Source organism: Psittacula echo (assembly GCF_963264785.1).
Source record: "Psittacula echo genome assembly, chromosome: 2".
Classification (NCBI taxonomy): Eukaryota; Metazoa; Chordata; class Aves; order Psittaciformes; family Psittacidae; genus Psittacula; species Psittacula echo.
In genome coordinates this window covers 111161817-111298079 of record NC_137737.1, presented here as the reverse complement: position 1 = coordinate 111298079, position 136263 = coordinate 111161817, and the positions used below count along the sequence as shown (strand labels likewise).

General features: G+C 39.5%; 3 protein-coding genes across 11 annotated transcripts in view; 2 read left to right on the top strand and 1 right to left on the bottom strand.

Moving 5' to 3' along the window:
* Positions 1-20790, top strand: part of ABHD3 (abhydrolase domain containing 3, phospholipase) — a gene marked incomplete at both ends in the record, with an annotated part of 24150 nt that extends 3360 nt beyond the window's left edge. The window contains 7 exons of the mRNA XM_080611212.1: positions 363-545; positions 2096-2141; positions 5186-5298; positions 11020-11193; positions 11834-11882; positions 11967-12132; positions 20612-20790. Coding sequence (XP_080467338.1) covers positions 363-545; positions 2096-2141; positions 5186-5298; positions 11020-11193; positions 11834-11882; positions 11967-12132; positions 20612-20790 — 910 coding nt within the window. The remainder of the gene's footprint in view (positions 1-362; positions 546-2095; positions 2142-5185; positions 5299-11019; positions 11194-11833; positions 11883-11966; positions 12133-20611) is intronic.
* Positions 20791-28916: 8126 nt separating this feature from the next.
* Positions 28917-61741, top strand: ESCO1 (establishment of sister chromatid cohesion N-acetyltransferase 1). Of its 6 annotated transcripts, XM_080609976.1 has the most exons (13): positions 28917-29172; positions 31779-31882; positions 32082-32277; positions 32862-33630; positions 34096-34233; positions 34876-34987; positions 36344-36407; positions 38585-38699; positions 47974-48105; positions 54575-54664; positions 56827-56970; positions 57873-58060; positions 60754-61741. In XM_080609976.1, the coding sequence occupies exons 3-13, from the start codon at positions 32084-32086 to the stop codon at positions 60899-60901; spliced, it is 2094 nt and encodes a 697-aa protein (XP_080466102.1). In that variant the 5' UTR covers positions 28917-29172; positions 31779-31882; positions 32082-32083; the 3' UTR covers positions 60902-61741. The 6 variants fall into 6 exon arrangements, with proteins under 6 accessions (XP_080466102.1, XP_080466098.1, XP_080466101.1 ...); XM_080609972.1 differs by having other exon boundaries at positions 32862-34233; XM_080609973.1 differs by lacking the exon at positions 28917-29172 and adding an exon at positions 29707-29796 and having other exon boundaries at positions 32862-34233.
* A 3088-nt stretch (positions 61742-64829) lies between these two features.
* GREB1L (GREB1 like retinoic acid receptor coactivator) lies at positions 64830-122637 on the bottom strand (the record flags this gene model as incomplete). 4 transcript variants are annotated; one of them, XM_080611099.1, is made up of 32 exons in its annotated part: positions 64830-64993; positions 65394-65532; positions 66676-66876; positions 67174-67315; positions 68333-68560; positions 69511-69676; positions 70639-70843; positions 71189-71350; positions 73713-73852; positions 74063-74218; positions 77819-77921; positions 78434-78987; positions 79906-80150; positions 80529-80644; positions 84739-85078; positions 86793-86926; positions 87955-88147; positions 89437-89617; positions 91517-91714; positions 94549-94683; positions 95260-95388; positions 96298-96624; positions 99850-100035; positions 101796-101933; positions 103375-103494; positions 103819-103956; positions 105642-105776; positions 109049-109186; positions 111078-111254; positions 113990-114166; positions 122028-122225; positions 122469-122637. In XM_080611099.1, the coding sequence occupies 32 exons, from the start codon at positions 122635-122637 to the stop codon at positions 64830-64832; spliced, it is 5934 nt and encodes a 1977-aa protein (XP_080467225.1). The 4 variants fall into 4 exon arrangements, with proteins under 4 accessions (XP_080467225.1, XP_080467226.1, XP_080467227.1 ...); XM_080611100.1 differs by having other exon boundaries at positions 109049-109171; XM_080611101.1 differs by having other exon boundaries at positions 109049-109171; positions 122481-122637.
* Between the last annotated feature and the right edge of the window lie 13626 nt (positions 122638-136263).

Here is a 136263-nt window from a genome sequence, read left to right as displayed (position 1 = left end):
TTAACACATTGTCCTGTGTGCTATGAAAGGAAATCTGCAGTATGCAAACTTACATAGAATAGAAGGCAGTGCCAAAAATCACATTAGTTACAAGCTTCCAGTGCATCAGCAGCAATTCATGAGAGGCCAGGTCTTCATTACTGTAAATGGGAATTGTGCCACGAATTGATAGTACTAACTCATGTCAGCTGTAGCTGTGGCTCTTTCTGAATGGTAAACATGTAAACAAACATAGTTAGGTGGCCCTTTGAGTATTAAACCATAACTAAAATGCAGAATTCATGCCTGGTAATTTGTGCACTGTAAGCAGTATGCATGTATTTTTCAGTCTAATCAGTGTTGTCTTGAAATGTGCCTTTCAGTGAGCTCATTAAAACAGCAGATGGAGGACAGATTTCATTGGATTGGTTTGATAATAATGACAGCTTATATTATCCGGATGCCAGCACAAGACCCACTGTCCTGTTATTGCCTGGCCTGACAGGAACGAGCAAGGAATCCTACATTCTTCACATGATCCATCAAAGCAAAATGCTGGGATATAGGTACTGTTGTATTTCATTGACAGTGTTTTGCTTCTTCTAATAAGATGAAATATAAGTATGTATATGTGTAAGATGCTTTTCGTAAGGCAAAAGAGGTCTAAAGGCATTAGTTTATGTAAGAAAGTATTATTAGTAATAATAATAATACTATTAGCATTATGTAACAGCAGTACATTTGGAAGGGCTGTTACAGTATCTACAGATGTGCCTCAGAGACTGCAGGGAGAGCAGGTTAAGTCTACACAGGCCTTTGCTGCTGCTTTTTGAATTATAATATCAGTATTTATGTTACCTGTACACTTGCTAGAGAAGGGGTTTGTATTCATCTCCAAGAAGACTTGTGTAGATGAGTTGCTGGCAGCAGGCCTTGGAGGAGGTTGGCTCCTGAATGCCAAAATTGCTTAAATCGCAGCCTGAAATTCATGACTGCAAAAGGGAGAGCTAGCCTACACTTACTGATGGTGGTGAAGGGAGAGGTTCCTTACCTCTTAGTTATCACTGCTTAATTTAGTTTTGTTATTAAGGCTTCTGGTCAGAGCTGGGTAAAATAGGTGGATTAGTTGATGAGTAGATTCCTTTATGTAATCATATTGCTGCTGCTGTGCTTTAAAGTAAGTTGTCATTGTTCCAGGATATGTATTTGGAATATTACATTTTGTCTTTGCAGGCTGGCTTCTGGTACTGACTATAATAAGTTCTTCAAATATGTATATATGAGCTTTTATCTGCATGTCTGGCTACCTCTTTTCTGTTTGGAGGTTGGGATAGCTGCTTTACTAAATTATGAAAGTAAAGTAGCAGTTCAAAGTACTTTTAAAACCACTTTAAAACTTACCAGTAAAAAATATCAGAGGAGAAAAGCCCTCAAATCAACAACGTCTTCCTATTAATTTTTTAAGTATTCCTGAAAGAAATATCTGCATTTGATCACCTAAGAAAAGAAGAGCGTTAGGTCAGATTTCAACAGAATGCTATAATCTTGTTTTTAAACAGCAACATTTGAGAAAAATACCAAAATAAGTAATTTTTCCTGCCTTTAACCCATCTAAAAGTATATATATGTGTTATTCAATAAAATTTTTACAGTTGGCAGTGGTGGAAGAGTAATAGAAATGTAAGATCTATTAAGAGAACATAGATCCTTAAATCACAGTAATGCTGCTAGAAAATTCGGAGACTCCCACTAGCATAAAGAGAACAGAAACTTCTGCTGTACCAGCTGAAAAAAAATTCCCATCCCCAATACACTTCAGATGAAACTGTCATTATAATTTTGTTTGGACACATTTTGTACTATTTAATGCAGTTATATAACTTTGGAGGACGTCTACACATGGATCTCTGACATTCTCTTTCAGAGCACTGCTTCAGGGTCAGCCCTGCACTGGCAGAGCTTATGGCTCATATTTGGCCAGCTCAGAGTGCAGGCAGAACAAGATGCAGCTATCACCTTCAGGTGTTTTAATGTGTTTTCAGGGGTTTTGGTGTGTTTATCTTTTTTAAGTGGGATGAACAATGTGTATAATTGAATTTACTGTCTCAATTTTTAGATGCGTGGTTTTTAACAATCGGGGAATTGCTGGTGAGGAGCTATTGGTAAGGATGACTCTAAGATAAACATCTCTCACAAGCATTATATATGGAATCATTGGTGTCTATTTGTACAATTGGTTTTAAATGAAACTCATGTTGAAAATGCAGAGAAGAGAATCTAGTCTGATACATCAATCATGTGCCAATATTAATCTTTTACTCTAAAACTCAAAGAGGTCAACTGGTCAACACACAATTTTTGTGAATGTGTCATTTTAAGAAATAATTTAAATTATTAATATATGTGACATTAACATGAACAATCCTCACATTTTTCTTTCGAAAAATACTACAGTATCTAAAATGGACACATCCAAGAAATTCTATTCAATCAATGTAATTTTCTCCCATTATTTTAACATACGGATCCAAACATGAGAAATTGTAATTACTTTCCCAATTGCCAATATGGGTTTAAAATAGATTTTGATATGGTTAAAAAGTTGTGCCATTAAAATTGATCCATATTATGTGTTACTGAATTAATGAACCAGATTTATAATAGATAGCCATATCCTGAAAGTTAAATATGTTCCTGTATTTTTTCCTCAGCAGTTTTGCCAAATTTGGCTACATTTTTTGTCTTCAGGATAGGCATAACATGTTTGCTTGGAAATTTAACTAGCAAAATGACAAAGTCTCAAAGCTAAGTATTTTCTGCAGCTAGGGACAAGGCGTGATGAATTATTGCGGAATAAGCTTTGTTGCTTCAGATGCATTTTGCTGACAGCTCTGCAGCTGGAGTAAATGTGCATAATACTCGGTATTGTTTTGTATTTTTTTAATACCCTGGTCTCAACTTTAAAAAAGCTCAGAATATTTTCCCATAATCAGATAAAGCATTTCAATGCATATATTGCCATGTTAAGAGGAGTTTTCGGCATACTTTTGGAGATGGATCTACAATGCAGTTTTGTGACACACAGAGTCCTTATTGATGAATTTCTGAACTGCTGAGAGAAAAGATCTCTTGTTTGGGTTCATTGTGTGTATTTTACTGTAATCGGATTTACATCTTTAAGCTTTATAAGATCTTACTGCGAAGCAAACCAGCTGAAACTACCATATTTTCTGCAAAGGCGGGGGGGGGTGGAATTCTACAATTCAACATAAGATCCCTAGTTAAAGATTTTGAATCATAATTGAGCACCGCAGTAGGAGTTACTCATGCCAGTAGTTCTCTTTCTAGGCTCTTTAAAAATAGGTTCAAATTTGTACCAAATTATAGCGATTTAAAGAATCAGTTTTGAAATGCTGTTCTCATTGGTTATTGAAAGTGACTGAAATATTCTTATGGAATACTCAAATATCAGATTGACTACAGCCAATGTGAGCTAAGATGGTGGTGTAAAATATCCTCATACAGAGAGTAGACAGATAGATATTAAAGTGCCAGGAATTAACTGAAGTTAAAATGCAGGATATCTCTCTAGTTTTAGAAACTTAATAAAATACACTTTCATTTGGAATACATTAGACCCTAGTTGTCAAAAATAATTTCTTTTTCCTTGTAAACTTGACAATTTAATTAAAATAAACCACATTCACACTGGTTTTAATTAAGTGGGTGTAAAACAGTGAAGTGTAATTCATGTGGATGAGACCTGGAAATGCAACATAAATAGAAATTAAACCCATCTTCAGTTTTAATTATCCAGATTTAGCATTTCTTTCTTTTTTTTTTTTTTAATCTTTGACTTCAACATTTCAACATTCTTAAGTATATTTTAAGTAATTAGTTTCATCTAATAAGATTTGTTAAAATTGCCCCAAAATACCCAGGCTTTTTAGCTGAAAGCAGTTTAAAAAAAACCCCTCCTTATAAGACATTGTTGCTTCTGGCAACAAATAAATTCAATTAACTCATAATTAAATATTTTTCTGCTTAGTTTAATGTTCATACTGAATTTCAGCAGGCCAGCTGCTTCCTATAGTTAAGTGAAAGTCACTAACATAGAATCATAGAATCATAGAATAGTTAGGGTTGGAAAGGACCTTAAGATCATCTAGTTCCAACCTCCCTGCCATGGGCAGGGACACCTCACACTAAACCATGCCACCCAAGGCTTTGTCCAACCTGGCCTTAAGCACCGCCAGGGATGGAGCATTCACAACTTCCTTGGGCAACCCATTCCAGTGCCTCACCACCCTCACAGTAAAGAATTTCTTTTAGTAAAAACTCTGTAGTTAAAAGCTCTCTTTTGCTGTAGATGAAATCTAGAAAATTAGGAAAAAACCCCTCACTTTACTGTGATTCTTATGGTTCCTAAAAGAATTTATCTCCCTTATACTGCTCCAGATAGTCCCACAGATTGTGGCCTGTAGCGGGTGTCTATGGAGGTGGGGCTCAAAAGCTGTGCTTATCCTGAAAAAGCAGGGAAGGGGTTACCCAAAACTCAGTGATGCAGTGGAAATCGTTCCAAATCTCGATTCAGGATTTGAAGAGACTGACAGTAGATAGAGATGGGATAAGATACGTGTTTCATTGCTTTAGTTAATAGAATGTTTTAGTAAATCAGGTAAACAGCACTGGTGAATTTATTTATCTATTTGCTTGTATTGTGTGTAGAATCTAAATTTTGGTTGCTTTTCAAATGCTGGCAGTGCTTGAAATCTAGCATTTTCTCTTGCATTTAAATGTGGGTGAAGATGGGAAATTGTTGTTATAACTTCCTCTTCTGTATATTGCAGCCTTTATGATATGTTTCCATTTCCCCAGGGCATCTTAAAAATACTGGTGCCTATCTAGCTCTGCCATAGTTCTGCCTAGTTTAGCTCATTGCTCTGTGTGCAGATTTTGTCTAATGACCTGGAGGCTGCAGATACTGAAGATATTTGTCGCTTGTTTTATTTTGTAATGACGGCAAGTACAACTCCCCTCCACTTCCTTGTGAAGTGCTTTGGGTTTATATTTGCCATTTAGCAGAGCTTCACTATAAATGCTGAATTTATCCTGTTTTAAAAATGATCCACTGCTCAGATTGCTTTGTCCTTAAAGGATAATACAAAAGCTTATGATGGCATTTTTTCTCTCTTACTTCTTACAGACACCAAGGACCTACTGTGCCTCTAACACAGAGGATTTGGAGGCTGTTATTCATCATGTACACAGCTTGCACCCCTCAGCTCCATTCATAGCAGCAGGTGTTTCAATGGGAGGGTAAGGTATTATGTCACAGTAGTCTCAGCTTACCTATGATTGCAAAATAAGTCTGTTGTAGCCTAATTGTAAATTACTACTCTGCAATACTTGCATCACTCACTGAACTGCAACTAGCTCAGGTCTCTCTCCAGCAGTTCATGTTCAGAAGACCTGTAGAAACTTCATATCTTTAAGGCTTTCAGCTCACTGTCAGCGAAGGTTGAATTTGACCAAAAGTTGAAGGGGGGTGGCAGGAAACTCTGACAGACAGATTGACTTCCAAACAGGTGGGCAATACAATCTTTGGGAACTATGGAGGCTGTCTCTCAAACAGAGGGATTAAAAAAAAAAGGAACTAGAGCTATCATACCATGTTTCTTAGCAACCTCTAGGAGTGACAAGATTTATCCTCGCTCTGTTTGGGTTCTGCAGTGTGTGGGTAAGTTAGGCTGGGAGAGGTATGGGTATCTGCTCAGTCTGGCTCTGAAGCAAGAAGTGGTATTGTTGTTGAAACCAGTATGGGTTGATAACAGCATGTGGTATTAAGACTTACTGTGTCTTGGCTTCTCTCCAGAAAGCACTCCTAGAACAGACAATGATAGCACAGTTTCTTAGAGAAATCACTGCTAGAAGCTAGGAGAAATGTTAAGACAGCCTCTTTGATGAAAATCATAGGAGAGGAGAGCTTCCCTTAGAAATACTGCAGGCACAGTGGTAATTTCCTGAGACTTCCCCCTTCTTTCTGATAAATTTGATGGAGGGTGGGCAGGTACAACCTTATATATTGGCATTAATCTGCTAACAACTTGTAGGAGCGTTGGGGTAAATACAGATTTGTTCAAACAATACAGTTAGTGATTATCAAATAAATAACTTGGAAGCTTTTTAAATCAAGCCAATGTTTTTCCATTTGTGGTGTTGGGATTTTGCCAGTGTCTTCAGGATGAAGACATATGAATCTCTCCACTATGTCAGCATCTGGGAAGCCCAAAACTGGGCACAGTACGCGAGATACAGTCTCCTAAGTGCCAAATACAAGCAATAATAATTCTTTTAGACCTGCTTGTTTTGCTTTCACTAACAAAGCACAGCATGTCACCAGTTGTCCTCATTGCTGTAAGGGTGTTTTGCTGAGTCACATTCCATTTGCCCACGCCTTTCTTAGCTGCTTTCTACCCAGTCATCAGTCTGTCCTAGATGCAGGACTTTTGCCTTTGTTGAACTTCATGAGGTTTCTGCCAGGCCATTTCTCCAGCCTGCTGAAGTCCCTCAGCATGGCAGCCCTGTCTTCCCATTCACCAGTCACTCCCCACAATGTGACATGTAAGCTTGTTAAGGGTGCATTCCATCTCATCATGTAGTTAATGAAGGTGTTACACAGTACTGGCCTCTTTATTGAGTCCTGAGGAACACTGCTAGTATCTGGTCCAGCCACTCCAGTTAGACTTCAAGTTCTTGACCACAGCTCTTTGAGCCTAGTAGTCTGGTCAGTTTTCTGTGCTCGCTGCAGGTCACCTATTCAAACCGTGTCCCTCCAGTCTGGCTACATGGAGGCCATGGCAGACTGTCAAAAGCTGAACTAAAGTGAAAGCAACATCCACTCCTTTCCCCTAATCAATGAAGGCAGTCAGCTCATTATAGAAGGCAATCAGGTTGATCAGACATGCTTTGTCCTCAATAACTCCATGCTGGCTGTGACCAGCCACCTTCTTCACCTTTACATACTTGGAAATGGCTTCCAGAGGATATTCCCAAAGGACTAATACAGGCTCACCAGCCTGTATTTCTTCCTCCTTGCTTTCTTGTAGATGGCATCAGAAATAGGCTGTAGTTGCTTTCTAAAGTCATAGAAACATAGAAACAACCTTTCTAAAGTCATAGCAGTCTTACAATGACATTGGCTGCCACCTCTGGAGCTTTGGTGCACCTCACCGTGTCCCATTGACATGTCTATGCCCAGTTTGCATAACTGGGTCCTAACCTGATCTTCCTCTGCCATGAGTAATATTTCATTCTCCCACACTGCCACTAGGCACAGGGACCATTAGGCCTGAGAACAGATCTCTTCAGTGAACACAGGTAGCCTCTACTTTTTGCAAATCTTTTGTCACTGGGTTCCCTGCTCTGTTGAATAGTGGTCCCAGGAGGGCATAAAGTCTGGTCAGCCTAACTTCAGTTGTTTGAGAAGGTCCTCTGGAAGCCATTTGCAAGCATATGAAGCGTAAGAAGGTGACTGGATTCATCAAGGACAAAGCATGCCCAAGTGATCCAATTGCCTTCTATGACGAGATGACAGGCTTCACTGATGAGGGGAAAGGAGTGGATGTTGTTTGCTCTGAGCCTTTTTTTTTTTCCTTTTGTACCAAGGTATTTACAGAAGCCTTTCTCGTTGCAGGAGCCTTTTTCTTGTTGTCCTGCATATCCCTTGCTAGTTTCAAGTCCAGCTGGACTATAGTTTTCCTAACTGCATCCCTGCATTACTGGACAGTGACTGTTTCTCCCAGGCAGCCCACCCTCCTTCCACCTTCCTTACTTGAAGTCAGTTAAGAGATTTTTATTCCTCCATGTGTTCTTTTGCCACTCTTGCTCAACATCCTGTACGTCAGGATGTGCCACACTTGTGCTTTATGTTCAGTTATCCTTAAGGTCAAACAGTTCTTGCAGACCCCTTTGCCCATCAGGCCATCTCACATGGGATCCTGCCAACCAGATCACTGACCAAATTAAAGCCAGCTCTCTCCAGTGTTGTAATTCTGCTGCTTACCTTCCTCACTTACTCTTGATCTTTAAAATCCACCATTGAATAATCTTAGCAGCCAAGACTGTTCTGCACCTTCCCATACCTGACAAGTTCTTCCTTACGTGTGAGTAGCAGATCCATAGAACATTTTCCCCATTTGGGTCACTGATTGTGTATCAAAACACTGTCCTCAATACTCTCCAGAAATCTGGTCTGCTTGTGCCCTGCTTTGGCAATTGATGTCAGGATGGTTACAGTGTCCTGTGCCCAGTGATTATGAGGTCTCTCTTAGATGTCCAAAGACGTGGATTCTCTAATTCCTCCTCTTGATCAGGAGATCTATAGCAAATGCCCACCATAATATCCCCTTTCTTAGCCTCTTGTCTGATTTTGATCAATTAGCTCTGAATTGGCTTATAGCCTGCACCAGGGAAAAGTTCTGTGCATTTAAATGGCTTCTTTGCAAAGGTGCAAGCCCTCCTTGTCTTCAAGGCCTTCATGAAGAGTCTGCATGCATCATAGCACACTCTTGTCTGCTTGTGAGTCCTCCATGTCTCCATGGATCTAATAAACTTGTTATGTCACTATGCACAGACTTCTGATTCCTCATAGTTTTCCCATTCCGGGTGTTCATGCATGTGCTGTGAGTTGAGATCATCTGCAGTCATGCTGCTCTCTCAGGGAAGTGTGACAGCCTCCTCTGTCATGTTGTCCCTTCATCAAGTCCTGCCAGGCCTTCACTTTTCTGCAGGCTTTGTTCTCCATCCCTTGACAAACCTAGTTTTAAACCCTTCTTCACAAGGTTAGCAAGCCTGTTGACTCTTATCTCACTTGACTGCTATCTCTCCCCAGCTTAGACTGTTTTGCATGCAAAACATGAAATAACATGATTCACTGGAAAAAACTTGTTTCACTGGAAATTGTGAAAGCCAAAGAAGCATCTGCAGTAGAGACTTGTTTCAATTATGAGATACAGATTTAAAGCACAGTAGGTGCTTCATGGGTAGCTTCATGTATGGTGCAGTGTTATTCTGGAACTAAGAGGGCTGGGGTGCAATAGGTGAAGAACTAGGTTTTCAGGGCTGAAGATGCATTAGAAGCTAGCTGTTCTGTGACTGGTACAAAAGACCAGTTCAGCCCTTAGTGTCGTTTCTGTCCTTGACTTAACCTACTTATCCTATCCTAAATAGGGGTGAAGTCTGTTAGTGTGGCACAGGGGATTTGTGTTGTGTTCCTGGCTTTTAACTCGCCACCACCACTGAGTGGTTTTAGGCAAAATGTTCCACCTTCCTCCTCCAGTCTGTTTTTAAAGTCCTGAATCGCAAACGGAAAGTGTATGCTTAATTGTACAGAAAACTGGAAGAGCCTAATCATCCACATAGGGATTGTTTCCACACTTCAAAATTAATTGGAGCACTTGTATGTTTAAAATTAAGCAGGAGCAGAGATCTCACCAGAAATCTCACAGCATATTGTGACCGTCATCCACTTGTAATGAACTCTCCCTTTTCAGATCTTAATAGCCAGTTAATCCATATAGGACACAGTTGCCCAGCTAAGAAGAAGAATAAACATTCACTTCACAAATGTGTAAATGTAAATGAAAGCCTACTTGTTCTATTGATCTTCAGTATGTATTTTTTTTGGAAAGAGACTTGATTTTCTAACAAAGATTCCTAAATCTTCTTTCTACTGCATACATTCTGTGAGTCCTGTTAGAGAACTTGCTGCTTTACTACTGCAGCTATTTTTTATTGGTTTATGGTTCTTACAGTATATAGGCTGCTGACTCACAGGGCCCTCCTCTTCTGTGGGTGAGAGGGAACATAGCTACTAAATTCCGGTATGTGCCACAAGTGACTTTTCTCATTGGGTTTAACTGTGTGAGCTGATGGCGGAGCCCACTCCCAAGTGCTGGTTGCCGTTCTTTTCTTGCTGGCTCCTGCCAAATGGCAAGTCTTTTCTAATACCAAAAACTGGTTTCCCTTTTGCACTGTTGTCCTATGATCTGGTAGGTGGTACACAGGGCAAAAGTCTCTGTGATAGTAACCTGGTTCATGGTGCTTTGCTGAAGGTTGCTAAAGATCTCCTGAAGCATGGTAAATGATGCCAAGGTACACAGTGCTGGTGACTCAGGAAGCTGTGTTAAGTTGTGAAACTCGTAATGTTTTGAGTTAAAGGCTTGGTATTAAGATGCTGATTGTAAACTTTGGGGCCTCAGGCAGTAAAGCAAGACTTACAGCTTTTCTGTTAGTATTTTTCTTTTACTCTCTTCTTGCTATTTTAATTTTTCAGCAATTGAAGGGCTAGGTATTGGTGAACTCTCCTCTTTTTTCCACTCAACTATGCGTCAGCAGTAGAAACTGTAATTTGCAATTGGTCAGAAAGGCAAGATGTAAGCCATCTATTTGGCTTATGATTTTGTTTGGCTACTTTTATTCATTATCCCACGCTTCATTCTTTACATACTTTGTGCTCAAGAACAGCTGTGTTCTCTCATGTGTGTGAGGTGGGTTAAAGGCTTTACCTTCAACTCGAAAGACAGCTTCATAGTGAGGCAGGCATGCCAGGGGCAGCTTGCATTTGTCAGGCACACTAATCAGATTTATTAGATCAGGAAGACTGAGAGCTTGTAAAATGGCAAAGCTTACTAATAACTCAGGAGTACCTGTTGCATGAGTAAGATACATTTATTTGACCTCTTCCTCCCTTTTAGTGATATAAATAAGGCTAGTACATCTCTATTTCTAAAGGCACTCCTACTCACGTCCTACGCAGTGCATTCTGCTCCTCTCTGACAGTAGAGGGAGAAAGCAAACTTCATGAGTCATATGTTGATGACACTGACTACCTTTTTCAAGTATTAGGCACAACTGTAGGGCTGATAACATGAAACTGTTGAAAGACAGACAAAAAGATGGCTAATTGTTTTATCTGCTTTAAATTGAAGCCAACAATTTGATAGTATATATGTTTCTGTTTTTCATTTCTGTTTGTAGCATGCTTCTTTTAAATTACCTGGGCAAAACTGGCAGAGACACTCCTTTAATGGCAGCTGCAATTTTCTCTGCGGGTTGGAATGTATTTGAATCTGTAGAATCTCTGGAGAAGCCACTAAACTGGCTTCTTTTCAACTATTACTTGACTACTTGTCTACAATCCTCTATCAGCAGGTGAGTTGCATTGTGAACTGTTTAGCAAGATGGAAGGATGTTAGCGTGAGATCTACAGCAGGTATAATAATAGTGGCAAAATGAATGCTGTAACAGCACTTTCCGTAGCTGTGCTATGTGCATTCTTCTGTAAGTTTGGAAATCTAAAGGATCTTTGCAGGAAAGACTAAATTTCTCTGTTCCTCAAGGAACTTGGCACGAGACCAGCGGACTCCTGTATTTATGGATGAAGTGAATGGATTTTTAGACTATTTTAGACATGCACATACTGACTTTGAGTACATATGTATCTACACTAATTCTTTTAAGTCAGCATTGATTGCAAAAGCATGGAAAGGATTAGTTCATCCTTTGCTTTATAAAATTAGGATGTATTTTGTATTTCTAAATATTTAGTTCTCTTATCTTTGGCATCTTTCTCATGGCTTATGGAGATTTTTTACTATGTTGCTGGATGTGCCTGCATATGAATGAACAATTCTTCTGCTCTTGGATTCCAGAAAGATTTTAATATGATAAAAAATTAAAACCCAAGCGTGTTATCATTAGGGAATTGTTTTTATGAATATATCTGTAAAGCAGAGGAGTTTTACGTCTGTTTCTATAACAAAAAACAAGCTCTTCGAATTTTTTTTTTTAGGCATCGACAAATGTTGGAGAAATTATTTGATATGGATCTCGTGATGAAGGTATGTGAAAATGTTACTTCTGCTTTGGCTGGATGCTGTTTTCCAAATGCTGACATAGTTCCCTATTTGAATTCTGTACTTCAGGCTAGAACTGTTAGAGAATTTGATAAGCAGTTCACTTCAGTCATGTTTGGCTACCGTACAATTGACGATTACTATGAAGATGCTAGCCCTTGTCGCAAGCTGAAGTCAGTAGGAATTCCAGTGTTATGTCTAAACTCTGTGGATGATGTTTTCTCACCAGGTCATGGTAAGTTTAGGCTTTTTAAAATATGTATTTCTGTGTATGCGATCATTAAGACAAACTACATAGGTCTGAGAATGAGCCTGTGTGTAGAGGTGCGTTTAAATGTTATTTGTACATGGAACTGAAAACCTCCAGAGATGGATCAGTCTTGCAATTTAATTACAGCGTAAGATACATGTAAAAGACACAGACATGTATAAACCAGCTGATAATGGAGAGACCTGATTACTACAGAATGCAGAAACACATGGGATGGCAATTATTAGCCATTAGTAGGCTCTTTACAGTCAAAAGAAATAAATATGCATTTAGGGTGTGAGTTATCTCAATGTACGAATGATACCAGACATACTGCCCCCTCTCAGAAGCACCCACTTCTATTCACCAAGTACAGAGAGACCCTATGATGAGGAACTGTGCTTCAGATGTCTTGACTGCAGACATTCAGAGCTCAATTAAAGTGAAAAGTATTTTTTTAGTTGCCATTCTTCAGTCCAGTCCCTAAAAGGAATGTCTAGGAGTTGCTGATGTTTCATGTGACTTGAAATCCTCAGCTGCTGATCTCAGTGCCACTTCCAGTGCCTGAAAATTAAATGTAAGAAAATATGTAAGTTAGCATGTAGAAAAAAATCTAGGGTAAGGGAAGCAATATAGACAAGGTGAGCTCCTAGAAGGATGCACACTGAAATTAGTAAGAATCTAACTAGAAGATGAAACAGGAGTATTAACTAGCGAAAGCTCTGTTTTCTCCCTGTTTTCTGCCAAACACATCATTATGAACATCTTGCTTTTCCTCTGAAGATCAAAACTCTGTTCCTTAAAAAGATACGCTTTTTCCTACGGTCTGTGTATTAGTTATGGTATTTGAGTAGAGAGGAAGAATAAAAGCTAATGTAGAGGAAAACCACTGTAGTGAACAGCTGGTTGAGGGGACAGCCTTCAGCAGTGTACACCTGACACATTTAAAGATGAAGTTTATACACTTGATTTATTTCAGGGGAGTTTTCTTCTGCCATCACAAGTCAAGTGAGATTCTTGCAGGAGTGGTGAAACCAGAATGAGCAGGCAAACAGATTAGAACAACAAACAGAAAAATGAAGGGATTGGAAGAGACTCTGTATGTGTGTGTACTGTTTATCTGGGCAGAGATGTACAACACATACAGAAACATGCACAGACATTATGGTTTGAAGACCTGTTAGAGACAAATGTGACATGGAAAAGAAAGGGCCTGCTGCAGTTTAGTGCAGTAGGAGTCTGATTTCTTCTCCTCTTGAATAAAAACTATCCATGTTATGCATAAACAATATGAAGAGGCAACAGCTACCTAATATGAGGGGGAAAATGGTGACTCTGGATTAGCCAAAATACCTATCCTTTACATTGGCTAAAATAAAGGCTTAAAATAAAATAAGATCTGGGCAAACATAGCAACATTCTTCCAGAATACTGCACCTACCCTTAACAATTTGCTGTTCAGGGACTTTCTGAGAGAGAATTAGTCTCTTTGTATTTACTAGGCTCTGTGGCTGTTTGGTTATTTCCTTGTAACTGGCCAGTTGCTGTTTCTGTTATGAGCATGTAATGTGCTGGAAATGAGAATGGATGGAGTTGTGATCCTAAAATCTGTGTCCAAATATAAAATCTGGCTATGCATCATGATAAAGAGATTATTTCTACCCAGTAAGAAAGTATTCTCCCACACTAGAGATTCTCAAGATGAACTTTTATGGGTGCTATGACCCTGGGGATAGCTTTGCCTGTAGTACTGCAAAGTGCGCCATCTGCTGTGTCATGCTTCTGCCATTAAGTATCTTAGAGAGAGAACAATGGCTTCACCTCTGTGTTTAGCTCTAGCTCACTTAGTAGTTTCTGTTCTAAGGTGCACTCGTAACTGTGGCAGGAGTAAGCTAGCTAGTTAACAAAAGCAACAACAGCAGTGAACCAGACAGTGTGCCTCTGACCCTGGAGGATTTGTTAACCTTTTCCAGCATATGATCACAGGGACTGGGACCTGTATCAGCTCAACTAAAGCTAATGCAGATACTCAATCCCCTTATCTCTTCATTTTAGAATGAAACCTACAGCTCTCAAGAGCCAGTCATTGATTCAGACCCCATTAAATCCAATCTGAACACAAGAGAACACTAATTTTTTTAACTGTGAGAGTTAAAACATGGGCAAAGAGAGGTTGTGAGGTCTCTGTCTCCATAGATGGATCAAAACCTGATTGGGTGGAGTCCTGGGCAACCTGCTATAGGTAACCCTCCTGCAGGAGGGGGATTGGACTAGATGATCTCAAGAGGTCTCTTACAGCCTCAACAATTCTATGATTGTGTAAATCAGCTAGCCACAAGTACTCCCCTAGAGACAGCTGTAGCAGATCTCCCTTGAAGCTAGTTTCTAAAAGAAACACAGCTCTTGGTCAGAGGTGGATTATACGGATGATCTCTTGTATAAGATCAAGTATCAAACCTGTCAGAATGTGTTAGAAGTTTTGCAGTATAGGGGGATTTGAGGTAGAGCCCCAGCACTTCTGAAACAAGAAGTGTTGGAGTCTGTTGTAATAACTGTCCATGCTCCGTTAAACTCTGACTCTAACCAGCCCTTCTCCAGGAAAGTGTTTGGATGAATAGACATTCATTTATTCCTTGTTCACAGAGTGAATGCTGTTGGCTCTAAACCGTTGTCCTTGTGGTGACAAGTTTACCTTAGAAAGGGCAACCAGGACAATATTGATTTACGGTTAATAGCATGACTCTTACATGTATCTATCCTTGGCTCCTCTTTTGTTTGTGCTGTGCACCCTCAATGTAAAGCGTTGCACTGGCAGGAGTCACAGGACACCCTGGTTGGCAGCTTAGAAAGGATGGCTGGTGCCATCAGTTACTGGAGTTTATTCATCTTGACACTTTTTCAGGCTGTTTTATGTTAGCACATATAAGGGGCTGGTGTTAGTCTGGGAAGTGACTTCGTTCTGGTAACTGGCTTGTTTTTTCTGACTTGAAAGTGTGTGGACACATGTAAGCTTGTGGCAACCAGGGGCAGTTTTCACTCACAACTGTGTAATGGATTCAAAGCCACATTATTTCTTCTCCAGGCTGCAGCCTTTATTGACTTTGGGGACTGGTTAATTCGTGTCTCATCTGTCCCAGTAATACCTACCAGCTTTTAAGCTACCTTCCACCTCTGCTGTAGATAGCTGTGAAACAGGCCTAGAAAACTCATTAGGGAGAAAACTCCTAGGATTCCTTTGTGTTTAAACATACTTTATCAAGCCAGCCATATCTGTCTTCCTGTAACAGAGTTTGGGGCATACAACCCCAAGTCTGTTTTGACACTATACAATATGGACCTATAGAGAGACCTCCCTTAAAAAGAGCAGGTGCTGTCTCTGTTGCCTTTTGCTACCTGATCATTTCTCCTCATGTGACTTTCTGGTACACTTTGTACTTCCCAGCAATTACTGTTTAATATATTGTGAAAATGTGCCCTTTGATCTCAATCCAGTATTAGGAAGAAACAATTCAGCTGCAGTCCTTCCTTAACTTTGCTGTTTAAAGTTCATAGAGCTTGGCAGCAGATGCATCTGTAGTAGGTTAATTCTGGGATGCAGTCCCCGTACTACATAATACTAACTAATGAAAACAAATGCTTTATTCATCGCATGGCACTTCTCTTGCTTAACTAATTTAAATGAGCCATTGCTTCAGGAAAGATGTAATATAACCTTTTACTTTGTGTGGAAAAAAAAATCAAGAAGATGAAATTAAATGACAGCATTCATTATCAGCCTCACATTTAACTTTTCATCTGAAGTGGCATTTTTCTCCTCAAAGACTTTAAGACTTTAGGCATCCAACTTAAATTGTGCTATACTAATGCTTAGCTAATTGCCGCTGGTGAGCGTTGTGCCTAGGCTAAAATCCTGCCCTAGAAGCCAGGTAACATGTTGGCTCCCTCCTGATCCACTGTGCCAAGTAAGTGCATGTCTGAAGCTCAGCTTTATAGTTTTTATTGAACTCTTTAAACCTTTTCTGTCCCTCTGAATCCAAACTTAGAGTAATTGCTCTTAGGTGTTATTTTGCATCCTATTTGTAAACAGCACAGTTAAGTTGGCTGGGGAAGCCAAATGGCCAAGGAATGGCCAGGCTGAAAACAATTAGGATGAGTTTAAGGAACAGGGAGAAATCAATCAAACAATGGAACAGGTCTGAAACCAGTAACTTATTTAAGCTGATGCTGCCTTACATGTATGTTTTTCTGTTCCTTTTTTAAAAAATGCTTTTTGCAAAGAATGTACAACAAATTGGTTTTTGAACAAGGTGGCTGCCCCATCCCTGGCAGTGTTCAAGGCCAGGTTGGATGGGGCTTTGAGCAACCTGCTGTAGCGGAAGGTGTCCCTGCCCATGGCAGCAGGGATGGAACTAGGTGGTCTTTAAACCATTCTATGATTCTATAATTCCATGACATAATTTTGCACATACTTATTTACATTGTGGTTCTGTGATCACAAATAACAAGGCGGTGCCTGCTGGATCAAACTGCAGTACACATTTTGGTCAGTAGACACATGTACATGATTACACGTGATAAAAATGAGCAGTAGTATCTTTTGGCATGCTATCCTATATCCTAGGGTGCATTACATCCAGCGCTCCATTCATCTACCCTTTACACTGCAGAATTTGCTCTCTTGCATTGTAGGTTTATTTGTGGATGGTTAGCAGCCCGTAGAACAGCCTTGGGAAAAGTACTACTAGTACTTGCACGACTACCAAGAAGCATTTGCATTTTAGCACTGGAGAGCAGCACAACACACTCAGTTCTCTCCTGAGAAGCTGCAGAGCAAGAAACACTGCTGGGGATGAATCATACAACTGTATCAAGGCAGATTGTACAAGGGCAGGCTCTCCTGTTCACCACAGGGGAGGTGAGAGCAGAGAGGTGACAGCAGGTCAAACTTGGCACCTATGAAAAATCCTCACTGCGGATGGAAGCAGATGACTGTATATTCAGCACAGTGCTGCAGCTTGTGTGATGAGAGCAATGATCTAAGGCAGAATTCTGCTGTAAACACGTGTTAATTACAACAGGGGGAACTTCAGGACGGGGAAGATGATGTTCATACAGACTTGTGTGTGGCTTACACCTTACCTGGCACAGAAATAACCAGCATCCCAGTGCCGGTAGGCTTCTAGGAGAGAGCTGCTGTAGCTGTTTAGAGGCAGGCAGCACATTGTGCCCACTGCAGTATTGCCCATCAGTTTGGGAATGAATAATTTACCACCAGCAAACTGATTTGGGAGGTATCCTTATGCTGGGAACCTCTGAAAGCAGAGGTCACAGTGATTGCCTCTAAGGGCTTCCCTAGCTGGGTTTCAACAGCAGAGGAGACATTTATGGTCATCTCCCTTCCATACCCCCAGCAAAGCACTTTCTTACCAGTAAAGAATACTTCTCTCTATGCTTTGACACTAGTCTGACAAAAGTGAATGACCATCACGTTTTTACAAAATGTCAGCTAGAGAAAAGGTGTGTTTGGGCCAGTATGCAGCTGATCCAGAATCCATTAGGATTGATGGAGTTGTCATGTTATCTCTGAGTCTTGGAGAACAAGTCTGTCTCTCCTCCCCATTCCCTTGCATGTAGGCCTATTCATCAGTTCCCTCAGTGACCAGTGAGACTGATGTGATTCATTGCCTGAAGTAGGAATGGGGGACTCAGGCTTGAGTCTGATCCCCACTTCCCTATCAGGGTTCTGTTTAACATGGCTCACATGCTACTAGAGGGAAGAGGAGCAGATGGCTTGGTAGAGATAAGTAGGCAAATTCCCATGCAGCCTGCAGAAGCTGACATGAATTGTAGTCACTGTCTTTGTACATGGCAGTGTACATCTACAGCATCCAAGGGAGCCAGAGCAGAGATTGCTGGGCAGATTAACTCAGGCAAAACTCCAGACAAGCGTTTGCTGAGTTTGGAGTCTGAAAATGTGCATCTGTTGGATTGCAAGAAGTAACACATTGGTTTTTGCATCTCTCGTTTTCACCCTGTTCTGTTCCCCAGTCCAGGCTGACAGGCTGTAAGCGTTTATTTAATTGACTTTTCTTTTTAGTGTAGCCTCAGTATTGCTTTAAAAGGCCTGGATAATGCATATAGCATTTTCAGTTTTCCAGCTAACAAAGGAAAAGTCAAGGGCTTCTTGTAGAGACAGTAAGAAGCACAGTTTCTTCAACCTAGTAAAGAATCAGGATCACTTACTAAATGCTGAAACCTATAAACTACTTACACGCATGCAACTGTGAAAGGAGAGAAATTGTGGAAATTAGTATCACCAAGTAGCAAAGAAGTACACACCCTCTGCCTGACAATCCTCCTTGCTTTCAGGAGCTCAGTCTGTGCTCTGTTCAGGGCACAGCCAAGTACTTTATGTTATTGGGCAGGAAACCTTGTAACACATTATCAAAAGACACTTAACCTGCTGCGGATGCATTGGGTTAGCATCCGTGCTGAGGCCCTGGAGCAGAAAGGAACGCATTGTTCCAGGCATTGTAATGACTTCTGAGGTGCAGACTGCTCCCCTGACCCTGATCTATTTTAAGTTGCACATCTGTTCACCACAGTCATTGCATTCAAGATCTCCTGTGACTTAACTCTGGCTGGGGGTCCTTTTTCAGTAAGGAATGGGTGCTGTGCTCTCTAGTGGCTCAAAACGAAGGCAAATATGCATCTGAAGCACACAGCAACAGCTCTGCCAGTCCAAATCAAAGTAAGGAACTCGCCTATAAGGAAAGTAGTGATGTACAGGGATGATGGATATTTGAAATAGCAAATGTATAAAGGGGTAAAGAAGAGTAGAATCCTAGAAATAGGAGTGGGGGGGGATGTGCCTGAGGGAAGTTCAGTCAGAAAGGGATGTGGACAACTGACACCTCCTACCTCCCCCAAAAAAAGAATCTGATTAAAAATTGCTCTTCAAAATAAACTTTAAAATAACTGAGGCAGCAGTAGCAATCCTGGGAATAACTCACTGCTTCGTGTTGTAGTGCCAAGGCATTTTTACTTCAGCAGGGTATTACCTAAAATCAGATTTATTTTCTTGGGGAATCATAATCTTTTTTGCACAACCCAGTGAAATTCCCGCTACTCCCTTCTGTCTGCACAAAGCATCTTCTGCTGTTGGTTTTTCTCTCAATCCTGAATAATCAAAAAATCTGTATGACTTTTAATTTTTCCCTTCCATGTAGTTACTATTTGAAAACTAGAACTTTGAAAGGGACTCTTTACTGAAACATACAGAGATTTCTGCTTGTTCAGGTGTATATTTTGAATACTTAGAACTCCAGAGGAATTTGCTTAAATAATTTTTACATCAAGAGTGCAAACGCCACAGCCTGATAAAGCTGCACTGTTGTGCCAGCCAGTTAATGGGATAATAGGGTCATCCCATCACACTGAAATGCCATTTGTATTTCAAACATGATAAAGAAATAAAATAAGAAAATACATGACATAATATTTTATTATGTATGTCATATTAAATATTATACATAATTATGAATTCTTGTAATTAAATATTATGGCATTCTAATAGTATATTCACCTTTTATTATTCTGACATATAAAAGTCGTATCCTTTCCCTGTCATCAGTCTCCCCTTGCTGACCTTTATTTTCTGTCACAAAGGGAATTGCCCAGGAGATGGCATTGAATCAGCTGAAAACTAACCCAGCAAGAGAAAAATCCTTGTAGGTTCTGGTCTAATAATCCAAACCCTAATTTAAATAATTTTCTAGCTGTCACTATTCAGTAGAGAACCAGTAACCTTTCTGTGCAGCATTCTGTGCAGTCGTTTGCCCTTTCTCTGTTTCTGCTTACCTTGCATATTAGACTATGAACTACTGAGGGCAAGAACTACCTTCCCACTGTGTTTGCATAGTGTGGCCTAAACGTGCAGGTATAAAAGTCTGGTGAATCAGATAGAATGATGATAACCCAGGATATCCTTAATATCAGCTGATAGGATATCTTACAGACAAAAATCTTAATGATATTAAAGGGTTTGTGTTTGCAGTCTCCTACAAAAAGAATGGGATTCACAATTAGGTTTCCAGTTTCTCAGTTTTTCCAAAGCTGAATGTTGAAAACCAGGTTGAAGGCTACAGTCTTCATTGTCCTTTCACTTACACTATTTATACCAAATCACGAATGTGCATTAACATGAGTGCTGTCCTATCAGTGAGACTGAAAGAAAGTTGAAGCTGGAACTGCTACAGCAGCCAGAAAAATCATACAGAGAAGGTGAGTTAATGGCAAAGGCTTTTAATGCAGACATGGTTCTATGTCCTGAGGTACATTTAAGCATATGTTAATGTGCATATTTAGTCATATATATTACAAGAAACATTTAATAGAAATTATTCAGTGGCTGGCACTTCTTAGAAGGATAAGGACTTAAAACTTTCTTTCTCCCCTCTTTCAGCTATACCAGTAGAAACTGCCAAACAAAATACAAACGTTGCTTTGGTTCTGACTTCATGTGGAGGCCATATCGGTTTTCTGGAAGGAATATGGCCAAGGAAGTGCACTTACATGGACAGAGTCTTCAAGCAGTTTGTGCAAGCTATGTTTGAGCATGGAAATAAAATCTTTAGCATGTAGATTTGGACCACTATTCTAGCTCAGTGGCACATTCTGACAAGGGCAGTTAAGCTTAATGCACAAATTTTAACTCCTGTAAGCCAGCAAATGGATAAAGTCCATTACTACATGCAAAACTATTTTTGCCTAAGATTTTGTAGCAAGAGACTAAATATTATGTTGTCACTTTTATATTTATTTTTAATATGCCTTACTAAGAATGATCTTAAATGAAACAGCATTCCACATGCATCAAGTTGCACTTAACCAAAACTATCAAGTAGGCAGATTATAATTCCTATGGATTTTAATTTAAACCAGTACATATTTAGGAGACTTAATTTAGATGGCTTTTAGTATTGGAATGGCAACACTCAAAATAGCATATATTATCCTGTCACGCATAGTACAAGTTGGCCTGTTCCTTAGGGCACTAATGGTGAAAATCTTAAAATAGGAAAACAAAAGGAGGGAAAACAAAGCAGCACTGATTCTTCAAATAAGTCAAAATTTCAGCATGTTATTCCATAGGATTAGACTGATAACCTGCTTTTGCTCTTCTGCCACGAAAGTATTCAGATTTAGGGCTAGCTGTTGTTTTTTAAACTGTGTCAATGTCATACTTGTCTTACATGATTATTTTTAAACAGCTAATTTATAGTGTTTACATATAACCAAAAGATTCCTTTCAAACAGTACTGTAATAACTTCTGTAATTAAAATACATCTTCTTGCATTTCTAAGTTCAGGTAAAGCTTGTGTTGTCATACATATAATACATACCTCATAACTGGTAAGCTGTGATTCCATCTGTTATGTTTATATTACCTTGCAATGACATTTTTCAGTTTTAAAGAAGAAACATTAGAAAAATCAAGAAATTCTGAGATAATCCATTTAAAAAAAAAAAAGAAAGAAAAAAGAGAGCAATCCAAATCCTTTGTCTCTGCTGTTGTTTCATGAAACCTCTAAAAAGAATGTAACAGACTGCTCAAAGAAAGCTGGAGGTGGGATGGGGGTCAGAGCCCTGTCTCTCTGGTTTGTTCATTTGATAATTTGTCAGCACTTCACCAATAGGCTGTCAAATCATTGAAGCCTCTGCAAAGTGATTTCTGCCCTAGGGGTTTATGAGTTTGAGGCTGATCGGGGTGTCACTGAGCTCCTCAGCCTTGAAACAGAGTGAGAGCCAGCGTGGACCTTGGAGCAGAAGGGACAGTTGGACAGAATGTATTCTGAAGTGGATGGGAAGTCCAAATTTAGGGCATACTGAAATCACAAAAAAGGCTTTTAAGCAGCTTCTGTGGAGCTCCCACTTCATGCCGATCACTGATCTGGGCCCAGCCACACAAGATAAGTCAGTAAAGATGCCTTTGCATTTTTATTTTTATCTTTTGAATGGGGTCAGTATGAGAAGAAAACGCGGATATAAAAAGCCAGTCGGGTCTTTTGTCTCAAGCAGTACGTGAACAGCCCTTTTTTGCCAGGCATGTCTCCTAGTAACAGCCAGGGAAGAACAAAAATACTTTTTGTCTTTAGAAAAAGAAATTGGGACATGCTACATGAAAGCTGGATTTGTAAGGTGGGAGGTTACTTTAAAAAATTAGAAAGTGCTTTCAAGTTTTGACTTTTCAGACAGGCACCGGCCCTTGCCCAAGTAACAAAGTCTAACTTCTTTTTTTCTCTAATAAGGAAAACGAGACAAGAGACTTGTAAAAGCAAAATGGTGTTTTGTGCATGTTATTGCAGTACATGAAATCAGCGTATTAGTAGGGTGCCTTATTTATTCCTACATCCATTTCCAGGTTTTATGTTCGTACAGAAACAATGAGCAATAAACAATGTGTTGAGCATTATATTTGTCAAATGTTTGAGTACAGTACTATTCAAAATTCAGCATCATGTATTAATAAAAATAAAACCACTTATGCACATCTTGCTGTTCAAATAAAATTAACATCATTAATGGCAGAAGTTCTCTTTGCACTCTCTTATTTCATTTAGGTCTAACCCCACCCACAAATCCCCGTAAGACATTTCTCTTTAAAGCAACATCTAGCAAACGTCTGTGAAGTTGGGGTGTTTTTTTGCACAAATGTAGAGTGTTTTTTATTACACTCCATTAGGGAAAACACATTGTTCAAAACACAGTGTGCAAAGTGACAGCAAGCAGATTTTACTATGGATATGCTCAAGCTTTTCCTGTCAGATTTTCTGGAACATATAATTCAGACACTTACCTCAGTTCTTGGGGGGGGGGACACATAAGCTAGCAAGAAGTGCCACAAACATTCTTGCTGTGTGGTATCTTTGTATCTTCTACACAGAGTTGCACCAGTGAGCCACAATCCAGAATGTGCCCTCTGTTTGAAAAACAGTGTGAATTCACAGGGTCTTGATTTGGCTTTTCATGGGATCCGGGTACCCAGGCAGCAACAGGGATATGAAATGTTGCACGTGGGAGAAAATTGTTAGTTAGCAATATACTCATTATTGGAAAGATGGAGTGTAATGAAAATGAAAATCCAACTCACACAGGTTGCAGACACCTCCTAAAGAAAACCCTCTTCCCAGTGCAGAAGTAGTAGTTAAATTTGGAGGGGACCTCTAGAGAATCCTCCTGCTCTACGGAGGACATACGACATATATGCTGCAGAACATCCACCTCTTCTCAATTTGCTGTTGGAGTCAATGCAAGATACTGTTCTTTTTATCTGTGAAGCCTTCAGTCACCCAGGAGCCACCTGTGACCTTAGCTGTCTTAGTACTGGATCATAAAGACCTTAAACAGTAATTTATAATGTCCACTCTGGGCAAACAGACTTTAGAAAAACTGAAAATTTCAAATAGAAAAATCTGGTTCTATGAATGCAGAGAAACTAACCCATGGTATATATTTCACATTGAAAGAAGAAGGATTAATGCTCTTTTTAGAAACCAAGACATACAACAGTGCAGTTTACCAGACTTAGCAGAATGGGCTGTGGAGGACAGTCTACAATTCTGCAGGAGCTGGTGTCAAAACAATGTCAATAAAGTGATGATGACTCCAGGCAGGTCAACATGGTCTTGTCAATATGGCACAGAGTATCATGCTTCAGACATCAATGTGCTCATTGTTGCAGAGTGCCATCACTTCGAGGCCTAGACTGACCATTACAGAGATCAGAAAAGGGCCCTATTTTCAAGAATTACTCCCCAGTAATTTAGGTTTAGGAAGCTGCTCCTTACCTCCTCCCTGCTGCAAGCTGCCATTTCCAACTGAGATCTAGTAGTCAACTGCTTCAGCTCTTCAAGTCCACAGAATGGAGCAGCTTGCTTATTTCAGCAGTTCCCAAATGCTTCAGACAACAGCCCCCTTCCATTTTACTGTAATTGCTTGGACCCCTATGCACCACTCACAAATATACATATCCACTGTTTGGCCTGGCCCCAAATCTCTGCAAAAAAACTGCCAGCCTTCCCTCTAGCTGTAGTGATCTGCAGTGCTTTCTATCCCTACTCGTCTCACACCCCCCAAAAAAATTTCACATTCAAACACACAAGGAAACTGGACAAGTCCCAGCCCAGGTTTTTCCTGCCTCCCTGGAAAAACACCAAATCAAACCAAAAACCAGCCCCCTTCCCTTCCCTGCTTTCTTAGCTAGATGCCTTATAAAGCTCTTTTGCTCCGGTCACAGCACCCTCAAATCCCCGCTGTCCCATGTGCCAGCTATGCAGGAATTTCTGCCTCTTTCAGCCTCTTTCACTTGCAGCTCCTATAGCTGCCTGGCTCTCACCAGTGACTCAGGCCTGCAGGAAGAGAGAGGACTTTAGCCCTGATGTGGTGTCATCAGCAAGCACACTATGCTCTCCTCACGCTGTTTCAGCTCAATACACTATCATCCTGCAAAAAAAATAAGAGGAAATATTTGGTCACCGAGTCACTGAGCTGCTGTCCATGCACAGCTACCCTTGAGCCTGAGCCATGTGCTGTGGTTCTCATCCCAAAATGCCAGCTGGTGAAAAAAAGCCTTGGAATGCCCAAGGTAATGAAGGAGGGTATAAAAAAGCCTAAAATAATCTCTGTAGGGACTTGCCACACACCTTCAGCACACGTGCTGGATCCCTTCCCTGCAATAGGCTAGGTGTGCTTCTTAGCAGCCAGCAAAATAACTCCTGCAGCCAATCTGCTGTAGAATATCCCAGCATGTGGGGTTTTACATTTTTGTTCCAACACTAGAAAAGGTACTATCTGCCAAACGCACCAGCAACCACAACAGCCAGTGGTTCTTCATTGGCAAACATTTCTTCCTCTGAAGGATCCAACATTCTTGTCTCTTTCTGAAAGTGTACTGGAGGCACAAAATTCAGCCTCTTCCTTCTTCCTGGATGAGGGTAGAGGGACCTTCTGAACCTGCTAAATGTATGGAAATCAAGGCCCTGTGCTGTCTCAGCTGTTTCTTCAGTTCTTTAAAGGATCTATGTATTTAGTGATTATAAACCCACTAGTTTAAATCAGCTCCATATGTGGCCTTAGCTAACCCGTCTGAGACAGTGCCCTAGGAGTGCCTGTAGGGCTAATGACAGCTGAGAAGTTTAAGCAGCTACTGCCTCTTGGTTGTCAGCCACCACTTCCTAGCTCAGACGAGATGCCAGATATGCAGTAGAGCAGGTTGGGAGTGTATTAGCACATCAAATGGGGTTGTGCTTCCAGGACTATTGTGATTGAGCTTGGGATCAAGAGCTCAAGCCTCTAACTATGTAGCCTGCCCTAAGGCTGCAGTTTCACAAGCAGCCGTCAATGTTAACAGCTCCCTCATGCCAGAAGGGGAAGGCTTGCTCTTCCACCTCCCCTGCCTTTTCTTACCCTCTCTGATTCCAGTCCTCAGCCTTGCCCTGGCAGACTATGATCCACTCTTTCCACTGGGTTAACTTTTTGCTAGCTCAGTAAATTGAATTTGCTTGCCTATGGGAGTCCCCCAGGTGCTAGATGGAGGGTGGCATGAGGTAAGCACACTGCTGAGAGTGGGGAATGAGGAGACAATAGTGAGAAAGGCTTCCCCTTTTTGGTGACAGTCAGCTGTTACACAGTTCACTGCATCTCCCTGGGCCTTAGGCTAATAGGGCACTATCTGCAATTACTGGGATGATCCTTATGTCAGCTGAGTTATTGCTCCTGTGAAAAAAAGGCATAGCCTAGAAGCAAGTCGCTTTTCATTTCGCTCCAGACAAGAGGCAATCGAGCAGTATTACAGCAGAAGTAAGCAAGGCTAAATTAAATCCTTTTGGGGTTAAATCTGTCCTATCCAAATTCTCCACCTATGTGAATGGCGTTCCTCCTCCCACCCTCCCCAGCTCCCCTGGTTCTACAGCATATCCCTGCCCGATCCTGTTCATATTCACCACAGCTTCTCAGAAAGAGTAAATTTCGGTTAAGTTTGCTTTCTACCAGTGACATTTGCTAGCAAGTTCACATTGACATCAGTGCTTCAAAATGCTGCCACCTTCTGTGGAAAACTGGAAACCTACTCACGTTCTTCTACCTCATGATTTTTTCCCAAGTTTTGGATTGTACTGCTTTGTAAGAATGCTTGCTTCTTTACTACTTCCCTCCTGTACAGCAAATTAATATTCCATGGAAGGATGGGAGAAAAATCTAGTTTTACCCCCTTCATGTTCTTAAGAAAGTGGGATGGGAAAACATCATGTCATATTTACAAAGTTAGTGATAACACAAAGAAATACTTTTATCATTCTCCAAGAAATTTAGAAGCAACCCAGTGATTAAAATATCCTTCCTCTGGAAAGTATCTTACAGATTACAGTAGGAGAGCAGGAGACCACATGTTGCATTTATTGTAAAGTCACAGCAGACTATCCGGTATTGAAGAGAAGCTGCTATAGGGAGTTATAAATAACATCAGCTCCTATCAGCTTTTTAAAAACCTGCAGCTGCTGAAAATCTCCATTTGCCGAGGACAAACTGTGCTTCAGTGAAGCCTGGCCAGAAAAAAGGCTTCTAAAGGAAGGCAGTTCCTTGTGTCAGTTAATAGAGACAAAGAAACTTTGCAGGAAGAACAAAGTATCTCCAAGGAATTTGATTTATATCTGAAATATTTTACACTGCTCAGCAACTTGACTGCAATTTCCCGCAATTAATCCTACAAATGCAATAGCTATAGAAATTACTCAAATGCATGGAAAATCACAAAAAAGACCTAAAATGTTCATTATAAAAACCAAGATAACCACTTTTAAAATACTTCAAACATTAACAAAAGAGTTTGCAGAAGATCTATGCTATGTAACTTCCAATGGCCAAAATACTTGCACGGTCTTTGTCTGTTAGATCAGCAAACTGTAACCAGAAATCTGTACAGGAAATCAGAAATCTCTGGGAGAAACCCTGTCACATGCTACCATTCAAACTCTCTTCTTCTAACATTTCTCGGTTGGCTAATGCCAAGATTCACCATGCTGTTCTCCAGTCATTCTGATACAGCGATGTACATAGGTCACTACGTAAATTTAGACTCAAAGTGAGACTGTGTCTGTGCTAGCAAGTAGAACATACCAATAGGAGTAGATGTGCACAGCAAAGCTACTTAATGTTGAGATTCTGACACACATACTCAATGCATTTCAGGTAGGACATACTTCAGGTTAGCCCTTGCTCAGTGATCTGGATGGAATGTTCTGGGCACGCAGCAGGTATCTCTACATTAGTATTCTAGTTAGGATGAGCAGCACCCTTTTGAAACCTCCTGACTGCTCCCGCCTGACAGGCAGGGTCCTGGAGTGTGCATAATGGATTCCTTTTGAGGGGCTCTGAGCAACCTGGTCTAGTGGAAGGTGTCCCTGTCTGTGGCAGAGCAGTTGGAACTAGATGAGCTTTAAGGTCCCCTCCAATCCTAACCATTTGTAATACTATGAAACCAAATTCGCAGATACATGTGTAGAACACACCCAACACATTCCAACCCTTATGGTCACTGCATCCACATGGCTGTGGTCTAAAGCTGGTCTAGCACAGCACTTCAGTGGTATGGATGTCAGATCCTCAGCTCCACTTCTTTCACTCAGAACTTCTGCTAACAAACACAGACAAGGCCTCAGATGTGGAAACATTCTGAGGCAATGAAGCCACAACATAAGGCTGGATGAGGTAAAATCCATTACCTGGTGTCACAAGCATCAAAATACCTCAGCCAATGGAAAAACAAACAAACAAACAAACCACAAATACGTGTTTATGCTATAGAATGAATTGTGAAACACAGTGCAGAACACAACTTGTAAAACAGCTGGCTTGCACCTGCAGGGTCCCTACTGAACTGAGGAAACCAGACCTCTCTGCACACATAAAGGCAGCTCACTGGGCGAACTCACTGGTGTGGAGAGGCAGGCACTGTGCAGCATCAGGACACATCCAACAAGCCTCTTTAGTCTTACAGATACAGACAAGTGCCTGTCATGCTTCAGAGTGACGTACCCTGGCACAGCGCTGCACCTGCGCTGAGGAGACTCACTGCTGCCTGTGCACCTAAAGCAAAGCTCATAGCAGGAAATTCACAGCAACCCCAAAACGTACCCCCACACCCTCAGAAAAGTTTCCACATGTGGTGTTAGAGTGGAGACCGCTCCTACTGCAGCACCAAACCTACCCGCAGCGGGATTTCCAAACACGCTTCCGAGCAGAGGCCCACGCACGCTTAACAAACGCTGATACTGCAGTACCACCACCACCACCAGGCAGCGCATGACTCGGAGGAGCTTTCACACTTTGCGTGTAGCAACGACTGCTAGCTATGAGGCATCGCTGTGACACCGCGTACGCCACTCCTCCACCCTGCCAGCGCGCCGCGCTGCTGTGCCCCTCGCTCTTAGCAGGCGAAAAGCCTAATGGCAGGGGACGACGCTTAACAACCAACGAGGGCCCGAGCCGCTCCGGGGTGAGGCCGCCAGGCCAGGAGCAGCACCAAGCACCCGCGTCAGCCGTGAGGACTAAACCGCTCGCCCCAGAAACACCCCAACTGCGCACTCCCCTCATAGGGCCCACAATAACCCCCTAACGCCACCCGCCGGAAGAGCCCGAGCTCCGGGGGGAGGAGAGGTCGGGCCGGGCCGGGCCGGGGCGGGGCGGGGCGGGGCTGCAGCGGTGCCCGGATGTGAGCGGGTTCGGGGCTCTGGAGCGCCGCCGTGCGCGCGCGCGGGCACAGGTAGGGGGCGCGAGCCGCGCTGACCCGGCCGCTGCAGCCTGCGCGCGCCTGCGCCCGCCCGCGCCCCGGCCTCGCGTGCCTCCGCCCCGCCCCCGCCCTCCCCCTGCTCCCCTTCCTTCACACACCCACCCCCCCACCCCCCCCCCCCCACAGCAGCTGTCGAGCCGGGCTCGCGCTGCCGGCGAGCCGCTGCCGCTCGCGCGAGGTAAGCGGCCGCCTCGCGCCGGAGGAAGGGGGGTGGGAGGGTGCGGGCGGGGGGGTGAGGAAGTTGTTCCGCGTACCCCCCCCCCCCCCGCGGTGTGCCGGCGGTGCATGACAGCCGCCGGGCCCCGCTCCGCCCCGGCTCCGTGACCGGCAGCCCGTCCTTGCGCGGAGAGTTGCCGTCTGCCCCCCCGCCTCAGGGCCGAAAGGCCGGCGTCTCCTCCTCCTCGGGCCTGCCTCGCCGGCCGCGGCCCGCGCACGGGCCTGTCCCCGCGATGGCTGTGGGAGAGAGCGGGCGATAGGGACCCTTTCGCCGGCTGCCCGTGCTGCGGTGCACGACTGCTTCTCCGCAGACCCCGCCTTGCTTCTCGGCGGCGCCTGCCTTGGCCGGGGGAGTTCTGGCCGGGGTTAGGGGCTCCCTGCCAGGTCCCGCTCTAGAAGGGTTGTCACGGCGGGGCGCTGAGGCAGATGACACTGGGCCACGCTTGGAGGCCTTCCCTTTTCTGCCTCCCTCCCGAGTTCCGTCGTGGGGGCTCAGCCGGGAATGAAAGCGTGGGGGGGCTGCGGGGTTTTGTCACGGCAGTCGGTGGGGAGGCTCATCGTGAGACCCCAGAGCCCTGTCCAGCAGGTGGGCCTCCAGCCTCAGCAGAGACAGAGGGGCTCGACCGTACTTTAAGGACTTGAGGGTGTGGGAGTTGTGTTTTCCTGTTTTTCCTCTGCTTCTTGCACTGAGCCTTTGATTGGTGTGTAGTTTGTTCTGTGTCTTCCCTTCTTTCCATAATCTTGCTTTTACCGGGGGGGGACTTCTTCAGGGCAGAAGCTGCCAGTACTTGAATGTCTGGAAAAGTCTTTGCTTTGCTGTGCAAAGTATTAGTAGGAAAGACATGACTAATAACCAGCTAGCTTTCTTTGTAGGACAAGAGTGTATTTGTCAGCGTCCTAAGAAGCAATACCTGAAAGGGAAGGATTGCATGTTCTGTTTTGTACTTGAAAGTCTTTCCTGAGAATGCCGGGTCATGTGGCTGACAGTGATGTCTGTTTATGCCTAAAAAAATCCAAGCAGTTCTATGTGTATGCAGTATGTGTTATGGTGTTCTCAAATTCTGAGGGTCAGCGTTGTGCTCTAAACTGCGTGAATATGAGACCAATGACTTACTCAGCAACTAGAGCTGTTATTTTCGGGGTGAATGGCTGTATCACGGCTCTGACAGATAAACTGACTAGTAGAAACCCTTAGGCTTGATAAATGTCATGGAGCTCATGAGCTGTTACAAGTGAGGCTTAGGAATTCTGTTACCTGCTCTGTAAGGAGAGGCATATAAATAAGACCATGAGAAGTGCTATTAGAGATTTCTTCCCTAGATAAAATTAAGACACATATCTCAAATATGAGTCGCTGGTCATGCAGCTTCTTTAAAGGAGAAAGTCAGGAGACAGCACTGGTGTCTGGAATTTGGGCGTTTATCCATCTTGCATGTTTAGCAGTGTCTTCATAAAAGAGCAGATAAATGGAAGTGAGGTTAAGGGCAATTTAAAGTCTGAAAAAAAGAAAAAGTGCAGCTCTCTTTCCTTTTGGATAATGAATAACTATTAGATGGAGCTTAATGTAAGTATCTTTCGGGTAGTTGGAGAAAGACATGCATCTGTCAATACTGAAAGGCTTACTGTAGTTGAAATGAAAGTATCTGCTCTGTGTTACACAGCTGGTAACATAAAGTTCCTGTTTAACCGTTAAATCTGTCAAATCTAACAGTGGATTAGTTAAGATTTGAAAAGTAATATAATTTTGTTACAGACATATTTCTTTGTCAGTCTGTCAGTGGCGAGAATTAATAGACAATTCTTGACCTAAAAAGGTGATAAGGAAGTTGTGAGCACTGAGTCTTGAAAAGATATTAGTGAAACTTTAATTACTTTTTTTTTTAAACAATTTATTACTTTTATTTGAAACAATTGTTACTTATGCCAAAATGCAAAACCAATGTCTCTGAATAAGAGAACTTAAAAGTTTCAGAAGGCACAAATAGTTGTGAAACCAAACCTATGAAGACTTTTTATTGAGGACCTATGCTAGCTTTCAGACTCTTGTACAGGGGAACTTTGGCACCATTGACATCATTTCAGTTCTCATACAGATATCATCTTTAGCTCCCCAAGGCCGATGTCTCAAATAATGCTGTTTTCTAGGCTTCTTGTCGTTGATTTGTAGCTTAAGTCATATTGGAAGGAACAGTTATAGGTGGTTGCTGATGTCTATGAAGTTCTGTAGTAGCAACCACAAAACTTAGTAGAGTCTAATGAATTTATTCACTGTTGCTGTGAGGCACAGGATTGACAGCAGGCTCACTTTCCTTGTGGGCTGTGAAGGAGAGCAGCATATTTGCTGGAAAAAATGCAAAAGGCTGAGAAATTTCCTTTCAGATAGTACCATTATCTGCAGGTGTTTGGGTTTTTTTTTGGTTGTTTGAGTTTTTTTTTAATTGATTATTAAAGAAATTTTAAGGCTAAGCATTGTTTGAAGGGATGGAAGAGGATGAGAATGCCAAATTCAGAGTCTGAAAAGGAAGTTTGAAAAGTGCTTACTGCATGAATGTGTTATATTCTTCATAGGTGGCATGAAACATCCTGTTCATAAACATATACATGAGGAATGCGCTTGGCACACCTTGATAAGTTACTTTGGCCTAAACTTCGATTACCTCTTGTAAAAACCTGTAAGTAAAATAAATGTGATTTTATTTGAGATTGCTTTGATGATTTGCTTTCTAATCACAGTTAGTATGATCTGCCTTTAAAAGGAAGAGTAAATGTCGGTTACCTTGTTTTGTAAACTGAGCAGATCTTCTGTTAGCTGACACTGTAACAACAGTTGACAAAGACTCTAAAAGCTGAATCAATTATTGTGTTTTACAGAAATGGCAGCTCAAAAAAGGAAGTCTATGTTAGTAGAGCCTTCTGCTAAACGTCCAAAGCTGGACAAGACCAGCAAACCATCATCAAAGAAGGAAAAAGAGGCGTCAGATACGAAACATGTCTCAAATAAGTCAAAGCCTAATCGGTGTGCGGTGCAGGAAGAAACTGTACTCAAAACCTCTGTCAAATCAAACAGGTTAGTGACAAAAAAATAGGTAAATAGGTAATTGTGCTAGGTTATCTTCATAGACCAAATAAGTGCAGAAGCAATTTAAGCAGAATGAATTTGAGTGAAAGATACAGCTAAATAGTTAAATAGTACTATTGGGAAGGTCAGCCTTAAGTCATTAAGTATGTTACATGCTACGTGATCTTTCTCTGGAAAAGAGTGTGTCTTGAAATCCAGAAGGATTTCCTCCAAAAAAGTTTCTGAAGCAAAAATAAATCTAATACTATTTAGGTTAATACTTCGTCTGAAAGCCGCAAGTGTCAACAATTACAAACTACTGGGGTTGTTAAAAAGTGTTCATCTGAGGTTCATAGTTCAGGCTTGCTGTACAAAAAAACCATTAAGTACTCCACTTAAGAGTGATAAGGTGGAAATGAAGTTTTTTTAGAATGATTCTAGAGATAATTCTTCTAAAAGTATTGAGGATGTGTAATGTCCAGTATTTTGAAAACAAAAAGAAAAAAAAGAGGCAGAGGTTAGTAGGAATGAGAGGAGTCTTATGACAAATTCTACTTTCTGGATGCTATAAAATAATTATTTGAATCTTTCAGTGACAACACCAATGAACTTGAACTAGGAACGCGCATGACTACAAGATCTTCAGCGCTGAACTCAAACAATAAAACTACACCTGACAAAAAGGTCCAACAGCAGCCTAAATCTACAAAAAATAAGGAGGTATGCCAGAAAAAATCCATGCAAGAAATTCCTACGTCAAAATGCCTAATTGTGCCAAATGAGCCAGTAATGAGGAGATCACAGAGACTGCAGCAGTTGACACATGTACATGTACCAGCAAGATCCCTGCGCAGCAGAGAAGTTAAAGAAGAAAAAGCTTTGGAAGTTAAACAGAGTAGCCAGGCAAAAAGACACACCCGGAGTGTTGCAGCAAAAGCCCTTAAATCTGCTGGAGAGAAAACAAAGCAGAAAAACAAGAAACCGAAGCCAAACAATACAAAAGAGGGTAAAGAAATACATGTAGAAGTGACCAGCTCCCTGAAAGAGAAAAAAAGTAAAGCAGACAATAAAAATGGTAATTCCAACAGCTTTCAGCAAAATCCTCAAGGGTCATCATTATGTCCTGATGAAAGGCTGAAGGAAGTTAAGAAGGACCAAACAGGCCCTGTATCTCCTGTTCCTAGCAATGCAAAGAAAGTGGAAGCAGACTCTCTTAAGCCAAATTCCAAGACAGTAACTAAGGAAAAACAACAAATGCATCAGAACATAAAAAGCAGCACAAAACCAAAAACGATTTCGCAGTCCTCTGTAAGTGAAACAAATGTGGCTGATCCACCAGAGAACGATGCAAAATCCAAAAGGGTAAGCATCCTTGAACTCTGTGAAGAAATTGCAGGTGAGATCGAGTCAGATACAGTGGAGGTGAAAAAAGATTCCCCTAATGCCAAGCATAGCAGAACAGAAGAAAAGCATGCCGACATACAGCTTCAACAAAGTGAAATGCTTACTCAGACGGAACCTAGTCAAAGTACTCAATGCAAACGGTTTTTCCCTAGCAAAAAAGGAATGCCTGTCAAATGCACTCTGAATGGTAGAAATAACGCCTCAAACAAAAACTCTAAATGGACCAAAATTAAATTACTGAAAGCTAGTAACATGAAGCAAAGTACCTTAAATTCTGCAAATGCCCCCAAGCTTTCTTTGTTAAAGGATTACCCTGAAGTATCAGAGGCAAGTCAAATAGCTACAGAAGTAGAGCTTTCAAAAGCACAAGGCAAGCTGTCAATAACAGGACTCTCTGAGAATGAAAGTATAACTTGTGTGCAGGAGAAATCAGATCTGTCATCTGAAAGAGCTGAAGCTAAAGAAGTGACGTTAGAAATAAAACAGCCCACAAAGAAAGGTGCAGAAAATGGTTTGTTGCATAATTTGACAAAACATTTATGTGAACCAAGGCCAGATGAGGTAAGTCATTTTAATTATGGTGTATGGTGGGAGGGTGTTCTAAATCTGTTCTGTTTTCTGAGAATGCCATGCTCAGAAAGTTTGTTTTAATAATAACTTTCTTTCACAGTAGCTTAAAATTTTTCAAATTTATTAAAGATCCTTTACTGGTGTGTTGTCATAGATGGGATAATTGTAAGCTGGAAAATGAATCTGTTCCACCCTCCTAAGTTCTGTATTTCACTAAGTGTCCATCAGTAAAATTTCCTGCTGGAGCCAGAGTTTGTACAGATTCATATGGACACTTTCTGATGACTTAAGCTCACGTAGCTGTTCTGAAAAGGTGTAATGAATGGGCAAATAAAGTGTTCTCTATCTGAATGAACATCTATTAAAATTTAAGATTTCAAGGGCAAAGGTGTTCTATACAAAGTATTTTACAAGCTTATACATAAAATGAAAAAAGTATTTCGAAAAATGAATACCACAGACTTCAATATGGACTAGCTAATCAGTTGCGTTTTCTTTGCTTCAAATAATGTAGGAATTGGAGAACTGGTACTGTTTTTAAGGTGTTAATACTTAGTAAACTCCATGAATTTGTTCATAGGTTAGAGGCATTAATTAGTTTGGATTTTTTTTAATGTGTTCTGTTTTGTTTAGATCTTCCAATTACATTTGGAATCAAGTCCAGAAAGTTCTCTAGTAAAGTATGTTACAGCTCCTAAACCACCAAAACAATTAAAAAAAGAACCTGGAGAAAGTGAATCTCAAGGTAATGTTCTACTACTAATTTTTTCTATTCTTCTGAGGAGTTATATGGGAAGCATAGGTCTTCCTTTCAGAGGAGTATTCTCCATCCCTGTTCACCAGGGCTTCTGTATTTCTTTGTATCGCACCCATGGCCACTTTAGTAGCAGCAAAATGTCCTTTTATCTCTGGGTTGTGTAGTAGGAGAGAGAGGTGTCCATTTTTCTATCCAGCTCCTCTTCTAGTGTGTCTTTGTGCTTTATGCAATAATATTTTAAGTCTTAAATATGCTCCATTTGAGGAAAGGTGAAGTGACAACTTTTAAAACAAACAAGAAACCCCCAAACCAAATCTTTCCCTCTTCCATGGAATAAGGTATTGAAACTTCCATATTTCAATTGAGTTCTTCTGTCATACTAGTTTCTGTTAAGGATTCTCTGTTGGTTACAGCTTCCTTTGAACAATTGTCTGCACTTCTTTCTCCTGAATTGTTCTACTTGATCTTGGCCAAATTGTTCACTGAGTAATCACTCTTCTGTTTTTATTACATAGTCTTCATTTATTAGCCTGTGAATGCAGTTTGTCAAACCTTATGTTGAGAGTTATGTGAATATTTTCACTGAAGTACGTTTGACGAAGAAATATTATTGTTTGACGAAGAAATATTATTGATTGATCCCTAATGTAGCTCTTCATTCACTTCCCTCTTAATATTTTGATATTAAATCCTTTTGCTTTGGTGTTATGTTTTGTTGAGGTTTTTGGTTGGTTTGGGTTTTGGGGTTTTTTTTTGTGTTGGTTTTTGTTGGTTGGTTAGTTGCTTTTGTTTTTTTTTAATCTGAACCCGATTTTTACTGCACTGTTTAACTATTTAGCTTTTCTAAATAGTTGTGGGATTTTTCCCTGCCATTATAAGGTGTTTTTGAAGGGCAAAATACTCTAATTATTATTATTAGAGAATGTAAATTTTTATTTCTTTCACTATTCTTGATTGTTTCTTCTCTTTGAGTGTTACAGAACATGCCTCAGATGGGGGCATACTATACATTTAGGATTCTTATACTATACGTAGAACTATTTATATGGTGTTGGTATAACCAGATTTAAACTCCTGTGTAGTTTCACTGCTGGCCTTGTTTAGCTGCTGGCAAACTGCTCTGCAGAATTCCAGTGGAAATGTTGTGGAAAACTGCCTATTTTTTTGAAGTACATGTGGAGAAACACCTGAATACTGCCCGAAAGTTCCATCCTTTTTTATTGGCCATGAAAAATTGCAGCAGTGTCTTCTCTGTGTTTTTGCAGATAACTATTTGTGTAGCTTGAATTTCCTTTGCAAATAAAAAACTTCATTAATAAAGTTATAATCTTTGGTTAATTGTAGGTTTGTCTCCCAAGCAGTTGACACAAGCTTCATTGACAAATCAAACTTCTGAAACTGAGAACAGGTATAGCATTTCATACGTTGTGAAATTGCAATAATGTTCCATAGAGTTATGAGAGGGTTTATTCTAAGACTTAACTGTTCTATTGTTCCCCACCCTCAGCTTTCAGCTTCAAATAAGTGACTTGTCCTTTATAAAAATAGACTTTCAGTTTATTCAGTTATCAAGGATGTTTCTATTTTGTTAAAAAAATTATTAAGCAAGATATTTGTAACTGCACAGTTATTTTAAAAAGTAGAATTTAACAGTGTTGGAAGAACATTCCTAATCTTCCTCAAATTGTATGATAAACAGATTATGGGAAGGAATTACCACGATTTTCACTTACTGAATTATTTAACTTCTGGAAGAGTTTTCTAATGCTTAAGTTATGGGATTCTTTGTATATATGAAACCTTCTTAGGTGAGGAAGAGCGGATTTGATTTAGGATTGGTTTGTGATTGCTGTGAAATGAAGGTGTCAACAGCCATTAAAAAACCTGCTTTTTGTTCTTACTACTAACTAAATTGTTCTTACTGCTACTATTAGTTCAGATTTGTGTTTTATCCTTGATCACATTGACTGTTGTAGTTTTTTAATAATTCTGGCATAGTCTCTGGTTTTAACCAATTACAAGCTAAAGACAATTTCTTTATATCTGATACGTTGAACAGCAACATAGTTGGCACAGTGGTTGGTATATTGATACTGTTTTCTGTATTCATAAGATAAGAAGAAATGATGCATTTAATTTTCAGTACATCTGTCTGAGGCCAAATTAATAATTCTGACTAACCAGCGCTTTTGTACATGTTGAAAAACTCTACTACTATGGAATTTCACAGAAGATGGGTGGTAAGGCAGATTGAAAACTAGTTAAATGAATCTTTTCAGATTTTTCAATAAGTATTGCAAAAACTTCAGTAACTTTGCCAGAAGTTTTTATTCTCAACTGTCAAATAGCTTTATAGTATCTGCTCAAATTTGTTAGCTGAACAACCACATACTGCTTTGCTGTTATTTTGATAAGTATTTTTCTTGAGAGCTTTCTTACTCTGCTTTCTGTATTTTAGGCAGGATTTAAGGCGTCATTCTTTCTATAGTACTCCTGCCATAACACACAGTAATGTGCATATCTAAAGTGTAGCTCTCTTTAGGGCTTTGTAAGAAGAGGTTGCAAGTGGGAACAGGCAAACCATGAAGTAGCGACTTACTGCAAATTTTGGGGCCCATGACAGGAATAAAAAAATAGCTCTAATTTAGTACAAAAAATGCTGTTTTAACGATATCTGTCAAGAGGTTTTGTTTTTGAAAAGTCTCTCTGAATTAACCTGCTATGTGTACTGCAGTGGCTGCTACAATTAAGTGTTTGGTCCTATGTCCTAGCTCAGAAAAAGAAAATATGTAAAACTTAGTTGAAGTACATATATTCTTGTGTGTATTTTTCTTCAGTGATCTTCACAAATTTTATCTAAACCTGGAATTAAGGTTTCTGTTTGGGTGTTTTTTTGGTTTTTTGGTTTTTTTTGTTGTTTTTTTTTTTTATTCCCCTGAATATAGTAGCAAGTTCATAGAATAATTTTATTGTTGAGGTATTGAAGTACTTTCCAGTGTTTCTTTCAGCTGTGAAAAGGGGAAACTTAAACTGAGTGAGAGAGATCCTAGGGATATCCAGCTATTTGCTCCTTGGATCCTCTTCTGTCTTTCTCTTCACTGCCAGCCATTAAAAGAGAATAAGTTTCAATTGAATTCGAGAAATTTATAACATCTGTTTTATATTGATGACTTATATTTGTGGGAATATTTACATGGTCTGCTTTAGCAGTAGCCTGATGTATGATACCTAAAATTAGAAAGCTAAACCTTACATAGGGAATGTATAGCATTAGGCAGCATCAGTTATGCTCTGAAAATGCCTCAGTTAAATGCTTGGGTTAATGCTTGTGACTAAACTACCCCACTTGATTGTAATTTTATTTTCATTAAAAAACCTCACTTCTATTTATGCTAGTCACAAATTGTATTTTTTTATTAATCCTTTTATTTCGTTATTTTTCCATTTGAATTACAACTTAGAGTATATAGGACTCTGTTAACTTGGATTTGCATCTTGTTAAAGTTTAGTTGTACTAATTACAGTATCTAAGATTACATGTATAAGCAGTCCCTTTTTTAACATGAAATATATTTGTATTCCAAGGGTTCCATTGTCAAATCCTTCATTAGCATCAAAATGCAGTAACTTCATACCATCTGAAGAACATATTCAGAAGCTAAAAGAAGCAGGAAAAGATGTTGACAAGCAGCTGATCATAGTAAGTAATACCCTTTCAGTAAGGCTTATAGCTGCTCAAATAAATTACTTTTGAATTTGCAGTGCTGTGTTTTTATTAACTTGCCTAAAAATTGTTACTTATACAGCTATTACCACTATACATGACTTGTGAAAGCAGAACCTATACTAGGTTCGTGCAGTGTTAATGGAAAAATGGTGGCAGGCAGACTTAATGTTTAAAGCTGATTCTTGTTAAACCAAATTCCTTGGGTTTTTAATAAAATAGCTATTCAGTAAACATGCAGTTGTTTGGGGGAGAATGAACTTGCCTTTTACATACATGCAAAATCTCAGTTTCTTGAAGTTTCAGAATTATGAGGGGAGATCACCTGACAGATTGTGTACAAAATTAGTATCAACAGATTTATTCCTGCATCAATCAAATGTCTATTGTTCTGAGACAACCTTAAAGATTTTCCTGTGGATCTGCTCGTTTTCACCATAATATTGAAGCAGCAATACTAGTTTGATTATTTGTTCTTACCTTTTTTGTTACTAGTTACCAAATGTGCAGGTATCTCTTTTAAAAAACAAGAAAATGCAAAATGAGAAGAAAGAGTGGCACACAATCGTTTTTCTATCTTGTAGAATCGCACAACTTGATAGTGAAACAGTTGGAGTTTTTGGTTGTGTTCATCCTCTTAATAATCCACACATCAGGTAATCCTTGAGAAATGAAAGGCTGGAGATTGGGAGCTACAAAGTGGGAGGAATTCAGGCCGTTAGGGAAAGATGACTCTAGTAAGCTTCTTATGAAATTACCCTTCTCACATATATAACTGGTGGTGTTGCTATATTGCATTTTTTTTTTTATGTCATACATGGATTATACGCATGAAAATATTACCTAAAATAGAACCAGGTGAATTCTGAACACTAATATCCATACTGAAGTATTTTAAAATCAGAGCTTCTGAAAATTGAATAGATAAACATATCCTTGATTTGCCTAAAATTATACAAATCTAGGCACTTAAATGCCCAGTCATGGGATGATGCATGAACTGTATCCAACATTAAGATATTTCAGCTATTGCCTCCTTGAAATTCATTTTACCAGCTGAGTTAAAATGCATGATTAAATACGTTCACTATAGTAAAAGGGCTATAAGAATATTCCTTTTCATTTCAGTAAAGCTGACATTTTTTGCTAATATAGTAGTAGAACTTAACTGAAGAGTTGCTAGGATCATTGACAAGAAGAAATATGTAACTTTCTGTTTAGCTACTCAAGAAGGATTGTGTAGTTTTCCCCTACTGCATTGATACAAAATGACTTTTTGCCATTTATTGACTATGCTGGTAATGTTCTTGTGTTCAGCCCAAATTACAAGCGCAAGGTTTCCCCTCCAGCCCCAAATATTCACCAGTAAAAGTTTTTAAGTTATTTATCTAGCAAAATTTTAGAATATAAACAGTGGGTCGTCAATGAAGAACACTAGGGAAAAGGGGGGAGACCTAGCTTCTTGTTTTCAGAGTGTGTTTCTAGAAGATGCAAGTAAGCACTGTATTTAATTTTTAAATGTGACAGTTAACAGCTTCATAGTATCTAATATATTTCAGCACTTCATACAAGTGTAGTTCAGTTGGATTGCATTGAGTTCAGAGTTTTGTTGAAATAAAAGGGTGTTTTGGTAATGCCTGTAGTTCACTTTAGCAAGAAAGCATTAGGTACAGTATTGCTCTGTTATTCTTTTAGCTAGGGGAAAACTGCTTTTAGGATAGTCAAAATATATAGAGGAACCCAAATATTTGTTAACCCACTTTGTAAAATACTGCTTTTAACATTAATTGCTGTGGAGACAAGACATAGTTATGTCTAGAATAATTTGTGGTAGCATCTGCAGGGGAAAAATCACTAAATAGACTTTTAAAGTACCAGACTTCACTGATACAAATACTCAAAAGATTTGGGATTAAATGCATATAATAAAATAAGGTACATTGGTACATTTTGTAATTAATAGTAACGATCCTCTGAAAACAGAGACAAGATTAGTTTGGCTTAAAAGCTGTTCAGATTGAAACTCCTGTACAGAGAGCAGTCGTACTACACACAGTGATATCACTTAAATGAACATTTATAGCATCGGTAAAAGTTTTTATAGTTAATAGCTAGAAATAGTTTTTATTTCAATTTCTGGCATGTTGTGTTAAGAACTGCAGTTTGTTATCTTCTTTGCCTTGAGCGAAGTTGGGAAATCATGCTTTTATTCTTAGCAAGGAACATTTAACTTCCTCTTTGCTACACTTCTTACACCTGAAAGGTGAAATTTTATGCAGTCTACTGTGAGATCTGATTCTTATGGAGTTCTGTCAAGCCAGTCTGTCTTAATATACATACACAATCGTTTCTTCTTTTTCATAACCGAAGCAGAAAAACTAGTAGGGCTTAGTTTGACTCTCCACATGATACACTATCTTTGTTTTGCTGGTTTTTTTGCTACTGGTTTTTTGTAATCTTTTGTCTTTTAAGTTTGACATCTGTGCTTTTTGTCTTTACGGTGTCTGAAGCTCAGAGGCTGGGGTGTTACAATATCGTCGGTGTATTCTAACCTTCCTGCTTCCTGAGCTATATTTAGAGGGGTGTTATGGTAAAATTAGTCTTTGTTTTCCACAAGGTGCTTCATTTTTTAATATGTAATCCTTAAAGATGTATCATACCTTCCTTCTCGTATATAGCAATCTACAATTGCTATGGTGAATAGATTCATTTTCTATTTATCTGAAGTAATATAATCTTTAGCAAGCTTTAAAGCTTTATGACTATAACAGAAAAAGTAATACATCTTCTGTTTGTAGAAGAAATACTTAGTAGCTGTACTTGCACCGTTCTCTTTTCATGGTACTTATCATCTAGTTATCTGAGCAGGTTTCAGACCTTCATTCTGTAGAGGTATAACTAGGACAAATGATGAGTTGTTTCTGTTTTGTTCAGATACAAGGAAGAAATTCTTTACTGAGAGGGTGGTGAGGCACTGGAATGGGTTGCCCAGGGAGGTTGTGAATGCTCCATCCTTGGCGGTGTTCAAGGCGAGGTTGGATGAGGCCTTGGGTGGCATGGTTTAGTGTGGGGTGTCCCTGCCCATGGCAGGGGGGTTGGCACTAGATGATCTTAAGGTCCTTTCCAACCCTAACTATTCTATGATTCTATGATTTGCTTACTGTCACACATCTTAAAAAGTAAATCTCTTCAGAGCATAGAACTTCAGCTGAAAACAGAAATTGCTGAAAACAGTAATGCTGCAACAAACTTCATAAAAAAAGCAGTGACAGGAAACAATGGTGTTCTAAGTAATGCGCAAGGGTTTAGATTCAGACCAAGGAAAAGTATGATCTGTTTTTCTGGAGTAAAGAAATTAAGAATGAGGCTTAAAAATAAGTTCGAAATCCATGACTTGGTGTTTAGAGAAGTAGTCTGTTCTGAATATTTGTGAACTGTACCCTCTTATGCATCATTTAAATACACAGTTGGTAGCTTGACAAGTTATGTGAAGCTTCATATTGGAAGCTTCAGAGTGATGCATTGAAATTGTTCTTTACTTTCCAAGTACTTGAATCTGATGTGCTAATATGAAAACTTGAATATGAAATCATATTTTCCTTTAACTTCTGACATAGAAAGACCTACAAATATGCAAAGCATATGTTTTCAATTTTCATAAGACAAGGTATGCCTTACATCCAAGACAAGGAAAGTCAGTTGTTTGCTTCTTGTAAAAATTCTGCTTGCCTGCTAGATCTAGGACAAACTCTTGACCAGAAAAGTGGGAGTTGGTAAAAGTATTAATGCCACAAAGGAATGTTCTAAATAATGATTTCTGAGCTACAGGGTTACTTCTTCCATTTTATGTTACTAAGGACATGTGTTCCTTCGAAAATAAAGCTAGTCTTGAAAATGATACTCATCAGTTTTAAGAAAGAACATCTGAAAAGAATAAACAGTGAAAACAAATCACTAAAGTGATAAAAATACAGTATAGATTTACAGAGACTTTTCTACTCTTTTAGACATCTGAATTAATGTCTGGATGCAAACAAGATTAAATGTAGATAATCTTTACAAGTATCAGCAAATGCATGGATCAGGATTGCTTGATGAAATATGCCTTTGATTCTGAGGCTTGAGTTGGTCTTATATGTGAAAGTGATGTGCACAGTAATTCAGTTTACACATTTGGATATCATACTTGTATTTTTCCTTACTTATATGTATCTTATATATAGGTAATATATATGAAAGAAGAATTTTGATTTAAGCTTTAAACACAATCCTCAGTGGAAATAGTAAGTGTAAAAGTGACTTCTTATGAGCCTGAAGGGAGCTATAGCTATCATTTAAACTTGCTGTTTTCTTCCTTAAACTGGTATAGTCCAGTTAGCAATTTCTCTGAAGAACTGAAGAATGGCTTTTGGGCAGTCTTCTGTTATTCACGTTAGTTAAGTACTGTCTCTTTTCTTTCTCATAATCCCAGTAAAAACCGAGGCAGTGGTTACTGTATAAGTGATTGTGAAGGGAGTTTGGTAGTTGAGGCTGTCACTCTTCCTTTCCTCCCACACAAATCTTATCCCTGGGGATAGCTCTGCTCTTAGAGGGACAGTAATGGCCATCCTTTCTTACTGCTCTTTCCGATTTCTACTTAGCTTTTTCTAGCAAATTCAGATGGGTTGTGTTCTGTGTCCTTTGTCCTGAAGGTGGAAATGTTTTGTAAGGTTAGCTAGAGACATGACACAGGAATTTGGGCACAAGGCTACTAACATTGTCTTGTGTGTTAACCCTGGTAGGCAGCTAACCACCGTGCAGCTGCTTGCTCACTCCCCACAAATAGGATGGGGAGAAAACTCGTAAAGCAAAGCAAAATAAGGAGTTCATTCACTACTCCCCATCAGCTTGCAGGTATTAAGCCATCTCCAGAAAAGCAGAATTACGTTGTGTGTAACAATTGGGAAGACAAATGCAGTAACTCCAAATGTCTTCCCCTTCCTCTTTCCCTTAGCTTTTATTGCTCGGAATGATATCATATGGCATGGGATACTGCTCTGGTCAGTTGTTCCAGCTGTGTTCCCTCTCAGCTTCTTGTGCACCCCTAGCCTGCTCACTGGCACAGCAGCATGAGAAACACAAAAGCTAAAACATCCCTGTGCTATCAGTGCTGTTTTGGTCACAAATTTAAAACATAGCTGCATAGCAGCTGCTGTGAAGGAAATTAGCCTTATCCCAGCTAAAACCAGTGCACGTTGAAACACTGTCTGTAATACTCTTGAATAATGTGTTTATATAGTTGGGAACGGACTAATTTTCCATTGTAAATATTGTGCAGATTTGTTTCTTAACTTTGTATTTTTTTTCATATTGCTTTAGCTAATGAGCAGTGAGGATATCATTTAATGAAGGATAATGACCCTCCATTTTAATTTTTCAAATATGTTAAATAAAATTAGATACATCACAGTACTGAAAGCTTCAAGTTGCCTTACATCTTTTGGCTAACATAGCATTCCAGAAAGTTGGGTGCTGGTGATGGAGGATGTTTTGGGTTGGGTTATTTTTGGATTTTTTGTTTGGGGTGGTTTTGGTTGTTGTTTATTTGTTTGTTTTGTTAAATTCCACTGTCTTCAATTTGAAGTGAAACTTGTTTCTGAGTTGGGTCACGTCTTCTGATTCTCCTGGTCAGCAAGCGGATCTACCCATCAGCTTCAGTCTTGAATGCATCTTTTGCTGAAATAGCATTCTTTGACCTTTTCATTTTCTGTGGAGAGCCCAAAATCTTTGTGGTGTTCGTTCCTGCTCAGCTTGTATTTCCTTTCCAGCCTGCCTGTTTCTATGGCTGGGTTTTATTCTTTGTTCTGTGAAAAGACTAGAGGAAAAAATAATCTTCCTCTAACTAACACTAGGTAATGAAGAACAAAGTGACCTAATCTGTGCTTGAAGAGAGAGAAAAGAGAATAAATAAAAAATAAAAAGGGCCCCTTTCATCTCCTACAGAGGCACCAAATGCCTTTTTTGCTTGCAGGGCTCCTTAATGCACATATGGAGGATCAGCAGACAGCCACCTTCTCAAAGAAGATATTGGTAAGACTTTTCTTTCTGTCTAACACAGAATTAAGAAACCCTCTGGACATTAAGGCAACATTGTCACAATGTTCAATTACAGTTAGTCTTGAAACAGTTGGATCTCATATATCCTGTGCCTATATTATCGAGGATTATCTGAGATGTCAGGATGCTTAATTGCCATCTACACATGCTGAACTTGCTTAGGAAATAGAAAGTATCCTTCCTCTTTATTGTTACGGTTTAGAAAATTGTATTTTAAATACAGTAACACATTTTTCTGCCTGTAACCCCACATTTTCTTAAATGCTGCTCTGAAAAACATTTCTCTAAACCTCTTACATCCTTTTTTAGTTGTGACACGGCAATGGTTTATTCTCTAGTATGCAGTATATGATATTTGCTGAGAAGTTCCTTCTCCCATTCCAGTTTAAAGTTTTTATTTACTTTCATATGTAGTGCATAAGGTGTTCTTAGGTTGTAGGGGAGCATTTTTTTGGCTCTTCATGTATCATCCCATTTCCACTTTTGGTTATGCAGTGACATCAGGTTAAAAATAGTCAGATTCTATAGATGTTTTGTTAAAAAAACCAAAAGCATTCTTTGTAATTCCTGACCTTAGTTTGCATGTCCTGTTTTTTTTTGTTGTTGTTGTCTGCATTGATTTACAAAGCTGCCTTTTTTTTCTTATTTCTTTTTTAATTCTGAAGCAGTAAGTTCTGTTGTGTGGCTTTGAAATATTACTTCAATTACACAAGGTCTATTTTCCTTACTGTCCTCAGGATACTGTGAAGTATTTGCTAAAATAATAGTTTACATTTGCTAGGGCTGCAGAGTTCAAAAGATTGCTTTAGGTACTACAATGTGATTTTTCTGATAATTCACAAAATAGGTTTTTAATATTAACCTCTGTGTGTAGCCCATTGATACAACTGAATGCCCATAAAAATAGTAATATCAGTGAAATCCTTAAACAAACAAACAAAAAATCCGAACAAAAAATGCCCCCCAAAACCCAAACCCACTGATACCAGCAACATCCAAGAAAGCCAGTGTGGAATACAATATGGCCGTACTATTCCAGGGAAATAATCCGGTCCTGGAGACTTGCAAAATAGCATTTGTTTTTATAAGGCAAGATGGGAAGAGCTAAGGATAGCCTTGTCCCGAATTTTTGGATGCCTACTTTGGTAGTAAACTAAACTGCTTTAGCTTAAATACCTTCAGCTTCTTGATCATTTGAACAGAAATTGTTTCATGAGACTTAACTGCAGTACTTGTGTGTTAAGTATTTTAAGAGTTGCTTCGTGTAGCTGATTTTCTAGTTTACATGTCTTATTTTTTGAAGTATATTCCAAGCATCAAAGTAGAATTCCTCTTCACTTATCTTACCCTAGATACAGGGGATATGTTCTCCATTTTGAAGATAAGAATTACTAAATTCAGTTCATCTTAGTAAGAAAATTGCCATACATCATCCTTCCTGCTGAACTGTCTTTTTTCATCTTCCATGTATAAGTCCTTAAAATGCAATATATTTTGGTGGCCAGCTGGGTACTTTGTTTTGAACCATATTACTACTTTAAAGGAGGTCTGCAGGTAAAACAAAATGTGTTGGATTCCATTTTTACACCTTTAGAAACTTCATCTTCTTCTGACATTGCAAATGTAACCTCTGGATTTTTCTTTCCTTTTTCCTTCAGAAAAATAATGTGCTCTTGTTTCTCCTTCTTATACAGTAGGAATGTATAAATTGACGTACCATTAAAGCAATGACTTCTCAGCTTCAGCTTCTTTCTTTGTCTGAGTTCCATAGGTGTACTCTTAAAAAGAAGTTCAACTCTGAGTTTGCCTGGCCAGTTTAACCTTTAGTTTCATCTTGGAAAGAAACAGATACCTACATTTTAGATTTCACTAATGACTGCTTGAAATAAGTTTCTGTTGTGTGTAGAACTCAGCTGTCATCAATTTGTGCACACAGATAAATTTCCTGTTAAAAAACACCGTCAAGTAGTCTTTTGCTTATATAGCATCCTATTTTAGAGTATAAAGTGACTTTTTGTTTCTCTGTGAATTGTGGTATATATTAAAATAGATTAGAAGTGACATTTATTGCTGCTTACAGACGTGCCATTTCCAAATGTAGTTGAAAGAAGTATTTATGCATTAAGTGATAACTTTAAAACATGCCTTTTTCGCTGGAGACTTCACTCTAACTGGGATTCTTTCTTGCTCTTTGCAGAAGCACCCTTTGCACCTGACACTTCACTCTTTAGTTGGCACTGACTCCTTAATCTGAGCATATTTCCAAATTCATAACACTTTTAATGTATAAATAGCTAAGCAATAAGTACAGAGTAGTGCGCTTAATTTGGTAATAGTTATAGAGTAGGAGGGTAACCTAAAGGGTCATGAGTAAAATCGCATGATTTTCTGTTTGTATTGTAGCTGCTATACAGTGTCTGTAAAATAAAACTAATGAACCCTGTGCAATTAAGATAGCATGTCAGAGATGGTAGTTAGCTGTTACCAATTAAGCGTTAAGACTTAAGTCCTGAGAGTATATTTAATGACAAGAGGGATAAAAGCCCCATAATGCTATTTGATTGCCTTTAAATATTTGGTTTTCCTAAGTACCTAAAAGCACAATCAGTGATTGTAGTTATATTGCTGATCTTAACAATTATATCAGTGTAACTTCTGGGGGATTTTAATAATATCCTTCCAAATATTGAGGAAAATGGCTTACCTTTGGCCCACCTTGAAGCAACTCACAACCAAAAGACCAGCAGCAGCAGAACTGTAGGGAAAGCTAAATAGTGTGAGGTTGGATGTGGGAATTTTCTTTGTGGAAGATGATTATATTTACTGCAAATAAAGTAATGAAGGAAGATTTCTCTGTTCTTTGTTTTGAAAAAAATAAAAGAGAAGTCATTTGTTCAAAACTAATGAGGGTGGAGCTAATTTTATCATTAGGTAGAGTTTGCTCTGTGATTGAGGCTGTGTGGGTTTCTGAAAGCTGGAATTCTAAATTCTGTGCTTGTTCTTTCTCCTGTTAAACTCCATTTTATCCTCTGTGTTGAGTTTCCAGAAGATAAGTTAGACAAGATGTGTCTGATTAGATGAAACTTCTGTTGAACTGATTTACTGTGCTTGCAGTTGACAAATACTTTATTATTATTATTATTATTTTAAATAGGATGCAGGACAGAAGAGGTTTGGTGCTATTTCCTGTAATATTTGTGGAATGCTTTACACTGCGTCAAATCCAGAGGATGAAACCCAACATCTGCTATTTCATAACCAGTTCATAAGTGCTGTAAAATATGTGGTAAGAAAACTTTGTCTTTTTAAAGGCATAAGCATTATCTTTTATTTGCTATGTACTAGTTACAATTTGTATTACATTAAATTGTATTTTAATAAATGAGTATCACAGTAGGCCATAAAAACCCACTTTGGGAAATAAATGTTTTTAAAAGCCATGTTAGACAGGTTATATATAATGTATAAAAATAGTAGAATACTGATGTTTCATTGCCACTGTATTCTTTCTGTTACAATTCTCTAATCTTAGGGCTGGGGTGAGGGTGGTGATAGGAAAACAAAGGAATGCCACTGTTCTGAAAGTGCTAAATACAGGTTTCAGTACAACTGGTGTTTGCAATGGTTGGCTTAGTAGTTAAAGAGCTGATTGTACTGGTTTTGTAATTGCATAATTTTAGATGTCTTGTAAATTACTTTTTGTTAATTGTATGTAATTTGAAGAGAGACTGCCTAGGAATCCAGCTAAGCAACTTCACAGTATATTGAAACTTTACTGAATTTATAGAGTGATTGCAAACTTTAAATACAAAGTCCCAAGTATTATTCCATAACTTCTTATATGTGCTGTATTTGAGTATAACTCTCATGTTAAAGCTCAGATTTGAAAAACACTGTATAATTTAAAGTATATTGTAAAATCAGCTACTTCACACTAGCTGATATTGCAAGCCTTCTAGGAAATAGCTGTTCACACGTCTGAAATCCAGAATAGAATCCACAAAGTCTATTTTCTTTATCACACATGTTACCTTCAGTACTCTACACTCGAGTAGATAAGACCTCCAGGATAACTGAACTGAGGCCACCAATTCATTTCATGTAGGTACCAAATGACTGTTGGGGCTACTCCTAAATCCCAAGCTCAATTTTTTCCCAGTGCTTACAAATAAACCGATACATCTTCATAGCTGAAGTGTTTTGAAACCATCTGGTAGATAGTTCTGGTATTTCTTCTCTTCTTGATTAGTTTTTGCGGAATGATCCAGACATCTTGAAAAGTCTCTTCTGATACACATTAGCTACATTGTAGGGTGAGACTGAGCAGAAAGTGTGATGAAATGCAGTACGTTATAATGGCAGCATGTAATGTTTCCTTATTTTATTCTTGTTTGTGTCCGTATGTCCTCCCCCCCTGCCCAGTACTTTCAGTTCTTGAATATTACCAAAGATATAACAGAAGATGGTGTTAGTTCTTTTGCACAGAAGCTGGCAGATGAGTTCAGTAGTTACTTAAAGCTGCCATGTTCACATAGTTAGGAAGCTACACTGAAGTTTGACTAGTTTGGAAATTGAAAGAGCTGAAATTTCTCATTTCTATGTATGTCCAGAATAACAAGTGGAAGAGCAGACTGCCTTAAAACAGATGCAAATAACAATGTATAAAGTTAGGTATTTTTTTAATTTGAGAAAAACTTTATTGTTTTCTCAGTTGCTATGTATTTTTTTAAAAACTTCACATAATGTGCACTCAAGCAAATTAGTTGTATTGTCAGTTCACTGAGTAAACAGTAATATCTCTGTAACCTTTGACCCTGGTTATGTTTTGTGACATTGTAGACATATACAGAGTGGTGATTTAGATGGTTATTCTGGAATAGAAACTGCAGCGTAAGAGGCAAAGGAAGGACTCTTACGAGTCTTCACATTCCTCTGTGGTGTATGTTTTTTTCCTCATAACAATTTGACACTGTTTTCGGCATGGGTAAAAAACTTTTGCCATGCTAAATAGTTAAGTCTTTAACATTAGTCATTTGACTCATAGTCAGTCGTTCTTGGTTAATTATATTGTGGTAATGTCCATGACAGAAACATCCTCACCTCCTCTTAAAGAAGAATTTGAATTTTAGATAAGCCTTCCTGACTGTACATTAGTACACCAAGTCTCTATTTGTTAATTCTTAGTCATCCAGAAATACCAGAAGAATAATTGCTAGTTATCCTAGTTTTGCTAGAAGGCTTCTAGTAGAGATTGTTGGGAGGATGGCTCAGAGTTGTGATACATTTGGTTTCTAGATATTTGTTTGTAGTTACTCTGTTGACACTGTAAGTACCTTCCTTTCCCTGACAGAAAGTCTTAACTGGACAGGTAGCATCATGGGATTAAGAACTATGTGCTGAAGTCTTGGTAACTTCTTGTTTAGGTTTTGTGGTCCAGGGGCATCTGGTCTCGGTGACCTTGATATGTTACTTTATTAGCTCTCCAGATACTATATGTTTTTTAATGTAGCTAATATATTTGACATTATTGATGATTTGGAGGCAATTCTAATGTATCTTTTAGAAGATTTTTTTCTTTCTCTTGTCATTCACATTCTTCATGCGATATGATGCAGTCCCAGTCTTACTTGAGAAGACTCTACTTGGTTTTTCCTTCCTTTTCAATGTGTCTTGATAAATGCCTAGTAGTTCTATTGCTGATTCATTTCACAGAATCACAGAAAGAAGGTCTCTATACATTGTCATGGTAGAGCTTCTTGCTGTGAACTGTGAAAGTGGACTTAATTGTTAGTGTCTTGCCAACCAGCATGCAGCTGCATTGTGGGTTTTGAAAAGTGCTGAAGCCAGAAGATAGTTTGCATGTAAATAATAAATTAATTACTGTTTTCAACTAAATATAATTTTGATTGGGTTTTTGTTTTCTTTTAAAGGCCTATCTTGTTTTGTTGGTAAAAATTTCTTTTTAGGTCTCTCTAGAAAGATGGATGTCTGTCCATGATCCCCCAGAAGTAGAACAGTCTGACAAGGAGATGGTGTTGGGATAGTTTTGTTGTGGCTGCCTAGTAGAGACAATGAGGAAATTATAGGCCTTGTGTGGAGACAGTTTGCCGAGTTCAGTGCCATTTTGTAGGTTTGAGGAATAGAAGATTGGCAAGGACTAATAAGGGTTTTCTGAAGGGTGCCATTTGCTTTTAATTAAAGCTTGCAGATTGAATAAGCAAGAAGGCAGGGTGGTCAAGGATAGTGCTGGGATAGGAATAGATTAGTGTGAGAGATGTCCCCTACTGCAGACAGGCATAAGAATCTGTCTCTTTGTCCGTCTGGTTTCAGACATCTGAAAGTCTCCAGAAAAAAATATGCCATTCTAGCATGTGTGTATATTGAGTGATGACATACACATCATGTCAACTCCAGTGGGATGGATGACTTTGTAGAATGGATATATGGTTTAGTTTTATAAAATCCTCTACCTGTGACACCACAGAATATCAACTTAGTCTTTCTGCGAATTTTTTTTGTAAGAGCAAGACATTATTTTAATGATGGTTTTAAGCTGTAAAGCCAAAACCTTCAATTAAGAAATGCCTGTGGATTCATGTACCTGATGTGAATGCAGTTAATGTTTGTATTTCAAGCTCTTCCTCTTAGTTAAGAATATCTTGACCTGAAGGAAGCAAAAGAAGCTGTTATTTGAGTTATGTCTAATCTGATAAATTTTAAATAGCTGTTCTGCTGTAACTGCATCCAAGCCCCATCTGTGAGGTTCTTATGGTTTTCAGATTAAAAAAAAAAAAAAGAAAGCAACATTTGCCTTCTTGGGACCTAAGGTTAATAGGATATCGGGATTGAAGATGCTAATGAGCTTCATGTCATTTTAGAAAGATTTCATGCCTGCCTTGATCCGCATTAATTCCAAAAGTGATGCATCTGTACAATATAAAACTTAATAGTATTTCATATAAAAGTTCATACCATTAGCTATCTTCTGTGAGAACCTCAGTTTTAACAGTATTTAGCCTTTTTTAACAGTAGTATTTAGTAGTTATATCCAAGGAAGGATCTTCATGTGTTCTACTGTCAAAACCTCATTCTCTGCATTATGTTCATAGGACAGAGGGGTAGAATATCTGTAATTTGATGAAGGAGTCAGGAAGAAAAATGCAGTAGACCCATTTCTCTGCTACAAATTATCAAGGGTAAAAGAGTACAAAATTTCATACTGAACCTGATTATGAGTGGAAAATTTCATAAATCCTTTTCTTAGTGAAGACCGAGAAATATACAGCATTAATCACATTTTCCTTACTACCTCAGTATTTCTGAGGAAAAAATAGTGTAAGAAAAAAGCATCATTGATTTTCATGTATTTGTATTCATTTGTGAAATAGGGAGTACAGACAAGCCAGAACTGACATCTATGGAAAGATACCAGTTTTGCTGTCCTGTTTCTTACTCTTAGATAAAAACTTCTAAAACTTGAGGAAATGCGTGGGAAGCAGTCTATTATGTCTTCTAACTTACACTTTTAGAAACAAGTCTACATCGCAAATTATTTTAAACTATAAGCAGAAGATAGTTCATGTGAAAGTGAGCGCTGAACATTTCATGAACACGCTGTTAATGTTGGAGCCATTGTTACAACTGCATTCTACATCATTCATTATATACGTATATAATGTCCAGTGAAAGCAATGCACTACACAGTGTGGTGGTAATTACTGTCCATACTATTTCATGATGTTTTCATGATTTCTTTCTTTTGTGATTCTATTGCCATTACACCTTAATAAGCAAGCAGAAGCTATCTTTAATCTTGTTTGCATTGGGAGAAAAAGTTAGAGGTAGATGAAAAATTAATTCATGATGCATTGCAAAGCTGCCTTATGTTCTCAGATTATTGCAAATACTCGTAGGATAAATAGGTGTAGCATGGAGGGGAGAAGAGTATGGCAACAGTTATTGCACACTGGTGGAACACAGTACAGCACTAGTTTGCTCAACTGTGGTGATCAGGCTGTGTGTGCCTTGCTACTACTGGCTATAAGTAATCTGTTGTTGGGCACAGACTTCCATTATTAGGAAGGAGTGGTATAATTCTGGTATAATCATGTTCCTTTACTCCAGGCCTTACAGAACATGTACCCTGGTGGGAACAACAGCTTTCCTTTTAAGTTCTTTAGTCATCACAAGCAATGTCTGTCAGTGCTTGGTCATCTGATTCAGTTAATAAGTCTTAATGCCCTAAAGTAATGTCAATTAAAAGGAGAGGAAAAGCAATTTTTCTAACATTGCAGTAGAGTATTTTAAAGTATATTGCAGACATAATGGTTTTGTTTCTTGCTATAAGGTGTTCTTGCCTTCGACCTGAGTGAAGGAGACCTACATTAGTTCTCAGTGACTGAAATACATAATATTGTGCCACTGCTGTTTACTGCCCTTTGTGTTCATACCATAATGTATTTATATCCAAATAGGATATAATATATTTGTATCCAAATAGGATCTTTGCTTGTGTTGGTATTTAGTACAACTTCTAACGGCAGGATAAAAATGGCATCTGTGTTGCAACCATTGCCATGCTGAGTGTTAACCTCATAAATAGTTTAGGGCTACCAGAAAGTAGATAAATGTCTAAAGTTATTCTCTCCATGGCTTGGTTGGGGTAAAGGAGTAAAATCGGCATGACTAAAATGAGATACAGATCAACTGTTACAACACTTAAGTTTGTCAATTTTTGTGGTAGTGTATATGGCATTTATTCAGTGCCAAATTCCATTGTTTGGTCTTTAGTTGAACGTTATTTTATGGAAAGGTACAGATTTCAATGAGAATTATTCCATCAAAGTTGTTTCTTCAAAGGCTTTTTTATTGAAAGTTGCTTTGAGTAAGACTTGTAGATCAGCCTTTTTAATGGCTGAAGTTACTTCTGCATTCAGTATTTTTAGGTCCCATCAAAGCAACTTGAGTTCTAATATCTACCAGTCCCATCTTACTAGATTTAAGTGGCTTTTTTGTTTTGTTTTTTTCCATGCAGGTACTGCTCATTATTCACCACGAGTGTGGATCTGAAGAAGAGTTAATTACCTCTATTTTTTTGAGTATGTTTATACTTCAGATACACACAACGTAGCCTCCTTCCCCATTAGATTCTTAGAAGGTAGTTATAATTTTTTTTCTAGTATCCTTCTTGTGGCTTTAACAGTTATGATCAGTAACAAAATAAACTATTCCGTACATTTTGGGCAACTGCATGCCAATCAGTTCACTTAGAACCTCCTGGAGGTCTTTCGCATGCCAAACTTTAAAACTGAGTGTGTATTTGTGGAGGTAACTATGTTAAAAAGAAATCTTTTATTAAAACTTAGGGGTTTTCTCATTCACTGGACTTCGGAGATTAAATATTCCATAGGTTTGGAAATCAGTTATGTGAGCCAAGTTTGCTTCTTCTATTTTAAAATTCAGTTTGCACTGCAGTCCTGGGGGAAAAAAAAAAACTAGTTGGGAAATTATAAGACACTTTAACAAATAATTTCTAGATATAGTTAGGCTATTGTATAAATTATTGTACAAATAAGACTGTATTATATCTGTTGTGCTCATTTCTGGAAGCTAGCCGAAGTTTCCTTCTCTAGCAAAGCAACTGCTAAGTAGTGTGAAGTCTCTGCATAAATTCACTGTCTAGAACAATAATATGCAATTTCTGTTTGTAAAAGTACGTCTTGTATATGGTTTAGACAAGTGTTTGTTTTATTTAGGGTTGGAAAAAGGAGAGGATTTTGGCTGAATATCCTGATGGAAAGATAATAATGGTTCTTCCTGATGACCCAAAATATGCACTTAAAAAGGTATGGTGGAAAGGACTGGACTTGTATATCTCAGTTTGATGTTTTCATGTAAGTAGTGAGAATGTTCATGGTAAAGTTTATATGATTTACGTATGAACAGTTGAAGTTGGATTCAGAACTGCAGAGAGTCTGTAGCTTATTCCACAAACAGGTCAGACATCTCACTCATATGCACTGCTGCTCTCTTCATAGACGGTATCGGTCTGAGCAGGAGTGGAAGGCGGGGGTGGAAATAGCAGCAACCAACTGATGGGTTTTTTTGGTTTTTTGTTTGTTTTGTTTTTTGTTTGTTTTTTTTTTTTTTACTATGCTTGCTGAAGATCTGCTAGATAGTTTATGTGATATAAACTTCCTACTATATTTGAACAGACTGAAAAGTATTGACTTTATTGCACAGCACAAATATGGCATCATTCTCCAAAAGATTTTTGGGTAAAAACAGATTTAGGTAGAAAGTGGCCTCAAAGTCATCTGGTCCATTTTCATGTCCAGAGCAGAATCAGCTCTGGTTGTGATGCATCTGACAACTTTCTGAAACTTCTACCACTGGAAGTTTTTCTGACCTCTTCAGACTGTGTTACAGTGCTTCACTATCCATAACATTAGGAAGCTTTCTCTCAATGTACAGTAGAATCTGTGTACTGCAATTTAAGCTCATTATTGATCATACTGCCATAGTGGTAGAAAACATCTGTCTTTTCCTCTTTGCAACAACTTTTATTTGTGCCTGAACAAACTCTTAATGTTTCACCTTAAGGAGATGGATAGGATGTGCTTTTTTCTTTTTTTTTTTTTTTTTTTTAATTTATTTTTAGTTTATACTCCTAAATAATGTTTTATGGAACTCTGACCATTGTCACACTGTCCTCTAGATTATTTCCGTTTATGTCATATCTCCTGTTTCTCTCTTGAAACTCTTTATCTAAACCTGGGTACAGTACACTAGTGGAGACTCAGAGCAGCACGCTACTTCAGTGTCCTGCTGGCTAGCTTGTGTTCATACATCTTAATATGTCATTACATTTGTTTTTTCGGTAGCAATGGCATTGATTCTGTTTAGCTGGGGATTTGCTGTGTCTAACAGGTGCTTTTTTACAGCACCACTATCACAGGATCATAGAATGATTGAGGTTGGAAGGGACCTCTGTAAACTGAATTGATGCTCAAGACAGCTCTTTCTGATGCAGTGACTATAGTGGGTTTTCTTTAGGCTAACATAGAATTTTAAGTTACTGAGTTGTAAAGGAAATTCTGTAGTTTCTTTTCAATATTTAATGCACATAATTTTATTAGGCTTCAATTCTCTGGTGGTATTATCTTCACTTTAGTACATTTTAATTGCATATTCACTTTCTACTAAAATGGCTGAAGAAAAAATTACTTGAAAATACCTGAGTGGGGCAGAGGAAAGAAAGATGGTAGCAAAAGGAGTAATTTAGGGTAGAGTTCTCTGCAGTTCTGTGCGCTTAAAGTTCAGAGAATTTACAGCTGTCACCACTGTGAATGACTGACTTCAAGACTGGTTACTTAGTGTTTCAAATTGGCTAATTGGACTCATCCTTAAAAGAATAGTACCTGGAGGTTACATGAGAAAGTGGAGAGTAACTAATACCATGTCTTTTAAAGGTTATTTTAAAAGCAATTTTTAATACAATTTTCATTTGATCAGTACTAACTTCATCTATTCATAGCATTCCTAGTAATCCTAGGTTTGCTCTACTAATGTACCACATAGGAAAGGCCACCTTATTTCTGTCCCTCATGAGATGATAGGGGGGTGATAGAGGCTGTTTCATTGCCCAGTTGTAGACACAAGAATCCCTCAGTAAAATTTTGGCTCAGACATAAGCTTTTATGTTCATGCTGGAGTTGATTATTTCTTCTGAACTTAATAACATTAAACATTATTTTGATTGAAGTTTGGACTTAATGGAAGCTGACTTAGAGGTCTCTACTCTTCCTATTTCCAGCTAGGTATTATTTAAGGAACATTTATGTGGAGTGATGTGTTGCAGGTTATGTAAGGTAATCCTTAACTTCTGGAATAGCTTTCAGTGTTCTAGATAACTGCATTTTTTTGAAAATGTGCAATGTTTATGTAAATTTATACAGATGTACATTTTCATGTGTTTCTTATACAGCATTTAAACTTATTTTGACAGGTTGAAGAAATTAGAGAAATGGTAGACAATGACTTGGGATTCCAGCAAGCTCCTCTCATGTGTTACTCTAGAACTAAAACTCTCCTTTTTATTTCTAATGACAAAAAAGTTATCGGCTGTTTAATTGCAGAACATATCCAGTGGGTAAGTGATTGAATTGGAAAAAGGCAGTTTGGGTCAGTGCTTTATGACTCTGTTATTCAGACATGCTGAAGCTATAGAATTACCTCAGAGTTTAAGTCTGGCCATTTAGCAAATAAGTATTCTGTGTATGCCTTTTCCACAGAGGAGTTTTTTGGTGGTAGACCATTCTGAAATGTAGTTACTCATTTTTGTATAGTTGACACTGAGCTGAGACGTGTATGGTGTCATACTTGGCTCAGACCTGCTCGTCAAAGAGCTTGCTACAGCTGAAGGGTGGAATTTTTCTTCCTCTGCTATTCGTATGCTAGCTATGGCTCTCCTCTTGCTTGTTGACAAGCAGATTGATCTCCCAGCCCAGTGGAAATCGCACGTGGATGAAAAAGTGGGTATTCTCTAGGATTGATTTGAACTACCGTGGGGTCAAACAGCTCCACAATGAACAGAAGGAGATGGCAGAACTGTACAGTGGAGAGCAAGACAAGTAATCATAGTTTTTAGTTGCCATACTAAAAACTGATGTCAGAACTTTGTTGAATATTCTGTCTGTTCCCTTGTAAACTGTGGTGTTTTCCACCCTGCCTTGGGAGTAGCAGACAAGAAGCAAAATAGTCAAAGTCAGAAGTTGACTCAAGCACTTGAATACAAGTGGTTTTAAGAATTGGATTATTTGTTTCTCTTTCTTCAAATCGGATAAGCTTTAGGGGATTTTTTGGTTTAATCTTTTATCATCTGTTCAAATTGTGAAACTGTGAAGAGAACTTGAGACAGAAATATATAGTCTTTTTGATACGGCATTTTAGCAAGTAAGTATTATTAGTTGAAATAAATTGCACACAAATTATCTTGTTCGGTCATTAGTGATGCTTTTATAAAGTGACAAATATTTTTTTCATCACCTGCAGGGCTATCGAGTTATAGAGGAGAAGGTTCCAGAAGTCAGTTCAGAAAATGAGAAAGTCATATTTGAAAGACAGAAAGCATGGTGCTGTTCCACTTCTCCAGAGCCTGCTATTTGTGGGATTAGTCGAATATGGGTATTCAGCATGATGCGTCGAAAGAAGATTGCTTCTCGGATGATAGAGTGTCTTAGGTAATGCCAAAGAAGTTCCTTGGTTACCTGTGTTTTAGACAGAACTCAGACCAAGACATTTATTGCTTTGTGTGTCTCAAGCCTTTATTTTTAAGCTGTGGGTGTTCTGGAGATGCAGAGTTGAGTGCTGTTGACAGTTGCAATATTGCATGGAGTTCCATGGCTAATGTCAGTATTCTGTGATAGCTTCTCTTTAACAGAAATCTTTCTGCTAAGCGCAGTTGTAATGAGTCACCCCTACAGAACGTTGATGAACTTGGGTAAATTCCTGTGAGGTAATTATGAGTGAAGTTGATGACTCTCTTTGGTCAAAGTATGAGATTACCCAGGTGTTAAGGACTGGGACCTAACCATTGGCTGAAGTGTCTGTTCCTTAGGGGTAGAGAGCACAGAGACAAGTGCACCAAACTATTTGATGTAGTCTGGTGGCTTCCAACTGTGTTTTGGGGTGGTTTTTTCTGCTTTAGTCAGCTGCACTGAGCTTATGAGATATTTTCAATTTCCATGGAGCTTTAGTAGCTAGTGATGAAAGTATTCAGCTGAGTGCTAAGTGCTACATCCATAAAAAGATTCAAAAGAGTGACACTACTGTTTAGATAGACATTAAAATATTGACTCTCGAAACTTTAGGTTTCTTCCACTGACATTTCCTAGAAGCTTAAATGCCTTTTCTGAGTAATGCCAAGAACTACGCAAATCTTCTTGTTGCTGGGCTGTAAGGTTTGTGCCACATGCTTGGCTAGCCCTGTCTTGTTGGTGTTTGTGGCATGGGTACTGCTTTATCTGCCAGTCTTCCCTCCTCCTGGGTATTTGGAAAGCTTAGCAAAGCTGTTCTGCTCTGCAGAATGCATCTTTGACTGGGGAAACAACTAGAAAGTTCTTCCTGGATCATGTTCTGTCTGAACTATCAACTGTAAACGTGTATTCAGCTAAGCACATTAACTTGATGATTTGGTTGTATTTTTGGCTGATAGAATCACAGAATCATAGAATATTGGGTTGGAAGGGACCATCAAAGGTGATCTAGTTCCAGCCCCCGTGCAATGAGCAGGGACATCTTCAACCAGATCAGGTTGCCCAGAACAACCTTGAATGCCTTGAACGTCTCCAGGGATGGCTCATCCGCCATGTCTCTGGTCAACCTGTGCCAGCGTTTTACCAGCCTCATCATAAAGAATTTTTTCCTCACATCCAGCCTGAAAAAGAAAAAAATATTTTTAATTGTGTATTCAGTAGTTCCCTAGAAACCGTTTCTAAAGGGAAGATTTCTCCCCCGAGTGATGCTGGAGTTGCTGCCTCAGATCCAGTGCTAAGGGATCTTTAGAATCAATTTTAATGGTTTGTTGAAGCTACTGAGGTGGTTTCCCTCTTAGCTGTGTGCTGCATCTTACCTTTTGCTGTGCTCTGATGCTTGTTGGCTTTCCATTAGCTCATAGCTACGTTAGTCGAAAACAGGTTCACCAAGAAGAGCTTTGTGTTAATTCTAGTGGTTTGTAGGAAGGACTGATGAGCTCTAGAGTTGGTGTAAGTAAGGGAGCCCAGAAGGCTGCAGAAGGCAAAGGAGAGGAGACTTGCTTTTTGATGGCTGTAAGTGGTTAGATCTGCTCAGTTCAGAGAAACTTCAGTGTAAATGTCTTTCATAGCAAGGAGTAGTTTGGGCAGGATGATTCTGGCAGCTCAGTCCTGACTTCAGAATGTTGAAGGTGTCCTAGCAGACTTTTAAGTCCATTTTGAGAGCGTCTGCCCTGCTTCACTCAAGCTTTCACAGCTGACCTGGAGTCATAAAACTTAAGAACCTTGCAAAATCATCTTCCTAAAAACACTAAAGAGGAGGGAATAAAGCTGGATTTTGGACCTTCCCTCAAGATTTAATGGAAATACCCATATGATCAAAGTTCCCACTTGCTGTGCAAGTGCATGTAAGTTTATTTTACAGGAATTAAACAAATTAATGTGAGTTTCTTCTGTTTCCAAGAATGAATGTCACCTCCTCATTCCCCTGATCAAAGTCTCAAAGCTTGAGATCAGTTTTCTAACTTTGCTCGCGCAGCCACCCAGAAAAGCTCAATGGCACCCTTGGTTCTTTTTCTTCAAAGAGAATAAAACATACATAAAATATTTTCAGGAAGAAGTTAAGCAAACTGAGTCTTCATTTTCATGTAGTTACTACTGAAAGTGTAAATTATGCCTTGAGGTTGTGTTCTGAGATGTTCTAAATTAACCCAAGATGTGCTCACATCCAAATGTTAAGTGTTTCTTTCAGACAGGGGACTTGCAATTTCATCAGGTCCTTTGAGCCCCCTCTATAAGCAGCCCAACTTGTGTTTCTGTTCCTAGTGACTGTAGTCATAGTCCCAGAAGTCTCTCTTCTATGAAGAAGTAGTTGGGCTGAATTCAAACTTTGGTTTTTTTCAACTCTGAAATTGAACTCTTGATGCAACTCACAAGTAATTGCTCTGTACAAATGTTTCTGCTAAAGTGCCAAACCTTATAAAAACCCTTCCAGGACAAGTGATCCTCCTTGCCTTTGGAAGGAGGAGATTGGTATAAATGGAGCGATCTCCTCCTCCTAATAGAGCTTCTTTCTTTTGAATGTCCATGACAATTAACAGCTTGTGGTCTAATAGTATAAATATTCCTGTGTTATTCCCTGAGGGTAATGTCTTTTTCTTTTTTCTTCTCCTTTTAAACAGGAGCAACTTCATCTATGGCTCATACTTAAGTAAAGAAGAAATCGCTTTCTCTGACCCCACTCCTGATGGAAAACTCTTTGCAACACAGTACTGTGGCACCGGCCAGTTCCTGGTATACAACTTCCTCAATGGACAGCACCAGACTTAACCGCTCCCGAAGGAATTCTGTTTTTATTGGGAGACTTCTGCCAAATGCACTGGGTGGGTGCAGAACTTCAGCAGAAGCCAGGGCCATTTTTACTACAGTGAACTCAGGACTGGTAACAACCGAAAGGTTGTACTATTTTATTAAAATTGTAAACAATGCAGTAATAGGCTAACTTTGTTTTTCTAAAAGAAAGATATTTTATTAACTTTTGCAAAAGTTTGATTGTATTTTATCTAGTTAGTCATGTTTACATGCAGCAGAAAACTGTTCATAGTGGACTGTAAACTAATGCAAAGACTCTAGCCTCCTTGATGAGTGCAAGCTGAAGTTCTTAATGTGGTGATATACCGGTATGTGTTGGTGCTGTAGCACTGGTCTGTTGCCACCCTTCCAGCAGGCGTTGCTGGCTGGACAGAGTTGGAGTATACACTCAATTGCCTTGAGGCAAGAAGCCTTCCAGTGCAGACCCTGTGGGTGACAACTCTCAGAGACTGCACAATGGTTCCTGGGGTGTGTGCTGGGCACAACTGAGTGTGAGGGGAGCCTGTGAGGTGACAGCAGCATTGGAAACTTGTTCTACCCCACCTTGCCCTTTCTCCCCCAGATGAGCTGTAGGGTAAAAGGCAGAATGAAAGTCCCACGGACTGATGTAATCGTCCTTTTCCTTCAAGTTCTGTGCTGGGTATATCCCTTTGTTAGTGGACTTCACTTTGATACTTGTCACTTGTTCAAAAATCTCCTCTTTTAAAGGGTTTGTATGTTGAAAAACTGCTGTGGCCTTTCTTGATCTGTACATAATGTAGATAGGTTAAAAATAAAATCCTTGATAGCTTTTTTCAAGTTGCTTTGGATGGTACTAAGTGTGAATGAATCTTCAGTGTATTTCTTACTGTTGCCTGTGAAATATTCCCTTGGCAGCTAATGGCAGCATGCGTTTTGAAGCAGTCTCTGGAGAACACAGAATTCCCTTTGTGACAGTGCATTTGCAGATCAGTGCCCCATGAGCCCAATGTCAGCACTTACAGTAAGGTGAGAGGTGATGCCTTCAGCCTTGAATAACAGCTGAAAACCCTGATGAGAAAGGTTCAACTAAATTTAAACTTATGGTTTAATTTTGAAACCCATGTGCAGTTCAGGTATGCTTGTTCATGCTGTGCTGTCCTTAATCTTGGCCTAGAGGTAAAACAGAGAGCTCACATCACCTCCATATCGCTACTCAGAGTACTTACACCTGCAGTGGCAGAACAGTGGTAAATTGTCATTCTCAAGGGGGTTGTGAGGAGACCCTGAAGGGCTTTGTTAAAAAAATTACGCAGGTTCACCAGCAATCCAATGGTGATCCTGCCTGGAAGGCTCGGAAAGCAGATGCATGAGTTAAGAGAGAGGCAGTCTTAACTGGTAACTTAATATATTCAAATTTAATGAAAGCACATTATAAACATACCATAGCCACAACTTCAGACAGTTTCAGTTCATAAACAATAACATGAGGTAGACTGACTAGTGAAGCTAAATTCACCAAGTTTTTGGTTAAGAAAACTTTACACTAGGAAAGCAACATTTTTAACCCTCTTCCAAAAGTCACAAAAAGCAATTACATAACTTAAGCAAAAAAGCATCTGCATATGATTCTTTAAATCTTAGTTTACATTCAGATTTAACCTGTGAATAAACAAGAACATCTACAGGTAAAGTATAACGCTGGCCAGTTGAATACATTCATAGGGATGGCCATGAGGGTGAGGCATAAAACCAAACTGGAATAGCAATGAGCTAGGTGTCAAATAATGCTGGAGCATGTGGGGGGACAAGCCTCCCCCTCCAGTGCTGGCTCAGGGCGCCCTGGCCAGAGTGTTACCGAAACTCCTCACTTCCACACAGGGGAGAGTTAAGGAGATGGGTTTACTATTAGTTGGTAAAGGCAGGCAAATACACTGCCTGACTGGCAGCGTTCTCAACCTCAGGGACAATTTTGCACTGCTTCACCAGAGGGCTAACTCCTCGGAGTAGTTTCAGCACCTGGAATTTTAAGAACTTAGTGCAAACATCAAATAGACAAACAAAAAGGAAACCATTTGTGAACACGTAATACCTGACGCTTCTGCACCACGCTAAGATTTGGGGTTGGCCCTAAGCCCTTCTGGCAAAACCAGAACTACTGGAATACATTCAGGTGTGTATCAAAAGCTTCAAAAAGCATCTTTTATATTCCTCCTTATTCCGAGTGTTAAAACAGGTAAGGCAGGCTGTGTCTGAAGGAAAATTAAAAATACATTTACAGAAATGGGTTGTCCATCAGAAATTTGCTAAATTTACAGCATCAGAGTGAAGCTACTTTAACACAGACATACGCAAACCATTTTCCTTTGGCCTCCGGCAAATATATTATGCTTTTTCATCTGTAAACATCTCTTTCCACAAGATAAAAAAAGTTGCTTAGTTAACACTATGCTTAAAAAAACACCAAGTATGACAACGTGCTAATTTCATTGCTTTCGGGGGAGTCAGCTGATATTCCTGAAATGCTGTTCAGAACAGGCTGAGGTTTTATTTTTAATAAAGGGGTCATGATGTGCAGGAGTATTTTTGTGCAGGATGATCATTTTTTCTGTATGGAAACCTCAGTGGGGTAGCTCATGCTAACAGCATGAACAGAAGAGTACCGTTGCAATTGAACCCTGTAATCAAATGCTGCTGCACTACATTCATTCCAGAACAACTTCACAAGGATCAGCAATACGCCTGTAAATAGAACAATGGGAGACTATACCTACAACCACTATTTACAGAGGGTAACCAAAACAAAAAGGAAAGGCTGACACTGTCAGGTGATGCATTCCAAGACCTTTGCTTCTGGACAGAATCTCTCCTGAGCAGTTCCAGCCCTCCCCTGGCACTGTTGTGGGATACCTTCTGGTTTGCTCAGATCCAGCTCAGGCACGTTGCCCTCCTTGCACATCTTCTGGTATGCTGCTTCACAAATAGGTACAACTCAACAGACCCAGTCTTGCCGCTGCAGCCAGCTGGAGTTGAGCAAAAAGTACATGGTGAGTGAGCTGCATATGGCCCACCACTGAGGCACCAATGTACAGGAGGACTCATTTCCACATGCAAAGGAGGACAGCCCACAGGTTTTCAGAATGCTTGAGGAAAGTGAGGAACAGTAGGTGAGTTGCTGGCAAGTTACTCTAACTGGGTGGGAGCAGCTATGAGGAGTCTTTTGCTTTGTCCCCAGAACTGAGGAGGGGGTGCCTAAATGGGGTGACTAAGGTTGCTAAGGAGAACTGGGGTGCCCAGTGCCTGCCATGCATTTGCTGATTTGTTCAGGTTTAAGTAGTAAACTTTGAACACCTGTGGAAATTTTGCCAAGGACAGTTTCAATACATACACAATTACAAATTTTCAGCTAACACTGCACAGAAAACAAGACTATTCCTTTTAATACATATATCTATGTTATAGTGTAGTTTCAAACCCCTGAGTATTCCTGTACCGCAGCACGAAGCTGAAGAGACATGGTGGGCTCTCCCCCATACAGCTTCAATAAATGCCACGTGCTAGGTTGCGTTTCATGTAACATTCAAGCTAGCAGCTGCCAAGAGCAGCTTCTTCTTCCCCTACCTCAGCTGAATACAAAAAGGATTCTTCTTCAACCGAATTATGTCCTCTTTTCAGATCCTACATCTTGGCTGGCTGCGTGATCAGGGTCAGCAGTTGTGGCTGACGTGAAAATAACTGGAATGCAGGATCCTTGAAATCATAACTGACGTGATAATTTTAGCCTTAGGACTAAAGCCTACTTCAGAATTGTGGGGAATCCTTTCGAGCAGTCTAGATAAATATTGGTTGCACTTTGCTCCACAGTGATTGTACTTGTTTTTAAAAACAAAAAGTTCTTTTTTCTTTCTTAGCGGTGTCTTAGCAAAGCTTATATATGGCGTCCAGTAAGAAAATAGAGAGGTTCATCATCACTACTGTTAGCAGTTTGAAACTCATCTCGAAGTCGGAACTGCCACTCATCCTCCAGCTCCAGCCGGACTATCGTCTGCCGTAGTGAGCTTCTGTCTTGACATATGACACACAAGGTGGCACCTTCAAGTGAAAAGCATGTGAGATTCTCAGGGTACAATAACAACTCTCTGATCTTTTTTTCAGTAATTTTCCTAAGCTATTTTAAAGAAATCTGGTCTGGTGGAAGTTGTCCCTGCTCATGGCAGGGGAGGTTAAGTAAGACTAGGTGATTGTTAAGGTCCTTTCCAACCCAAACCATTCCGTGATTCAATTACCTGCACTTACTACTGACAGGAACAGAAATTTTATACAGTCCCAAAAGAAACACTGCACATATTTCTTTTGAAAACAAGGGCAGCACTAGCTGTGAAAGTTCCAGACCTGTTTAATGAAGCTGGTTATGCCTCTACCTTCCCTTTTTTCTCCATGTTATTATTTGTCAGGAAGGCACCCAGACAGCTCAGCAAAGCCAGAAGATTACCTTTCAGAAACCTGAACCGCTTGAGGAGGTCTGCGCCAACAAAGGAGTCGCAGAGATAAAGCAGCAGGCCACTGAAGAACACCCCTTCGCAGTTGACATTGACTGAGTGTGGCCTGGAACTAATATAGCATATGGCCACCTGAAACAGAAGGAGAAAAGAAAAGGAAGTACTTCTGGGTGAGAAAGGATGACTAAGTGGAATGGAATATAACTTAGTGATAACAGGCAAGTCAGCTAGGGCTGGTCAAAACATAATCCAATGAGAATGCATTATCAAGCAAACTTCACCTGGGAAATAACACATGGGACAAACTTCTAGATTCAACTTGGCACTGAAACATGTTGTTTCAGGGTCCTCTGTAACTCAGTTTGCTTTTCTGCTTCTATATGAATTATAACAACTGTTAAGATTATTGAGGTTGTTCTAATAAGGAGACATTTGCCACAGTAAGCAATTTCATTAGTACTGCAACTGCTGAGGCTTGAGCTCCTCCACGCTGGCACACGTCTTGCTGACCGCAAGCATCACCTAAGTGGTTCCCAGCATTGGCGTGCTCCTGTGTTTCAGTGCTGTGATGGTTGTTCTGTATCAAAGGGTTTTTTCCTGTATCTTGTCACTGACCTCCATAAAATTTCCCAGAACAAAGCCCTTGTTAGGCTTTCATCCCACTTCAGAGTCAGTTCAAACTGGTCGCCTTACCTACAGACATCTAAGACATACTTGCATACTTTTCACTAGAAACCCAGGTTCATAAAAAGAAAGGCATCTGAAACAAGAGCTGCATTGTAAAGGGTGAGCTTCACAATAGTGAATCACGGATTGCATCAGAAACTCTCTCAGCCAAGGCAAGTTTGGCTGAGACAAATCAAACACAGCTAATAAAAAGCTGTATGCTAGGACAGTGGCCTAAAAAATTGTGGGGATAGTTTTTGTACAGACTATGCAGCACACCGCATTCTATCAAGAACAGCATCACTGTGGGGTTTTTGCATCATATGAAATATTATTTCAGACAGATGTGTCCAATTCCTTTGCAAATCACATCGATCCATTGCAGACCACTGGTCTCTACCCACACCAGCCAGCTAGGAGGCTTTACCACCAGCTCTTCCAGTGGAGTTAGTCCTTTAGCTCAACAGCAGTCTCACTGTTTGAGACCAGTCTTCAAACACTACCTTGGCTACTGAGGGTTCATAAAAGATGGGGTTTTCAACAACAGAAGGGTGCTGAAGTAAAGGTTTGCATTGACTTGTCCCCATCATCCCTTCAAGTATTTTGTACCTCAAGCCCGATGTTCAGGTAGCAGTCGATGGCCAATACTGGGTTCTTGAAGTTATGAACGGCCTTCGGAAAGAGTTTGTAGGTTGCATGTTGAAGGAATTTCTCCAGGAGGAACTGAGATGGGGCCGCCAACAAGGTATGTTCACTGTCAGGGGCGCAGATGTACTGAAGAGGCATTATTGGTGCCAGGCTGTCTGAAACCTGCAAAGAAAGGAGAGCCCCTTTTACTCCACCTACTTTCTGCAGGACATCCTCTAGCTGCGGAAGGGATCGCCATGACAAGTCAAGTGCAAGGACTGAAAGTCACAAACCAGAAAACATTGGAAACTTGTAGCTGTGCTTAAATTTATAAAACCAGATCCAACACAACTTGCCTGTGGTATGTCAGCTGTCAAATAAACACCCAATAAATCTAAAAAGCTAGAGAATTTGTTATTCTAGGAGAAACAGGTCCTGATTTTACCCTTTCCGTATGACAGAGCAGAGACTCACACTCACCATGATTTTAGGCTTAACAACAAAGTCCTTTTGTCCTCCAACCTGAATATGTTTCTTCATGACACTGAAGTTGTTGAAGCGACAGATGAGGAGGCCGCTGCTGTTCGTCCTCAGATTGAAATCTACATCTTCACAGAAATACCTAGACATTAAGCACAATATCCTCACTAAACCAGCAGTGTGGCTGCTGCGTGTGAACATTCACCCTACTGCTTCTGAAATGCACTGGAATGGGCTCAGTAGAGGCTTTTGGAGACTGTCTGATATGGTGCCTATACAAATTCTCTACACGGCTCTGAAGACTCATTCCTCCAGTGTAGGAAAGCAGCAGTGGTCATCTTAAAACCAAACAAATTTTCACATTTCAGTGTGTCTGTATGCTTCTTCCCCATACACCAAGCCTGGCTAGCCCTCTCATCCTCATCATGTGCTGACATCAATCATTTCCTCCCCTCTTTCCTTTTTTCTCCCTTTCTTTTTAGCACTTCTTTTAATAGATATTTTAGAACTGAGAGCAGCTCTGCAGTGACCAAACTCCATTTTTGAACAAGGTAGTTTTACATAACATAAGTTTTGATGAACTGGAATCAGGATAAATGTGGCTTTGACAAATATTTGGCTATGGGAGACAAAGCAGCTGAGAAGTAACATTTATCCTGCGCTATTTATGATGTAATTGCTCACTTCTGTGGGCTGATTCCCATCTCATGATTCAACTGGCCAGAGAATGTGAAATCAAGAGCTCTAGAAGCCACACCAGACCCCAGCTTATCACAGAATGGTTTGGGTTGGAAAGAATATTAAAGCTCTTCCAGTTTCAGCCCCTTACCACTGGCAGGGACACCTTGCACTAGACAAGGTTGCTCCGAGCCCCATTTAACTTGGCCTTGAACACTGCCAAGCATGGGGCAGCCACAACTTCCCTGGGCAACTTCTTCAATTATCACACTGCCCTTGCAGTAAGGAATTTCTCCCTAATATCTAGTCTAAATCTCCCCTCTTTCAGTTTAAAGCCATTTCTCCTTGTCCTGTCACTATATGCCCTTGTCCTAAATTTTCTATAGGCCCTCTTTAGGTACTGGAAATCTTGCACTGACAGGCTACACTTCCTCAGTCAAATATATATATATATATATATATATATATATATATTGCTTACCTGTTCAGATCATATTGCACATTCTGGGTCAGGTCTATGTTGAGCAGTATAAAATCATGCACGTGGCACCTGGAGAATGGAGCCTTTGCTTTCCTGGCATTCAGCTTGCTGTTCCATTTTTGAACACCCAGTATTGCATAATGAACAATTTTGGGGGTGGCTTCAATGTGTTGGAGGACACTCTTCAACGACACATTCTTGCTAGAACCCCCAGGCTCAAGTGACTGGCTGCAAAACATGATCATACACCACATACAAACCATGCTTATGATTTTTATATAACATACACTGAGTATATATAAACACATTTAAGTGTATACAAAGAACAAAGAAATTCCATTAACAGTTGAGAGTGTTTAGATACTGTAAAAATATATATATTAATGGAGATCTGTTAAAAAATAGCCAACTAATCTTGCCCATCAACTTAGTCATTATGAGAAAATGGGCCTTTCAGCAGAATAAAGTCTTACAGAGCAATGTAGAAAGGGAAAAGGAATTGCTTTACGCACCATTTCTGGAAGGCTATTTTTTCCATAATGGACAGCACACACACTGAGAAGCTCAGGAGTTTAATGCCTTCTAAAAAGCTAAAGCTCCCAAAATAAACTATTTTCATTGAGAAACATAAATTGAATCAAACCAAATCATGGAAGTAACACATTGAGAAATCACTCAAATAGCCACTAAAAGCAAGAGTGGCTTTAAACAAAGAGCAAGCACAAGCAGAGGTTTGTTGATGGTTCGGCTTGTGGGACATGGATGTAAGGCTAGAGCCAGGTGGAAGTGTTCAACAGCAGGAGGTTGGATGTTGGCGGTCAACAAGACAAATCTAGAGCCTTCCTACGGCTCTGAGTGAAAGAGCTGATTTTGTGCATTTTAGACAATACAGCTAATGTGTAGGTGTACAGTTCCTGAGCTATCTGAGTCACAATTGAATGAATAATGTCTTCTGTGAGGCCCTCTGGACAGGCAGCCTGGTGTTACTACATCAAAGCCACTACTGAAAGCTGCTTTTGCTTAGCAATATTTCAAGTACATTATCAGCAGCTCCAGCAGCCCAATTTTTCCAGTCATCTGGTCTTTAATATCCTGTCAGATGCTAGACACTAGCCTAAGTCTCAGGTGTGCTGCTGTCTGAATCAGAGCAGGGACCCCAGTGCTGGGTGGTTACTTACCCCGACTGTTCATGGGCGCTGTGCATGTTCCACAAGACGCAGGAGTCATCCATGACCACGATGAATGGCCACACGCACTGGCGCTTGACTCCCAGTTCCTCCAAGCGGTTCCGTTCTAGTTCTAGATTGTGGTAGGAAAGCTCTTTAATAAGAAACCTTGCAGCACCTGACAAAATACCAACAGGAGACCTTTGTTAGACTTTATCACTCTCTCCTCCCAGAGAAAGGTTACATCAACATCTGCAGTCATTACACTTCATGAATCATAGAATGGTTTGGGTTGGAAGGAACTTTAAAGATCACCCAGTTCCAACCCCTTGCCATGGGCAGGGACATCTTCCACTAGAACAGGTTGCTCAAAGCCTTGAACACTGCCAGGGATGGGGCAGTCACAGCTTCTCTGCGCAACCTGTGCCAGTGCCTCAGCACCCTCAACAGTAAAGAATTTCTTCCTCATACCTAATCTAATTCTTCCTTCTGTCAGCTTAAAGCCATTCCCCCTTGTCCTGTCCCTAAATGCCCTTGTAAGAAGTCCCTCTCCAGGTTTCTTCTATTTTAAAAAGAAATCAATATGTCTCTTTTTCAACATGAGTAAATCTAGCAGGCAGATACCGAGAAGACTGGACATTTTCAAGAGACTGCGCAGAACATGATTTTGTGGGCATTAATAAAGTAACTTGAACCAAGAAGAGCTTGAGATTCTAAAACCAAAGCTACTTAAAAGTTCTTGCAGGAAAAACTCAGCATCCATGAAAAGTTCGAAGTTCAAGCCCCCAGTGTTCAGCTGTAGTTAATATGTAGCTTCAGCTAACTAAAGGAGTTACAATCTGAAAAAACCACATGTAAAATGTCTAGAATGAGCGTTCACACAGCAGGGCTGTGTAAAATGAGTGAATGTGGCCTATAAACCATCAGATTTTAAACTGAGAAGGCAGTGATCAATGCAATCATATATTCCACATCCCTAACAACAGTTCTTACACATCATTGAATTTTGCACTGATATTGCTGCTGTTTCCACAGCACAAATGTGAGGACCTGCTGCAATGTTTCCTTCAGCCACATGATCCACATTGTCCAACACGGATTTTGATATCTTCACAGCAATGCATTGATGGTGTCTCTTACCAACGCCAGCATTGTTGAACATGCCTGGCAGGACAAGCATGATGTGGTTTGGCCAGTATTTACGGTACAGTGGCATTTCATACTCCTTCACTACAAGGAGGTGAAGGTGACTGATGCCTTCCATGGCATGGTAGAGGTTCAAGAGGCCATGCTCATGACGTCCACTTGATGGAGTGAAGATAGGACTCTTGACTGCATTCAAATTCTGCTGGAACAGAAGGTATTTTGGCCACATTAGGTAAAAAGCAGGTTATTCCTGATATGGATCTTTATTTATTTATTGTTTATACTGGATTTTAAGATTATTGATCATTGCAACACAAATGAGCTGGACACGAGGAATGCAAAAAGGGATGATTGTTCTCAAAAACTCCAGCTCTAAGGACAGTTAGGCAAGAATTATGCAAAGGACATTAAAACAAAAGGAACACATAAAAAAGAAAACATACACCCTCCACCCCCAGCCACCCACCACTGACTTGCAAATCTCTGTCAAGCTGATTGCATTCAGCACATGCAGACAGCAGATGGGTAAGAGCAGCAAACGCACCTTGTCAGAAACAAGTGGGAGACGCATGCTTTCTAGGTGTTTTCCCTGCTTGCTGAAGACAAAATGGTTCTCTTTGGACTTGGGGATTATAAAATGCAGTTGAACCTCTTCTCCTAACATTGAGGATGAAAATGTGAATGCATGCAGAGTGGAGTCAGAGATCTGTATACAAAGAAAAAAAAAAATAAGGTTTGCAAGCAGGTAACACATAAGGCACTCATGGCACCTGCCCTTACAGCCCCAATACTGGAAGCCATCAGAGAAGATCACCCAAAACATTCTCTTTCAGTAACTGAAGTTAACTTTGTTATATTCTCATTTTCCTCTACCATAGTCCGCATTACTTAGGTATGTAACTGGCACTGCAATTAAAAGAGTCAGCTTTCTGTATCCAACCAGTCTGGCCAAAGTGGACTCTTCTCAAATCCATTTGAGCTGGAAATGATTTAATAATATTTACAAGGAGAAGCTGGAAAGGGATGTTTTACAGTGGCACCCATATGAAGAAAGGCTGAGAAAGCTGGGGCTGTTCAGCCTGGAGAAGAGAAGGCTGCGTGGAGACCTCATAGCAGCCTTCCAGTATCTGAAGGGGGCCTACAAGGATGCTGGGGATGGACTCTTCATTAGGGACTGCAGTGACAGGACAAGGGGTAACGGGTTAAAACTTAAACAGGGGAAGTTTAGATTGGATATAAGGAAAAAATTCTTTACTGTTAGGGTGGTGAAGCACTGGAATGGGTTGCCCAAGGAAGTTGTGAATGCTCCATCCCTGGCGGTGTTCAAGGCCAGGCTGGATGAGGCCTTGGGTGACATGGTTTAGTGTGAGGTGTCCCTGCCCATGGCAGGGGGGTTGGAACTAGATGATCTTAAGGTCCTTTCCAACCCTAACTATTCTATGATTCTATGTAGTGACAGGACAATGGAAAATGGCTTTACACTGGCAGAGGGGAGACTTAGATTAGATATTATGAAGAAGTTCTTTACAATGAGGGTGGTGAGACACTGGCACAGGTTGCCCAGAGAAGCTGTGGATGCCCCATCCCTGGCAGTGTTCAAGGCCATGTTGGATGGGGCTTGGAGCAACCTGGTTTCTAGTTGAAGGTGTCCCTGCCCATGGCAGGGGTGTTGGAACTGGGTGAGCTTCAGGGTCCCTTCCAACCCAAACCATTCTGTGATTTATATGATTCTATGAAACAAACTGTCGAAATAAACTTTCCCAAAAGTTTCAAAAAGCAGTGTACCATGTGGGTGCTGCTCCACAGCAGAATGCACTGCCATCCAGGTACTCCAGCAGCAGCATGGCTGCATTAGTATGCTCTTTTTCCTGTGGCAATACTCTTCTAAGGAGCTAAGTGATCAAAGCAGACCACACCATGAGCAAGGCTATGAAGAATTTGGGTGAGTTTAAGCTTGCACAGTGCTTCACTGAACTGTGTAAGTGTATACAAAGTGCCTACGTATATGATAAGATTTCATCCTATAGAAGCCTCTACCTTACTACAAGGTTAAATCATTCACTCTTAGCAATCAGCTTTCTATAATCTTTACTAAAGAATTGAAGTAATTAGCCTAAGTAAAGGTGAAAAATGAAAGGAGCTTTATTTAGGTTCTCTTAAAGCATTTAAGAACCTCCCTTCATAATGCTTGCTATCCAATGACTCCCCTTCGGATTTGTAATTTCCCTGAGTTCAATTGTAATTCTATATACAAAACTTACACACATGCAAGTAGATGTTTATATTTATTACTGCTCATTATGTTTGATCACATGCATAAAGATGAGTGAACAACAGATGTCTTTTGGGAGGATTTGCTTGTATCAATGTACTTAATGAAGCATGAGTTTTAAATCAGACCTGCTGCTGCTGCTCAGAGGTAACTGACATTGTACATTGCCAGGTCAGTGTGTCTACACTGTGATAGCTTAATAGCAAGCTGCTGGAAAAAGATCAGGAAGCAAGGAAAGAATTACTTGAGATAAGTAATGGTGGTTAAGAAATTATGTCTGAGCTATTAACCAGGATAAATTTTACCTGTTAGTCTCCTATGAGCATAACTGTTTGCTTTAGAGATCAAAAGTTTTTCAACTCAACATTTAAAAATGATCAGTTTTGTCCAGTGACTCACAAGCTACTGCTGAGAAGCATGCACAGTTACATGCACAGGGAGGAAAAAGCAGGCCTTCCGGTCTCCCATTACAGGTGACACCTGAGCAAGATGAGTCCTCTCCCATGAGATTCTGCGAACCCTCTGGGCAGGCTGAATAATGCTTAGGCTTGAGACAACTAGTCACAACATTCACCCTTTGTCAGAGGCAGCAAAAGAGAAGAACTGCTCATGTGGAACGCAGCAGACACGGTTGATGCTCCAGGGTCTGTAGCTCAATATCTCCCCGGAGAATGGAAGAATTAAACAATTCCATCTCAGGGAAGGTGAAAGCATGAGTCCTGACACCAGAGCCGTACACTTGGAGAGACCACAGAAAACTTCATGATGCAGTTTACCCTTGGACCTTGACACCAACCTGTACAGCAGGATTAATGTCCATATACTGATGGCACTGCTCACAGTGGTGGAACGTATTGTAAGCTGCATATTTAGTCAACATCATGGACACAGTCTCCCTTTTGTTAGGTTCCTCTGATTTGGCTTCTTTGCTTGTTTCTGTGCACAAAGAAAAGAAGTAACAGAAATTTTATGAGTGATATAAAGCAGAAATGTGATCCCAGTAACAACTGTAAAGAACACACAAGTTGTTTTGTTCCATATCATTTTGGACATTAAAGGCTCTTGTGAACTTGCAGGTTCAACTGAACCAATAAGAACTGATTCTTTGCAGGAAAGTATTCCTAAAAAACTCAACATTTTACCCACCTTGTTTCACTCTTGAGAGTTGTTCTGTGTATACGGGACTCACAGTTCTGTACTTGGGGTCATGTACACTCAGGTCAAAAGACATTTTGCTGAAGATCTCAATGTCCGGCCAGTGGTCATTGCTCGACTGGGTAATTTCACTGTTTTCTGTGTGATCTGCAACAACACACTTGAAGTAAGCAGTACCAGACACCCACTGAATGGCATTTACATGATGTTTGCTGATTTACAATTGCACAGGAACTCACACAAGTGCACACAGAGACATCATCTTTGAACACCATATACATTACCAAAATTGAAACTATAATCCACACAAAGCCATTTCAAAGAAATGGCAATTCCTTAGAAACTGCATGCAGGTGAAGAATGTTCATAGGTATCTTCTCCCTGCTCTGCTCCTTATCGAGCTGCTGAGGTATAAGTCACTCTGGTTTAATCATAAAATGCTCAAATCAATGGCCCTATCTATGCAGAAAATACAGGCATAATCTCAGTCTTCTCTGTTGTGGAATGAGGAGCACTGGGTAAATGAGAAGCAAAGTATCCAAAGGCAGAAAGAAGGAAGCAAAGAGAAAGAAGCTGTACACATTTATGAACTAGTACCTGGTGTTATATGATAAAGACAGCAAGAGACACTCTTCTGTTACAGAATGAGATGTGGCCAGCAAGGACCAAATGGAACTTCTTTGATCCAACAGAGAGAACTCTGAAGTAGAAAATCAAGTTTAACTAATGAGAACATTAGAAAGCACTGGCCAAGGTAAACAGCTTTGGACTGCAGTTGAACATGAGTCATTTCAGTTTAAAATAAGACGCAAGAACACACAAAAGTCGGTGTGTAACTGAGGTCACTGATTTTAGAAAAGCAAATTCAGATGAAGCGAAAGTTGGGTCTACAGACAAGCATGTGCACACCCTGCCCTGACTGACATGATAGGAGATGAGCCAGCAGCGGTTCAGAGGCCATTAACCTCACTGGCACCGTGCTTCACTCAAATTACCACCCAGTGCGGGTCAGGTGAAATGTTTTAGTTTGTCAAAATCCTGAGAAAGCTCACTCTAAGTCAGCTGGCCTGAGAACACCAGGGACTTGCCCATGAATGAGACTTGGACTTCTTGGAATTGCAGTTGCCAAACAACCAGTAACCAGCATATTAAGCAAAATAAAAACACAAGGAGGAAGAGGCTTCAGAGGGACTACACCAGAAAGACACTAAGAACCAACAAAGCCCATGAGGAATGGAAAAAGCTCACCAGTGAATGAAGTTTTGTCTTAAACATCAGCAAGCATGCGACAAAAAAAGCTCTATCAAACGTCAAGCTGAGGCAGACCTCAGAAAAGTGCGTGAAAACAAATAATCATTTTATTTGTTGTATCACCTCAACTATACAAATTAAAATAATTTTTTTAATTTTCTTTTTACTTCGATGATTCTATTTTCAAGGGAATAAAAGGTTTACTATAGGCCAAGATAGAAACAAAACTAAAATCCTGATACACACTCGAAACAGAGAGAAAGAATAATCTCCATGCCAGTTTTCTGAAAGAACAGGTTTGTGACATCTGGCAGGAGACTGACTGCAATGCAAGCATTAAGTATATATTATCACCATTTAAGAGGAGACACAAGAATCTACAGAGCTCTGGGTCCATTACTTTGACCTTGATAATATTCAAAACTTGGGGAGGGTGAAGGAAATAATGAAAGATATTGAAGTAAATGAAAAATGTAAAAACATGGCTTAACCAAAGAAACCCTGTGTAACTTTCATTATACAGCTATGATGTATCTATTTCTCTGAACAAAGGAAAAATAACATATCTGTCTAGACGTAAGTATTTAGTACGATACTACATGACAAATTACTAATACAGCTGGAGACAGTGAATGGTCCATAAATTGGAAAAGTTGATTAAACAGAAGATGGCAGCACGTAACACTGTAAGCATTAAGGCATATGGAGATTACCAATGAAGGTAAAGGATCAGTGGAGGGACACCCTGTTTAATATTTCCTCTAAAGTAACCAACTCAAAAAAAACCGATTTGCTGAAGTTTGCTGGTGGTACATTCTGAGAGTTGTTGTCAATAAGGAAAAGGAAGCAAAGATCATCTGCAAAGAATTCAATACCCTCAAAAACTGTAACAACAGAAACTGGGTGATATTTAACATTAAAAATATGAGTAATATGTACGATCAAGGACTAATAACAAGCATTTCTGCAGCAGGATGTGAGCACCTTGGTTGGAAACAACTGAGTTGCAGAAGAACCCACATACAAGCTACATATCAGTGCCAGGGAAATGGGAGAATGGAAGAGACAACAGCAATCATTGGTTTCATCAGTCATGGAACTTTCAGTGGAGGCAAGGGAATACACGAGCCAACTCATGAGTACACTGGATTGGCTAAGCATCCCACAAAATGCTGCACTCAGTTCTGGTCACCCATGTACCAGAAGGATAAACTGAAAATAGACATGTAGGCAAGGAGCCACTAAGGAGAATGGAGAGCCTGTCATTTGTGAGTATCCTGTAAGAAGATCCAGGCTACCTAGATGAATGCTGACAGATGGTAAAACTGCTATCTGACTACACCATAGAAGTAAACATCAAAGAAGATAAAAAGTATTTTAGTTTACATTATTGTTTTCTTTGGTCCCAAAAAGAACGTTTATAAATGGGACAGGAACATCTTTGGAGAATAAAATAGTATTTTCAATCACCAGAATGCTAGGGCTCTGAAAAAGCATTCCAATAGAAGTAGTGGGAGTTAAAAAAGGCCACAACCAAAAACCCAAACAAACCCAAACTACTCTTCTGATGGAGTTCCATGCATTCCTGGCTGGGGTGTGACACATAGCTGTGACTGCAACAAGCCAGACAGCACGATGCACAACTTCTCTTGCATTTTCATATTTCATCCTAAGTTTCTGGGGTACTTTAGTTCAAATAATGAGGGAATAATAGTCCCCAAAGCTCCAAATCAAAGAAAAATATATTTGTTCTTAATTTAATAGGATTTTCTGAGCAGAAATACAAATTAGTCTTGTCAAAGGTTTGACAAGAATGGGATTTTCAGGATGCTAGTCTAATGGTCATAAGATTCATGCACCACGGAGCTCTCTTCACCACAAAAGCACAGAGTTGTGTGAATAGCACCCTGAAGAGGACTAACTTTTAAAAGGATTTGTGCTTCTAAAGGCAAAGTCCTGCCACAGCAGTTAATGGATCCATAAGAGTTAACAAATGAGCACAAATCCAAAGAGGTTCCCCCTCCCCTTTTTCCTCAGCATAAGATCTGTAAACTGCAGAGAACAGTCTTACTGAAAACTTGCATTTAATTTGTAAATAAACATAAGTAGTAGTAATGTCTCAGCCAGAAGTAGCCAGGTCTTAAATATCGTCTCTGCTTAAAAGCAACTGGTGCTTAAAAACTAGCAAGGAGAGACAATGTGAGCAGTCATTGCCCATTTACAGTTCTGTGTTCACTTTCATTTTAGTGCTACCCAAGTATATCAATCAAAAATTCATATAACAGTTCTTGGCTAAGCCAAATATAAAATTTACATTTTTATTAATATATATTGAAATATACGCAGACACCTACAGTAAGTCTGGCTACACACTAATGGACAGGACAAGTGGTAGGTGTAATTTATAGTCTGTGAGCCTCAAAATTTGTCACTGCTGAATAATATGTAAGAGAGGTTCTTTATAATGCATATTAAGAACAATTACTAAATACTTACTGGCATTAATTTCTTCTTCATCATACACATCTACTTCCAGCAACCGGATGAGCATGCGGAAGAGAATCCTTAGGAACTGCAAGTATGAGCCAGTCTTTCCTACCTGAGCCAGAGATGGAAAGAAGTCTAAATCTCAACTCAGACTAACATGAAGGAAGGATACCTTTCAGATAAATGCCTTTGGGCTCACTCCATTCTACCTCTGCCTGAAAACGTAATAAGACATAATATCCCCCATTATGCTGGAGACTATTACAAAGTTGATCTGGGAGCACAACCTGACCCACAGCCAGTATCACTTTTGTATGCAGGGAGATGGGCAGTGACAACTGCTGCCCTATTGATTGCCCATGGCAATTTTATGCCCAGTACAATCCATATGTATTTCCTTTAGGCTAAAGTACGACATACATCATCACTCTTCCTCATATGACATACAGCATCACTCTTCCTCTCCCTATCACTTCCAGCATGGACTTAACCTTAAAATTTGACTCATTTTTGACCTCAAAACACATTACTGCATGCAGGGTGCCTTTACAGTATGATCTGCAGTCCTCATGGTCAGTCCTTCAATCCTGCTAATAAGGCAAGAGGAAGGAACTGTTCTCTTACTTGTGGTGGTCCTGTCAAAAGCAGCCGCCTGGGATGAAAACTCCTTGAGCCAGACGCCTCACCCTGATTGCTGAAGTCCGCATGGTGCTGCCGGGCTGTCGTCCACTGCCTGTTGTAGAGGGACTGTTCCTCACTGCTCATGTCCTTGTGAAGCAGAGGCCTCAGAGAGCCTACCCAAGACACGTCAGCATGAGGCAGGAGGGATGAGGAAGAAGGTAAATTCCCACTTTTCTGTGAGCTCAGGAGACAGTAGGCAGCTTTTGACAGGATGACGATGCGCGGCAGTGCAGCACGGAGGGCCTTGCTGTCTTTGGCCAAGTGGGCAGGCCACCGGAACGTCTGGGAGACCGAAGACAGTGATGACAGTTTCGAAGTGGTGCTGCTCGCCATCTGGTGACCCAGGGAGTCACATTCTTGTTTCAGGGTCTCTCCAGCTGTGAAAGTTCCCTCATCTACGGAGCTGTGCACCACAGTCTGAAAGTTAAGTGATGGTGCTTGCTTCTGAGACTTGTCTGCAGCACTTGAGGAGCTCACACCATTGTCAGCCAGGGAACCTGGGGAAACAAAGAACAGGCAATAAACAGATACTGGCTAGCATAAGAAAGTCATGAACTCATCTGATCTATGGGACAATCCCAACATACAAATACTTCTGTTCAATGAGCACTGCTGTGGCTTAGGGCGGTGAAAAGAAATCATTGACATCCATCTGTTGCTCTTGCTGGAGAGGCAACAGCCTTTGGATTTGGAATTTCATGGCTCAACTTTCTAAACTTCAAGTGTAACATACCACTGTATACATAGATCAACTTGACCTTCCTTCCTATGGAAAACAGAGTATTCGTTTCACTGCAACTTTAATGTGAACTTGGCTCCTCCATACCAGTCAGGTTTATTTAGCTCATGGGAAGATCTGGTGCACGGCAAAGATAGACTTCTGCTACCTCAACAGCTCAAACTCATAGGGAAACAAGTGGAAGGACCCAGAGGTGCCTGAAGAATGCAAAGAAGGGAAGTCTTGTTGGGAGATGAGGCTCCACAGATGCCTGAAGAGATAGGGCAAGACCCAGCCACTGTGCTGGTCTTGACAAGGCAGCAAATATTGATCCTCACCCATAGTCACCCCTGTAGTTCCAGAGCATTTTTCTCTTAAAATTTTACAGCCTCAATTTCTACTCTGATTTTTAAGATCTTTTCAGGATCCACTGGACAGAACTAGCAACAAATGTGAAAAACAAAAAATCACAAGTGACCCTTAGCTATGGCGTACCATCCTCCCACTGTAGTGGATGTATCCTCTTTTAGCTGTAGACAGGAAAACTGCTAACTGTGGAAAGAATCTGCTGCTAACATTTCATTGTGAAGCCTGCAGCAGGATGCAGCTAAGCAACCTACATCTCAATGTTTGCATTCAACTTCCAGTGACGCAGGAATGAAGACTCGTTTTTCAGACCAACAGCAGAATAACTGACCTGACGTTCCAGTGACGGCACTGCTATTACTCTGGGGTCGGTCCAAGTCTATCAACAGCTCATCAGACTCATTCTCACTACCATTAGCCTTCTCATGCTCCTTCTCACTAAGGTCAAGAGCTACAATAGGCCCTCGAATTGCCTCCTTCGAGACGTAGCAGCATGCCAAGCCTACTTCTTGCTCTAACGCGGTCCGGGTTAAGTAGCTTGAGTCAATTAGTCGAAGGTCACAGTATTTCAACGACCTAGAAAACCCAACCCAAGAAAAAAGAAAGTTTTGTTTTCTCTGACTTTGAAGAATACTCCCTATCTTCAGTTGCTTATTAAATATTCATGAACAATTTTATTAGCCAATAAATATGAAATTCTTTTGAAATATTCAGCACAGAAGTTATGCTCCCTGGTACTTTGCACAGACATTCAACTGACCCAACAGTACTGTAGTTTTCACAAAGCAGCTGCACTTTGCACAAATTGCACTTCCCAAAATTTTAAACTGTTCCCAAATAAAGTCTTCTAAAATATACTTTTTTTTAAGTGAAAAAATAGCCAGATGTTATCAAGCCACTTCTCCACCCCACGGCTCATCCAAACATGTTAGAGAACAAGAGTAACAACAGCACCTGGGGAAAGTTTCTCCCAGAGGGTCTTTGCCAGTTAGAATAACAATGCAAGGTAGACCTTCCAAATCCTGATAGGTGCGAGGAATCCAGTCTTCCTGCTCATTGCCCCTCCAAGCCTGTGAACAGAGAAAATTCCAATCACATCTAAATGACCTTCACATGTTGTTCTGTGGTGGTTTTTTAGTTCGTACATTTTCTTTGTATACAGGGTTTGCTTACTCAACAGCCAACAGGAAGGAGACCTTAGGTACAGGCATGCACTTTTGCTGGTACCCAACCATTAGCCAAGCATTAAATGCAAAGCAAAAGGATGTATAGGATATGTTATTCAGTACTGGAAACGTATATCTGGTGTGGTATTAGTGCAGTCTGTCAGAGGAGAGTGCAGTTGATGCCTTCAGTTTCAAGCTGGCACAGATGAAAGTTCTTTGAAATTAATACAAAGGTACAGTAAGACTTTCAAGTGAAACATGAAAATGATTCAATGAACCTTGCTAAATTATTCTATGTAATGGAAGATTATATGAAAAAAAAAAACATTTTCCCTTTCACTGGAGGTAATCCCACAAGAAAGGACTCCTTACCTAGAGTCTACCAAGGCCCAAGACCACAAAACTGCACCATTTCCCCTTAGCATTGGAAACGCTGGTAGCATCAGTCCCATGTCCAACCTTCAGACCCCTCGGTTCAGTTCTTTCTGACCCTGGATGAGCCCATGTGTGTACTCTGTGTTGGATGCAGCCTCCTAAAAATGTTGCTCTCCTTTGAGCAATAACATCTTTCTTGCTGTGTTGCACAGTGCCCAGACTTTCAGATGATAAAGGCAGTTTTTGATTAAGACAGCACCCTACAGCAACTGTTAGAAGAAAGTAAAACTGAAAGATTCAGAGACTCTCCCTTAGAAAGGAAATAAGCCATTCTACCTCTGCCAATACCAACATCATAAATAAAGCTGAAATACAAAAATGCAGGCTTCTATCCAGCCATCCCTGTGAATACATTATGGATACTGCCAGGAAAAACACAGCTTCTTAGATCACTGACCAGTCAAGACAGAAGATCAGCAGAGAAGCTTTTTCCATATAACCCAGAGACTATGTTTCCATGCTGATCAGATATCAAGATCTCTCTAGACAAAGAAATTAAGCCCTAATCATTACAGAATCACCAAATATTTGAGCTACAGCATATCACCCTGCTGGAAAAAAGTTTATCCTTTTTTCTTATTAAAATGGACAAAATCAGTTACAGAGAAGACTCTTGTGTAGCTCAGGCACAGAATCTACTTTGCCGAGTCATGACAGCAACCCCACTCAAACTGCCCATTAAAAATAATATATATAAAACACTCTTAGCACAGGCATGCAAGACAACAAGACACAGCTGTCTTGACAGCCCAATAAGACATGCAGGATTGGTGCAAAACACACCTTCCATGAAGAACTCTATTTTGAATTCCCTCTTGGCTCTTCTAGCCTTAACATTTCCCTTGACCTTTTCTATCCTTACCCTTCATTTTCTCCAGAAAGGCCATGTTTTATGAGTAATCTCAGCCAGATGAAGGGGATTGAAAAGGAGGATTCACTTGGAGATCAACGGCGCAGTGTGTCATCTGGCCTGAAAATTTCCACTGAAAATAACTCATGATTTTTATTAAGAACATGGTTAGAGTAATACTCTCCTTTTGCTATGGTTCTGTTCTCTTTCCCCAGTCCTGATTTCTTTCCTCTGCTGATCTGAGATCAGCATCCTCTGTATAACATGTTCGCAAAAAGAAATTATTATTCCAACTCTCTAACAGCATCTACTGGCTCAATAAAGCAGCCTCGGCAGCAGAGAGAGATTTTCTGGCTTGGCAAGGTTAGTCTAGCTGTGTGTTACGCTGCCTCTCCAACAATGGAAGTTTCTGCAAAAGTGCATGGATAGACAATTAAATAAGGGAAGACAGATCCAAAGCTGATTTTCTTTCCGCTAGCCTAAGGACCTAAAAAGAAGCCTGAGTGCCTGAGGCTTTGAGCTGTAAACTTGCATACAGAGGATGCATTTCTTGATCATCTTACTCGTGAGGGACAGAGAGCTGCAGTCCTCTGGGCTCCTCTCTTCTGAACGCCTCCCAGATGGTTTGATTCTTGTTATACTTAAAGGGTATGACATGACAGCATGCCTGGTCAACAAAACAGTTATTTAAATTGTTTTCCATCTCTTCTTTCATTCTGTACCTCTGGGTATATCACCTCCCTTGAAGACTGGCTCCCAGATGGAGAGGAATGACCTGTCTGGCTAGCTAGGGCTTGCCTAACAGAGAAGGGAGCAGTCCAGCTCCCAGCACTGTAGAGACAGCTGCCCAACTTCCCTGCCCTTCTGTAGCACCACACATACTGCTAAAGCCCTCTTAGGGAGAAGCTAAGTTAAGTCAAACTTTTCAACTGGGGTCACTAACAGCTGTAACTTTTCCCTCCCTGCCCCTGAAAAAGGTCATGATGAAGTCTCATCTGCACTGCAACCTGTTATTGATGGAACCAGCATTTCAAGCCTCAGCCTCACCAGAAATCACTTACTAGCCCGATATTGTACTCCTTGGCCAAAAATATGGCCTGGGTGCTCACAGTAGAAGGAGGCAGCAATCAGTTCCCCACTTGCTCTAGTTCCCCAGCTTCAGACCTCCATCGGGAGAAAAGTCAAGCAGCACAGAAAGACTAAATCAAAACTGTATGCAATAAACTAAACTCAATGGGAGCATGTCTGATGAATTTTATAATGGGAATCAGTTGCGCAAACACATGCTCACACCATTTCAGATACCCCGTGTTATCCCAGGCACCAGACTAGCAGATATGGTAGCGCAGCATAAGACTCACAGGTGATCTTCATCATTCTGAAATGCCACTGGGTAACTCACCTAAAAAGACACTACAGGCTTATCTTTGGGCAACTGAATTCCAATCCTCACTCCCTTTATATGCATGTTTCAGAATTGAGTGGTTTTTTTCCTAGTCACCTGCAAGTAAAGAAACAAGTCCAGAATCCTACAGCTTTGTTTATGCCAAAGAAGCATCTTGTGTTCTGGGATAGAGGAATAAGAAGATTTAGAAGTTTTTTCATTCTCCGCCTGACCAAATTCCTCTATTCCAGATCAACAGCTACATAGATATTCCCCTAGAACAGCTTCACACTCTATCCTGATCTGCTCCAATGACCTCACAGGCTACTCCAGCAATGTGTAAGGGCTGCAACGCTTTATGCAAAGGGCCACAGAGATGCCCTCACAGGACTCACAGTCTAGAATGATCGAAGGTTGGAATTAATACCTAGCAAACAAACAAAATCCCAGCAGCACAGAGCTGCTACTCACATGTCGTTTTCTCCTTCACAACTACTACTTTCCTCTCTTCCCTCTCCCGCTGCAGACAGGGTTTGAGAAGCAGAGGTGGTAGCTTCCTTAAAGGACATTTTATCTGCTTTTGATTGTAGGCAAGTGGTTGAAGAAAGGCTCACAAAATAAATTCCTTTTCTGCATGGATTTGAATACACTACATAACTCATAGCAGAAACAGAAAATTAATCTCTGTGTAAGACTTAAAGCAAGGATCAAGACAGATAAACAGCATTACTTTCAGGCTGGTACCTAAGGCAGGCAATCCATTTCCTTTGCTTTAATGCAGTGAGGTTAATTCAGGAAGTGGGTTTGGCTAGTCGAACCATGCTCTTATAAACCCATGCAAAAGTTTAGCCTGGTGCATATCTGCTGGGCAGAAGAGGCTTTTCAGCATGCAGTGGTTTGAGAAAAGAAGTCTATGTCAAACAGCATGCTTTACCAGCTATCAGAAGGGCAGAAGATGGATGGACAGAGCAGACAACAGATACGCTAGACAGATAGATAAGTGGGTGAAAAGAATTAGTTTGCCTAAGGAAATCTGAACTCTGCTTTCAGAGATGAACCCTATCTTACTCATGCTGATAATTTAACTTCAAGAAGTGAGATAACATCCAGTGTTTGACTTCATACACCAGTAACAACTCAGGGTTTTTCCAAGTTTCTAAATTATTTATGCCCATCAAAAGTACAGTATACTTCTGTGGAGACAGATACAGAACATGAACCCTTTTCCTAGAGAATAGTTAACCTAAACACATGGGAGTAAACACAAAACATGTACAACAGTCAGGTGACTACAACAGATACACAAACAACTATTTAGTTTCTGCTAACCTTCAACCGTGTCACAAAGTGTTTTGCGACAGTCAGCTCTGAGGCAGGATTCCCAAGGAGGATCTCAAAACGATACTGCAGACCTAATTTGTCTCTTACTTCTTGTAACCTCTCCTTGGCCAGCATGGCGAGCTGCACAGATGGCACCCTAATGACAAGCATGTGGCCACAACCATTCTTATCCTTTCCTGGAGAAGTGATAAGGTCATCCATTATGCTGAGTGTCTCGGGTGTGCTGTGATCTCTTAGTGAAGCCATGGTTGTGAGAGCCATCAGAGCTTGGGAATACTGCTGAATGAGAAGGTAGCAACGGATGACCATGCTGTGCAGCCGGGGATACCTTTGAGGAGATAACAGTTCTGTGTTAGCACATGCAAAATCACAGTAATGTCTGAAAATTGGCCGAAAACCAGGACTGTGTGGTAAAGAAGTGCCTATTTTTTTCAGTACTGCTCAAAGAATGAAGCCTTCAATTTTCATGGACAATAATTTTGCACAAAATCTGTGTTTTAAGTAAATTAATATAACATGGTCCACATACAGAAGGTAACAAGCCAAGGCCTGTGCTCAAGTGACAGGAATAATACACTTCTTTTACCCTCATCTGGGCCACCTCCCACTAGACTAGGTTGCTCAAGGCCCTGTCTAACCTGGCCAACATTGCCAGGGACAGAGCATCTCACTTCCACTTCACTCCAACAGCACAGGCTAATAATTGCTTTGCTGACCACAGGTTTTTCTTAGAAGAATTTCGAGGATCATTGCTGCTTCAAGTAGTTTGCGGAAGTAATACTTCATAATTTCACACCTCTCAGCTTCTCACCAGAAAGTTAGACTTACCAATAGGGATTGCTGGCTCTGCGCTAAATCTGAACATTCATTTTGCCTTTTAACTTACACATAGCAAATATTTCCTTTCTCTCTCATTACAGCTAGATGCAGAGATATGAACTTAAAACTAAATCGCTAAGAAAAAAAAAATTAAAAGCTATTCAAGCACAAAAGCACTCTAATTCTAGACACCCAATGAGCTCACTCACCACCATAATACAGAAACAGCCCTATGCTATTACGCATTTATTGCTAGTCTTGCGCCACAGAAGCGCAAACGACTAAAACAACTGAAGTTCCAAATTTCTCTGATCTCTTTCTTGAGCAATTTTAATAGACAATATGGGATCCAACTGAATAAAGTTTTGTGTCTGTCTTTAAGCAGTAGGTGCTGTAGCTCGCTCTGTATACCATAAGCCAGTCATTAAATCAGTAAATTTTTAAAACGCTTTCTATTCCTCCTCCCATAAAAGTATCCCCTTGCACTTTTGTTGCTGAAACAAATGGAACCTTTCTTCCTAACACCAAATTACTATATTGACCTAAATAAAATAGGAGAAATAGTACTGAAGACAGAACAATCCCTGTTCTAGTAAATATGAAATACAATGGGAACTACAGCTTGAACTGCTACAAGGGATCTTGTCCTGCTGATATGCAGGAAAGACTTAACGCCACATTGATGGAAACGACAGTATTGTCTTCATTCCTGTAATGTGCACATTTAATTACATCTTGGATAGGTGCTGTGACAGTAGCTTGTTCAGGCAGCTACAGGATAATAAAAGGCTCTGTGCTGCAGGAACCAAAACCATAGCCAACTAATGAAATAACAAAAATGATGTGTTTGAACTAATGTCACTTACTTGGGCCACCACTGACAGGTCTGTTGGCAATCTCAACAAGAAAGGCAACAGGAGGGGTGAGGTATGAAACCTTTGGTACCTTCTCAGCTTAGTGACGGGTGAGCCAAAAGAAGAGAGCAGCACATCTGAGCCTGGACTGCTACTGAATGGGCCTATTCTCTTCTTTATATAAATGATGGATATCCTTCTTCAACAGCACTAAGTTCGTCACAACAATAAAACTGTACAGATTCACAGATTTCAAAATCAGCATCAAAGGTCATCATGTATTCATCCCTCCCTGTAACGGGGCTAATAAATATATCTGTATCCTTAAGATCCTCTTAAGAATTCCAAGCTCCCATGTTAATTATTTACCTTTCTAAAAGTGTGTTGACCATTTTTTCAAAGGTTTCATCACATCTCAAAAGGGGACTTGTGACTCCCCATTGGAGGGATTTGCTGTATTCATTCAAACCAAAGTACAACTTGTCTTCATTTGCTGCATCATCCTGTTCCATACAGAGATAGCAAAAACATAAGAAAAACTGGAACCACTTTTAATTTCTTTTGTAATGTAAAATAGTTACTGGAAAGTATTTTCCGAACCACAGTATCCTTTCTTTTCATCCATTCTCCCTCAGTGATGCTATTTGCTTGTTTCAAAGAATACAATAAAATGTAAATTGGTTTTTAATTGGTTTTTACTGGACTTATTGCTTGTCTACAGTCAAGACAGACAGGTGGAGGTCCTTGCAAATTCTTAAGTATATCTCCTACCTGTAATTGCACTGGGTTTCTAGGATCCTGCTTATTATTTTATGACTCCCTCTCTCTGGCTTTGTATCTACTGACAACTGTTATTTCTATTTAAAGCAGAACCTGAAGACAGAAGGATTATTAATTTCCAAACTTTTTCTTGATTGCCAGATTCTATCCATCTCTAATGGCAATCAGTAACTAGTCATTTGTTTGCTACATTGTAAATCTGCAGACAGCAATCAGAAAGGCAGAACATTTGCTGCCTCGAATTTCATGAGGCCTTTGCTGGAAGCACAGCATGGTCTCTGGTGCATTTACATCACCAGTAATCACTAGGAATGCAATAAATTACATACAGTCTCTCCTTTTTTGTGGGCTATTTTTTTAATCAGAAGACGGAAAGTCATTGATTTTTTACTTTTGGGAAACAAAAAAATGTCTAGATCATTTTGCAGATGATCACCACAACGGCTTATATTAACAATCAACCAAAAAGCAAGCTTTGAACACACATTCAGTCCATCATTTCTACCATTCTGTTTGCTTTGTCTGACCAGAGGATAGAAAGTAGTTTCTCAAATTACATGGCTGGATAAAGAAAAATGTGTAGTTCTTGGGCCTAAATGTCAATCAGTATCCCAGGGCTGCATATCTGGAGCCTGTGAGAACAAACTTCAGCAGAGAAAGAGCTCCATCTGAACATATGCATATGCTAGATTCTATTATGTGTGAAGTCCACATTAAAATTCAGAGTTAAAATCAGCAATTAAACACTTACCCCAGTGTCAAATTGTATCCAATGTACCTCATTGCTACAGTTGATCCTGGACTGCTGCGTTTGCAAGGCATAAGGAAAAGAGCTGACCTGAAGAACAAGGAGGTTGAATGCTTCAAGGACCTCCCTGCAATTAATAACTCTATCAGCCAGACCATGACTAGGCTCACCATGTGACAGGGAACTTGAAATGGCACTGCAGAAATAAGAATGCAAAGAATTGCCTTACTTACATCCTGAGATTCAATGGATTGCTTTCTTCCTGCAGAAAAATCTCCAAATAACCATGACACTGAGGATCACAGCTCAAAAATCTCTTTGGAAGGGTGAAGGATTTCAAAACCATTTGGATGTTCTCTTGGGGTAGACTTGGGCAGCAGGGAAAATATAAATAAAGGACAAAATCTGCTGACAGTGAGAAGATGAATTAGTGTGCCAACTTAAATGAGAATCAGATGGAGGGACCCAAAAATGAGCCAAAGCTGATGAAACGCGTCTCACTGAGAAGCACTGTTCCATGAGCTGTGGGGATAGGATATAGTAACATTTTTACAAAATCCAGTGGATTTTCCAGCCTGAAACAACAAATTTTGAAAAGACTGGGGAACCTGAAAGTCTCCTAATGTCCTGATTTCCAGCTCCCAGAATTACTTTCACCTCCAGGATATATTCAGGAATTCCAGAGTACAGCAAAGGCAGTAACAAAAATGTGATGAGTAGGATAATGTAGAAAGAATGTTGCTTTTATCTATTTTCTGCTGTCCTTCAAGGGAAGTATTTCATTTTATTTCTGATGTTCAAATGAATCCCACAACCCTACATACCATGTTTATATCACATTGAGATTATTCTCCTCATTTTACTTATAGAACAAGAGCAGAATAATTAGCTTTACTTATTTCTTTTTCTTCCATAGTAGAGTTGTAATTTGGTGTTTCTGCACATACGTGTTGTTGTGTTTACACCGGCCAAATTCAATACAACTGGCCTTTAAATCCTTTTCTTGCAGTAGATAGGGCATTTTTCAGATGATGCAAAGAGTTAAATGTCTGTAAGCCTTCTCATATTACAAACACCACTATCATCAAGGATAAAAACATGAATTAAAACATGACTGGCTTGTGAACATGGGAGAGATTTGGGTTTGAGTAGAGAAAAAGGAGGGAAATAGGAAAAAAAGACAAGAAGAACAAAGACAGTTGCAAAATTTCTGGACTTTTTCCTGGACTTCAGTATCATAGCACATACCCCTACAAACAGACTTCTTAGGGATCCAGTAATCTGAAACTAGTCTTACCTATCTTCAACTGAATCAGAATTAGTTAACAAATACCATGGGCAAGCAAAAAGCATATCTGATTCTGAGGCACAAAATTCTTAGGCTTAGAAAAAGCACTGGGTGTCTAAGGCAGTAAAGTCTTTTGAAAAACCTAACAGAAAGATACTGGGAGAGGATAGTTTTCTTTTGGTAGATTGATCAACTACCTTGTTAAATCCACATGAGCATTGTCATGGACCAGCACAAACAGTGTGTAGGGATTCTGCTTCACTCGTTTCATGAAAACTTCAAATTTTGTTTGAATCTCACTGTCAAGCCGAACCACGTATTTCTCGGCTCTCTGATATGCCGTTCCATTGTCTTCTAGGCCCAAGTCCACAAGGACACCTGTCAGGAAGAAGAATACCACAAAAATCTTTTCCTTTGAATGCATTCAAAGATGAGGTGTCAATGGCAAGTTGGCACTTGTTGGCCAATAATCAGGACTTAATAATCACTGTATCAGTGATTTGGCTATCTGAATGGATTTTCTCTCACAGTGGAGGACAGAAATGTGCTTCTTCACTTCTGGATTTCCTCCAGAAAGTGCCTGAAGACCTTTCAAAGACTTCTCACATTACCAAAAAGTAAGAAAGAAAAATCAGACCTCCACAAAATATGCCCAGAGTAGCACTCAGTTGGCTATGTTCCATGATCCTAGGCCAAACTTGCTCATATTTAGCTAATATATCAATCCTGCTTGAGTCAGAAAACGTTATCCTGACCCTTCCTTTGCAATAGGCATAAACATACACAAAGTTGACTCTTGCTAATATCATATCATTTTTTCATGCCCTACCTCAATATTTGTGTCAATACAACTACTCTAGTGGTCTTCGTAATGATAGATTGCCATCATATTCATAAAGTAGGTGTGATGTAATGTGTATGGCTCTGAATGCCATTTAAAGAAGCAGCAACAAGCTATTTCTGTGGGTCAACAATGTATTTGTCAGGGTCTTGATGATTTTAAAAAATATGTTTTAAAAAATAAAGTAAAAAACAGTCATTAAAAAAATAAAATAAGGTAAAATAAATGTGAAACTCTGTTAACAGATACCAGAAAACTTCTGGTTTAATGTGGAGCAGCAAATTAAGTAAATTTAATGTCTGAAGAAACATGGAATGGAACAAAAACCACCCATAAAGTTAAGTTAGAAAGAAAAAGCAACCTGTACTTCAGGTATTCTATTTTATTCTTTTCATTCAACTATTAAAATAGCACAAAGCAGAAGAAAAAATAGAGATGGATTACAGTATTTAGCAATATCATGATATATCTGCACAATCAAAAAGCGTGGCACTGTTTAGCTCAGAGAAGAAAATAAGAGAGGGGAAAAAAACCCAACAGCTACCCAAACCCACTCATAGACACATTACATCATAAGCTCATACTAATGTTTTTCAAATGCAAATGAACTTATTATTAGATAAAGCTGAAAGCAGACAAAAAAAAGAAGTTCTGCTAATAAAAAAAAAAGACAAATAATCCTAAATACACAATTATCCTGAGGACTTCATTACTCCCAGATAGCAGGAGCTAAAAACAGACCAAACATTTACACAGACAGGCCTTCGTTCTATTGGACAGTCACCTTCTCCATGAAGAAATTCTTATGCTTTTCTGGGCACATATCAGTCACTAACAGAGTGGACAACAGAGGTCACTCTCAAGGGGGACATATTCCATAACCTGTACACTAAGGCTTTCTTGTTCCTTCTGAAGCATTTAGTACCAGCCATGGTCAGACACAGAACCCCAGACAAGAAAGCTCACCATGAGAACTAGTATGGCAACTATTGTGTGCCAATGTACATATATTACTCAGGCATTTATCTACCCAATAAGAGAGCTTCCTGCACATACATCTGTGCCAATTCATACAAGAGCACATGCACAAACATATGGACTTAAGACAAATGTCACTAACAGCTCCAGAGGATAAAAGATCTCAGCAGTCACATTCGCTCATCCCTTCCCTGTTTTGACAGGTGCATACTTCTCCAGGACACACCTTCCTCAGACCTGCATGACTATGACAATTTCTTTTGACACATGGTACAGGTTGGGCCCAGTTTATGAAAGGAAGGTATTTAGAATTTATCAGTAATGCCAACTAATGAAGCTTATACTGGACATGCAAAATACACATTGGAGGAACTGACTTCTCCATTCATACCAGATATGACTTAATAACATCACGTACTTTGGTTTAACAGTCTCTTTTGCCCTCCCCTCCCTTTTACCTGATTGTCGAATCCGCTGAAGGGTCTGCTGCACCAGGACCTCTGAACGGGGAACTATAACAATGAAGTCTACTTTGCTGAAGTGGCCCAGATCCAGGCTCTGATTGCCACTGTCTGCTATAGCACAAACCTGGGACAAGAGCTTTCTGGCAACTGTAAGCTGTGGCTGGTAAATTTGGAAGGTATCAACATCCAAATCTAGAGTGCGTTTGTTTGAAAAAAGAAAACAAAACACAAGAAACATGTTTATTTTCCCACCCCCCCAACAAACATGATCCTCCAAACAGCCTACCGTCTACTATCAGAATAAAAAAACCACTCATCGGAATAAATCTCTACACTCTGTACAGCTGCGTCCAGATCACAAATGTCAACTTTCTTTTTTTGATCAAAATGTGGTAAGTACAGGACAGCCCATTTTTAAATGCCCTAAGTGTTCTGAGGATTTTTAACAGTGCAACCCAGGGAAACCTCAATGCCAACAAAGTGAAATGCATTCTGTCAAATGAACCAACACATACGTAATATGCATGTATCTATAGAATCATAGGATGGTTTGGGTTGGAAGGGACCTTAAGGATCATCCAGTTCCAACCCCCCTGCCATGGGCAGGGATACCTTCCACTAGACCAGGTTGCTCAAAGCCCTGTCCAACCTGGCCTTGAACACTGATGGGTATGGGGAAGCCACAATTTCTCTGGGCAGCCTGTTCCAGTGCCTCACCACCCTCACAGTAAAGAACTTCATCCTTATATCTAATATATGCACACACACATACACATAAAAAAGATGTGCATGTGTACATATATAAAAAGTATATGCACACACACACAGAGCTCTAATGTTCTCCTGAAACTTGCAGTTCTCCTTTAGGAGCTTCCCTCTATCACACTGCTGGGAGAACTAGCCATGGGAGCTGAGGCTGCTGTGCTCAGTGCACAACAGGATGAGCACCAGCACACCTATTAATCTGATGAAACTGAGCCTGCGTTATATAATCCTGCCGAAAAGACTAAATAGGATAGCAGGAAGTTAGGAGTTCACTGTACATCACCTCTGCTCTGAAGTACTGAGCCATGCTCTAAGTTGTGATTGAGATAGCCAGATGTCTATATACTGCCTGATAGTTATATATGCTGTGAAGGGAAGATAAGCAATACATCTATGCAGTAAATCTCAATTATTTGGGGGGGGGGGGGGAGGCATTTATTTCTTTGGAGGTTTCTTGATGTTTAACAAAATGTTAGTCTCAGATTTCTTTGTACTTAATAAACGTCAATATAACACTAGCTGCAGAGAACTGGGGGACAGGAGCTTTGCTGTCTATAGACATGTACCAAAGCATTCATGCTTCCTTGAAGAAAATGCATGTTCTTATACATCAGTATTTCTAGTAGGTAAATTCAATGCCCAACAATCTGTTTCACTAGCCCCTGAATATTTTCAACATGCAGATTAGGAAAATAAATCCAGTAATGTTATCACAGATGGGGGTGGTGGTGGTGGTGGTGTAGGTTTGTTTGCTTGGGTTTGGGTTTTTTTTTCCGGTCAGTTTTTCTGCTACAAAGTAAATTCTCATTAATGGACTGCTTATCATAAAAAATTACCTAGGGCAAATTTCTTTTAAAAGAACAAAGAAAAAAAATCCAAAACTCTGCAAATTTAATACACAAGAACTACTGTTGCTTTTTTAAGTAATAAACCGCTTTATAAAATCCTGCAATTTACATGAAAATTGGAAGGTGTTTCGGCGAAAACCTATATTTTATATAGACACGTGTATCTGTGTGCATGCTCTTATCTCCTGCCTGGTGTTCATTTCAGTAGGCTACTATGGGAGAGAGGTCCCTCTCAAACAGGAGACTTACCTCTCCTTTTTTTTTTTTATTCAGACAGATTCTCAGTAGCTTCAACCACTGCACAGCCATATTTTAGCGACAAAATTAGCTCAGAACAGTAGTTTGAGAAAGGATGAAGATTTAAAAAAGCACTGCTGCACACCATTAGACAGTAACAACAACAACAACAGCATCCAACAGAATGTAAAGATTATTCTCCCTTCAAATTAATCCTGTGAGGAAGCTCGAGAGTTGTCTTCCTGGGGGTGCCAGAACAAAGTTCCTGGCAGACCTCCTATCTGGATTTCCGAATCCAGGTGGAGACTCTCAACCACTTTCTTTTATTCAGATCTACCACTGAGCTGATTCATTTTAACTAACTAATGTGAATCAAGTGCATATCTACCTTTCATAGCGAAAAGTCTTTACTGGAGTTTGCATTTGCTTTGATACTAGACCTAGAAGAACCTCAGGGTTTGCAACAGCTCAGTGTGCCTTTTACCATTACATTACCAAAGGGAAAGTATGGCTAGAACTTCGAGTAATTAAAGAATTCCAAAATGGGAAAATTATGATTAGCATTTTTAGACAGGCAATCCTAACTCATCTTTTGTACCTAAGTATCTCATCACATTTTCTGAATAAGACACATCTCAAATAAGCAAATTATAGATCACACTTGCCTAGCACTTTCAGTCCATGGTCTTAAAACACTTTCCCTAAAAGTTTAAGCCTCAGAGCCCAAGTCTATAGTACATATTACTACCATTTTACAGGTGGAAAGTGAGGAATATCAAAAGGTAAGAAACAGGAGGACACCTGGGGAGATCAGAACAAGAACACAGCTCCCCTCTGCCGTAATCACAAAGTTACATTTCTTTTCTAGATGCATAAGGGCAAGATGAATCCACACTGCCGACATTACAAAGGAGCATTTCTACTCGGCTTAGTGCGTAATAGAAGAGTACATATTTTAGCTTAGAAACTACAAAACATAGCAGGGAAAAGTTGCTGAAGGTTACAACAGAGATTTTCTGTCCAAGAGACTGCTATATTGCCACATTCAGCTGGCAGTATTAATATTTGAGGGTTGGCACACTGTCTGCAGCTGTGCCCTGACTTTTGAGGCACATGCAATTTGATATTTAACAAACTACTCACTTATTTCACATCTTGCACATAAAAAAAATGTACCTGGTTCTTGTGTAGAAACCATGGCAATTGCCTCCTGAGATGACACACACTCGCTAACATCCCCATTGAAAGGAATAATGACACTTTCTCCTCGCTGCTGTAGCATTTTCTCCAGCAGCTTGTCCAAATCATCACCTAGGTAAGAATTAGCAACACCAAATTATCTGGAAGCTGTTTCAGACAAGTGATGTAAAACATGCACACGTGTTCTCACACAGCTGATACCAAATCTGCAAAGGGGCAGGGGGCTGGAAATAAAAGGAAGAGAGGGAGGGAGAATATTTTTCTCTTTTATTTACTGATTCGACAGTGGAATGAATTCCAAAAAAACCCAAACCGCAGCTGAATAATTTCAGCTCTGTGCCTTCACAGCTAGTGGTGACATCTGATGATTACAAAGAAACACATACTATGAAACAACCTCCAAAACCTGTGCTAGAAGCACAGACGAGAGGCTCATGCACTTCTGCATGCCCTACCGTTACATTCAGCAGTATAAACAGGGTTTAAAATATTCTGCCATGGGATGAGTAACTTGCACTGCAAGGGTGAAAGAGCTGAGCACTCCTTTACTCACACTGAATGGAGAGAAGAAAAGGTGAAGAGGGTAGAGTGCACTTTAGCTGCACTTTAGCTGCTGAACAGGAGACACACTTGGCCCTAAAGAAACTATTGTCTTGGCTAGAGCTTCTGTTTCGTAGGATCACTCACCTAAAGATGTATTTTTGAAATGCGATGCCAGGAAACTGACTTTCCCTGTGATGAGCTCGTAACTGATCTCTTTTAAAAACTCACTGGTGGTAAGCATGCTTTCTGCAAGCGCCCTAGATTGATATTGACCTGGAGAAGAGGGGGAAAAATGCACAAGGAATCTTTAATACAGGGTACTAGCAACACAACCTTTTCACCCTAGAAGTGTGGGGCATGCTGATCTTCAGTGAGGGATCTCCACTGCCTTTACCCAGTAGGCTAGGAGAGCAGTCTCAAGCCTATTTTGCTAGCAACGGAAGAATTAGTCATATCAGTTTAGCACATCCTTTGCAAGCTGTTGCCCACAGTTTTGCCCACTTGGGTGACATATGACATGCCAAATAAGTGTTTGTACCTTAGATGGAATAGAGGATTCTGAGTAAATATGAAAAAGTGAAAGTTTGACGTTACCAATTTATCTGACTTCAAATGAAAGATGATCGGTCAAGATTCACTCTCATCCAGTCACACTCATGCACACACAAACGTCACAGCCAGTCACCAATGCAGAACTTGAAAATCACCATGGTAAAAAGGATAAAAAACCATCTTCCATTTTACAGTGGTCTGCAGAAGACTGCGATCAATCCAATATTCCAACCCCCATGGCAGGAGGGTTGGAATTAGATGATCTTAAGGTCCTTTCCAACCCTAACTATTCTATGATTCAATATTGCCATGTGAAATAGTGCAGCTACACAAACCAGAGAAAGACAAACCAACTACTTTGTTACTGGGTTACTTCCAGATATTTTTTAAGGTAGACTCACAAAGCCTCAGGCCTCTCAAGGAGTAGTAATGATTAACCTACAGCTATTTTTCTAGATCCTCATGGACATCATTACTCCAAGTCTTGATGGAGTAAACCGTGACATTGCAGTGCAACATACAAAGGAGAGTAAAAAGAACAAAAGGGGTTTAAAATCTGGGATAATGACTCAAGAAAATTAATTCAGCAGCATTGCATTAGTATTAGAACCATACTGCAAATATACTCACCCAGGACTACTATGCAAAACTCACTTCCTCTTATCTTTGACGTACAAATAGCAACTACATAATCTGGTAGCTTTTGCTGATGCTTCATTTCATTGAGAGACCTCAAGGTCTCCGAGATGCCCTCTGCCAGTGAATTCTGGGTTACAACCACGTGCACAAGGTCCCGGGATACACTAGCGATTAATCTAGCAAGCCAAGGGAGTTGACCTGGTGACACAGAGACACACTGTGCGCTCATTTGCAAGGATCGCTCTCTCAGACTGAACTCCTGCATAGCTTTCAACATGATCTGCTCGAATTCTTCCCTCAGGGGTATCTGGTCAGGACCTACATTGGAAACAAACAAACAGAATAACAGTGTCTCATATCAAAATGTTATTGAACCAGGAATAATCATGTTTGTCTTGATCTGACAAGCCCCTTTACCATATTTTTTACATTTACAAAACCCACTGAGTGGATATCTACCCATATGGCTTATTCCTGTTTGTTCATATTACATTCTTTCTCCTACCATCTCCCTTTTTTGTTGCCTCCATATGTTCTTACAGAAGAAAACCCAAATGCTTATCCTCACAGTCTAATCACAGCCATGCAGTACGGTGAAGCCTGTTAAGCAGCCTTTGTTTTGCTTTTCCTTATCATGCATAACAGTAAACTAAGTATGGCTGTAAAGAAACGTGTTTAACCTCTTCTTCTCCTTTAGTTAAATTCAATTAATTTAGCAAATCTTCAAACTTTTAATGTAAAGAGGTATACGCAATTTTAGATCTACGTTCCCCAGAGTTCATAAACTGTCTTGTGAACTTGAATTGCAAAACAGAAATATAAGCTACATTATCTCAGCATCAGTCTCCAACTCAGCTTCAATTAACATTTCACTCAGTAATATTTGTCTCATTGTCAAAGACACTGAGGAACAGATAAAAATTCACGAACATAGAGTAAAAAGTAACCACAGCTTAAATTGCCAAGATCTCATGTCAGTGCCAAAGGAGTCAGCTTCAAGCTTTAGCAGCTTTCTTTTCTATGAATAAAAGGGGAGGCTTAAATACCAGAGATATGTGAAATATTGGTTTTGGTTTTATGTTTGCTTTCAGGGCCAAAGACAAAAAGGGCAGTGACGAAAAGGAAACAAAGATTGTGTGAGGAACAGGGCAGGGAGTGGGTAAACAACCCATAGCACAGAATCTGTAAAAACCACCACCTGTGTCATTTTGCCTTTCTGAGAAGCAAAATATGGAGAGTGTCACCATCCAATTACCATAGGATGGTACGACAAGTACAGACTTGTAAATGCAGGGCTGTTTTAATTTTCGATGCAAAGCAAAAGGTTCTGCAGAGCCTCATTTAATGCAGCATGGACATAATTCTCTCTTTATAGGTCTCCTTTTTTGAAATCTATTTTGCTTTCTAAGAAAGCATCACACATTCTAGGTCTTTGAAGATCTCAAGCCAGAAAATACAGACATTTATTGACAGAGATTAATCTTCTTCTGCAGAAATAAAAGTTTATCTACAACACATCAACCATAAAGAAAAGATGTTCCACACTAAAAGAAATCAAAGCAAGTTTTTGCTGATTGAAAGAGGCTACAAGCGTCATCATGAATCCAAGAAAATCAGAATAATTGCACAGATGGAAAGAGTTCTGTATCAGAGAACACAGAATTACACTCAGATGATTTATAAGAGAAAAGCTTTCTATCAATCAGTATCGCATTCTTCTGTCTGCTTTTTTTATCTTTGCCTTTATCTTACTCTTTTGCAATATACTCTGGAAAGAAGGATCACTTTTTAGCCCTACTTTCTCAAGACTGAAAGAGGCTCACACAAGTGAACTGTTCAATTATGCATGTACTTGTCTCTTCTCCTTGTCAAAAACTTCAAGCTGGCTGCCCTCCAATCATCTTTAATTTGCTTTGATTTTACAAAATGGGATAAAAGCTACAGTTCAGTGCAACTGTCACATTTCCAAGAGTTTTAAGCTTGTAGCAATATTCAAACCAGCAATGTTTTGATCCCCATGCTCTGCAGAATGTTTTTAGAATGTTTTTATTTTTCTCCTCATCAGGCTTTTTCATCTGACAGTGCTGGAGCCCATCTTCACATAAGGCCAATCGGAAAACTATTCAGCTTTACAAAGATAAGGACAAAAGCCGAATTAAACACCTGCTCATAGGGGAACTGCTTTAGGCTGAAGGCACAGTGCTCACTAGGCACAGATCAGCACCACTAACTTTGCATGAAGCCTCCTTTAGTTTGCAGCAAGCATAGACTTGATGCATCCATCTCAGGTTGGATTTGCTCATCGAGTGTGGTTCACTGACACAGTAAGTTTCAATAAAAAGTGTATTTTTAATTGGAAATACTGCATCAGCTGGCCACATGTGTCTCTGGAGGAAGTTTGCATGCTCTCTCTATCAGTCCAGAACTGTGTGAAGTAGCTGGTTTTAACATGCAGATTCTATAAACTTTCCAATGAAGATGAAAACCTCAAAAACAAATTTAAGCTCACTGAGAGAAAGGCAACAGAAAACCATTTACCCTGTAAAAAATAAAGAAACCCTCTGTCAGTTCTAACATAGCATCCAATGGACTCTTGAGGCACAGAATGATAAATAAGGCAAACGGGTCGCCGAGAATTACAACACAGGATGGTCTCTTTCCTGTCTGTTACAGTACTGCATCGAGAGAGAAGAACAAAGCATAAGAACCCATGGGTGAAACCTGTACAGAGCACATTTGCTCCCAAATTATACGGTTGTCATCAAATGTGCTTCTTTTGATGCATTTGCACATTTCACATCACTATGTACCACAGGTGCCCTGGTGGAAACCCGGTACGGGAAAAGCAGTGTGCTCTTCACGGAAGACATTTCACACTCCTCTATGATAAGCAGCATCCTTTCAAATACAGAAGTTAAGACTCAGACTGCTGTGAGAAGTTTCACCAAACTACCCTGCATTATTCTTGAACTTCTAAAACCTTACTGTCAACACTGCTGCTTTTTACTCTAAGGTAGAATAAGAGAATAAGAGAAACCAAATGTGGTTTGCTGGTTTGCTCTCAAACTTGCAAAAAGTCCATTTCAAAACACTTACAAGAATGAGATATTCACTGAATCACTTCCCTTAGTACGAATAACAAATGTGGTTTTCATGTAAACGGTGCTGTCACCAAAACAATGACAACATCACACATCTGCCAGCATTTGTCACAAAACTGAATAAAATGGACCGAGTGTCCTTAGAAAGAGCTGTGATAACGGATGGTTTGATACCTAAGCAAATGTGTTATCTGCATTGCAAATCCATTTCACAAAGGTGACCTGGTCAATCCCCATATGGAGAGCAGAAGCAGCATCGGCCCTTAAATTCACTTCAGTCTGATGAGCAAAGTAGCAAAGTCACACACGCTAGATGGAGCCACTTACCTCTTTTCCAGGCACTAAAGTAGCCAGAAAAGTGGTTCTGAAACTGACATAAGTAAGGTGGGGAGAAAAAAGGACAGTCACAAATAAAGACGAGTGCTTACAATAAATTGCTTACCTAGTTGGACGAGATACTGAATAGTTAAAAGTATCATATTCTCCACACTTAGCAGCTGACCGCTGGTCAAACCCAAGAGATCCAAATCCTTGTTTTCCAGCTGTGGAATCTTGTAGCAATTCACCAGCAAGGGACTCACAACAATATCACCAACATTTCCATAGAAATAAGGTAAAGTGCCATAACCTTTGAGAAAAGAAACAAAAAACCCTCAGAAATTCACAAAATATGCCACTACATGAAGTCTTGCACTATGTATACATTTCCAAATTCTTCCTTAATGTTATCTTGCAAAATATATTGCATCGGTGACTGTACTTGGCATTATAATTGCTTACAAAATAAACGAGATAGGACAATGATCCTTTGCTGTATTTTACAAGTGGTAACATAGATTTGCAAAAGCTAACAATAACTGGATACCATCCAGATAATAATTATTGTTGTCCAAATGTTGATGAGATATTATCTACTTGGGTCTTACCCTGACCTTTAAATACAGATTCTCCATAATATAGTGTACAAAAAAGAAAAATCAATGGAAGCAAAAGTACATTGATCTTAACATTATAAAAGCAGCAGAAGTCACATTAGCATTGATTCAGCCACTGTGGCATTGCTGTGATTGATTTCACCTTTTTGCCATGTTTCCGTTCTTTTTCCATAAACAGGTCAAATAAATATCAACAACTAAACATACTGTTCTGGAAGGTAAAGCTCAGGAGCACAGGCTAACTCTTCTTTTCCTTGAGAATGTTTTTGTTTTAAAAACAAAACAAGATTTTGCCAAACCCATCCATTTGGGTCCATCTGGTTCTGTACTATTAATAGGATGCTGTATTGTGGGGCCACTAACATTTAGCCTAAATGAGGACTTACTGGCAGCTCTCCAAGAGCCTAAGGGCTGCATTCAATTTGCACTTAAGCTGATGACTGTAGGCACTCTCATCTTCATTAAAGAAGTGTTTCTCTGAAAACTGTTAGAGCAGCATGCTAGATCTTTAGAATAGGCTTCCAGAAAACACTAAGCAAAACAAGCCAGAAGCACACCCTGTCCTTGATGGATTTACTTATATAGAGTAGAAGGCACTGTTAATTGTCTGGAAATTGCGTGTGTAAGGATTGTCTGTGCAAGTCAGGACTTGGAGAACACCTTCATTTCTTCAGGAATAATAAACTATTCCATGGATTATATTGATAGGCATGTTCCGTTAACGCTGAAGCTTCTTTATACAACCGTCGGTACTATGCTGAACTGAGGAGAGATTTAGAATCAACTCCCCCCACCAAAAAAAAATAAATTACTCATCAAAATTTTGGCAGTACTACCTGACCAGTCTTTTGTTATACAGCATGCCCAAATAGCTCAGGTTAAAAGGGATATTCACATTATGAGTTGCACTTTTGAAGTAAAAGCAATGTCTTTCAAAGGGTTAATAATGTAACTTTATACATGATTTTAAAAGCCTGATCTGTTATCTCACTTGCTTACAAGTGAGATATATAAAAGACAGAGTTAGCATGATTTGCTTCTGCTTAGTCAGTCTGAATCAGTTTTCTGGTTCTCACGCAGAATCCCTGGGCTTCAGCATTTGGACTATGAATGCTGCAAGAAATATTTGCTTGTTTTGTAAGTTGTTTACACTGGAAAGCTGTTTTCATCACACGGTAATATTTCTATTCTTGGATTTTACAAAAATCTCATTCGTGAAAAACTTCAATTTGGCCAGAGGTTTTGGACAGATCTGACCTAATCGTGACCTGTTTGCAAATCAGGCTCTCCAGGGATTGCCTGACTTCCAATTTTAAATATTGAGCACCTAAACTATCCCTGACAAACTGACTTTCTATTGTAATGAATGCCAAAACCACCAAAACACGTTTTCTCCTAGGGGAGCACATATTTGTGCAAAATGCAGCATTTGATTCCCCAGTGTAAGACTTACCTATCAGAATCACTGGTCTGACTCCCGAGTTATTCAGCAGGTTTTCAGGAACTATTACAGTCTCCCCTGCTGGGATGGGTTGAGGCTGTAAAATTCCAGTTAACACGGATTGAGGAACTGGGGCTGACAAAAGAGGCTCTATAAAATAAAGAGAAGCTTCCATTACTAAAAGGCTCATACTGTGATTTGGCCGTATGAGCAAATAAAGAAAAAATTGCTGCAGATCACTAACTGTAATAAAATTCAAAGGTCTCTGCATTTCCTGCTATAGTTTGAAGTAATTCAAATTAAGAGCCTATATCCTCCTGTAGTCCTACCCCTAAAATAAAACTTATTCTGACCACTGTATTGTTGGTGGGAATGAGAGAGGAGAACACAGGTTTGAATATGCATCTTTAAACAAAGCCAAGTACTAAGCCAAAAGGCCACCTCTAAGACAGAGGCTACCTCTCAATACTGACTCTCAATACAAGGGAAGACTGCTCCGACTTCTGATCTAGAATATATGTAAATAAGAAAAACAAACAAGCCAAAAATCTCAAAGCTGTCCTCAGACAGTTGCCACAAGGACAAAAATTAGGCTTTACTCATGAAAGAGGAAGAGAAGCTTTTACAAGTTAAAAGAACTCTGTAATCAGGTTTCAGCATGAGGTCTGCTTTAGGAGTTTCTCAGGCTTCACTTGGTGTTTGTAACAGATTTTTCAAACAGTACCATCAACAGAAAAGTATAGAAGGCAACATGAATGTGTGCATGTGTTTTAGGGGTGAAAATTGTTTATCCACCAGAAAAAATACTATGAAAGCCATAGAAAATGGAGTACACAGCAGAGGTAGTAGATTGGTGGAGATAAACTCAAGGAAAAGGGGGAGATTGCCTTACATCTCACATCTTCAGCAAGTCTCCGAAGCTAGAAATCCCCAAAAGATACAACTGACTTGAGGTGACCAAGTAGGCAGGCCTGCACTACCATGCAACCCTTCTTCCTATGATGTATATCTCTCAAAATTAGTTCCTAAATATCTCAAAACCAAATCTTCAAAAGCAGAGTTAAAAATACACTGTGCATGTTGACAAATCGGGTTTTTTCCTCTTCCTTGTACGTTTATTCTCTCCCTCTATATATACAGGAATAAGTAACTGTATATTCCCCTGTACAAAGTATGCTGAATCTCTCAACTGAAAAGTGCTCAAATAGTGAGCGGTTTTATTTATAGTTACGTATAAAGAGGTATCTACACGGATATTGATGAGTATTCACACATACTTGTAATTAATCCTATTTCATATCATGATGCTACATAACCCTCCTACAGCTTTTCTATGCACAAAAGACATCACGTCTCACAAAGTCTCCTCACATAGTTTCACTTTCCCCGTGTCCCATCTTAAGATTATGGCAACACGCACCAGGCAATGTGTGCTTTTCTGGGGCATCTGAAAAACTTTCCATGCTGTCCTTAACTACTTTAACAAGCTTAGTTATGTTTTCTGTGCAACACAAGAGCAGCAGCACGGGGCTACCAGTTCAGGTGAGGACAGTTTTCTAGAAACAACATCTCTGTATTAGTCAAGTTTTACCTGTTCTTGCTGCAGGCCGAATTGTAGGAACAGGTACTGCCAAACCAGGAGGAGGGACTGGGGACCCCGGAGACCATCCCCGGTGACGTTTCTTTGGTGGTCCAGAACTTGACATTGATGCTGAGAAGGAAAATGAAAGCTAATTCTAAACCCCATCCCCCAAATCCAGCCCACGTTTCCATTTCATGTTGGCATTGAGCTGATAACTTGTCACAGAGCATCAGAGGTTTACACCTAAATTTACATGAAACCAGACTACTATGTGAAAAACGTTGTTACCTGTGTCGAAAAGTACAAAATTATCATTAATGGCCTTGTCAAAAACCAAATGGATCTGTAAAGACCGAATTGCAGAAACAGCTATAATGGGAAGAACAAAATCACCAATTTCAGGCTCAACAGCCAGCGCTGCTTAAAATAAAAGAACAGAGAAATTTTCTTTACCTTGGTCTCCAGCTGCACAGCCAGGACTGGGAGATGTTGAGTGAGGCATTGGCCGAGAGACTGTAGAACTCAATACGCTATTTCTTCCTCCATTAGCGTTTCCATTAGCAACATCAGTGGCACGCAGTGAAAGAGGAGCTGAGTATAATAAAATACAGAGTGTGTGGCTTGAGACAATCTTGAAAACAAACAAACAAAATAATACAGCCACATGGATACACAAAAGAACAGGGCAAGATGCGTGACTGAAAGACACATACTCCATGGAAAGCATGAAGTGTACTTGGCAGAGAATAATTTGGGCATAGGCTGCAAAATCCTAACCTTGAAATGAGGTCTCTGGATTTCAGGGTGGGGCAGATAGGCAGAAGAAAAATACCCAAAGAAAGCCCACCAAAATAAACTAGAAAACTGCACACACACAGAACGGTTGTGTAGTTCGTGACACGTTTGTTTAGATCCTGAAAACTAAAAGAAGCGCACAGTTGATTCAGCTTGTAAAGATTTCTAAGCCACTTCGGCGCATCTGTATATTTTTCCCCCAGTTGTCTGTGTACTGTACACAGCAAGCCTGACACCCTGGCAGAACCATTATATCCAGGTAACAAAATGAAACTACAACAATGGAGGATTGCCAGCTGTTATTCTCACACTCCTGAGCTCCCTATGCTCCAGAAGAAAAAAAAACAATGGCACAAACTGCATAGAGAAGACATGGAGCCCAGTGGGGACTACAGCTCCTTGCCGTTATCTGCCAGCTCCACACGGACTTAGCTCCCAGGAATATATTCCAGGAGCAGCAGTAGGAGATTTGCAGCTGGTTGATGTAAGCTGCAACAGAAAGCATTTGAACTGTGGGTATTTGGCTTAAAGCAATGTAACGTGGAACTCTCCAGCCACAGTCATCCAAATAAATACAGGCACCAGAGCCTCAGGTTGCCAATTAGCAACATTTAAATAACATGACTTGCCCATTGATGTTCCCCATTTTTACTCAGTCAGTGATTTGGTATGGACAGAGATGGTCAACATGGGTCAGTTACAGAAGTGGCTGTAATGGTGGGAAGTAATTTCACTGCAAGATTACAGAAGTATGGGGGGGAAAAAGGTATTTTACATAAAGAACCGTTACTGATTCATTAGGTACACCATAATATTATGTACAATAGCAATATAAATTGTATAAAATAGCAGATGTAATACATCATTATAAAATTTAATGCTCATGTGCATATATTAACCAAATAAATTTATATTTTTTCTTATTCAAGCATACTTCCCTGTAGTAATTTTTTTTTTTCCATAGGAATAACCAGCTAAAGTAATAAACAATCAGAAGATCACAACAGAGAACCACTGAGGGATTTAGATACCACAGATCCTAAGTTATTAAATACACGATACAGAAATGAATAATTAAAACAGCACAGATATTAAAAACTCCTTTAAATGTACGTGGAGGAACTATACCTGCTACAAATACAGAACACCACACAGCTCTCAGTTACTGAGGCAAGAATCAGTGTGATATCAAGAGGTGACTTTTATGCTTTCTTAGATATCTTAGGAAGTGCAACAAGGGGTATGACATGCACTTTTATCACAATGTCAAATCTGAAAGCCAAGATGAGGCTCACTTTCGGGACAGTAATGGCCATGAAAAATTTCTGTGCAGAGGACTGCAAGAAGATGAGAGTTTTGGGGAATTCTAGTGAACATTTTCCTTTCCTTTTTCCACCAAAATGATGACTCAATTATTTCTTGGCTGTTAAGACAGTGATTTCCATGATAGCTGAGAGCTATCCTGGAAAGCAAAGCTGTACCTGCAGCAAACGCTTTTCCTACGAGCTGTACTGACAGAGCCAGAGGTTTCACAATGTTCTTGTTCCGGGATGGGTCTTGAGTTCCACTTAAATTAATAGCAGAAGATGATTTTGCTGGACTGAATACCGAAGAATCTGAGAAAATAAGTTGTTTAATTAAGTAATGATTAAAACAATCTATATACGTGTGTATATAATTTGTATTATATAAACAGTCACACACACTTATCTAGACTCACCTATGCATGTAATAATAATTTATATGCTCCTAAGAATTCACTATGTATTGGTATTTTTTAGGAGTCATAACAAACATTTAACTGGGTGTTCCTATAGATTATTATAATCTACCGAACCCATGACTGATCTCTTCCACAATACTTTGCATTCCATACACTCAAAAAAAATATTTTAACTGTAGAAAGCACTATCTCACTGCTCCTCAAAATACCCCCTAGGATGGGCAAGTAAACAGTTATCCCATGTTACAGATGAGAAAGTGAAGGAAAGAGATACATGACTTGCTCCCAGCAAGCATAGGAAATAAGCACTGGAATAAGTTGCTTTAGAAGGTTGTGGAATCTCCACCACCTGAGATTTTCAAGAACAAGCCGCTCAACCTTTGATAGAAGTTTAGACATAGCTGAGCTTGACTTAAGGCAGAAAAAATATCAAATGTTGTAAGGAGGTTGTCCTCCTTACAACACTACTATCTATAAGGCTGTGAGAACTGTACATCCATTTATAAGTCTGGATAAGAAATGAAGGGTATCTGAGCCCATACTCTTGGAATGAATTAACAAACCGCAGCCCCTTTGAGCACTTTACCACGTCTGAAAAACGTAACCTCATTTTCTAGTTGGATAAACAGAAGAACAAACCATAATTGTTGCCCAGTATAAAACTGTAAATTAGAAACAATTCCAAACCTCTCAGCATGTAGGTCCCTACTTTAACATTTAATATCAGCAGTTTACTTCAAGAAAAATTAAATATTCAAATGACAATACACTGACAAATCCAGATTCTTTTAACTGGAGTGAAAAAGAATATTCACTCAGCATCTGTCCAGAAAGTAGTCTGCAACAAGTAGGCAAAGTAAGTTAAGTTCACCTACAGATGTCCTAATAAAACAGCCAGCTAAAGAAAACAGAAGGCAAAGACCAACTTGATCTGCCAAATATATTCATCCCCAGGCCACACACCATTTGGTGAAGGAGGGTGGGGAGGAGAGTCTGCTTTGCCAGACAGAGTAACTGAGAGGGGAACAAACACAGAAGTCTTTACTGCTGCTGCTCCACCAGAAAACCTTGTCCACATTCACGAGAATTATTCTGAATGCTGAACAAACCCGACCACCAGGTCAGGGGCTTTGAAGAAAATCACTGATCTCTCGTTAAACATGATACAGCAAATAAGTAGTGCTAAAGCTTTCCTCAAAGCAAACTGTCCAGGTGCCTAACGCCCTTTTAACACCTGAATTAAACTTTTCCCTTTCATGTGCCTGCTAAAATTGAGTTTTTAATACTGTTCAAGGTTTCAGCCATTTTTCATTGCCAGTTACCTCTTCTTTGCAACAGAACTGCATCTTCACACATCACCATGAAAGGTGAACCTGACACCTGTCTACAATGTCATGGCCACACCATACCGTCAACGTTAACTATGGTACTCCAGAATTCCCTTGTGTTCTGATTTCTATCATGAAATTACCATTTCAGCACAGTACTCTGAGTGTGCTCATAACTGCCTACCTACAGGCACCTTCCAGAACTTGGAGGCCAAACCACTCACTCATTTATAAAGGTGGAAACCAGAAATACTGACACAAGTTTACAAGTTAAAAATGGGTGTGAGTTGACAATAAACTGAAAACAATTTCAGAAAGTGACTTGCTAAAAAGTAGTCCTGTTATAAAACAACCAAGAAGTCAACTCAAAGTACAAACAGCTGTTCAGAGCCTAGGAGAGAAAAAGTCAGACCCCCATCATAGGTGACACATGTCAGAATTCACACCACCAAAAAAACGTGCTCTCCCCCCTTCTCCTGGTCACAGAGGATTCATATATATGAATGTGGTATTATCTTCACTAGAAGATAACAGCAGGAGACAAAAAGGTTTTGGCAACCATGACCTAAGAGTACAAACAGTGACACAAAGAAACACCAAGTAGACTGAAAATCACAGTGAGTGATAAGGAAAAAGCAGTATATAAAAGGTGTATCTATTAACTTGGCAGGTACAATAGAAGACAAAGCTGTGTAAATATTGGATCACTTTTTGTTTCAAATAAATAGGTTCTCATGCATCTGCACAGTTCTCATGCCAGGACCTGGAAGCCAAGGGATCATGCAATGAAACACAGATGTATTTGAATAACACTCATTTAATTTTAATGAAAGTCTAAAGCATATAGCTTCCTAAACAGCGACAGGGGTGACCACCTGGGGAAAGCATCTCTGAACATACGGATCAGCAATTACAATTTCGTAAGAATGCATGCGTTCAGCTTTTGTTTGTTATTCCTTTTTAGCATACTTTGAAAGTGGAAGAAGTGTTTCAACAATCTCAGTTCTGTATCTGCATTTCATACTCCCCTAGAGAAACATTTGTTCTGGTACAAACGATCAACCAATTACAACAACTAACAAAGTTTTCTCCTGTTTTTAATTTTTCAAGAAGTAGCACAAACAGACACAAAACCATACAACAGCACAGATGGAGCTGCAATAAAGCAATGAGGAAAAAAAAGCTGAAAGAAAAGCACCTTGGTTATTTGCAATAAATAGATAAATGAAATTAAGATGCTGCTTCTTTGTCTGCCAATAATTGATTTTTATAGTTTCTCCTTGTTTAAGTATACCATTAATAGCATTATAGAACAGTTATAAGATACATCTTGGCTCGCATAACACAAAACCACTGTATGCGTTTGGGGAAAGTGCTATTCTAAGCACACCCTTGTGTGAAATAAAACTTAAATAAATAAATAAGCAAATAAATAAAACTACCCCCCCAGCCCCAAAAGGAGATGATTTTCCTTTTTGAGACAAATAGCCTAGTCTATAGACTAAGTAAACACCTCCCTAGAAATGTGCAATTCAAGTTTTTTGAGATCCACAAAATAATTAAATGAAACCAACACAGGGAGGAACAGAATCAAATGAATTAACCAAAAGATCCTTTAACACTTTTTAATCGACTACTCCCATGAGGACTAAGCTAACCTTCAGCTTCACTTGTGTCTTAATCTTTCACAAAGCAAATTTTGAAAGGCATCTTCCCTGCTGTAATCTGCACATGGTTTGAGGTAAATACCCAGTCATTTGCAGCATCCCTGAACCACCAGTACCTGAGGTAACTTACCACCCCCAATGGTTATCTTTATAGCACTTTCAGCTCCTACCTGTCTGAGTGAACCCTGATTTGTATCCATTAGCTGATCCACCCTCTGGGGTCGTGGACGGTGACACCGAAGGATTTGGTTTAGCAGAGAGGCTAACAGCAGATGATTGCCTGCTTCTACATTCTGCAAACGAAGCAGCTACAGTACATATTAACAAGGCCTGCCTTCCAGAAAGAAAGTTCAGCAACACGGTGGTGAAAGGCGACAAAATGTTAAAAGCAAAACATACAGCACGTACAACAAACAGCAGCAAATGGCAGCATTCAGTGAAAATATGGCTCTCGCAGTTTAGTCAACTTTGTCTTCTAATTAACAAAACTTCCCTGGGGGCCACTCAGAGGGCCAGGCAAATACAGACCAGATGCTGCAAAATGGCAAGAGCCCTCGGTTTGCAGCTTCCAAGAGATTTGAAGACACTGGACATATCCCAGGAAACACTCAGCGACTTCTGTGGCACAACCTTTATACAAACCATCATGTGTTGGCCTTTAAAAGGAGAAATTGTGCTGAAACCCAGATTCTTAGTATGCCTCCATAAAACCTTCAGGGAGATCTCAGCGCTGTGACTGTCTGTCTGGATGAAAACTGAGTTGAGGGAGGAGAAAGTCACCTTAAAAATCACACATTAATCTAATTTTAAAACTGAGATCTAATCAGGTTTTGTTTGAAGAAAAGGGAGTATTTAAAAGCATTTCTCTTCTTCTAATTAGACCTTTAATGAAAGTAAAGGGTGGAGGGTTACCAGGTGGATGGTAGCAATAGGGGGATAGAGCATATTGAAAAAATGCCCATGAGGTCAATTCCTGGCCAACTTCCTAAACTTTCATGGGTCCTCAAAACACAATCAGCATACAACCAAAAGTGACCCCGGTAACTGCCTCGTTACTCCTGACTGCATTTACCAGGCCAACCTCAACTGCATGAGCACCAGGTGGGGTTTTGGGAAAAGGATTCCAAAAGTACATTAAGGTTTCCTTTTTCTGCATCTGGAACTTCACTATCAAATTAAATCTTTCTGTAGTTTTGTGTGAAAAATGCCGCTGAAATACACATTTACTCTAAAGCTGTAGTTACTTATACTTGTAGCAGAGAAAAGCGGCTGAAGCCAGGATCCCTTTGAACCACTAACTGATACAATACTATAATCACTCATACAGCTCAGTGATAACCATCTCTTTCTGGTGTCATGCTGCTATTCACATAAGGATGTGACTCTTCAGATGTGTGTCAGTCCTCCTGTGGAGCTTCTCCTTTCCTCACATCATCCTCTCTAGAACAATAGGCACCAGATCAAGCTGTCTTTACTGAGTGAGACCATAGCTGAGGAAGGCAGGCTTTCTGCATATACACCATCTTAGTAGACAGCGAGTAGGTAAACTATTGCCTCCTTGAGTCTTTGCATGGCTGTAGCTCCAAAAACCTGCATCCAGCAATAACAGGCCCCATGGCTACCTTTCCTTTGGGTCACAAAACATAATCTCTTTAGCACATAATATTGCACAGGCTGCTGTACTGGAGGCTAAGTCCAAGTGTAAAACACACTATAAATGGCACTAATATGCAAGATTTCTCATCTTTCCCCGAGATCAGTGGCCTGAGCTTTCTTAATCTTATAGCGTGCTAGCTATCCTCAGGCATTAGACATACTGAATTGCACCAGCTAAGATGAATATCAGTGGAAAGACAGTGTTGGAGCCCTGGCTGTGAGTCATCTTGCTTCAGGCACAGAAAAGAAACAGCAAACTGAGCAACCTTATTTCTTCTTCCAAGATGGCCGCACATCTTAAGACGGGCAGACTTAGGGTTTCTACTGAAAGTATGGGGAAATGGAGGAGGACTATTTACAATTGCACGGTTACTATTAAGACCTCTTTAGCAAAATCCAGACTTCAGTGAAATCAGTGCAATAATGAAAGTCATCTTCTACAGTTCCTTTTATGCATACATTTACAACAGCAACTTTCAATTTTTCATTCAACATCACATTAATATAATAAAAATCCCATAAGTGAATGGGCATCTTTATTACCTTTCCAGCAAATAAGGGGTCCCTTTGACAGTACACCTTGTGAGCTTCTTACTAGGTAGTACTTTAAGTGCTTCTGCTTCTTTGGCTGAGTGGTTAATTTCAGGTTGATATGATTAGAAAACTCTGTGAAGTACCGAAATCCTCTTTCTCCACAGCCTATACAATTCCCAGAAAATCCTGGAAGAATGAAGCAGAAGATATACAGAGATTAAATGACTGGTACTATCTGCAAAGAATAAGGCTATTTTAACCTACCTGCATATCCAGTTCAGAGCTACTGGAGGCCTTCAGCCAGGCAGCTTCCGTGGATGTACATTCACAGTACGTGTGTGTCAGGGAGCAGCCAAACACAGGCAGATTTTAGTCTTAGCTTTTCTGAAACTTTTCAATCTTTCTAGATCTTATTAACTTATGCCAAAATCTTACCACCAATTTTCTACTTTACACAGTGTAGAAAGGAATAACTACTTGGCAGGGGGAGAACTATGATGCCAAACTAGGAAATTTCCATCAGAAAAAAAAATATAATTCCATTTTTCTACATTTAAAAAGCCGTGAGCACCAAGCTGCATGCATCTCTCTCTCAGAACAGCGGCTAATCCATAGTAATAATTTCATGTGACTAAAATGAACCTTAATGTGTAATAAATTTTCACTGAGACTCATTTTTACAAAGCACTTTCCAAGAGAGCTGGACCTTACAAGCTTCTTAAAGTCTTAAAAGCAATCATTTGATGTCAAGATTTTCATGGCAAAAGTTAGGAGTGCTTCAGAATGTTGTTAAAAACCTACAACCTCTCATGAAAGTAACAGATTCAGGAACAAAGTCTGTTTTTCTGCAATGTTTCCAACATGGTTTCAATAGAGTTGAGTTGAGGTCTGGAAGATAGGGTCCAGACTGAGGATTATAAGCACTCTTGATTGCCAGTGCCATTCACAACCATGTTAATGGGAATGTTCTGAAATGGGCCTGCCTTAAAATCCTTGTTGTTTGAATAAGCCCTCTACTATCTAATGCTGAACAATTAAACTCTTCTGGCTTGCTTACTACTCCACTCATCTCTGAATTGCTTTCAACCCTTAATGAAGAAATACTTTATATTCTTTCTGGAACATGGATAATTATTTATAATACAGCTGGACAGATTAATACCAAGTAGAAATGCCTTAATTTTGTGGTTGTTTGGGTTTTTTTCCCCATTTACTGATCAGTTCAAGATCTCTAACAGAACCAATTTTCATCCTCATGACTATCATTATTTTCAACAATGCCAAGCACTGTGGAGAACACTGGTTCCTACACTCACCTGGCAACCAAATTTGTAGTTTTATTTAAAAAATAAATTCAGTCCTTTTGACACAGTGCATTTTCTGCAGAACTCCTATTAATTAGGCCATTATCTTTAGCCTTAGTGTGCCTCATTATCATCTTTTACCATCATGCTGCTGAGGATTCCAAGAAGTAGATTATTTCATCCTATTTCTCATGGAACTAAATCAGTTCTCCTCTTCTGCCTTGCAACCCACAGGAACTATTGGTGCCTTTCCATAGCTGTCGGAAACAGTCATCAGGGTCTCACAGAGCTACCAAGCTAATTCTCTCCCTACAGGTACTAGTCATACATAGTCATGTTATTTAAATATATGACATGAGCAATGCCATAGCAGAGATGTGAGTCACTAGGCTCGTTATGAAACTATATCAGAAACGGTAGATGGACACAAAGCTGAGGGGTGGGGGAAGAAGGCTTACCAACAAAGCCAAGTAGTACCACATTTAATCAGTCTAAATACCATATGTCTGTCTATCAGATAGTTCTTATTGATCAGTTCTTGATACCTCCCCTGATCAGTGGGGGAGAAACTTCTCTGAGGATGACAGTACACACCAGATAATCCCATAAGCCCACAATTCCGACTGTACCCAGCAAGGCCGTATCACCCCACAGCTCCTATCTAACTCAGGTCAGTGGGATTTCTGCCTTAGGTGCAAAAGTTTACAGTGTTTAATAGCATATTAAATAGATTTAAGGCAGAAATAACATTAAAGCACATAAGTACAAAAATCAGGTGTTTTCAACAGTTATGTTAAAACATTGCTGTTCTGGACCAGAATTTGAGGAGTGTGGTTAAATCAGGGTATTTATGTTTTATTGTAATTTCTTCCCTGTTGAAAGGTCTTTCTGAATATGTGCTAGGCAGCACGATGGCTGGAGGGAGAAATGAGACAGCAAATTCAAAACAGGCTAAAGGAGCCAAAATATACTAAATCACTTTTACTAGCTTGTTAAAATATGCACTAGTTGTAAGCCAGGCAGGAAACCTAAGTGCACATATGCCTGTCTTCAATCACCAAGAAGCATTCTTGTATTAAATTTTAAAGCTCATAAACATAACCAATTATGACGTAAATGTGGGGTTTTTTCCCCCACATACACATTAGATTTGGAGAAGTATTAGATTTTGAGAAGCAAACTGCCCTCAGAGCTCCTATTGAGAACAATGTTCCTGGTGGAGCCAAGGGCAGAGTTTGTCCCTTAATCCACAGAAAAACAGATAGCTCATCTTCAATAGTGGCATGAGCAGATTTCTTCTTAAATGAAAATGCTGTAAGCATCAGTAGAGGTAAAGAGTACGTGAATAGTTCACATTTAGATTGCCAGGACTACAATTGACTTCTGCCTACACAGAAATCACCAAGCTCTGATTGCAGTTAATTGTGGAATCAAGGACTTGTTTTAAAATGGGCTTTTAAGGCAGGTTCAGCTACAGATCTAAATTTAATAAAAACAAGCCTCTCCTCAACATATTTCTAACTGAAGGTCATTGGCTGAAATGACTTCAGATAATTCTGAACTGACCTTTTTCTCTGAATTATTACGGCTTGAAGAAAAAAAAAAAAAATCTCTTACCTAAAAGTGCATTTTTTCCATGATCATCTGGCAAAAACCGCTTGTCAACAGCGCAGACTAGAATGTGCTCAGGAAGGTTGGGAGATTTGGCTCCTACTAACAGGAAGCCTGCTGGGATATCAATTTGCTCCATGCACAGAGATACTAACCGTAAATCCTTGCCTGCTTGACAAAAACCTACAAAACAAACCAAAATAAATGATAAATCTTCAAAAGATTTCGTTTCATTTTCTTCTTTTTATCAGTTACAGAAGTAAATGGGGCTTCACAACCTGATGTTGTAACTGGGGGGTTTAATATATCCTTTTCATGGGAAACAGAGGAAATTGAGATAGCATCTCACCAGATTCACTAGCTCAGAGTTTCAGACACAACAGATTACATTATTTTAAAGGGATCCTGAAGACATTCAAGCAGAGGAAACATGTAAGTCTATAAAGACCAGACATCAAATGGCTCAGAAACTCAATTTTTGAACAAACATTCAAAACAAGAAGAGAAGTTTGTGATTGTGTAAGAGAAAACAGCTCTAAAAACACACAAAAGAGTTATTTTTTCTTTGCCAAGTTTTAGTTCACAGTCTTTTCAAGATTTTGTCTTTGTTGTTTGTAACAGGCTGGCATCTGTACACAAACATCACTAATTAATACAAAGGAATGATAAAAATTGATGACTGAAGTTTAGTACTGCCTACTAAAGGAAAAATATTTTAGAATTTCTTTTTTGTCTATACATTTTAAGAATTCCAGCAAGTAGAAAATTAATTCACTGGTTTCAGAGCTGTACACCACGTTGTCTGTAAGTTTCCAACTCTCTCTTGAAGTCTCAATGGACTGTATGACTTACAGTCTCTGGTTAGGTTTTTTTCCCATCCAAATATACATATGCACACAAAATAAGAACATAACCTTGGTTCTTGTGCTATTGGTCAATGTAGGGCTAAAGCCAGCAGCAGAAGTCAGTAAAGCTGGAGACTGAAGTGAGCTGTTGCTGTTCCATGTCCTGCAGCAAGTATGTGGCAGGCTGAGACACACAAAAAAGCACAGCCAGGCACTGCAATGGCAAACTTGGGAGCTCAGCACTCAAGATGAGCACCAAGCATCATGGTGGAGATTTTCAATGGCCTGGTTGGGACAGCATCTATGCAATTATGGGACCTCTAGAGGTCCAGCTGGTCCAATCTTTTGCTCAAACCAAAGCCAGCTTCAAAGTTTGATTCTTTTGATGAAGTAAATTAACAACATCGTAAGACTCTTCCATTAGCTCCAACAATGGACTTACAGGGATCAGAATCACCTGACACTTTTTTGTACAGCTCCACGATATTATTTTTAGTGAGTAATTTGTACGTTTAAGCAAGGAAACAACAGGTGTGAGAGAAAACAATAGTCATGTGGCTTCCTCCACAAGAAAGGATACGATCACATCAGGCTTTATGACTTCCCTTAGGCAGAAGTCAATGAAAGCACTACCAAGTTTTATTAAGAACCAGACTCTTATGTTGTGTTCCCCTCCAATTCTCACTTCTCCAGCTGCAAGATCAGTGCTACAGTCAGGCTTCACGCATCTCCCAGCAGCTGAACCCCCCACTCTCATTTCAGAATATCCAAAGACATCCTACATTTATCCATTGACCATCTCTCTTTTGCTACAACCGCAGAAATACCATAACATAGACAACACGTGCATGGATCTGCACAAATCAATATTTCAAAGTAAAGAAAATCATAATCACATTAATAAACATTTTTGTTAAAAACATACCAAACTAAATTTGAAGTTACTGTAATACCCGTTAAGACTTCAGCTGTTAATGTACATAACTTACACTTAATTTAAAATATTATTCAAGTAGTCCATAGTTGCTATAGAAATTGTAAGGAAAAAAAAAAAATCAAACCATTGGAGAAAGTCACTGACTGAGCAGGTGGAAATACAACATGATCACAGCTTAACCAAGAGCCACTTCAACCATTATTAACAGTTGTGTCTGCACCCTTTTACTAAACCCCATGGTTTAAAGCTTCAGCAAAAATGGTGAAAGTTGTTTCTTGTTTTATCTCAAAACTGTACCAGGCAAAGAGCATGCACAAAGTGGAATGCATGGAATCAGCTAGCATGAACTTCCTGGCAAGCAGCAGCTTGCTGAAAACAGGGTCTGATACAGGCTCAGTCTTGTGCCTACACCCACGGTCTGCTGAACCAGTTTTTGGCAGAATAATATCTTCAGTTATTCAGTCAGCTCAGTTCCAGCAACAGCTCATTTGAACTGAAAGCTCTCTTGGATTAGCCCCTTACACACACCTTCCAGCCAGTGAACTAAAATTAAGTGACTCAAGTTTCTATTTACAAATCAGTGGACTATAACAATAATTGACCAATAAAAAGACACATCAAAATTTATTCTTTTCTGATTAGATGCATTTTCATTTTAGCATATTAAACTCTTTAGAGTGTATTCCTTAGAAACACACTGATCCTAATCGAATGGAGGGCTAGGTACCAGGCGAAGTGTTATCTAGACTTTTCAATGTAATTTAGAAACATTGCAGATAGATCTAGAAACAAAACTCCCTTACATTCAAACCAGAATTTACTTATTCAAATGTTCATGCTATTTGGGTATCACATCTAGAATTTTCAAAAGTGGCCTTAAATATTTAGGCATTCAGGGAAACCTGAGTAGCTGACGTGCTTAGAAAATACCACTCTACATCTAGATTTAGAATAGAGAAATTCCCGACTGCTGACAATGTTGGCAAACAGGAAATCTGTAGACAAGCATTTTGAAACAGCAAGTGCTGTAAGATCTCAAGACAGATTTAAACCTGTACATTCACACAATTACTCTTTAGCCTTGTCTCTGCCTAAAAATTTTCAGGAAATGCCCAGAAGCACAAATGGTGACCAAGTAAGAGGCTTTTGAATGAATTGTTAGCAACTGCAATACGAGTACATCAAAGAAAGCAGGATTCTTGTTGTCAACATTGTTAACAGTTATGTTTCGATACAGACTTCAGAAAGAGCACACAACATTGAGACGAAAGCAAAGATTTGGGTATTATCCAGGTTAGAAGCATAATAACTTCAGCTACACTTGGAACAGCTGCAAATCACCAATCTGCATGAGTCCCCTGGGCAGAACGTACAAGAAAAACACCATAATATCTTAACAAGTTTATAAGCATTATCAGTAACATAGCAGTACCCATGCATCAGTACCCTTAGCAGATACTGATGTATCTCAGCCTATTATCATAGGCACCAGCAGCCTCTTACCTGAAAGACTGTTGATCTGAATATTAGTATTAGTATTTCCTGCCATTTAGGATATATAGGAGTATACTATAGAAATGCTACATCCTGCCTAATCTGGAAATAATATCTAAGATTTATACCCTGAATTGTCTCAGATCACTACATGTTTCCTTTCTTCCTCCTTGCACAATCTCCTCTGGCATCCTCCTCTGCTTTGGCTGGCGACATCTCTGGATCAGAGACTGGCCAGCACATGCCTCTGTAATGTTCAGGCTGTGTTAGAGAGGAGCCATAATTACTTTTCTGCCTCCGGGGACATTAGTCTGGGGGCTCTGATGTCATCCAACCAGCTCCTGAAAATCACAAATCTTGCCAAAATTTGCTGCCTTGAGGATCAATACCTTTCTGCCAGAAACAGCAGAAAGCAGTCACCAGCTTTCCAACAGACAGGCAGCAGAGCTCACAGGCATCTGCTGAAACTTCCTTTCCTGAGAGAGCGAGACAAGTAACAGGGCTGGTACTAAAGGGCTTCCTCAGGCTCCCCTAGTGCAGAACAGAAAGGGATCCCAGTGGGTGAGCAGCAAGAAGGCGCAGCACATACAGGCCCTCAGAGCCTCCAGGGGCTTTTCTCTTATTTAGTCAACAGCAGCAAGAAGAGAGCCAAGGAGGGCTGCGGAGCTTAGCCAGGTACAGCTGGGGCTCCCTTCCCTGAGGGGGTATGGATAGAATGCCAATCTACTTCTGAGCAGCGTAACTCTTGAATTTTTCTTTAAAGGCATACAAATGGTATACTTCATTTTCCTTCTTTCCCTTGGCTTTCAGGGCTACAAATCACTCTTCTGCTTTTTAAGTTCCTGCTGCTTTTTAGAACTCAATGAGAAAGTTCCACCCAAGAAACATTGATTTGGAAGCACGTAACTGGTTGTGGAGAGAGGAAGGAGGGATTCATCCCCTTCTCTCATTTTCTTTTTCCAGCTAGCAAGCAACACAGAGAGCCCAATCTTATTTTCTTTCCTATTTTGCAAGACTTTGCGTTGATATTATGTTAGAGTTAACTATTTCCACATTAGGAAAGACAAGACATGCTGTCTCTGTACAAGCAGAACTTGTGCTGCCCATGCTTAAGACTTAGAACATGCAAAATCCATTACATTTCATAGCTATTCATTTATAATTGAGCTTGCACCTAATTCTCTGTGTCAAGCAGCACTAACAGATACAAGCCTTAAGAAAAGAGAATGGCACTTCAGTGTCACATTTACCTGTGTACCTTCGATAGACCTCTAACTATGAAGAGCAGAAAACTCTCAAGCCACTAAAAGAAACCAACTTCTCTTCACGAAATTGTTCACCAATATGTAATTATAAAAAGAAAATGCACAGAGCTGAGCTGTTGCATTAAAAATAATCATCTTCCCACAGGATCTCAGCTTTGTTTTAAATAAAGATCAGGGACTTATATTGTGATTAGAGATTTGCAAATACCAAGAGCAGTCACACACACACACAAAAGAATACTGAATAGCTTTAACAGACATTATCTGCATTTCTTTGAAAGAAAATTCATTAATTTTTGCTTCTGAGAAGCATTCTCCAACATCACTGCATTGAAATTAATCCAGTCAAGTCTTTCTGAAAATGAAAATGTATTCCCAGAATTGTCAACACCTAAAGTGCTGGAATCTTCTGAAAAATGAAATCTGTATATATTTTACCTTTCTCCACAAGTAAGAAGTAGTTTCAATGTGGGATACCAGGCCTTTGTTGTACTGCAGTAAATGAGGTATTTGCATAAAGAATTAGCTTCCAAGAATTACATATGAATTACTCGTCACTGTCACCCGCTATTGTAACTTCACAATAACTGATCAGGTGTTAAGTACCTGCTTACCTAATTGCTTTTGAAACTACTTTGGCCCTTCTTTAAACATCAGGTAAATTGAGGATTTACTAACAAAAGAAAGGTGCTACTATTGTGTTTCCCACAGCTTGCATAAAATCGTATTCCACAAATTAGAAACAAACTCTTTTAAAGCTACAGCAAACAAATGGTTCAGAACTTCTTCTTGCATTATTTTCTTGCCTACCTGATGTACCTGTATGAAAATGAAGAATTCTTTTTCTTGAAACCTTATTTTCATGGAAGGTGTTAAGTTAGTTCTAAAAGCTTGTGTTGAGCAGCAAAAAAAAAAAAAAAAAAAAAAAAAAAAAGCCTCTGAAAATAAATGAATCTCCTGTGACAAATAGTAAGGATCAATAGCAAACGCAGTTGCTTTTCCCAATGGGCTGACAGGGAAGTGATCTAGTACTTTGGCCAACTGAGAAGACACAGCCAACAAACTGTAACTTGTGAGGCACCGATTTTTTTCACCAAAGAATAAAGGCATCAGGATCTACTTTTTCTGCACCCATGTGACTTGACAATTCCGCCATCTGAATAAAGAACAAGTCACCACAGAAAATGATAGGATGATTATGACACACATTCTGAATTCAGGAAAAGCAAACAGCATAGATACTTTAAAAAGGAAAAAGTTTTCACCCTATCTTTGTTAAAAGGTGGGAGACAGGTTTTACAGCAAGTGGAGCTATGAACTGCAGGTTCTAGTACAAATATTTTACTCTTGGATAAGCAATTAAATACGTGCTTAGGTTAAAGTATTCAAACACACAGTGACTTCAGTTACTCTATCGGTCATCTTCAACATTTTCTTAATGTTACTTATCTTCGTAATTAAATAACTGAGATAAGAGATGTAAACAAAGGCAGCAACCCTGTGTACATCTCTGGAAGAGCATATTCATGAGATGGAAGATGAACTATCAGATTAATATCTTGCTGAGATACGGTCTGCAGCGTAAATGTTTGGGAACCCGGGTGTTTTAAACACTTACATAAAACTGTCCTAACAGATCATTAGCAGTATTTAAAAAAACATTTTCTCCTTTCCTTTTCCAGACACAAAACCACTTTTCTTCTAAATCAGTTCCTTCAGAACAATACTAGAGAACATGGAACAGTTTGCATGTGGATGGAAGGTCACCTCTCAAGCAAATACACAGAAAGCTCACAACTAACATTTTTGTCTGGATGTGCAAGTGCAACCAGGGATCACTAGAACGTGTGTATGAGTCTGAGAAAAATCTCCTGATGTCATGTAAAAAGCTATTTCACAATCATATACATGATGGCCTTGGAGCCAGATAAGGTTTTCAGACCTACTCGAGCTACTGGCAGGCTGGTCCAGGACTGTGACAGCAGCAATTAAAGAACACTAAAGCTTTATAAAGATTTTATGCATCCATTACACTTCTGCAGGGCCCTACTGGCATAACCAGCATTTCTCCCTCCTTATTTTTTTTATCCTTTATAAATTTGAAAGGCATAGTCCATCTCAGCTTTTGTCCTGCTAGGCAAAGAGCCTCATTAGATAGAACTTGTTCCTCTTACCATCCTGTTGGTTTTCCTCTGCATCCTGCTCAATTTATTTTACATTTCTTTAACAGAAGTGATCAGAACTGCTCCTGTTCTCCACAGCAGATTGATACAAGATCTACTGATACTTGTCCTCAATAGAGAATACCTTCCTAGGAAAACATAATTTTATACCTTCTCCTTCTCTCCTCCTACCAATTTACTAGCTTCCAAAGGACAGCAAACACACTTCTGTGTGAAAAACAAACTCTCCCAACAATATTCTCCATCTTCCCATAATCCAGGCTTTCTGTTCTTTGTGTTACAGGGAGCTGGCAGTACATTGTTACAGAGAGTAAACATGCCCATGTAAGCTGCAAGGAAGGGGCAAAGGCAAAAAAGTCAACATTTGCCACTAAGTACCCTTCAAAATGTCAAAGAATTACCAGTGACTAATGCTTACTTCTATCACTGCTACAGTAAGATACAAAACCATTCTATAAATCGTAACTTCTTACGAACTTTGCACGAGGAAGCTCACAATTCCAGAAGGCATTTAATAAAATGTCAAGAAGGGCTTTTGGACCTGGCGAGAAGGGTTGATTGTTTTCAAGTGTTTGTGGGAGTGGAGGGTGTTTTTAAGAGAGCACATCTGATATGAATAGACCTTCCTTCTTTTAAGGATGTTCCATCTGCAGAATAGAACAATTATGGGATGAGATGAACAAATTACATCGAGTTTACTTGGTCCAAATAGGTATGAGCATAATGATCTGACCTTTTCTTTAACTCATTTAAAACCAAACAAAAACAGTACTGTCAATAATTTTGCTCATCTTGACCAACAGTCAGGAAATCTCAGGGTAAACAAACAGTGGCCAACAAACAGATGGGGAAGACAAAACAAAGCTTCCACTACCATTCCTCTTATCCCCTTGGCAGCAGAAGCAACACCAAGTCTCCTCTCCATTTTCTCTCTTCAAAGTCTTCATTCTGCCCATGGAAGCAACTAAATCCAGCTTTGCCGGTATTTCTGAGAACAATTCAGAGATAGACTGAGAATCAGCTGTACTGATGCTGACTTACGTAACTTCTTTGAGGACAGTAAACCAATTACCACAGAAAATAAGGGGCTTTCAGAAACTAATGAAGTGCCACAGCCGATCTTAGACACTGCCTTCAAATAATACATTACATTGTATGTCCTAAACCAAGACCTCTTAATCAGTATTTTCTCAGATTTAAGACTTTGATTGTAAATTGTATTTCCAGACTTCCTAGTTCAAGAGTTTCTAACTGTAGAGAGTGGGCATTACACTGAGAATTAATTGTAAAGATCACACAGTAAAAAAACCGGATACCAACCATCGGTAGTGCAAGACCCTTCTGGGGCAGGTTTTTGTGAGTATGGGATTGGTGGACTACTTGAATCTGACATGTCTTCATCCTCCTCTTCATCTTCCATTTCATTAACAGTTTGGTTGGTAGAAAAGTCCAGGTTTCCATTTTGTGAATAGCGATGTACTAACTCTTTATCCAGTTCTTCTACCTTTGGCTTCACATCTGAGAGGAATCAAAAAGAAAACCATCTTTTCACGTCAGCAGCATTTGCATCTACCTCCTTTATAAAAATAGCCAGCATGCCATGCTTTCTCCTTACTGAAGTCTAAGATTCAGATTTTGTGTAACACAATGAACAGCTGTCCAGTTTGGGGGGTTTACTATTATTATTATTATTATTATTATAATAAATAAAATGCATCCCACCCTTTTCTCACACAGAAAAACAATTGAAATGTGGCATACTTTCATGGTTACCTTCCGGCAAGAAAGGAGGCTGGTCAGGATCCAGGTATAGCTGTGAGAAGATTGGCCGTGGGACCACGCTGCTACATCTCAAAGAAGCTTCTATAGAGTTATGAAGAGCTTCTTCAAAACGGGCAGATTTTAGTTGCCCTGCATATGAATTCCCCATGATCTAGAAACACATAGAAAATCACTGATAAGGGGATGAGAAAATGCATATGCAGACCATTTACAAATGAAGAGTGAGGTCTTATTAACATCCATCATGACAATGATACGAAGTTATTAAGAAAGTACGCTATGAAAATGACACCTCTAACTAGTACTACATGTTCACATTTCTCGCTCAGTCTGGTATACTACACCTTCTCATTTCAATAACAGCTTTTAGCACATTTCCAACACACTGCATACACAGCCTCTCAAAAGCCGCAGGAACCTGCCTGGTGTAGAATTTAATGGAGAATAGATAAAATCATTATTATTATTATATTTTCTAGGATTTTCAGACAGCTACAGAAGGGCAAGTACCACAGAAAATTAAAAACATCGAGCTGAGCTTCATTGTTAGTTTTCTAACAGTGTGTTTACATGATTTTATTTGTTAGTATGCCATCACTTGCAGAGAAACAATAGAGACATCCAACAACTGGATTTTTTGCTCTTGCTAATATTAACTGAAATTACGTGAAAGATCAGTTCTCTGTTTTTTCAAGGTCTTCACATCTTGTCTTCAGAGTAACACTGAATCACACGTACTCTGATCCATAGAATTCAAATAATCTAATCATATTCTTACAATAAAAGATTTAAGTAAGAAAAAAAAAGATATAAATAAATAGCAATCAAACCATACACAGCAAATGCTGTGAAATGTTTTTATTTTCAATTAGACTTTATGCTAGCATAGTGCGTACTTGAGGTAGGATTTTAGGAATGTATTCAAATGAAAAGACTTTACTTAAAATACCATAATAAAAACTAATCAATCTCTAAGAATCAGAAAATTTTTAATTCCCACAGCACATCATTTGCCTGAAGTCTGTCCATCCTCCACAACCCATGTGTTGTGTACAATCTATGCCAACTACTTTCATAGGAAACTATTAATAAAATACATAGTACGCACACATAGCCTGCTGGTGAGCCAGGCTGTTTCATTTCCCTCTCTGGCAACCATACAAAGAGACTTGCCTGTGGATGGCGATTGGCACAGATTTACCTGAGAAAGTTGGTTAATATTAACAGAGGACATTTCTAGCTTCGCAAAAGAAAACAAGATTACAATTGGAAATGCCAAGAAAGCTTAGAAACTGGCATAGAAGCAGAGTAGGAGGAAGGCTTGTTGAGGATACACTTGCTCAAGACAGGTCAGGCAGAAGTATCACAGAGCTGGGGCCCTGCTGCGCTGTGCCAGGGGAAGCTGAGAGCCCTGGAGACCAACATCAGGGAGCCAACACTGATTTCCTAACACTGCCCGAGGCCATTAGGGCAGCTGAGCCTCATTTGGAGTTGAAGGGAGAGCTAAGACGGCAGAGCAGGGGCAGGGGGACAGGAGCTGGCCTGTTTCGGTTGTGCTATCCTGATCCATCCTGCCCAAAAATACCAATTCAAAGTATTAATGCTTTAGTGTTTCTGCTTTTGGTTCTACCTCTAAATGCCTGGTGCAATTAGGAAGGGCTTAGTTTCCCTCCTCCCAATGTAAAAACGTGAGGCAGATCCCAGTGAGTGCACCGCAGCAGCAGCACAGGAGGCAGCAGCAGCATAATGAGGTTTAGATGTGTTGATGTGTGTGGAGAGGGGTTGAGGAGGCAGCAAAGGGTCTGGAGGAAAAGGAAGCTGGTGAAATTAGAAGGGCAAGGGGAAAAAAATAAAAAGAGGAACCCCACCCATTTCTGTTGTTCATCCATGTTCCTGCCATTATCTGCATTTAAATGTGACCAAAACCAGTGATTTAATGTAGCTAAATCAATGCTCATTGTTACAAAAAGTTATCCAAATAATATGTCTACCCTACATTCCTCCAGGAGGCCACATGGCAAAATTAAACAAATAAAACCCAGCTACTTTGTCGAGTGAAATTAAGACAAGGTTTCCCTAAAACTCTGCACATGTGACAGCATCTGTGAGCTCAGGGGGATGTTGGACAGACAGTCCCCAGCGCAATTGAGACTCTCTGACACAGTGTCTGAGTGAAAATGGAGCTGGACTTGACTGAGGAGCTCCTCCCCAGTCTCACATGCCTGTTTTTCTCCTGTCAGCACTGATATACCAGCTCTCACCCTCACACCCACTGTCCTCTCTATTTGTCCATGCTGCACCAAACTATGCCAGAGCATACCTGCATGCACTGAGAGGCTTCTAAGAAGCAGCAGGTTTGATCTGGGGGTAAATAATTATTTCCACATCTACACACACACTAATCGGAGCTAATTCAGCACAGAGCTGGTTAAATTCACAGAGATGAGCAGTTCGTACATCTGTAATACTTTATTCCAGCCCTCATCTTTCCTTTTACCTGCACCACTGGGTAGCAGTGAAATTCACAATTTGCCTACTTCTCCTAACAACCTTTTGAACTCTGCTTTGGATTGGACTCTGCAGGATGTTACTATGTGCATTATGTGGAGTACATATGTATAGTAAGATTTGCTGTTGTATGTTCTCCACAGACACACATCTTCTTGCCAAGGAAGGAGATTCAGTTTGACAACGGCCGCTCTTCAGGCTTTCCCTTTTTACCTCACCATCTTTGCCACTCTACTCAGTCCAAAGATTTTTATTTCATTCCTTCAAACTTTAGTACAGACAAGCAATTAAAATTGAGTAATTTCAAAATGAAACCTGCAGCAAAACATGAAATGAGGATAATTTCCTAATATTCAGATCACATGCATCTCCAGGCGCTGTCATTCTCATCCTCTGCAGATACTTAGGCACCATGTATTACTATCCAACACATCCCCACTGCTGCTATGCTTCTTTAAAGCAGATGTCCTAAACCTGCTTCAAGTCTTCTTTGCAGTGACCCAGCACTGAACTAGAGGATTCACTGGGACATTTGCTGGAGCAACAGAGTTGAAAAGCAGCCCTCACATCTCAGTCTGGGTCCTTACAAAGACACGCGAAAAAAGCAATAATGAAATTCCACTAACCTGACCACAAGGGAGGTAGTATTAATGCTATATGTTTTAATCAAAAAATAAATACGGGCATTCATTAAGCGAATAAAACCTACAATTACTGGGAGCTTCCATCAAAGCAGACAGAAATGGAAGCAATAAAAGCCAAATTTCAAAGATGGTTGATTTTAGCACTGCACCACTCAACCGTGCAGTGAAGGACCCAGGGAAATTCTGATCACTCTTTCAACCCCAGAAGCTGAACTTACAAGGAAGTCTTGTTAACTCAAGCAAATAATCTTGTCCCAGGTGGTCATCCAGGTTTCAAAAGATCCGTGCAGAAACATGATGCTGGATGTTCAAGAAGAGCCCAGGTCCAGCAGTGTGTAAGTACAGTAAACATTACCCACTAGAAAAATGGTAACTGGTAATAGTAAAATGGTTTAGAAAAATGGTACTACAGTACTTCACATACCAAAAAAAAGCAACCTCTGAAAAGTGGATTGTTACTCAATAGCTCTTGGGAGCTGGAACTGCACATTGAGTTGAAGCCTTTGCTAGTAAAAACATAATCAGATCATTCAGTACACCAGATACCGCATATTTGGCCTCCAGGTAGGTCATGACCCCAGAGACTTTAAAGGAGAGGAACTGAACAGGAGGATGAGGGAGGGGGTGAGTGTTGTTGTTATGGCTTAAAGCAATTTCACAATTACCTGATAGCGAATGATGAATCTGATGCAAACACCCTCCATTAAGTCGGCTCTATCAAGTCCTTACTTTGTGTTTAACCTAATGATGTAATTGTGTTCTCCAAAACACATAATCTGGCTTCTGATCTGGCCTAACCCCACAGGAAAGTTTCTCTTCAAAGGAAAAGAAAGCAAGTTCCTTCACAAGGAACAAAAAGCAAGTTCCTGCCAGGCTCAGCACAGCTTCTGTATCTCAAAGGGTTATCTTAGGCAAAGAGAGACCAGGCATCTATTTATGCTGCAGAATTGTTTGGGAACTGGTTGTTTCAGGCACAGCTAGCATTTTCTATTATTTACGTCATTCTTATTGATGTTCTGAGAGTATTATTTTTTCCCATTAGAGCATCATTAGGATGCATTATGAACATACATACAGCAGAAAGGATGACAATTGATAATGACAATAACAAATATGTATACTAATTAAAAGCGTAGACTTTGAAGTCAAAAATATATATCCAGCATTAACTGTAGCATTCAGTAGTGAAAGACTTATGTGTGAGTCAATGCGAGAGTGAAAGGCAGGGTAGTCTCATTAACAGATCCCTTACCTCATAACCTTTGTAAGATCCCTTTTTCCCCCCATAGTCCTTTCAAGATCCTGAGATACTCGCCCTGCTTTTGTCTTGGTCAAGAATATTCAAATTCAACTGTAAAAGAGTTTACAATCTTCTGTAGCAAGTAGTAGATAAATAGTCCATTCACAAAGCCTTTCAGGAAAAAATGGTTAGTTTGCATTGCCTCTGTTTACAGTGGAGTTTACTTTCATTTTTATTTTTTATTTTATTTTGAAGAAAGTATAGATAGCATCCAATATTGCTAAAATCTAGTCTTTCAGTCTGATATTGCCACTACTGTGTCAGAGGAATGGGAAAAATCAAGGATGCTTTTTTTTTCCTGACAAGGTTTTTCCTCTTATAGCTCAATTAATAGTATTAGTACTTGGAGTACTGCATCAGATTACCTGTGATCTGGACAATTCCACAGACAGAGAAAGACAAATGGACACACGGCAGAGCTACACACACAGGATGGTGCAATAGGGCAGCTGTTTCCCCACAATGTGAAACAGAAAGCAAATCACAAGTGGTGCCTAACATGGAGGTTGCTGTGCCCTTACTGCTCCATTCCTTTCACCCCATGACTATATCCACTGTCTTCAGGCACAGTTCACAAAACAATAAACATACTAAAGATAAAATTCACACCTGAATTCAGGATGGTGTTAGTAAGTTGAACTTACATGCATGAAACTGTGAACTTTAAATCATAGAATCATAGCACAGTTAGGGTTGGAAAGGACCTTAAGATCATCTAGTTCCAACCCCCCTGCCATGGGCAGGGACACCCCACACTAAACCATGCCACCCAAGGCCTCATCCAACCTGGCCTTGAACACCACCAAGGATGGAGCATTCACAACCTCCCTGGGCAACCCATTCCAGTGCCTCACCACCCTCTCAGTGAAGAATTTCTTCCTTAAATCCAATCTAAACTTCCCCTGTTTAAGTTTTAAGCCATTAGCCCTTGTCCTGTCACTACAGTCCCTAATGAATAGTCCATCCCCAGCATCCCTGTAGGCCCCCTTCAGATACTGGAAGGCTGCTATGAGATCTCCATGCAGCCTTCTCTTCTCCAGGCTGAACAGCCCCAACTTTCTCAGCCTGTCTTCATACGGGAGGTGCTCCAGTCCCAAATACTGCAAAAATTAAGTCTGAATTGCAGTTTTAAATTAAAAGTCAGTGATTTGGGAGTTTTCAGCTTCAGAGTATAAATCAGCAGTGATTTAACACTGAAGGTGAAAAAGGAAAACCACCAAGAATGGAAACTGAAACATAATCTCAACTCTTTTACTTAAAATCTGGAATGCCTCATTAGGTGTTTTTTTTAACAGTATTATTTACTGAACTGCACACATAAAAAGGAGTTTACAGCTGCAGTCAAACATAGAATATATTGTGAGGTGCAGTGTTACTGCAAGTTAAGCTCAAGTCAAGTTTTACAAAATGGTAGTTCAGAAGTTTAAAGTTACAAGTTCAGCACTCACATTTATTGCCTAACATCCTGCATTTTCCTTCATTTTTCAAATGTTCTGATAAAAATGTCTCAAGCTTCAGATGCAATCTTTTGTAAGGCTCAAGGTTTAAAACAGTATTTTAAAGTTAAGTCTGTGTAGATAGAATCAAATTACATAAACCCAACAACAGTCAGTTTTTCTTCTCCCCAAACTGGAGCTGGAAATCGTTTCACAAGATTTCTGCACATGAAGCTGTGACAAGAACTGTACAGACCTTGCACTGAATTTACTCTTCTCCATGTTACAGCTCCCACTCAGAAAAGAAATGTTGCGTTTCAGGTTGGCTGAACTCTCATGGCACACAGAGAGACGAGTATTTGTGCAGTCAGTGCACTGGGGATGCTCAACACATTCCTCTAGCAAGGACTGAGAAGATTCAAGGATTAAGCATGTGGCAAACTTCATCTGATGCTATTTCATCAGTAAACAAGCAGATGAAAGAAGACGTCTGAGTTCATTACTTAATTCACGTGAACTCATACAGTGACTACACACTATGCAAAAATTAGTTTCTGTGAATAAATGATGCTATGATAGAAGCATTTAAAGCAATATATGCCTTCCTGAACATGTAAAATTACATGAAAAAGTACTATAAAGACCCTGGAACATTAATGAAGCAAAACAAGCCAATACCATTTGGTGGGGTACTTCTAATCAGGAACATCTTTTGACAACTATTGTAAATGCACAGCTCATTTTCATGGGCAAAGACTGTCTTATGCATGTAAATACTCATATACAGATAGGCACCATATGTTCTATCACCAGTTGCATGCACCCATACACTGTTACTGTCTTTTTTACACTGTCATCCACCCACATCTGTTAACACAACCCTCCTCTACCCCCCAAGCTTTTGCAAATATACCATTTACCTAGGTATTTCTCCTCTGCCTTCCTACTGTGGAAAAAGGAACTTAATTAGAAACCATAAATAAACCATATTTTGTGTTTATAATATTAAATATACGTATATCCTTCTTAGTCTTCTCCCATTGCATCGCCCGTTGTTTCATGGAAAGGTCAATGATACAGGGTTGTGAACAGTGACGGGAAGTCAGATGACAATGAATTTGACCATAAAGGCTATAGAAGAGTAGAAGAGTTAATTAACTGAAAATTCAGTTGCCAGAAATGCAATGTCTTTCATAATATAGAAGCTTTCCAGAGTTAATCATGTCAATTTAGCGTATTCTGACTCTAAGGCTTTTAGAGCCCTTTTAAATGATGTTATGAAATCAGCAGGTAAGTTACTGTGACCTTTTTTCAGGGTTTTTGAAATTAATTTGTAGAAGATGGAGCAAATCTTTTTATGCTACTGGGATCTTTCACAATGTACATAGGGAATGGAACATTACCATCTACCTTCAACAAGAGAGCTACATTTTCTCTTTTTTTCTCTCTTCTTTCAACAGAAAAACCTTCAGGTGGAAAAAAAAAGTTATCACCCTACAAAGCTAGTTTCTAATTTTGAAGTTCTGCTAATACTGAAGACTTCATTATTTTACAGGGAGTATGTACTCACACATTTAAAAGGAATATGTACTTGGATGCTTACACACTCATTGCAGAAGGGGCACAAATATCAGTAAGGAGCACTTCTGAAAATCTCAGCCTGCTTCCTTGAAACGAGCATGCTTATACATAGCTTTCCTCATTTATGTTCTCTGCCCTAAATCAATAGGCCTACTAACCACATTATTATTGCCGGTGCAATACAACCAAATTGGTCATGGTGCTTAATCCCAACTCTAGGATCAAGGCATATTTTTGCTGTGTAATTTTGATTTTGCAATTAGCTGCTGACATGAATTATGATTTATTCTCCTAACAACTTGGGGTTGTAGCACAGTTAGGCAAGGTACACATTTGAATCCTTTCAGCTACCACTGCTAGTAACACAGCAGATAAAACTAATGTAGTATATAAATAATTAGTGTAATAACTATTTAAATTACCATAACTGCATGTAGCATTTTGCTCCTTACTGAAATGTTTTTCTGAGCCCAACTTTGTTCCCCATATTATGTATTCAAAATTGATACCTGTTCCCAAATCTAACAGTTATTGAAACCTTGTTACTTTTATATACTTTTCATATGCATAAGTGTACAGTCATTCACTGACAATATATATTTTGCTAGGAATATACAGATCTTACTGTAAGTTGTTAGCTAACAACTATATCAAGTAACTACTAATTCAAATTATTCAGAACTATTACAGTCTTGTTACATCTTTCTAAATACAAAACACAAGTCCGTATTTGTCAACAATTTTAATGCTGATAATTATCACTAACTGCTTACTTTCATGAATTATATTTTTTTCCTTGAAGGATCGCATCTGTCCTGAGAAAGGAAAAGTTACCAGGGTTTCAAAAGAGCCATCCAATGACAGAATATGAACATTAATAATGATATCTCAGCTTGCACTGCTCATGAAACAGAAGGGATGATGATCTCTATCAAGCAGATGTGGTCTGGTTACGAAGATGCTGAGCACTTCACCTACAATCCCCAGCATCCTTTGAATACCTTATCAGTAAAGTTTGATATTAACTCTTCAACACAACTGGACTAAAGAAGGCCACCATATGAAGCTAATGATATTTATGTGCTTTCCAATCACAGATTTTGCTCAACTTGTTTGTAATTCTTATTAATTTTTTTTCCTGCACATCCTTTCTATACCACTTATCTGCCTTCAAACCTCGATACTGTAGGTATAAATTCACCTGCCTGCTGTTGTTTATTTCTTCAACAACACTATGGAGTAGTACTGTGCACTATGGCTTAGTAAATGATGTATGTAAATCTTTAGGCCATTAGTCTGCAAAAATATATGTTTTAAACATCATAGTTTATGCTTTTTATTTATTGCATGCACCAGCTACCATTTATACAGGAACTTATACACACACTGCTTGACATTTTTTAAGACTGCTAATCAAGATGACATTATTTGACAGAAAAGCAGTGTAAAATTTCACCACCATGATCCAGAAAATGGAAGCTAAAATGCAATCCCTTCTGACACACTTCAACTTCAGATTGCACAGTACAACTGTTAAGCAGAAAAACCTTAGTAAAAATAACGCCAGGTATCTGTATCTGCAGTAAAAGTGGTTTTCCCTGTGCTCTTCTTTTTATTATTTATTTTCTAGATTTTTTTTTCATGTAAAAGTGCTACTAAATAAGGGAGACAAAAGAAATTTTTACTGCCAAGCAATATAAACTAATTGCTGCTATTTGTCTTACAGCGACATTACTTGCTCTGAAAATTCTTAATTCTAACAACACCTACTAACTGACACCACTAAAAATATACCTTTCTGAGTAATGGTAATACAGATTACATTGGCTCTTAAAACTTCCCAAACAGAGATGACCTGATTCTTCAGGAACATCCACTCAGTATTTTCTTTTTCCACAACATTCATATTATCTGGTGTGTGTTCTGGTTTGTGACAGCTATAATAGACTACAAATAAGGCACTGGAGTAGGACTTTGTAAACTTCTGCTGTAAGCAAACCTTTCCCCTCTGTTGAAGCTGTCAGATTTGGAGATCTAGCATGTCAGTTCTTCAAATACACAACCTGAAAGTAATTTTGGGGTTACCAACTCGAAAAAAAGAGACAGTCTCTGCAGCCAGAGCATGTCTGCAACACTGCAAAGGATAACACCCTGCACCCAAGAGCCTCATATGCAGTGTTTCCCACATCCGCTTCATCTGTAAAGTGCATAATCCAGCCAAAAGCACCATCAAGTTTTATTCCTTTCCCTCTCCAGGAACATGATGAAACAAATCCCTAGCACAGATTTCCAAATTAAAAGGTTAAATTAAATCAAGGAGTGATAAAGATTGTCTTAAGCAATCAAACTTGCCTTCCCTAACACAAACTTGGATAGAAGAGGTTTAAATGGGATGTTGGTTCCTCACCATCTCCGAAAAAATACTCTTTTCCTCCCTAAAGTCCTGCCTGAAAACAAAACAAGTCTGAAAGAGAGTTCTCCTTGGTTTTTACAAGGCTTGGAAACCATCAGCCCTAAAAAGGAACCATCTAAGGTGGAAACAAGCCCCTCTTCTTTTGTGAAAAGGTTGTGACAAAATGTCCACCAGATTTACTCAGAGCATGTTCCTGCACAGCTCTTCTGAAAATACCATTTTCAAATAGATCCAAATGATCACATTTCTGCTCCTCTGAACTCAGAATATGTATTAGAAAGAACAATCAATTTTCTTCTTATCTGAAGCTCCCATAGAGAGGCATATCTAACATCATTCTTCTGCAGTCACTTTTAGCCCTTAATGCAGAGACCAAAAAAACCCAGCCCCTGATCAAAGCCAGCTGGTTTCATGGCCATTTCTATGCAAACGCAATGCACTGAACAGACAAGAAAGCCCTGCATAGGTCAAAACTGTAACAATCAGCTTAAATCCACAAGTAATGTCAAGTCTAACATCGTTTGGACATTTTTTGCATCTTCTCTGATGCTGGGAAGCAGTGTCTAAATTGCTCATAGAACTTTCATTTCCAAAGAAGTGATAGATTTATCATATTTAATTTTGGTGGAAATGAACTTCAAAGTGCAGAGTTCTTTGTGGAGTTCTTCCTTTTACACGTGTTCATCATGTGTCAAAGCTGACTCTACTTTCTCCCCTCCCCAGAATACCACAAATTCTTCGGTAAAATAAACAAAGCTCTGTCCAGAATCTCTGAAGTTACCAGAGGCAACCCCTGTTTGAGATCAAAGATGTGCATCACTACTGGGCCTTCTGCAACATTCCAGATTTCAGTTAAGATGAAATTTGCAACAAATGGGCAATCAGCAGCACAAAACTTTAACACCACATCCAGGCATGTATCTTAAAAGAAGAGCTTTAACATTCAAGCTGCGTTTTCTACATACTTAGGAATCCCAATATGTATTTGTTAGATAAATATCCACAAATGGCATTTTTATAATGCCATTTTGGTCTGGCAAAGAAAAACATTTATCTTTAATTAAAACAGAAATGCAAAAATTCAAAATTACATACTATTAACACTTAGTAGGAGAAGAAAACCATTTTCTCTTTCTAATGCTTATATTTGTGCTATGATGCAACTCATGACCCACTACAATAAATTGTATATGGGATCTTTGTGTCTTGGAAGAAGAAAAAAGTGATAATAAAATACATTATTTGTTGAAGACGTTAGATATGCTTCTTGTCTTGTTTTTCTCCCAAAAGGAAAAGTCTTAATGATGTTTGCAGGCTGGACTAGTCTATCCACAACATAAACATGCTAGCAGAGGCAATCTTGATTCCCAAAGCTGCTATTCTGCTTTAGTGAGTCAATAACACAGAAGATTCCCAGGTTCTGTGCATTCTTGAAGGAGTGTACAGAAAACTTCCAGTAAATACTGGCATTCAAGAAACTAGTGCTCATAGTACTTTTTTTGACTGTTGCCACAGTAGAATATAAATACTATGCATAAAATTCACCCTGTACACTAAAATCCACTTGGAAAAAAAAAAATCAAAACCAAACTCAAAACCTGATATTCACTTTGTAAATAAAGAAGAATTTTCCTCCAGTAGATGAGAAAAAAAGTCTCAACAATTCATGCACTTCCATTTTGCACACTGAGTAATTAAATTCTAGGGTTACAAATAAAATTAAGCATTATAGCTCAAATACGTATTTCTCTAAGCAGTTTTATTATACATTTTATGTAGCACTTAATTCCATATAGATATACATGTAAAATATGATATTCATTGTTTATAGGGATAAAGCTGAAAATAGACTCAAACAGATATCTCTGAGTTTCTACAGCAAAGGCCAGTCCAACCTCATTGATAAATAAACCACCTAAATCCTTTCTTCATTTGTTATTGCCTTATTGCAAAAGTATGAAGCTGAAGCCTAGAAAGTCAAAGTTAAGGCCTGACCTTCCATCTCTATCCTATCTGGCCACTCCCTTGTGTACCCCTCAAACACACATGCTATCATTTCCTGATGAGTTTAGAAAGGGTTATCAGGAGGGTTTCAAGACATGTGTCAGTTTTGTAGCAACCTGAATGCTATGCAAACATCTTCTCTGTTTAATAGGCGATTTGTATTTTAGTAGGTTTATCCATTCCCAACTTTATTTGTTTAAAGGTGCCTTAACCTTGACATAAATCAATGTTAAGCACCTGCATAGAGTAATTCTGAAGAGTTTAAAAATTAAGCTCTTTGAAGAGCTGTATTTTGCAAGCATGATTTTTTATTAAAAAAGAAAAAATAATTACTTAACTTCTTTGCTCCTTTTTCCCCCTTTAAAATTACGCAATTTAATCTTTTTCACTGCTTTTACAGTGTTCTCTTAAAGATCTTGATGAAACACCAGGTTAGTCACTATAAAAATGCCAGCACCGCTGGCTCCCAAGGATCTTTTTCTTCCTAACACAACAATGAGTGTTTGTGTAAGACAGGAGGGCCAAAGAGACCGAGGCCTCTGGTTGTGTCTTGCAGCAACCCCCCCCTTCCAAAGGAAAACAAAAAGCACTGAACCTTTTCTGCCACATGCCTGGTCCTTCCCCCACCACCTTTCTGGTGAAGACAGCCATTATTACGTTTCCTTTTGGGTTATTTACAAGGTCTTGGCTCTGACATTGATTTCTTATCTGTTTCTATGACAAATGTTAAGTGTTAATAAGCTGTCGCTTTAAAGTAAGATAATGCCAAACAAATTATAGGAATTAATTAATCAAAACCTATTCTTTAACATTATTTGTGAGCACTGAAACAAGAACAGCAAATATTGCTGGAGACCAGGAAATCCCCACATTTTTTTTCAACCAATTAATAATAGTAGACTAAAAGAAGTTATAGTTTAAACTAGGCAGTATCTTGATATCTAAAGTGAATTTGCCAGGGGATATAGAATAACCAGGCAGGCACAGCTCCCTAAGGAACAAAGTGTTTTAATTTGTAAGTTAAGGTTTATACTTCTCAATTTTTCAAGTATTTTGCTCACTGTATGAATTTTGAGATCAAAGGTGAAAGTTCAGAAATCTTTTTGGTTACAGAACCATTAAAATGATAAACATTTGGGATCTCAAAGTACACTTCTACTCTAACTGCCTTTTCAGACCCGCATTGACTGCACTATAATAGCTGCCAACATTTGGTAAGGATTAGCCTTTCGTTTAGACAAAAGCAAGCATTCCTTAGCTAAATCAGCACTTTTTGCCATCAGACTCATAAAACCTTTTCACAACACAGATTTTCAAGAGAATCCTTTAGGGTTTTAGGATGCTGCTCCTTTTACTAAGTAACAAAATACACCCCAGGGTGTCTCATTGACCGCACTCAGCTGTCCTTTGACCTCTGCAATTGTTTAGCCTAACTTCAGGGCTACAGAATCTGCCTCCCCCCATCAAAAAGGCTAATGTTGCTTCCTCCTAGCACCTGGCAAAGCAAAATGCTAGAGGTTCCCCCCCTTTTCCAGACTCTACCATGCTCCAGATGTTGCCAAGCAAAATGTTCCTGCAGGCAGGTTTTGGGAACCCGCAAGCGCCACTCAACCTGGGCTATGGCCATGACCCCCTTGCTCTGCTCTGCGTTGCCCTTGCCCCAGGGATACAACAGGTCATAAAGCAGGAATAGATCTTCAGCCTTCTGGGTACACTGGCTATTTAAATGCAACAAGAAACTATGCGAGCCCAATATTGTATAGTGAGGCAAGCCTCCCCCCCACTTTAAGAAGTCAGGAAAAAAAGATGTGTGAGAATCTCAGTTGGAAGCACAAATCTATCCCGATCATTACAAAGATCTGCATTCTTCTTGCCATTTGTTTTAAAG

Coding starts and splice junctions, on each gene's coding strand:
- ESCO1 (XM_080609972.1), top strand. CDS start 32,084: ATGGCAGCTCAAAAAAGGAAGTCTATGTTAGTAGAGCCTTCTGCTAAA. Junction 34,234..34,875: donor GTGAACCAAGGCCAGATGAG/GTAAGTCATTTT, acceptor TGTTTTGTTTAG/ATCTTCCAATTACATTTGGA. Junction 38,700..47,973: donor TTGACAAGCAGCTGATCATA/GTAAGTAATACC, acceptor TATTTTAAATAG/GATGCAGGACAGAAGAGGTT.